General features: G+C 38.9%; 4 protein-coding genes across 5 annotated transcripts; 2 read left to right on the plus strand and 2 right to left on the minus strand.

Moving 5' to 3' along the window:
• Window positions 1-2548: 2548 nt before the first annotated feature.
• exoc5 (exocyst complex component 5) lies at window positions 2549-20490 on the minus strand. Of its 2 annotated transcripts, XM_063007714.1 has the most exons (19): window positions 20324-20490; window positions 18773-18867; window positions 13468-13615; window positions 13187-13381; window positions 10583-10647; window positions 10338-10366; window positions 9621-9730; window positions 9495-9539; window positions 9211-9351; window positions 9042-9121; window positions 8213-8422; window positions 7317-7464; window positions 7116-7224; window positions 6905-7025; window positions 6730-6816; window positions 5920-6034; window positions 5557-5772; window positions 4663-4857; window positions 2549-3602 (listed from the first exon to the last, which is right to left on the minus strand). In XM_063007714.1, exons 1-18 carry the CDS (start codon window positions 20348-20350, stop codon window positions 4669-4671), a joined length of 2130 nt encoding a protein of 709 aa, XP_062863784.1. In that variant the 5' UTR covers window positions 20351-20490; the 3' UTR covers window positions 2549-3602; window positions 4663-4668. The 2 variants fall into 2 exon arrangements, with proteins under 2 accessions (XP_062863784.1, XP_062863783.1); XM_063007713.1 differs by lacking the exon at window positions 2549-3602 and having other exon boundaries at window positions 4555-4857.
• A 295-nt stretch (window positions 20491-20785) lies between these two features.
• Window positions 20786-27384, plus strand: ap5m1 (adaptor related protein complex 5 subunit mu 1). Its single transcript, XM_063007487.1, has 8 exons — window positions 20786-20938; window positions 22202-22868; window positions 24663-24890; window positions 24976-25115; window positions 25404-25489; window positions 25565-25677; window positions 26082-26178; window positions 26942-27384. Exons 1-8 carry the CDS (start codon window positions 20871-20873, stop codon window positions 27028-27030), a joined length of 1488 nt encoding a protein of 495 aa, XP_062863557.1. The 5' UTR covers window positions 20786-20870; the 3' UTR covers window positions 27031-27384.
• Window positions 27385-31521: 4137 nt separating this feature from the next.
• naa30 (N-alpha-acetyltransferase 30, NatC catalytic subunit) lies at window positions 31522-40415 on the plus strand. The gene is made up of 4 exons (XM_063007603.1): window positions 31522-32566; window positions 34978-35101; window positions 36264-36319; window positions 39811-40415. Exons 1-4 carry the CDS (start codon window positions 31817-31819, stop codon window positions 39946-39948), a joined length of 1068 nt encoding a protein of 355 aa, XP_062863673.1. The 5' UTR covers window positions 31522-31816; the 3' UTR covers window positions 39949-40415.
• A 15684-nt stretch (window positions 40416-56099) lies between these two features.
• Window positions 56100-94460, minus strand: slc35f4 (solute carrier family 35 member F4). The gene is made up of 7 exons (XM_063007451.1): window positions 94250-94460; window positions 64163-64463; window positions 63826-64045; window positions 63039-63164; window positions 62713-62905; window positions 61382-61471; window positions 56100-56944 (listed from the first exon to the last, which is right to left on the minus strand). The coding sequence occupies exons 1-7, from the start codon at window positions 94458-94460 to the stop codon at window positions 56703-56705; spliced, it is 1383 nt and encodes a 460-aa protein (XP_062863521.1). The 3' UTR covers window positions 56100-56702.
• Window positions 94461-144179: the final 49719 nt, after the last annotated feature.

Below are 144179 nucleotides of genomic sequence, written 5' to 3' on the forward strand. Positions count from 1 at the left end.
TAATTAAGTGCCAACATTTGCAATCTCTAATTATTTATTAATTTATTATTTATTAGGATTTAATGCTATTTTTTACACACTTTGGTTACATTCATGACAGAACAGGTTACACAAGATTAATCAGTTCACAAGTTTAATGTCAAACACAGTCATGGACAATTTTGTATCTCCACTTCACCTCACTTGCATGTCTTTGGAGTGTGGGAGGAAACCGAAGCTCCCAGAGGAAACCCACGCAGACACGGGGAGAACATGCAAACTCCACACATAAAGGACCTGGACCGCTCCACCTGGGGATTAAACCCAGGACCTTCTTGCTGTAAGGCAACAGTGCTACCCATTGAGCCGCCTTCATCTCTAATAATATTGCATAAAAACTTCTTTTGGCTGTTTCAGGGTTTGCGTTCCCAAAGCTGAGCAGCAATACAGGTCTCAGATAACTATGCACTATGTCTAGAACTGGATGAAGTGGCACACCACAGTGGGACAAAGAAGCATTGACTTTGTATTCTCTGAAGTAAATAATAATGATTTACTATTTGGCAGTCTGATTGATTGATTGAATTTTAGAATGACTCCTGGTGCCCATATACATAGTGCTTCTCTGGAACATGATGTCTTCAGTATGGATCTTTAGGATTCTCAATGGCTTAATTGTTGTTCCTCTAATTGTATTTCTATGTTGAAGCTCTTCATGTTGTTCCTAAGCCTTATAGCTAATGTAAAAAGAATGTTAATGCTACAACACTTCCAGAATATTGTGCCTTTAATTTCCATGGTTTGTGATAGGTCTTTTGGATAAAAAAAATAGCATATAGTTCAATTCTAAAGAACTGTATGGTTTGATCTTTGTGGCAACAGGTTGAGGAAGACCCTTTCCATTTCTATTTATTTATTTATTAGGATTTTAATGTCATGTTTTATACACTTTGGTTACATTCATGACAAGACAGATAGTACTGGTTACACAAGATTCATCAGTTCACTAGTTTAATGTCAAACGCAATTTTGTATCTCCAATTGACCTGACTGCATGTCTTTGGACTGTGGGGAAAAAAACTAAGCTCCCAAAGAAAACCCACACAGACACTAGGAGAACATGCAAACGCCACACAGAAAGGACCCGGACCGCTCCACCTAGGAATTAAACCCAGGACCTTCTTGCTGTGAGGCGACAGTGCTACTCCACCCTTTCCATTTCAGGCACATTGCATGTTCCATAAAGGGATGGCTTGCTAAGTTTAATACAAGAGTGACCTGCTTCAGAATCAAATACCCATATCATGTTCCAAAATCCAGAAAAAAGCCCATTGCCCATACACATAGTCCCATTTAGCCCCACTGTCATTAACACTAGACTAGATCTAATAAGGTTTTACTGCAAGTCTCTCTCATTTCAAGTTCTATTAGACCTAAATAGGTAGGATTAACTACAAATTTACTGATATTCTAAAAAACAAACTAAAAAATATCTAAGCTCAACACCAGTCCTTTCAAAAACAAATTCAATAAAACTGTGTGTACAGGGGAGAGCGAAAAGTAAAATGTTGAAGACTAATGAGCAGCACTAAGAAGCACCAGGCAAAGTTTGATTCCAGGGCTCCAGTGTTGACAGTGTTTCTAATCCATGCCACCTGCTCAAACAGAAACCCCCGAACACAGCAGCATGCCGTCCTACCTCCATTATGAGTCAGCGAGCCCCGCGGGACACTCGCTGCTCCTCTCCCTACTGTTATCACCCCTCCACCGGCTCACGCGCTAACGCCAAACACTAATCGCCATGGAAAACAAATAGGCCTGGTTCTCAAATGTTTGGAAAAGGCCTCAGTGTTTGCACCAGGGCCTAACAAAATATTTTTTACAAGCCATGATTAGGGCTGCGAGAATTAATTTTCCATGGTACTGATCATATTAATATTAGCCTAATTAATTGTGCTGTTTAACTTTGCCCATTTGTACATTCTACACAGCAGTACACTTTGCTGGGGACAGAGCAAAGGCTTCAGGCAGCTCTGTCTAGCTCAGTTTTCTTCTTTTATTGTATGAGTCTGTCTTTTAATCATGCGAAGAATCTGTCTGTTGGGAACTGACATAGTTATTAAAAGTTTTTGTAACTTGGGAGAAAATATCACAATTATTACAGTATAAATGTAAACAGGTAACCTTTAAATAATGCCTAGTTCACACCATGATATTTGCCCTGATTTTCGCTCGCCGACTGGTCGGCGCTACATTTGCCGGCTCGGGAGCAACTCGGTGTTCGCTCGGCGATTGAAACTCGGCTCTCAATCGCTATGTGTGAACTACTCAACAACTTGATCCGAGTGGCTCGGCAATGGAAGTTATATATCTAGCTTGCTAAATATCTGGATATGAGTCGGCCGACTGGCAATGAGTGCGGTGTTTAACAGCCAATGAGAAAGCATATATATAGATACTGGGTGAGGGGAAATGCAGGGGAGGAGTGTAAAAAGGTGGGACAGGGACACACACTCAAGTTTTACAGTATTTCGGACCTTATCGTTCTCTACAAAACATGACACCAGTGTTGCATTGCAAAAATATTTATTAACCTCCAACTCACTACAGAACAGATGAACCCTGCTGGCCACGTAGCCAAATCCACTCAGATTCATTTATTTTTTTCTCCTTGATTTTACGCTGCACATCAACGTACAAACTTTGATTGCTCGGTACTTGTTGACATGCGTTTTTTGACATGGGGTGTGTTCGAAAAGCTAGTGCGCTCTCTACATAGACAGCATTTTACATCATCCTGTGCGCGCTCCCGGGAAGGAGGCTGTTCGAAATCCTAGATGCCTTAAAATCCTCACTTCTGAGGTATCTTCATATTTCAATGTTATTTTGGCTCAAGAACGAGTGAGCATCAAGGCATCAAGGCAATCCCAGAATTCATTGCGGGTCGGGTGATCTTCTCTCACAGAAAAATAAACATGGCTGACGGGGCGGAGAAACGAATGGAGTTATTTTAAAACGTAAATAAAATATTACTGATTTTTAACTTGTATAAACTTGTACCGAGTGTTTTTATTTGCAAGTTCGGGCTTGTCAGGAAATTTAACCGTTATCGGTACATGAAGGAAGATGTTATATTGACGTTAGCGTGCTGTGCTACCTCATCCATTGGTTTTAATGGCAAGACGCTAAACGCGAAATCCGATGGAATCGCCATCTAAGTAGAGGGTTTGAATAACCTGCCTTATAAGTCATTGACTTATTAGAATCCTCTCTACTAAGGCAGCTGCCTATGTAGACAGTAAGACAGCAAGGCAGCTCCCTAGGTTTTCGAACACACCCATGGTATCATTAAACCTTTCGGCACTTTTCGCGCTTGTTTTCGTGACAAAACGTAGTTTGGGAGATCAGAGAAGCTCGCCTGCGATTCCGATTCCGGTGATTGATCGTGTAGTGTGAAACCCCCTATCGTCAATCAGTTGTGTAGTGTGAAAGCCACACTGACTTCAAAGACTCACGATTACAAGAGATCCAGTTGTGTAATGTGAATTGTACAGCAACCTTACGACTTTAAAAGTCGTGTAGTGTGAACTTGGCATAAGTTGCTATTTCTTTCTTAGAGTGATCTGTGGGCAGAATAAAAGAAAACTCAGAAACTCAAAAGTCTGGAAGTTTTTGGAAACAAAATTAATTTAAAAAGAATTTGAAAAAGATAATAAAAAAAAAGATATAACAAAATTGTGTCTTTTGGAAATAAATACAGACTGACCAAGGACAGAAGCAAAAAAGACTTGTTTTAATGATTTCAGTTTCAGGTTGTCTTTAATGTAGAAAATAACTACAAGGTTCCAGCAACGAAACCCCCCCCCCCCCCCCCCCCATTTTTTGCCATTAGAAAAAAAAAAGTGAAATAATGATTTTTTTAGCTTCAGTAACTGTTACATCCTGGATGCCGATCCCGGAAACACTGGGCGCAAAGCAGGACATTAGATTAATAATTTTGATCTGAAGTTGATCAATTGTTGAAGTTGGTCATGAAATGCAGGCATAAGAGATGACCACAGCCTTACAGGTAGCGTAAGTTAGGTATATAGCAGACATCTAAATGACCAAATTTTGTTTGAGTTTAGACTGTTATTTAATATCATGTGCTTACATTGGTGACCTGTGCAGCTTTAAGCATTGTAGTTTTATGCAGTGTTGCTTAGATTTGGTCACATCGAATGAACTACATGTACAGCATAAACGCTGAACATGTAGGACAGCAGTTCCATATATAATATAATACAGCCCTATGTGAAGGTTAAAATGATTATTAAGTTAATGCATGATTAATACGCTGAAGTGCCTCACATTTTACAGATATTTAGTACTTAAAAAAAACAAAGTAATCAGACTCTGAATCAAACTTATCACTCATCTAACCTAGTCATCTTAGGTTTACAAATCAGCTTGAATTTCCAATTACAGTTCCAAATGAAATTCCATGTTTGTGATGTTTTACTGGTTAAAAGGCCAAAATGCAAATCAGAAATAAAAAGTGAAATATGACTCTGAAAGAAGCATAAATATTCAGCATTCAGTCCAAAATCCACAATGTTTTACTTGAGGTGCCAATGTCTACCAAGAGTGCTGTTGTGATTGGACAGCTGTATGGTAGGTGTTGCAGCGCTCGGTCAGTCTTACCAATCATTAGCTAAAATGCCGACCCAGTCTAGCCGAGCGATAGTCCGCTCTGAGCTGCACGAAGGCATGCAGAACATTCCGGTCCAGGTTAGTGAGCTGCTCTCCAGAGCAAACCTGCTTGAGATTGTCAGGAACAACAACCAGGAGGTTACAGAGAGCGTGAAGGGTGTCGAAGAGCTGCAGCACCAGAGGAACCTAAGAATGATTTGGACACAAGAATTACACAAAAATCCAAAATCTATTTACTACTATTAAAAAAAATCATCACAATTAGTGCTGGTAAATCCTGTATTCACATTTAAACATTAGGCAGACACTTTTTATCCAAAGTGACTTACAAGAGAGGGAGTAAGATCAGAGCTGCAAATATGACTTATTTAACTTCATTTTCATCTTTTACCACTGCTTTTCTCTGGTCAGGGTGGCCAGGTTTCCCTAAAATCACTGGACACAGTAACACACCCCGGACAGGACGCTTCGCCATTGTAGGGCCTTAGCCACCCCTCCATTGCCCCAACCCGCAATGAAAGACATAACCAATCATGTGTGTAAGCAGACGCCTGGCAAGCCGATAGCACCACTTGGGACAGAGACTTTCTAAATACTCGACCAGTACTTTGACAGCTATGCTACCCTCACCCGTATCCTTTAATGATATGAATAACTCATCATTTGTTTCATTTTAGTACTATAATAAGAAAAGAAAATGAGCACTTGATTGCAAATGATATGAGAGATTTAGAGAGAATTAAGAAAGAAACTGAATTGCTTAATAAATCAGTCAATAGTTATTTGAAAAAAGTCACTGTATAAAGGTATTAAATTTAAACTGTAAGTAAATTCCACTCAGTGGCAAGTTTAACCCACATGAGACTCTTGGACTTGTGACCTTACCCGGAAGTCCCTCGCGCACCGGCGGTACTCTGCCACATCGCAGATGGCCAGCATGCCACCCATGGAGGTGTAGCTGAACTGCTGCAGGTGTTCATGGATGAGCCTATGGAAACGCACTCCTAACTCAGCCAGCACTGTGTCTACATTCTTGCCATCCATAGATCTCCGTACACGCTCAACCTGCTTACTCACGTACGTACACACTTTAGAGCATGCCTAAAAAAACAAGGTGATTAAATGACTTTAGCACAGCAGCACCCTGACTGATACAAATAACAACCACCTTACTGCTACTTTAATGTATTTATTACGGTAATATTAAGTGTATGTACATTTTTACTTTAGGAACTTAAGATCTCTTACTGTAGTGTATTGCAGTGCAGCCATGGCATTGTTCTCATCTTCTGGCCTGAAGTCAGTTTTCTTTTGCTCAGTGACCAGAATTTGCTTCATTTGGCCAATCATGCAATTCAGTGTCCTACACGATTCACAAAGGAAGAATAAATAATTCAGGTGAACTTAAGTTACAATTAGTTCTATAAGCACCATACAGAAGAGACACAGTAGTCCTACAGATTCATTTTCCAGATTACATATATGTAGTTTTGCAAGGTGTACTGTAAGCTATTCATTACCCCACAAAGTTATTTAAATAAAGTTTTTAGTTTTCATTGTTTGAATAATTTTGTCTTTAGACTGTGGGAGGAAACCATAGCACCTGGAGGAAACCCACGCAGACACTGGGAGAACATGCAAACTCCACACAGAAAGGACCCGGACCGCTCCACCTGAGAATTCAACCCAGGATCTTTTTGCTGTGAGGCGACAGTGCTACCCACTGAGCCACCGTGCCGCCCCCATCGCTTCAAATTAATCCAAAAGATATTAAATGGTCTTGGAGTTAGTGTATGTATTGGTGCACAGAGACACAGTCAAACTGAAACAGGAAATGGCCTTCCCCCAACCGCTGCCCCAACATTAGAAGCATATAATTTATATTACACCTGTTAGCATACAGTCTTATTCAAGCTCATTATTTAAATGGATTGTAATCAGTGAATATCTGTATTTATAAAACATGACATGGATGTAAGTATAAATGTATTAAAACATTATTTTTAAAAGTTATTACAGAATGAAATTCTACTAACAGCATAATAACAAAGAACTAACCGGTCAATTCCAGTATCTAGCTTCACTTCCATCTGCTCGATCACATCTTTTTTCTTTTGTAAGCATTCTGTCAGCTTAGGAGATGAGCTACGAGAGTCACACAAGGTCATCAAAAAAAAAAAATGAACAAAACACAGAACGCCATCTATTACCCACAGTGCAGGTTCACGCTTACCTAATAAGAGGCATGAGATGATCATTAAACTGCTTATCAAAGAGGTGAAAAATAGTGTTGGCCTGCTGCACCACATCCAAGAAATACAAGTTGGCATTTTTGGCATCTGCAGAAGGAATAGCTGTGGAGAAAGAATAAAATGTCCTCAAACTCAACACTACACGGCAGTAATCTGAGCCAGTATCATGCATTACAGAACTTGATTTCTCACCTGAAAGGCCAATTTCTAAGGCATAGTCTATATGGTCTACACACAGGTGCTCCACAAGGAGCAGGAAGATGGAATAGGCATTTTTTGGAAGGTCGGCTGGATCAGACAGCTATAATGAAAGTAAATAAAATCCACAATATATTTATTTTCTTGCATTTAAGAGCAACAAGAGCAAACATGAAAATAAACTTTTTATTTTGCCTTGTTGCATCTCTGGAAGGCATGGCGTGTCTCCTGCAGCAGATTGACAACAACCTCCTGTGAGAGAAACGTTTCTCCATGTGTGTCAATGCTGGGACCCAAAGGCAGGTTAGTGCGCTGCCTGATCCTTTCCTTCAGCTCCTGGATACTATAAGTGACACAGACAGAAACAGAAACATTGTGATGTTTGGTCACACATTTACAGCTGCAAAATAAGTGAAAGCAATTAGATTACTCATAAACATGTCATATAAACTGATTACTGGTCTGAATTTTAGGTATCTTCTTCAGATGGTAGGTTAATAATCAGAATATGGTCTTAAGAAGATTTAACTGTCTACATGATCATTTGAATAATCAGATGATTATTGTGTGTGTAAACACTCAATGGCTTTATTTAATTCCCTTGGACAACTAGCTATGCAATCCCCAAATTATTCCAATATAGGGGTCAACTAAAGAGGGTTGCCTCTGCCGCAACAAGAGAGAAATAAGCTCCAATTGGCCATGACTGGATTGGCTGAAAACTGGGGGAAAAACTAATAAATAGAAGATTTAAAAAAATGTGATTTACTGTTATAGAGAACCTCCTAAAACTTTTAAACAAACCCTATTTGACAAAAAACATCTGAAATCAGGCATCTGTATGATTAGCACTGTATAGTATCAGATTAGATATTTTGTTTACAGATTTCTTTAGCTTAACAAAAAGCTGTACTCAATAAGCCTCCCCTGAAAAACTCATTTTAAATTCTTAATTTGTTTCATTTTACCTACATTCAAATGAAAGTGGCACTTCTGACAAAATTAAGATGTAAAAACATAAAAACACAATGTTACATTTACAATTCCTGCCCTAGAAATTTACAGTTCCACCAAGTTAAGGTCTTCCTCACCTTCCTGCACCTACTGGCCGTTTTTGGTGATTTTTTGAGTCATAGTATCTTTGCAGAATTGAGGCACTACGGGTTTGCAGATACTGTCTCTCCACGTCTATGTAGCTATCCAGGTAGGATGAGAAGATGCTCTTAATCAGCTTGGATAGGAAGGTGTGTTTGTCCGAGCCCAAGTTAAACTCTGTAAGTTTGGCAGCCAATGCTGTAGTCCTAAAAACCAAAACACACAAAAAAACCCTAGAACATTAAAACGTGGTTCATAATAGCAGAGGTAAACAGAAAAGAGCGTGGTTTTTAATCAAGCCAAGTGCAGCCACATCACCCACTGCTATGCTCTTTTTAATGGTTTCTTATAGCTGCACGCATTCCATTTAAAACAATGATGCTTGGCTACAAAGCCAAAAACAGACCAGTCCCGACCAACAGTTGTGGTCTATCTTAGTGGCACCCCTGAATATTAATTACTTCATGTAAAATATGTCATAAAATAAAATGTTTAGTGGAACCGCTTGGATACACATAGTATACATTCATATGTTTGATACAGAAAACACAAAATACTAAAATAACAAAATAAAAACTTTAACTAGCCTATGAGTGGTGACTTTGAAAGTTTTATTCCCTGTTCCTTGTTCACAATTGCAAAGAGAGGAGAGCTGTCTGATCAGACCAGAAATGCTATTATCATCAACCACAAGCAGTCTAAAGGCTATAAGACTATCTCCAAAGACCTTGGCATCCCAGCTTTAACAATTCACTCTAAATAAAAACATCAACTAATGCTCTGAATGCAAGAAAACAAAACAAAGAAAAATGGTAAAAAGAGTACCTGGTGTAGAGGTCATAGAGGTTGTTGAGGTATTGTTCCAAGTCCGTGGAGCGAGGCTCAAGTCTTTCTTTTACATGCGTCTGAAAGCATAAAACTTGAGTCCTTTCCCCAGATAAATTCATGTTATAAATTAATTATACGATAGCATAATAACTCAAGTTTGGTGTACCTGTAACTTGTTCTCAAATATGTTTTGAATAAGCTTGGCCATCACTGTTTCTGGGCTGCAGAAGACCTCTCCCACCTGCTTATTGACCCGCTGGCACAGAACAGCTGTATCCTCAAACACATCATTCTGCATGTATGCAGACTGAGAACACACATCAACACAATTAAAAAAATACTATTTAAATAATGCTCAAGAACTGTAACAACACTGACACCAAGATTGGGCTATCCACATACTTTTGGTCTTGCAGTGTATATTATAATTACAGTACAAAGACAACTCACCTCTTGGCACTGCTTGATGTAGACATCTATACAATGGGCATAACCCTGAGAAAAGGTGTAAAAAAACAAATATGACACATGTCCAAAACACAGAATGTATTACGTATATAAGGCTGACTATCACACCTTGAAATGTAGCAAGACTGCAGCCACTTCTCTCATGCGGCCAATCTCCCCCGTACGCTGAGCTGATGTGAACTCTTGGATCAACTGTCGCTCTAGGTCATGATATTTACCTTAAAAGTGCCACACACAGTGCATTAGTAAATAGAAACATGGGGTACAGTGAATAAGCTGCAAAAGGTCTTATGATTAAATGCTTACAAATAGTACTTCAGGTTTTATCCTTTTTTTGCATTTTTGCCCCAATTTTCCTCCCAATCTAGTCGTATCAAATTACCCGAGTGCATTACGCTACCTCTCTACTGTTGTTGACCTCCACTCTGACTGAGGAGAGCCGTGACTAACACACGCCCCCTCCGACACATGTAGCCGACTGCTTCTTTTCACCTACACGAGGCGAGTTCATATGTGGATCAGCTTTGTGTACGGAGTCACAACCTGTCCACATTAACCCTCATCTCTGTGGAGGTGCCATCAATCAGCCAGCAGAGGTGGTAATTGCACCAGTAATTAGGAATCCCCTCCGGCACCCACTCTCTGGGACCACCATTCGTTGTTTGTGTAGGTGCTCAGCCTGCCGGTAGCAGAGCTGAGATTCAAACCGACGAGTTCGAGATGTCAGCCCTGGTGTGCTAGCGTGTTTCACCGCTGTGCCACCTGAGCACCCCAGTTTTATCTTTTAAATCCTTCTTTATTTTTAATAAATAAAACAACACCTACTTGCTATCTTGGCCTTTACGTCAGGAAATCTGGGAGAGCAGAGAGAAATGGAGAAAAGTATAGAAATTAGCCAACTAAAAAAAGATCTCAATATATAATAAAAATATATCAATAAATTAATTCAGGCTGTCTCTTTTTACTTCACATAATCAGTAGGTGAATAATTTGCATACATCAGTGTTCAAATCCCCTTTCTCCTTCTATCCCATCTTATTTTCTTTCTTGTTGTATCTGAATCTGCTTACCTGTCAAATGGCAACTCCTGGGCAATCAGGTGCAACTTCTGAATAATATCAGCAGCTTCTTTTATCTGTTCAGAATACAAAGAAACAAGCAGACTTTGGTTATAAATAATATATGAGCCAGGCAATGAGAGACTGGCACCTTGCTGGCGATTAAAAAAATTTAGTTCTAGAAAAACCACAAGCGTCGAGGAAGAGGCCCTCTTTAAGTTAATCTGTCCATTTTTTTCTCTCCTCATAGCTGCTTTCTCTTGTGTAGCACAGTGCTGATATAATGGAGCCCATCAGCAGCTCAGCTTACTCACTGCTTTGCCCTCTGCCACCCAGTTAGCTTTTTACTTTTACTACCTAATAAGTATTATGAATGCACTATGGTTAATCCGGTAGCAGCCTCGCTAAATCGCCTCCCATAATCTCTCCCAATGGGCAAGGGAGGAGGTCTCACAAAAAACAGGGCCCAAAAAAGAACCTCCGTACCTCTCTGTTCAACCCAACACACAGGGCAAAAATGAATAAAAAAGGCCCTGCCATCCACACCTCTTCTGTTTCTGCTTCCCATTCCTGCCTGCCTCAGCTAACATCATTATTGTGCTCCCATGAGGTGGATCCAGCTTATTCTGCTCTCCTCTACAAAATTTTCCAAGTATCTGTCCCCCAGCTAAGATTAGCTAAATCCCATGTAAGTGATGTAGCAGTCTCCCTGCAGTGGGGGTTTTAACCAGTGCTTGTTTCCATGATGGCTAGGCCCGGACCTCCTTTTTCCAGGGATTAGACCAGTCATCCTTCCTTCTTTTTGCCCCTTTAACAATTTACAGACATCTCTTCATGACCCCACCGTTCTCTTCTGGAGGTGGGCTCAATTATAAAAAAAATATTGAAAGTCTGGCGGGTATATTACCATGCATATCTCAAGAAGTGTGTTGGTGGTCTAATGCTAATTGCCTTCTTAATAGTAGGCTTACCACCAAAGTCATTGGAGAAACTCAGTTCCTTATCAAGTGGCATTTTAGATTAAGTTGGCATACATCAAGCGTTTGTAATAATTAATTCTATCAGCATGTAGTATTAATAATCTTGTTTAAAACCCTTTAAAAAACAATACTCATTACATTACCTTGAGAATCAATTTAATTAAATGTATATGACCTTCAAGCCCTCAGATGTCATTACATGAGAAACCATAATGCTACTGTAATACAATGACATGGGCTCTGGAGTTATTTGGAAACCAATGTCACTTATCACAGCCCACAACTAGATCATAAAGTGACTCTTGGGCCTGAGCTTATCTTAGATGGACTGACAGACAGTAGAAATATGCACTGTGGTTAGGTAAGTAAGCATTTGTTTTTGAGAAACAATTATTTCTAGCTGGAATGTGACTAAGTTATTCAAATGTTAACACTGGAACAGTTGCTTCCAGAAGTTGTATTGTTTAGGAGGTCAGTAAATCAGTGAACCACCTTGCCAAGTAATAGGTTTATTGATATTACGCAGACTAACAGGTGACACGTTGTAAGAGATTAAAATCTTTAAACTGATGCTATAAGTAAGGTCCTACCTAATTCACGGCTGTGAAAATGAGTCGTTTTCCATGTAATATGCAATTTGTTGTAAGAATTAGAATTTAGAGATTTAATGTTTTGATTCACACAGCATTCAAGTACCTCATGTTTAAATTTGCACTATGGGGTGGTCCTAGTGTAACCAAGCATCTTTAGAGTTTGCTGAGTTTATAAAGTAAGAAATAAACTGTACATAGTTAAACTATAGGGGCATAAAACTTTACTGGCTTGTTGTTTTGAGGCGCAGCACAGACTACAGAGAGATGATCACATGTGTAGAGAAGAACAATTTTCCATTGATTGTGGAATCCCAGAAGGGACAAAATGCACTCAATACGTAAACACACACATCAAACATTGTCAGCACACTACACCACAGAAAAGTCTGTTACACTAACAATCCTACAGCAATTCAGTTAGCAATTAATTAGTCGAAATGTCGAAGTCTATAGCAGCTAAAAACATGATTCGGGTAAATGAGTTTGGAAAACTCCCAACCAATTCTGTGGATGCAGAGGGGTGGTGTCAAAACACGGACAAGAATTTTCGAGCATGAAGCCTCGCCCTGATGCTGGATGTTTTAGGTTTACATTTAACTATTAAGGTAGCTGTGCTGTGTTCTGTAGCTTCCATTTGTTTTATTATTCAATTTATGAGTGTTATTTAATATCTGCCATGAGATGTGCCACTTTTCTTTAATTTGTGATTTTTTTAAATGAGGTCAGTAAAATTAAGAACATTTTACTGTGAATTTAGTAGGGCCCTAACAATAAGACTTTCAGTGGACATTTTTGTGTGGGTAGTGGAAGGTGGGTAGTGTAGGGGTGATGACAAATGAGTGTAAGTAAACGAGCATGTAGTCACATATTAGGACAATTGGAAGTGTGTGTTCATAAGTTGGGTGCAGGTTTTAACCCTTACTAGTGACTAAAGTGGTGGTCTCATTTTTCCTAAGTAATTTTTGTTTGCTTTTGCTATTATGCTACTGTGTATAGCAGTCTGTGTGGCAACATGTAAAGTGTTTAAAATGCTTAAAACGGACCTTCTCAGGATTGTTAAACACATCACTACGCAACTCTCCATCCAGGAACTCGTTAAAGTAAGTCATGAGCCTCTGAGCCTCCACAGCCCTCTGTCTTGGTGTGTTCACTCCTTCCAGCTGATCGCCAAGATGACACACCTTAGTGGCTACATAGCTGATGTGATCATCCAGCTCCTGGAAGTGCTGAAAGGCCACCTATTAAAAAATACAATGATTTATATGTAAGAACTCATGCATGTCTGTCTAATTTTTTCAAGCTGTGATCTCTAAATGGTTTTAACCTGGTTGCTTCTCTGCAGCTCCTGAACTTTGTGTGCAAACTCCTTGGCTTCCCGGTGACACTGCTGCTCAAGCTTTTCCACTTTCCGTTGGATCCTCTCATCAAGCTGTTTCAGTTCCTCGATGTGGTTAACAAACTCCTCCAGCAACCTAACACATTGGGTAACACAATAACGACATTTAGGAAACATATAAATCACTTGTTACAATGAAGTTGATGCAAAACAATAGAAAATTATTGTTATTATTATTGTTATTACATGTCACACTAACATATTTCCATCCTTTGGGCAAAACATTACATGAAGGAAACTTTTAGGCGATGGGTTATGATTTCTGGTCTTGCTTTACACAGATTGAGTATGTATGATAGATAGTGAAAGACCTAAATTATCTGCAGTAAATTATCTTGCAGTAAATAATGTTCTTTTTGTACCGATGGACAACTCTCTCATAAGGTTTGGCACAAAGTTGTGAGCAACCTATCATTGTTTGCATGTTAAATGCAGCAAATATAGGCAGGCATACAGACCTAAATGACTTGAATAAGTCCAAATTTTATGGGTTAAAAGGAGGGAATGGGTTAAAATATCTCTGAAAAGCAAGTGTTGCTCACAGCAATCAACAGTGGTCCAAAATCTAATTGTTTTAATTAGGGATGCATCAATACCATTTTTTCCCAACCGAGTACAAGTACAAGTACATGTATTTTTGTACTTGCCGATACCGATACCTATTTAGAATGATGGAGTTAATGAGTTAATGGAGTTAATGAGTTGAAGGTTAATAAATATTTTTGCAATGTTGGTGTTTTGTTGTTATGTTTTGTAGAGAACGATCAGGTCAGAAATACTGTAAAACGTGTGTGTGCCGGTGTATTCTGATATAAACTATATTATCCCCCTGTCCCACCTGTTTACACTCCTCTCCTGCGTTTCCCCTCACACCGTATCCTGCGTTCTCATTGGCTGTTTGACATGTCACTCATTCCCAGTCGCACATCTCAGATCAGATATCTGACATGCTAGAAAACTCGATCCGGTCGCCGAGCGCTCGGCGAGCCGGTCGGATCGAGTTGTTGGATAGTTCACACTTAGCGATCGAGAGCCGAGTTTTGATCGCCGAGAGAATGCCGAGTTGCTCCCGAGCCGGCCAATCTAGCGCCGACCAGTCGCCGAGCGAAAATCAGGGCAAAAATCGTGTAGTGTGAACTAGGCATAACGCAGCATCGTGCACTAGGCACACGGTATCGGATGTTTAGTATCGGAGCCTCGTTTGCGAGTACGAGTACAAGTTAATCAGCGCGGTATCGGGCAAATACCCGATACCAGTATCGGTAATCATGCATCTCTAGTTTTAATAATATTTCCAAAAAAATAATACTTTTCCCACAGTTTTTAAGTCCCTACAAAAATAAGTAATGTTATCAGGAATTATACAAAAATGCTTATGAGGCCAGACAGATGTAGAAAGGTCAACATTAAACAAGGTAAAACATTAGAGAATTCCATTTCACTCCCTGATGCACGTGCTATACTACAGCTTTTTATCTGATTGTCACTCCTCAATATAAACACAAATTATAGCAACAGCAGCTTTTCCTAAATATATAGAAAAAATACTGTTTCCAATGTGAACATCAAAAAAACTACAATAGCACACAAAGAATGCCCACATTTTTGAAGAGTATATTTATAGTGCTGCCAAACTTCCAACTGCCTGTTAACATAAACTGCAACTCCACTTAAAAGTGGGCTTTTTGATGTGAGAGAGTATGAACTAACATATTACTGAGAGCTTTGTCAGCGGCATTTCTAAGCACTGGCAGGACAACAGAGTGAAAACCACTGCATCATCACGTTTGGACTCTCTGGAAGTAGAAAAACCATTCCAAAATGATGAGTGAAAAATCTCATATCGCAATAATTCCTCTCAATTCTCAGTGCAGCTTAGAACCCTTTCCCTTCTTTCTTTCATTAAAATTTGTTCTTTTCCATCATTTATGAGTCAGCGGTTCAGACACTCATATCAGCCTCTCCACGCTTTGCTACTTGAGTGGTTAGTGTAAAATCCAGACTGATGGTACACTGCCAGACAGCTCTAACATACTTTTTAACAACGCTATAAATACATTGTATGTTGCGAGGTGGATCATCCTACAGTGTATTCCTGGGCCATCCTTTCCACACACGCTTGGGTATCTACATATTCTTGGAAAAACTGAAATTGTAAAACCAGTCAACCTATTTTCATTGCTATGATTTCCAGTTCTGATGCCTGTGGGCCTATTGTAAAAGCTTTCGACAGTGAATGGGATTTGGCATTAGAACTCTAACTGGCCTGTGACTATGCAGCCACACATATAAAAGACTTTAATGTAGGGGTGCAAATTTTGTTCATTTCTTTTAACCAATAACGACCATCGTTAGCCGATGGTTAACCGAAAAACGACAAGCTTATATCATGCCAACAATTATATCAGATCAACAAGACACACATGCTTTACTAATTAAGCAAACAGCACAATCTAGTGAACATGGTAGCAATGTAAAACAGGAAGAAGAATATAAACAATAAGCAGAACCTGTCCACAACATTAGTGTAGCTTTAAGATGATAAGCAGTTTTACCTCTACACTGAGACACAGCGCAAAATATTCACATCATTTTGTTACACAAATGCCACACAGATCCACATATGCAAAGTTCAATATGCAGTTACACTAACACTAAACAGCTTCATTATTTATATTTAAGGCCCTACCTAATTCACGGCCGTGAAAATCACCTCTCGGGCCGTAAAATGAGCCGTTTCCCGTGGAATATCCAATTTGCTGTGAAATTCAAAATTTAAGGTTTGTGTTTGCGATTTAACATTTCTCATTCACATAGCGTATGAAATATGAGGGGCAATATGCAATATGAGGCGGTCCTAGCAAATTTACAGCAATTAAGTTAGTGTAACCGACTTTTCTGTGGTGTAGTGTGCTGACAATGTTTGATGTACGTATTGAGTGCATTTTGTCCCTTTAGGGATTCCATAATCAATAGAGAAGTGTGCTTCTCTACACACGTGATCATCTCTCTGTAGTCTGTGCTAGCCTCAAAAGAACACGCCCGATAGTTTGTCTATGTACAGTTAATTACTTTCTTTATAAACTCAACAAACTTTACAGACGCTCGGTTACATTAGCAATCAGTAAGACAAAATGTTCAAGATGTCAAAGTCTAAAGCAGCTAAAAACACTAGTCGGGTAACTGGGTTTGGAAAACTCCCAACCAATTCTGTGGACGCAGAGGGCCCTATTCACAACTTAAATGTGTAATAGTGTTGTAGTTCATAATTGTAATGAAACAAAAGCATAAAAAAGTTTGAAACTGCAAATGTGGCTGTACACAAAGCTGGTGCATGTGCAATGAGGGTGGGCTAGAGTGATTTTCAAATCAGCATTCTTATTTATTCTGTCATTACTATTATTAAAATGATCTGTAATTTAAGACATAGTACTTTCTGTTGGTCTGTACCAGACACAAGGGCTTTTCTGCTCCTCATGCCTGGCAGCTTTGTCCTCAGCACCGCTCTCCCAATACAACTCTCAACTCTCCTCTGCACATGCCCAAACCATATCAATCTCCGCTACCCAACTTTCTCTCCAAAAGTTAGTGTCACCAAGCGGTACAACATAGCAGGCCTGACTACTGTCTTGTAAACTTTTCCTTTCACTCTGGCAGATACTCTTCCATCCTTCCTGCCACTCTACCCCGCCTACATTCTCTTCTTCACCTCTTTTCGACAATATTTTAACTAATGGAGCATCATATCAGTGGATGAACAAGTGATTGCTAATAATGAAAAGCTGGTAGTTTCACTACACTGAGATAAATGAATTATAGACATGCACATTAATCTTAAACAAGCCAAAGACTAATTTCTCCCGGTCTTAACACATGCAGATTAACACAGTTTAAAAGAAGTGCTAAATAAAACATGCTATTATTTGTTTTAACCTATAAACAAGCAACTTTTATTGCTTAAATGCTCGAATTTGCTCTTAAAACATGTAAAAGTATTTCTATAGTTTCACAAAAGCAGCAAATACAATGAAAAACTAGGGATGTCCCGATCACGTTTTTTTGTTCCCGATCCCGATTATTAATTTTGATCCCGATCCGATACCGATTCTCAAACCGATACTTGTATTTTCTAGATATTGTCTAGATAAGAACTAGATAACACTGTTTACACAGTGCACACTTCAAGTACATTACAATTATTCAAATTAATCCAGTGTATATGTTTAACAACTAAATAGCTCTGCAGTGCTGAAGGGAAAAATGCTGCATCCAAGCTATTGTTTAATGTTTTTGTATTTTTACAAAATCAATCAAAATGAGTGAGATAATTAGTTTTACTTTAAACTTTACATTCAAAGAAAAAAAATGTTTAATGCAGTGATACACTAAAAATGAACAGAAATCTGTGTAGCAGCTTAACTTGAATATAAGAAAAAAAGTTACTTAAAAGCATTACAGTAAAACCTGAATACCAAAATAAAATGGAAAGGCTTTTTTGTTATGAAGGAAAGCCAGTGCTTAAAGTGCTTGTATTGTGACAATGGTTTGATGGACGTTTGTACACGAAGTGAGTGTGTTTTGACCCTTTGGGGCTTCCATAGAACATGAAATAGCGTGCTTGACTCAACTGTCGGCTATTCGGTACCGTAACAGAAGAAGTTAATAAAGTGTTCTGCTCCCGACAATATGTGAATATACTGTGCATTTATTTCTTTATTAAACGAGTGCATCACTACGTTGTTTTGTAAACCGGTGTGATCCTTAACTCACACACACTCTCACACATGAACGCAGCTCTGCTCCTACTGCCTCGTGAAACGCTCACACTGCAGACGTTACACTTCACTGTTGGACTTGTTTTACTTTTCAATTTAAAGTATTTCCACACAGCGGACATGCTGACGTAACACAAAAGATCGGGATTAAGATCGGGTTTAGTAAAGCCGATTCCGATCAATTAAAAAATGCCTTGATCGGCCCCGATCCCGATCTTTAAGATCGGATCGGGACATCCCTATGAAAAACAATTTCTAAACTGCTTCCCTAATGGATACATAAAGTTTTGTTTGTAGGGAACTGTGCATTTTAAAGAACCCTGTACATGAAGGCCTTTATTTTGCTTTGCTCTTGTCACTGAGCTATGTTTCTTTAAAAATACTGCTTAATCATCATTGTTCCAAAGTTGCATTGCATGAAATAAGTGAGATTTAATACACAGAGACAATCTGCTTACTTTTTAGGGTCAAACGCCTCTGCTCCTCCTTTAGAACCCCCTCCTGGAGTCCTCCAAGCTAGACGCTCAATATACTCATCCGCATCAAATGGCTCCTAAAAAAGAAACAATGTAAAAACGATTTATGAATACAATTCCAACCCCAGTTCAAATCAAATCAAGGTTTATTTGTCACATACATAGTCATACCCAGTACAACTGGCAGTGAAATGCTTTTGTTATAGATCTATAACAGTTATATAGTAATATATGCTTTTATTATATATCTATAACAGTTATATCTAGTTATAGATATGAATGAGAATAAAAGAGCATTACAGTACAGCACAATCAAAGGATCAAACTGCACTTGTAATTTTTAATTGCTTTTGGACCCCAAAAAATAAAACATACATACAAACGTAACACAATAATACTGTCATTTTAACAATATGAAGGTGGTGGAGGTGTGTTATTTATCCTATTCTGACTGCCTCTGTTATTGAATTTCTATTACAGTGGATGAGTTCTGCCTCTCACATACAATCATTCAGATTTGTTGATAAACAAGGGCAATAAATTAGGGCAGTTGTAGCCTAGTGGTTAAGGTACTGGACTAGTAAGCAGGAGGTCACTGGTTCAAACCCCACCACTGCCAGGTTACCACTGTTGGGTCCTTGAGCAAGGCCTTTAACCCTCAGTTGCTTAAACTGTATACTGTAAGTCGCTTTGGATAAAGGCGTCTGCTAAATGCCAAAAATGTAAATGTAAATTAAAGGGGCCATCACATCTGGCAATTTTAATTTCAAAATGTTTTAGTTAAATATAGTTACACACAGATCCACATGTGCAGAGTTGCATTCAATCGTGTCTGTGTGGGTTCTCAACCGGCCAATAGCACAGCTAAGATCCTCAGAATAAGAATAAGAATGCCTTTATTTGTTGTATATACATATACAGGTGTACAGTACAATGAAATTCTGTTCTTCGCATATCCAAGCTTGTTTGGAAGCTGGGGTCAGAGTGCAGGGTCAGCCATTGTACGGCGCCCCTGGAGCACACAGGGTTAAGGGCCTTGCTCAAGAGCCCAACAGTGGCTGCATGGCAGAGCTGGGATTCGAACTCTCAACCTTTCAGTTGATAGCCCAAAGCCCTTCCTACTATCAGCGATGATGGGCTAGCATTTTAGACCGTTGTGCCACCCGAGAATTTCATGTTTGAGTTTAGAGGGGAAATAATTCGCATGTTTACATGAATCTCTGAAAAGACTTGACCTGTTCAGATGAGTTCTGCAGTGCATATGAAAACAGTACGAACTCCCTGCATACGTGTACTACATACAGTAATGGTTGTTACACCCTGTGTGGTGCAGTTAATGTAAAATGAATACGCATTTGTCATGAAACTTGGTTTTACAGGTACAGATGTTTGTGCTATATGTGCTGTGTTAAATAAATATCATGATGTGAACTGCTGTCTCTGCAATATATTAACAGGTCATACATATACTGTTTATGTTATCAGCAAGCTAGTTAGCACCCAAACTAGCTAGCTTGACCAAATAGCACTTACCTCGAATAATTGTGCAGTCGTGGCCATTTTTACCTAAAATATAGATGTCACGCTGGAGTAAATAAGCTCCGATAAAAAGGCAAACAAGTTCTAAATATGCTGTATTATAACAGCCATTCGCGGTCACTTCTTCCTAAATCATCCAGGCCTTCTGCTTCCTGCACCCAGCTGCCATGACCGGGCCGGAAACGAAGGAGAGAGCGCTAACAAAAGTGTCAGCTTACTAGCAGGTCTGACATCAGCTTGTATTCAGTTTGTCTACACAATAGAACTGATAGTAGAGGAGTAAAACTGATCCCAGATCAGAGTCTTCACAGAACGAAGCGCGGCCAGACACGCCCCTGTGTGTCACATGCTATTTCAAAACAGGAAGCAGAAATGAGTATAGCGCTTTCCTGATGGTGTACTGTACTGTTAGAATGGATTCGTGGATTAAATTAGGGTTTCGGGGAGAGTAGGATTTTTTTTGTAACACAGTTATTAAGACACAATACTCAATCAGTTATTTTGATCATCCATGCGGTAAAGGCAGCCGAGACTCGACTCGATGAGCGTGAGAGCGCTGTGGATTATCACCCTGGAAAAGGGTGAACCTGCAAAAGTGCGATTTTCCAGGTAAGCGAGTAGTGTCCATCCTGACACTTCTACACCCTGATCATCGTGGCAAGGTGAAGAGTTCTTTGTAAAAGAATTTAGCTAACATCATCTCTTCCACATATTGTCACAACATGGGATTTGCATTGAGTGATTAGAAACGTTATTTGTTCTCTCAAACACTAGTAAAGTACATCTCGTTTAGTACATGATTAAGTCACACTGGGCAGCTACTACAGTCAGTAGTCTTTTTGGTAGAAGACAGACAGTGTGGCTGCAGTTTTATATCTTCTTTACTTCCTAATAAACTAAACTAAGCTCTGAGATACACCGATCAGCCATACCATTAAAACCACCTCCTTATTTCTACACTCACTGTCCATTTTATCAGCTCCACTTACCATATAGAAGCACTTTGTAGTTCTACAATTATTGACTGTAGTACATCTATTCCTCTACATACTTTTTTAGCCTGATTTTACCCTGTTCTTCAATGGTCAGGACCCCCACAGGACCACTACAGAGCAGGTATTATTTGGGTGTTGGATCATTCTCAGCACTGCAGTGACTGACATGGTGGTGGTGTGTTAGTGTGTGTTGTGCTGGTATGAGTGGATCAGACACAGCAGCACTGCTGGAGTTTTTAAATACAGTGTCCACTCACTGTCCACTCTATTAGACACTCCTACCTAGTTTGACGATCGCTCATCTATTGCTGCTTTTTGAGTTGGTCATCTTCTAGACCTTCATCAGTGGTCACAGGGTGCTGTTGGCTGGATATTTGGTTGGTGGACTATTTTCAGTTCAGCAGTGACAGTGATGTGTTTAAAAACTCTATCAGTGCTGCTGTGTCTTATCCACTCATACCAGCACAACACACACTAACACATGACCACCAATGGCAGTGTCACTGCAGTGCTGAGAATGACCCACCACCCAAATAATACCTGCTCTGTAGTGGTCCTGGGAGAGTCCTGACCATTGAAGAACAGCATGAAAGGGGGCTAACAAATTATGCAGAGAAACAGATGGACTACAGTCAGTAGTTGTAGAACTACAAAGTGCTCCTATATGGTAAGTGGAGCTGATAAAATGGACAGTGAGTGTAGAAACAAGGAGGTGGTTTTAATGTTATTGGGCTGAATAAGTTTTTCAAGCACTGTATAGTATTGTTTAGGAGGCTCATAATGTCGTCTCCCGCCACTAAATCAAGTATGATCTGTTTTGGTCTCCAATAAATACTTTTATTCGATTTGGACATTTCCTCTGTGATATTTTTTCCAGACGATACCCAACAGTTGAGTTTCGGGCAAAATCCTTGGCTGGAGCTCAGTATGTGCCTGTTCCGGAGGACCAAGACATAACCCACCTTCTGCTGACTGAACTGGGCCTGGCAGACCCTGACAAACCCTACATAGCTGTAAGGGATGACTGTGCCCGCCAGCACCGATCTCCAGCACTGGAGCTCCGTGTTGGTGGCTCAGGTGTAAGAACTCTCTGGCCAGTCTTAAACATCACCCAGGGTGGGCTAATTCTTGCCTGTCTTCCCCTGATCGAAGTCCCAGCTAATCCAAGACCTCCTCTACCTTGTCTGGCTTCTGTCTCTCAAGGCTTAGCTCTGTTATCTGGGCTGCAGGGCTTCCTATGTGGCACAAGCAGTAAACCACCAGAGCCTGATGTGCTTGCTGGCCGCTTGGCCACTCTTCCTTCAGTTCTGATGCAAGTTTGCCCATTAGGAACACCTATTGACACTCTACCTCAGGCTGGAATGTTGCCTGCTGCTCTGGCTCCAGGCCCCGGTGGTGCTCAGAAACAGCCAGCCTGGAAAGCAGGGATTCATCGAGGAAGAGCTGTGGTGAATGTGGCCCTTACGGAGATGGTAAGGTCCATGCAGTATGGCAAACAGAGCAAACAGGACCTGTGGGATGTGTATGGGACCATGACATGCAAAGTAAGTATAAAAATATATAAAATTACTTAAAAGAGAATAAAATTACTTATAGTATAAGCAATAGTATAAGCATTGTAGGGACTTGTGGTTAAGGTACTGGACTAGTAATCAAAAGGTCGCTGGTTTAAGCCCCACCATTGCCAGGTTGCTGCTGTTGGGCCCTTGATCAAGGCCCTTAACCCTCAATTGCTTTGACTATATACTGTCACAGTACTGTAGGTCGCTTTTGTAAAAGTGTCTGCTAAATGCCGAAAATGTAAATGCATATTATTGTACTTTTTTGTCTTTGTTTATTTTGTATTGCTTTTAACAAACAAGTTATGGAGCTGCTGACCAGTTTTGCACAATAGCCGGAGGGAATAAGAACATTCTGGAATGTCTTGCTTAAACACCTTTTCAGGTCATGCACCCAAATGCCTAGTCCATTGGGTTTAGGTCTGGACTTTAAAAAACATTGTTGACTTTGATGTGGGCCTGTGGTCAGCGTCTTGTTGCATCATAATGTAAAATATGTTGACACCATTTTAAATTCTTTGTTTTTCTAATGATTGTAAGCTGTCAGGCCCTGAAGCAGCAAATAAAACCATATAGTGTTTTTCACAGTGCTTTACCGTTGGACTGTGTTTTTCCTTCATAAATGATTGTGCATTTATGCAGAAAGGTTTTATTTTTGTCTAATGTCATCACATCATCATCCCATAAGTGTTTTGCATATGCAAGCCTTACATAATTGTTTTTTTTCAGTGGTGTCCCAAAATTAAAACCTGTGTTGAGCTATTGTTTTAATTTTTGCAAATGCATGCTCTTAAAAAGAGCTGGAATTATATGTTTCTTACATTTCCAGACAGTTTGTCCTATTGGCTAAATACTTACATGGTTGCATGCAGCGTTGCCAGTTTCATGCATCTCTACAATTTTTCGTTGTCTAACATATTATAAAAACATGGTTCCCATGAAGGATTTTTTTAAAGAAGAGCAGATCAATACTTATATAGACAAATATTGAGTTTAATTTTACTTTTCCAGCCTGGCAGTGAAATGAAAAGTAAAAATTTTTCTGTTTTAAGTTTCAGCAGTACAGTGTTTCCTTGATTTAACGAACGAAGGGTGGTGCACTGGTTTGTAAAATGCAATTGTCCGAAACAGCTAATATTTTTTTCCAGGGGGTGCGAAAATATACGAAAAACCCAGCACTGAGCTCCACAAAAGTGCTAAACATGCACATAATACCTGCACATAAACAGTGAAATGAACACTGGGGAGAAAATTCATTTACCTTGTGTGGTGGAGGAGATGTTTTTTTTTTTTTGCCATGATTGTATAGTGGGGACTCTGAAGCACTGCTGGTGGCTACTGGAGCAGTGCTGGTGCATAACTAAAATTAAGCAAAAATTAAGCATAAAACACTGAGAAAAAGACGAGAACAAAGTGAGCCTCCCAACAAAATAAAGCCTATCACTTATGTAAACAGAGAGACGTGCGCTGGCTAGTGGATTACTGAATTACTGGTCTTGGTACGCTTCTCGCGGGAATTTTTAACAATCGGAGCAGACATTTGGTTTTCCAGATTTTGTCCGTTAATTCCGAAATCTGTTAAACAGAGGATGGTTAAATCGAGGATCCACTGTATGTGTTTGTCTATTATTATTATTATTGTTATTATTATTATTTGACAGCAGTTTCTAAATAAATGCAAAATTTTTATTCATAGTGTCCACAATTTTTGCATATATGTGTGGAAATAAATTATATTGAAGTCTTGCTTAATCAAGGTTTTATCTGTTTTAATTACAGTGTGAGGTAGAGGGAGTTCTGCCTAATGTCACAGTCACACTCACGCTGCCGCCCAATGGTTCACCCCTGCAGGACATCCTTGTGCACCCCTGTGTAACATCTCTAGATTCCAGCATTCTCACTGCCAGCAGTGTGGATGACAGTGATGGATCTGCCTTTTCAGGACCATACAAATTCCCCTTTTCTCCACCTCTGGAACCTTTTAGACTCTGCAGTTATACGTCCCAAGTAATTTTTTAATCAATTGTTATCTATATCATTATTTAAGCACTGGAATCAATGTTGATAACTTATGTTTTTAAATGACATTTAGGTACCTGTGCCACCTATTCTCGGAAACTACCAGCTTAAGGCAGAGAAGAACCAACTCAAGCTAAATCTTGTCCTCAAACTCCACGAGAGTGTCAAAAACAGTTTTGAATACTGTGATGCACAGATACCATTTTTTAACAGGTGAGTTGTTTCACAAGTGTAGCTTTATTGATAGGACAAAATCAACGGCACATTGAGCCTATAAAAAAACTCCAGATTTAATACACATTAAACTTAAATTGCCTCTATACAGCAAAAGTCAACAACTTCTGTAAATAAAAGCCTTTGTTTTTACTGCATTTTAAAAAATGTCTCAACTTTGGGGTTTATATTTTGTGTTTTAACAAGTAATATTTTGACAAGTATTTTTGTGCATAGTTGTGGTTTATTCTTGTGATAAATGAACGTTATCTGATGGTGTTTGTGCAGAAATCTAATGAGCAATGTGGATGTGAAAGTAAGCTCAGGGCAGTTGGAGGTTTTAAAGGATAAGAATTTGCTAGTTTGGGTTCTTGGTAAGTTTATACAATCCTTAACATCATTTTCTGTGTAAAACCATGACAGTGCTTATTAACTTTTTTTCTGTCTAGGACAAAAGTTTCCAAAGTCACGAGAGGTAACTTTGGAGGGTACAGTTACTTTCTCAGGACAGAATCCTGGGCCAACAGATCCCTTGTGTACTGACCTTACTGCATATGTAAAAGTAAGTGGGAACTCTTCATACATCAGTGTTTTATTTTACAGTGTTTAAGAAGGAGTATCAGGTCCTTTTTAAACAATCGGGATGAATGGTTTTAACATGGTTATCCACATCACAAATGCACCCAAGATGCATTTAAAACATATTTAAATGTAATTACTCAAACCAGGGGTTAGAAACATATTTTACCCAAACATTGTACAGATGTAACCTGTTTGCTCTATGTTGTGTTACACTTAATACGCTCCTTACGCTTCTTAGTACACTCTTTTGTTGCTTTAAATGAATAAAATGAGTTACCAAGTACCAAGTATTTATGAGCATATATACTTTTTCTAGTTACTGCCTGTGTTTATTGTGTTTATTTGGTGATTAATGCTGTAACTCAGTTTCTCTTATTTTTTTAGCTTTGTTTCCGTGTCCCAGATTTGACCTTATCTGGATGTTGTGTAGACCAACACTCTGTACAAGTGTATTCTTCAGCAAAGCCACGGATCACCACAAGTAAGTCTGTAAATAACTGCTGTATTTATATTGAATTGTGGTTACAGATTTTGGATTGTTGAATTGTAGTAAGTTTGTAGTAGTTACCTAATGTAATGTTTCATTTACTATAATCACAACATACTGTATACATTAACCTTACTTGTAGTGATAATACATCTCTCTGGGTAAGTTATACATGCTTCAGTACAACACGTTTCCAGAAAAGCTGCAACACTTGTTCTTCTTCTTTGTTTTTATAGACTAATTATATTATATTTGTTGATAATAAACAAATTTAGAAATGAATGCCTGCAACACATTTTAAAAAAGCTGGGACAGTGGTACTGGGTCTGGTACTCCATGTCGGTTAAAATGCACGACTTGGTAAACCAGTATATAACATTAAAGAGCTTTTACTGAAGAGGCTACATGGCAGTCATTGTTGGCTGAAATTCACATTTAATATGTAATACTTATGCTTGCTTTGAAGTCTGTTTTTAGTAGAGAACATCCCAAACAGACCACTCTTCAAAATGCAAGCAGCAGCCTTAGACACAAGACTTTCTCTGGTCATATCTTACCGGATGCCTATGATACTTAATGACATGATATTGGATAATTAAAAACCAGAAGTTGGTGACACCCCTTTGTTCACATTCTGTTTGGATCTGTACAGCATACAGAGCTTAAGTAACAGTGTTTTGCATGTGCAGAATAAAAATAAATAAAACCTGGTTTATATGTAAAATGATTATAATTCATCTATCCGTCTTTGTTACAGCTCGAGAATTGGTGTCCTCCAAGTACTACATTTGGAACGCTACTGGAGATGCACCTGCTTCTTCTGGGCTTGCAATACGTGAAGCATAGTGATGCATTAAAATACAATGGCCTTAATAGCTATTATCACACCATGTTTGCTTGTTGCATATATGCACTAGGCGTCAGGTTTCAATAACTGGATTAACTCTGAAAAAAACAAATTTATATAATCAGTAATGATACTGCAATGCAAATTCTCAAGCCACATATGAAAATAATGTGAAAGCCCAACAGCATTACATGTGCTATAGACCTGGTATAGTCACAGAAGCCATACAATATTTTTATCATATGTCAGTCTTTTTATGTCTTATTAGGTTGTCTTAATTGCTAAGTTTATCAGCGGAGGCATAATGTTCAAGTGAGATTTATAATAAACATTTAATAAAAAAGTTATTTATTTGTTTCGGCTGTTGATGCGTTCATTGAAATTCAAATTATTGCTCCTTTCTTTTGATTTACATACCACTCATTAGGAGAGTACCAAAAAGCCTTTGGACAAGTCCATAAAGAGACTCTTGAGATATTTTACAAAATGGCTGTCTTTCTGGGTTTGGTGAAAGAGACTGACTGGCTAGACAGACGGAGTAAGGAAGAATGAGACGAGAGCAAACATGGCTCCAGAGAGTGAGTTAATTACTCCACTGTAGCCTACTTTAGCTTGTCTCATGCTCATTCTTTTTATTACAATTGTACTTGATGAAGCCTTCAAATAAAAAAGTCCCACCAGGATCTTGCAGGGTTTTTTTGTTATTATAAAGTCTAAAATGCTTGATTTTTGAGTGGCTTAAAATTGCAGCAATATTTCTTCACTTTTTTGTTAAAGGGGTCGAATTGCAGTAAAACTGTAGAAATTTCTAATAAGAGCTCCTGAGTTGTGCAGCAGAAAGTAACAAATATGTCATAAGCCATACAGGGATGAAAGCTGAAAGCTAATTGGCCCTGCTCACTGGGTGAGGGGATGACATTCCTGTCTGCCCTAATAATCAAGCACTGCTAGCTGATCTTAAGAGTCTGTAAGTTCATATATTAAACAGCAAAGTCATTTAAAAAGTAAAATATATTAAACATGGAAAATAAGTCAATCATTGACTTATTTGGGGTTTAAAGCAAAGCTACATGGTGTACTGTACATTGTTTTCTCTATTTTAGTATTGTGATTATTGGTTACATTTGCATGGTCGGGGCAAAATGTTCTTTCATTTGCTTCTCTAAAACTACTGACAATGAACAATCTTTTGGCTTTAATCAGACACGGGTTCCAAAGGGGGTGCTGGAGCCTATCCCAGCTTTTTAATGGGCGCAAGGCACACAGTAACACCCTGGACGGGGCGCCAGTCCATTGCAGGGCAGACACATACACACACACACATTCACCTATAGGGCAATTCAGTGTCTCCAATGAACCTGACTGCATGTTTTTGGACTGTGGGAGGAAACGGGAGCTCCCGGAGGAAACCCACGCAGACACAGGGAGAACATGCAAACTCTGCACAGAAAGGACCCGGACCTGAACCCAGAGGTCATTTTTACTGAAATGTAGTTGGACTCCTTTTACCTGGATTCAGAAGTCTGTTGAGTCAAGGGCTTTAGCTGCTGCCATATTGTCATACGGTATATGCTGTTGTACAGCTTGACTTACGAATTGAATTGGTTCCAAAGGGCTGTTCCTAAGTCAAAATGTTCGTTAGTTAAACCTATTTTTCCCATAAGAAATAATGTAAATAGAATTAATCCGTGCCAGACCAGACCCCCCCCCAAACCACCCCTTACCTAACCTTTCTAATGTCTTAAATGCATGTTATAAATACAAGTGTATTTTCCCTTAAATCTTAAACTATAGAATAGACATTCCTGTAGTAAACAATAATAAACAACAATACACAGTAGTACTGTACTCTACATTAAAACATGCTTGTCAAATACAGTATAAACAAACTACAAATGCTGGGATTATAGGCTTACGTTAAATCATTTGGAGTATTCATTCAAGAAGTTAAAGTATTCATATACATTCTAGAAGTTGAAGTATTAATTAAATGCTTTTTGTTCACACAAAGTAAGCACATATGGACTGTGTTGGCTAATAATTTAAATGATACTGTATCTGTTTAAGTATACTAACGGCGATTGTTTTACATAGTGGTCCATCTAGTGGTTATTTTTGGAACTCATAAATAAAAAGTGTACAGATACATTGTACAGTATTTGCATCCAAAGGTATCCTAAGAACTGGAACGAGGTGTTATAATCAGTTTCTATATACAATAGTAGCGTTCTGTATTGTATGAAATAAATGATCAAAGTTAGCCATTTGAGCTAGTGAGTGCGCAAAATAAGATAACACATCATGTAAAAAGGTTTAAATCCATGTACAAAAATCAAATCCAGACATCCCAAGTCTCCCGGAAGTTCTAGAAGGAATCTAGAACGAGCGGCCAAGAGCGCACAAACGCGCGCACACACACAAACGCGCACGCAGGCGACACAGACTTTTTCTGTGTAATACACTATCTAGTGCACTGTGTAGGGAACATAAATGCGTTATCTAATACACTATCTAGTGCACTATGTAGGGAACATAAATCCGTGATCTGATATACAGTCTAGTGCACTGTGTAGGGAACATAAATGCGTTATCTAATACACTATCTAGTGCACTATGTAGGGAACATAAATGCGTTATCTAATACACTATCTAGTGCACTATGTAGGGAACATAAATCCGTGATCTAATACAATATCTAGTGCACTATGTAGGAAACATAAATCCGTGATCTGATATACAATCTAGTGCACTGTGTAGGGAACATAAATCAATTGTCTAATATACTGTCTAGTGCACTGTGTAGGGAACATAAATGCGTTATCTAATACACTATCTAGTGCACTATGTAGGGAACATAAATCCGTGATCTGATATACAATCTAGTGCACTGTGTAGGGAACATAAATGCGTTATCTAATACACTATCTAGTGCACTATGTAGGGAACATAAATGCGTTATCTAATACACTATCTAGTGCACTATGTAGGAAACATAAATCCATGATCTGATATACAGTCTAGTGCACTGTGTAGGGAACATAAATGCGTTATCTAATACACTATCTAGTGCACTATGTAGGGAACATAAATGCGTTATCTAATACACTATCTAGTGCACTATGTAGGGAACATAAATCCGTGATCTGATATACAATCTAGTGCACTGTGTAGGGAACATAAACCAATTGTCTAATTCACTATCTAGTGCACTACGCAGGAAACATAAATCCGTTATCTGGTATACAATTTAGTGCACTATGTAGGGAACCTAAATCCGATATCTGGTATACAATTTAGTGCACTATGTAGGAAACCTAAATCCGTTAACTAATACGCTACCTAAAGCATTATGTAAGAAACATAAGTCTATTATCTAGTACACTATCTAGTAAGGAAGTAAGGAAAATAAATTATTTTCTAATATACAATCTAGTGCACTATGTAGGGAACATAAATCTATTATCTTTCACACTATCTAGTGCACTATGTAGTACACATTAATGTGTTTGTGACGCGAACTGTTATCACCCATATCCTTTGGTGCGTGCGAGAGGGCTTGGGGGGTCGAGATCCGGGTACAGGGGTACCACCCTGAAATGAGTTTTTGCAACTTGGGATGTCTGCAAATCCAAAACAGATTTTTGATGCTTAACTTACGTTTACATGAAAAACCTCAGTGTTTTTGTCAGAAATCAGAAATGTCTAGGTATCTATTTTTAGGTATCTTAGAGGAGATATTTAATGCTGTATTAAGGGACAGCTAGCCTGGACTTTTCAGTTACACATTACTAGCACAGTCCAACATAAAGATGCATGGGGTTGAATTTTGGTTCTAGTGGTTACATTGTGAACTGCAATAGCCGATCTTGTTTTGCCCCTGCAATATGCCCCTTTCCACTGGGGGGTACCCTGTAGTGTGGTACATTTTGAAATCCATGTACGTTTGTTTCAGTTGCCAATTGACCGGTACTACACCGAAGTACCCATACTACATTTGGTTACCCTTCTTGACCAGGCGAGATGTAAGAGGAGAACCAGTGCAGACCATTAATTGGTCTAACTAAAATAGTCTTGTTGTTGCTATTGCTATTGTTTACTGTTGCTGTTTTTATTTGTGTGCATTCAAACCAGGGATGCAGTGAAAGTCGTATGGGGTGTGTTGCTAACATAAAATTGCAGGAGAAATTCAAATAAGTCAGTTCTGTGTTTTTTATTTTTATTATTGTTTAATAGATATTTTCTTTGTAATTGTAATAATCTATAAAATAAAAATAAAACTCTGACCAGTGCACTTCAAAACCACCAGATCAATATTTGCTAGCAACCAGCTAATGCTGGTCTGGATTATTTTTTCTTAGAAGGATGTTTAACTGTGATTTCAGATTTATTTGTTTATGAATTCAAATAGCAAATGATGCGAATTTTTTGTTTGTTTAAATTTAAATGGTCTTTTATTTACCAATGTTAGCGTTGACCAGACTTGACGGATTAATCTGGCCAACCTAATGCTGCGCCCTCCAGTAAAAAACTTCATTTCCCATAAACCTGTACGCGTCGCAAATTGTCAAGCCTGCTTTGCGGTAGCTGATAGGCCAGCTAGTGTGGAGTGACTTAAGTAATGGCTAGAGGGGATACAAGATAGCAAGCGAACACACACTTATTAGCTTGTTTTTATTATTTTTATAGGTAGAAGAAGTTAAGCGGGGGTTATCTGACACGGTGTTAAGCTCAGGGGCTCGGTCTGGGCTCGCTTCTTTTGTTTACACCGCTCCTGCATGCAGTGGAATGGCTGAAGTGCCGCCTGGGCCTAACGCACTAGCTGCATCCCCGACTGAAATTAGAGCGCTGCCTGTGGATGGCTGCTGCCTACTGGGGAACAATGAGAAACTGGACTGCGGCCGGGGAGACATTATAATTCACAAGACGGAGCAGCAAGAAGTGCCCGAGCGTAAAGGGATAGTTAAACCGAGTCAGAACAACGTGCACCATCCGAACGCCTCTGATCAACTCCATTCTTCAGCGGCACAGGTTAACGGCATCGGCACCCACCCGGAGGGGCAATGTGGCCACATTCTCCCTCACAATCACCGGCACCCGCCTTACAGAGCCACCGATCATCAAACATCTGCCTTTGAACGATCAGACAGCGAACGATCGGACAGGAATTCATCCAGTAATACAAATGTCAGCTTGATACCGAGCAACGGAATCGATTCATCCGATCCCGCGGCCATAACGGAGCCAGAGAGCGCTATTCGGTGTGTGAAAGCCGAGCTCGACAGGACTGTCTCTAACGATCATGTACAACAGTCACCGGGTGTAGCACTAGCAGATCAGGCAGCACTAGTGGATCAGATAGCAAACCTGTCACTGCCTGCAGAGGAATCGGATCACTGTCCGATAACATACGTGAGATATGAGTCCGAGCTTCAGATGCCAGATATAATCAGGCTCATAACTAAAGACTTATCTGAGCCTTATTCAATATACACCTATAGGTACTTCATTCACAACTGGCCACAGCTCTGCTTTCTGGTATGTATTCGTTCACACCTGATCATAGCAATGACAAGAGAGGACATAGAGAATAAAGTGTTATTTTATATTTTTATAAATTATAACCACATAATGTTTGACTTTTTGAAGGTCTGACCTGTGCTGTTACTTGACAGACTCTGTCACTTCAGAAAGAAAGCTGATTTTTTTGTTAGGTTTTGATTGCAAAGGTCTTACAAAGACCAACAATTTTATAAGTGCTCAGAACCCTTATCATATGTTTAAATAAAAAGTTGATTAAATAACTGGATTAAATAAAAAGAAAACTATGGCCAATACCAGCCAAAATTGGTGTAGAAGTATTGGATCTCTTTAGCTAAGGCAAAGTTAGGTGCCATATAAATCTTTGCAATTGTAACAGATAAGCTTAAGCTAATAAACTAATAATGGTAATGGGTTTGTCAAAATCCCCACTAAAACGTTTTTTCTTGTAATTATACAAGAAATGAAGTATTATTCAGGCCCCAAAGTGCCTTTATTGCTCAACTACCCTATCAATGAAACATATTCTATGTGAATGCGAAGTTTTTACCCAGGACAGAAATCTCTACCTGATGGGATCGGACATAAATGACATTTTTAGGAAAAGTGCTCATTTTAAGATTTTAAAATGTCTGAAAAGCATAAAATTGAAACATTTGTTGTAATTTTAACCTCTACAGTTTTGATGCACATGTAAACAGCTATATATCTCTGTATCCTAAAATTCCTTTAATGGTTTTAACACCTTTTTTTTTTTTTTTTTTTTTAATAGAATGTTTTAAAACATACAAATGGCACGCCATAGAGATGGCTCTAAATACAGAGCTTATAATGGTGATAAAACCCAACCAACCAACCCACCAACCCCAGCATTATTAGCTTAGTTTCAATATGGTAAAGCAAGACTGGAGAATAGAGCTATTAACAGAGGCCTTAACTTAACCATATCAAATTACACGAATGTACAGCTGAACCCAAAACACATACAGCAACATAACTGAAGTAACTAAGAAGCACTTAAACACAGGCTTCAAACATATAATACAAAAACCCAAACATGGCTAGAAGGCGTTATTAGCACACACCTAAGTTAGACAGGTGCTGGGGGTTGGCAGGCTCCCTGTTCAACACGCAAATAAGCAGGTTAGTGGAATGTCATAACGTTATAGTTATACTGCTATACTAGTGTTGCATAAGATGACCTTATATGGCACATATACATTGTGTATGCTTGGCATTGTTTCAGAACCCTGGCTGTCACTGCTTGTATTAATTTGATTCAAAGCATTTTTTTGGATCACAGTAAAACTTCAAAGGTAGTAACTGAGAATACACATTTTGCCAAATTCTTTGAACTAATAAATAGCCTTAATTAGCTGGTGATAATCCATTTACTGTCAAGCTTATAGCAACCCAATAAAATATTAAATGCATAATTGAGTTTTTTATGTTTAACAAGGTGATAGGCGATCCACATATCCAAAAATTAATTTTTCAACATTACTGTCTTTTTGTTGGTTATTGCTTAATCATTAATTGTTAATGATTAACATCCCCAGTACCAACAGAAACACACCTGTGTTTGTTACAACATTTGCATATAATTGGCTTATGCTGTGCTACAAAAACAAGTATTGTGATAACAAATGTATTGTGCTGCTTGAACATATTTCTTACTACCACCTCACAGGTTTTGATTGCACTGAGTGACAAACATTATTAATGGGTTAAACAGTTACACCTTTCAGGGGTTTAGAAGTTCCACTATCTTTTTAAAGCAATTTACCCTTTTGACCACTGTTTACTGAAACATCCTATGACAACTGCATTGTAAATGTGTCTTCTGTATTTGTGAGCCTATTCGAACTCCCAGAACCCAGGCAATGTGTCTCTTTATCATTATGCCACAGGAGCTCACTACCCATGATGCCTTAAAGCATATAACCCAGCCATCTTCACACACCTGATTAAGGGTAATAAAGACAGTAGTAAATAAGGCTTACCAGGTCAGACAGGGGCCTTGTTTAAGTAGTAGTAATTTAGAACTATATCATTACCTTCTTAAAATGGGCTGTAGTAGATATAGTAAAATAGAAAAATAGGATTCTGGCTGTTTATTTTAGTCTGCACAGGATATTGCACAGAAGTCAGGTACAAGACCTAATTTAACAAGTTTTGGATCAGTAGGGCTTGATAATGTGGCATCATGCCCAGGCTGGCCATCATATCACCAGTAACACAGACCAAACTGTTAAACTGACTTGGAACAGTTCCACTTGAGTATGTAATTTCTTGTATGCAAAACCAGTGATCATAAGATAAATTCATTTAGTTTTCACACCTTTCTAAAAAGTCATTTGTATGCTGATTTGCTCCTGGCTCTTTTCTAACGCTCTGCTGCTTCACAGGCCATGGTGGAGAAAAACTGTGTCGGTGCCATTGTGTGTAAGCTGGACATGCACAAGAAGATGTTCAGGCGAGGATACATCGCCATGCTTGCTGTGGACTCCAAATTTCGCAGGAAAGGCATTGGTATGCATCTTTTTTGTTTGCAAATAAGATAACCTTTAAAAAATATTTTAAATGTCAGCTTATGGAGGCAGTAATGCAAATATCACTTGTGTTTGTATTTGAAAAACACACAGGCTGTTAGTTGTAAGCCTCGGCTTAAACATATTTTCTGTTGCATCAGATGCGTTTCTGTTGTGGCATGTTTAATGAATTAAATGTGGAGGATGACATGTCTGTCAGAGTTGTTTTACACTCACTTAGTCTAATGGGTTTTAATGTGCTTTTTAATTGAGCTTATTATGATAATGAATTTAATGTGTTTAAGTGCAAGTTAAAAATATTCAGTTAGTCATCATTTTCCTAAATTTGTCATGTCTGTTTATGTGCACTTACACTCACTGAGCACTTCATTAAGTACACATATCTGATATGAATGTTTTTTGATTGTATAAGCTGCTACTTACACAATCTGTACTGTTACTCTGTACACGGTCACCTCCACCTACTGTACTTCATTTATCAATCGATAGGGATCTCAATAGGACCCCCACTGAACAGATGGGATTTGGGTGGTGGACCATTCTCAACACTACATGGCATTGTGTGTTGTACTCGTATAAGTGTGTCAAGTGCACTATTGTTGTTGGGATTTTTAAATACCTCAATGCCAATGCTTGAAGGAGAATAGTGCTTTAACAAATAATATAAAGCCAACAAAGGGTCCACTGATGAAAGACTGACACATAAGATTAACACACACTATGGTAGAAATGGCTTTAGTCTCTGACTGTACCCTTACAACCAATGTTAACAGGGTATATGTTAGCAATAAAGAGGTTTGTACAAATTCAACAATACACACACACTACCAAGTCATTACCACAAAAGTGTCATTGTAGTGCTGCGAATAATCCATCGCACAGACATCATCTGGTCTGTGGGAGGGCTCTTTGATTGATGTATAGAGTACAGTGACTGACAGTGTACAGAGCATATTGACTACAGTCAGTATTTGTATACCCACTGTCTGTATGGTAGGTGTAAATTATACAATAATGAATGTATGTATCAGAAAGGTGTACCAATAAAATGTCTGCCAAGTGTATTTAGGTTCTAAATCTGAAATCAAATTGTAATTATTGTATGTTTAGTGTAACTGAAAAAATGTTGTTGTGTTTTTTAGGAACCAACCTTGTTAAAAAGGCCATTTATGCCATGGTGGAGGGAGACTGTGATGAGGTAAGACATACTGATATGGTAATAAAGGTTGGGGCTAATTGTTACAGCTAAACCGTTCAGTACACAGTAGCTCTGTACATTGTGTGGTGAAAAAACCCTTAAGAAAATACCTCAGAGACTGGATTATGAGTAGAAAAGAGTTCTAATTTTGTCTGCAGAGAACGACCACACCGACAGAGTCCCACACGGAGACTCTGAATGCAATAAAGAGAAAAGAAAATAATCCCATTTATATACTCCCATCAGTGACTTTGTAGGACAGTGAAAGATTCCACCATTAACAGAGATTTCTTAGCTAGAACATAGGAACTGGTCTAAACCAGCTAGAACTGGGTTTTGGAGGTCATGCAATGCAATCAACATTCTTTTTGTCACATACAACACACACATACAACACACATACAACACACACACACACACACACACACACATCAAGGAACGTTTCATTGTATCAGTATTTAATGAGTATTGGAATATGACTACTGGCAATCATACCCAAAAGCATATCTACAGTGGTGTTCAAAAAAAATAGCAGTCCAACATCGTTAACCAGATAAATCACTGTTTTTAGTAGAAGTGATATTTCTACATAGCAAAAAATGTACTTGAAAGTGTAGTAGAGTAATGAAAACAAAACAAACCCAACAATTAGGACATGCATGCTGCTCATTCTGAGTAATCGAAGCATTGATTGAAAGGGGGTTGTTCAAAATAATAGCAGTGAGGAGTTCAATTGGTGAAGTAATTCATTCTGCAGAAGAACGGGTGTCAATTTTTGCCCTTATTTAATGTAGGAGGGTGGCAAATGTTGCACATGTTGGTCATAGCACATTTCCTTCTGAAATACTGGGTAAAATGGGTTGTTCCAGACATTGTTCTGATGAACAGCATACTTTGATTAAAAAGTTGATTGTAGAGGAAAAAACATACAGAGAAGTGCAGCAAATTATTGGCTGCTCAGCTAAAATGATCTCAAATGTCTTGAAGTGAAAACCAAAACCTGAAAGATGCAGAAGGAAGCGTGGAACTACTGTTCGAATGGATCAGAGAATAGCCAGAATGGCAAATACTCAGCCAATGATCACCTCCAGAAAGATCAAGGAACATCTGAAGTTACCAGTAAGTACAGAAGATGATTAAGTGAAGCCAATTTACCAGCAAGAACTCCTGCAAAGTCCCGTTGTTAAGATAAAGACATGACCTGAATGGGTTAAAATTTGCCATGGAACACATTGACTGTTCCAAAGAGAAATGGCTCAACATTTGTGGACTGATGAAAGCAAAATTGTTCTTTTTGGGTCTAGTGGCCGTAGACAGTATGTCAGATGACCCTCGAGCACTGAATTCAAGCCACAGTACACTGTGAAGACAGTAAAGCATGGTTGTACAAAATGATATGGGGATGTTTTTCATACCATGGTGTTACGCCTATTTATCACATACGAGGGATCATGGATCAATTTAAATATATTAGAATACTTGAGGAGATCATGTTGCCCTATGTCGAAGAAGAAATGTCCTTAAAATGGGTGTTTCAACATGACAATGACCCAAAACATCTTGGTTACAGACAAACAAGATTGAGGTAATAGTGACCAGCCCAATCCCCTGATTTCAATCCCATAGAGAACTGGTGGGCTGATATCTGAAACACGTTTTTTTTGAGGCAAAACCCAAAATTGCAGAAGAACTGTGGAATGTAGTTTAATCATCCTGGACTGGAATACCTGTTCAGAGGTGCCAGAAGTTGGTCGACTCCATGCAACACAGATCTCAGAAACAATTGTTATGCCACTGAATATTAGTTCAGTAATTTAAAGTAAAGTGAAACCTCAAACATTTTTTCATGTTATAGATACATTTTTTTAGTTTTTAAAGAAAAATGCTGGCACTGCTATTATTTTGAACAGCCTAATATTCATTTTTCTTAACTTTCTGTAAAGGATGAACACAAACTGGCTACATTTTGTTAATGTTTTGATTTAGAATTGAAAGTGTAGTATTTTCAGTGTGTTTGCATTTATGGAAATAAAAGTTATTATAATGATTTTGTGCTTTATTCACTTTTTTAAAGTCACTGCTATTTTTTTGAACACTACTGTAGTCTAATCATCCTGGACTGGAATACCTGTTCAGAGGTGCCAGAAGTTGGTCGACTCCATGCAACACAGATCTCAGAAACAATTGTAATGTCACTAAATATTAGTTCAGTAATTTAAAGTAAAATGAAACCTCAAACATTTTTGTAGTTTATAGATACATTTCTTGAGTTTTTAAAGAAAATTGCTGGCACTGCTATTTTTTTGAACAGCCTAATATTCATTTTTCTTAACTTTCTGTAAAGGATTAACACAAACTGGCTACATTTAGTTAATGTTTTGATTTAGAATTGAAAGTGTAGTATTTTCAGTGCATTTGCATTCATGGAAATAAAAGTTATTATAATGATTTTGTGCTTTATTCACTTTTTTTTTTTTTAACACCACTGTATATGTATTAATACTTAGTCTAAATTGATATTTTTCTCCCAGTTTGTGTTAGTGATGATTAAATGTGAGTGCAGTACAGTAACAGTAGGTCTGTACATTCTGTTAGAGATGTTTGTTTATTTTTTAGGATTTTAACGTCATGTTTTACACTCTTTGGTTACATTCATGACAGAAATGGTAGTTACTCGTTACACAAGGTTCATCAGTTCACACAAGGTTATATCGAACACAGTCACGGTCAACTTAGTATCTCCAATTCACCTCACTTGCATGTCTTTTGACTCGGAGGAAACCAGAGCACTCGGAGGAAACCCACGCAGACACGGGGAGAACATGCAAACTCCACACAGAAAGGACCCAGACCACCCTACCTGGGGATTGAACCCAGGACCTTCTTGCTGTGAGGCGACAGTGCTACCCACTTAGCCACTGTGCCGCCCCTGTTAGAGATGATTAAATATGAGCGTAGTACAGTACACAGTAGATCTGTACTTTCTGTTAGATGATTAGATGACACTCATATTTAATCATCTCTAACAGAAAGTACAGATCTACTGTGTACTGTACTACAGAGATTATTAAATATGAGTGTAGTACAGTACACAGTAGATCTGTGCATTGTTACATTGTGCATTGATTAAATATAAATGTGGACTGGAGTTTCTCAAGAATAAATACATGGCATTTTATGTACTATAGATCTTATGTACTATAGATCTTTTTGAAGAATTAGGTGCATGTCATGTCAGATCATTTATTTCCAGGAGCCACCCAATGAGTGATGTTACATTTCCAAGCCCTACACCACTGTTACACTACTAGTTGACTTAATATGAACCATGTTCTTACAATTTCTTTGTAGTTCAGTCATAATGCACAAACTCACTAAACTGTGTATGTAACCTACACTCTTTTATTACTATACTTTGAAACACATGTTGCCTTTTTTAGCATTTTGTTGACTGGCATTTCTAACCATGTGTCTTTGGTGCTGATACACAGGTGGTGCTGGAGACTGAAATAACCAACAAATCAGCGCTGAAACTTTACGAGAACCTGGGCTTTGTTAGGGACAAGCGGCTCTTCAGATACTATTTAAATGGAGTGGACGCTCTCCGGCTAAAACTCTGGCTGCGCTGAGTCCACCTGTGACCACCTCAACTGTCCATCCGGTCCTCTGTCCTCCTGTCCCTGTGTCCCAGTGAGTACAGAGAGTCGGCCTCCGGCGAGCCACAGCGGGGATGCAGCCCGCATGAAAAACGAGCAAAATGTAATAAAGAGTTTTACGTACCTTTCAGAGAACGAGAGAAGATATTGCAAAAAAAGGGGATGCTAATATTCGACAGTTTATTTAACAGTTGCAGACTCCATAGAGGAAAAGCTGGTGAATTTGTGGTGTGGTGAGAAAATGCTTGATTGCAGGCCGCTGTGAGATTGTATCAGCTAATGAGGAATGAATAGGACATTAGCATTACCTCTAGGAGTCGTGCTGATAGATAACAAACAAGGCACCCCCCTGTTTCTTTTATTTTTATGAATAATTGTAACTGAGGGATGGACAATAAACTTCTATTGTCAAAACTAATTAAACACAAACAGAACCTACACACTTTTTTTCTTTTTTTTTCTTTGGGAAATGGTCATTGGGGATGTTAAAAGGGTCTGATTGTGTTACAGCCTTTAGCATTGGCTTGCGTTTGTGTGTGGGGTCTATTCTTTTATGTGCTTATTTTAATTCATATATCTAAACACGGTGAGAAGAGCACCACAGCTGCTTGAGATAAATATGCACTTGTCTGAAAAGTAGACATTGCATTGTACTTAAAAATGTCCATGCATACCCAGAACCTGGCTGTTTAATCTCAATTTGGTTTCTTTGAGAAATTTCCTTTTGCAGCTACGTTCTGCTAAAGAAGAAAACACACTAGGCATAGTCTATTTAAAATAAGGATGCACAGATTCATGATTTTTCTTAACACACCTAATAAACCTGGTGAGCAATTGGTACATTAATCAGTTTTTTAATGTATGTGTCTACTTGCAAGTTCATTTAGTGTCCGACTCTTTGGTTTAACTGAATGCAAGTTAGTTGCTCCTCTGGCTAAGACTTCAACAAAATCATTAAAAATGTCCACCAGCAGTGAGTAAAGAGTTACAGTTTATTTTGTCGTAGTTTTATCTTTGGATTAATATATCTTGTTGACCTAAAATAGTTTGTCCTTTTTACTGTATATTCAACATTTTTTTGAGAAGCGTACAGTTAACGAACTTTGACTCGGCAACAAAAAATGCAAATTGCTTCAGACAGTTGGGATGACTGGTATTCAGTTCTTAGATGGCCAATCTGAACAAAGAGAAGTGAATTATTTGGATATCCTTTTAGCCCCCGCCCCATGTTACTTTGATTAAATGAGCAAAGCATGGTAACATCAAATTTTAAGAATTGTACGTTCAGTGATCTGTGATAAAACATGCCAGATTTCAGCCATGTTGTCTGGAACTCATCTGGATTTTTACTGATTTGTAGACGTGTGACAGCCAGCATTGGATAATATATTAACTGTTGAACTTCTGCACCACCTTGTCACACAAAAATAGGTTTTGACACACAGATCCAAGGACCTCTGGTAACTGCCTGTTTGGAGTTTCTCTGTCCGTCTATTCATGTCTGGATCCTGGTTTCCTCCAGTTCTTCCTCCAAACATGCTTGTAGGTTGATTGACTACTTTGTATTGCATCTTGGTGTGGGTGAGTGTGATGCCCTTCACTGGTTAGGTTCTCGCTCTTAAGGTTTATTTCAACCTTGTGTATACTGTGTCCAGGATAAGCTCCAGACTCATTTTGACTCTGACCATGATGAAGTGGTTACTAAAAATGAACTTTAAACTTTTATCCTCTGACTGGGGTGACACGGTGGCTCAGCGGTAGCACTGTCACCTCACAGCAAGAAGGTTCTGGGTTTGATCCCTTCTGTGTGGCGCTTGCATGTTCTCCCTGTATCTGTGTGGGTTTCCTCCGCGAGCTCCCACAGTTCAAAGACACGCAGTCAGGTTAATTGGAGATACAAAATTGTCCATGACTGTGTTTGACATTAAACTTGTGAAGTGATGAATCCTGTGTTATGAGTAACTACCATTTCTGTCATGAATGTAAGCAAAGTGTGTAAAACATGACTAAAACATACAAAAGCTCTATACTATGAGCTGATATTGTTACGAATCTAAGAAACCTCATAGTACTCACACAAGGTTGAACCTCTAAAAGACCAATATTAGCCCAGAGAATACTTTCAGATTTTGGTGTATTTGATTAGACATGAGAATGTGCTTTTGGTGTGTTTAACATCTTGACAAAATTTGCATTTATTTTGTTGTCCGTGTCACCAGTAAGTTAATTTTTGTTTCAAATTAGACTCATATATTCATTATGAGACTAACACAGTGTTGCATCATTTAGTGAGAACTGCAAGTGGACACGTATCATTAAAGCAGGAAGATCATTAAACTGTTCTGGAAAGTTAGGCACTGCTAATTTAGAATTCACTGCATTATTTTCAGCAGCCTTTTTTTGTTTGAATATTTTGTAATGTTTTTTGGTCCATTACACGATTCAGCGCCATAAACTTTTAAATAGGCATCATCAAAACATGGTAGGATTTTATTATTACAAATAAAACGTGACTGACAATTTTTCTTAATACAATCATTTTTCAAAAAAAAAAATTTCTTCTTCAGAAATGCATACAATCTGTGTTAAACACAAAACCTAAAAGACTTACATCCCCCTCCAGCTCCTCTTAATATTTTTTATCTGATTATACTGCTGTTACCAGGCATTTTCCAACTCGTGTTCAGGTGGTGCTCTTATTTTTATTATTTGACAGTGCAGATTCTTACTGACCACCAAAGCTGCATGTCATCTTTAATTGCTTATAAATGCATTTACCTAAATCTGAAAATATATTTTAAAAAGTATTAGGTTATCAGAAAAGGCACCTGTACTGTTAAGTTGTGCTTCAGTATAACAGCAGGGGGCAGTATAATCAGCACACCAGTTAGTATCTCTAAAAAGGATATGCAAGGGTTACAATGAAGTTGAAGCGAGTGTGCTTTCTAATATTTTGCCATTCATATTGTTAGAATACAAGTCAGTATATCACTTTGGTGCTTGTGTTTCTTTTTCCTTTTCATGAGGACAGATTTGCTTTTGTTTGTTTTGGCAGATGAATTCCCATTATGCTTTGCTGATAATTTGTGCTTCAAATTCAGAATTAGGGCTTATGCAAGTCTAATAGAAGAAGTGATTGTTTAGTTTTTGTACAAAGGTGCAACAGTGTTGGTCATAAGAGCTGCTGGAACATTTATTAATGTTAAAGCACTGAATTAAAATGAACTGCATTTGAAAACGTAAGAGCCTGAATCATTGCTGGGCGTATTGGACTTAAGCCAGGTGCTGTATACTCTTAAAGCAAATTGGCTCAGGTGTTTGGTCTGTGTCCAGTTCTCCTTTTGGCCTCTTTCTTTATTAGAAGCTCCTTTTAAGGACCCAAGCTTATTAAAAACCACGATATACTTCAGAGGCAGTTTGGTTTTGTGCCCCTTCAGGACAGGAGTAGCTGTTGAGAGATGAAAATGTGAGCTGTTTTTTTGTGCAAATGCCAAATCTCCATTCAATGTTTCCTTAAACTCATGGCTAAATCTTTATCTGGTACAAATCTAAATAGATATTAATCCATTTTGGCAGCTGGTCAGTTTGATACATGGTTATGTTTTCTCAAAAGATTTTTGGACATTATAACACTGCAGCATGTACAAAATAGTTTTCTTAATTTTCACGACGTGAATTTTATTTACAGTACTAATTTCAGCTGGCTCTTCTAAATATGTTTTCCCTGTAAAACCCAACAAAATGTAGGCAGCAGCTGGCCGGTTCTAGCTGGATATGAAAACTTTCTGACTAGTAAATGTGGACATTTATTCAGATTTGTGTGCTGTGGTAACATTTTGGTTAAAAAGTGAATAAATAAACAGCAGATCATTCTCATTGAGAAGTTTTTTTTAATTCATGTTGTGTGTTTGATGCATTTTGTGCTTCAGTCACTATGTAGTTCCAAGAGATCTGCATGGTTGTCGTCCCATTATTCTCCCACTGTCACCTTTTACATGTCTTGCTTAGGTTTTTTTTATTTCAAGTGGACAACAGACTTTGTTCAAAAAGTATAAATAAATTATTTGATTTTTATTGCAAATGTGTTCTGATTTATTGATATGATATATCTGTTCTGGATTATCCTATCATTTTTTGACATGGTACCCCAGTTGTCTCATGGATTTGTTTATCATCAAAATGAAAATAAAATGAATAATATTAGTATTGATAATACTGAAAACACACAGTTTTCTTTTTAATGCTGTACAGTTTAAAATTTACATAAAGATGACTACACAATTTGTGTCAGCACTGCTTTATCAGCTGAACTGAACAAACAGATACTTGATTATTCGTGGTTGCTGATTTGCATTTGTGATTAAACTCATTTGAATTGGTGTTACAATTCATATTTCTATTGGATAAAGACTGTTGTTCAAAAAAAGAGCCTGAATGGATTTTAGCATGATAATGGTGTCAGCTGGAACCATTCACCAGGAGTGAGGACATTGTTTTCTGAAGCATTGGGAAATGGAGCTCCAGTAAAAGCTGCACTACCAAACATGTCAGCTAACATGATTTATATTAAAAACCTATTTTTGGAAAAGTCCCTGACATGCAGGTTATATGTGGCCAACCACAAAAAACAAACTCCATTTCAAGAAAAGTTGGGACATGCTCTAAAAATGACATTTTCCATTTTTCTACTGACCAACCTGACCAAAAATGTATTTTGTAAATATAAAAAAATAAATGTGACACCTGCAACACACTAAGAAAGTTAAGACAGGGGCAAGGTTATACTAATAACACTGTCCTGGAAGGTTCCAAAATTAGCAGTTTAACTGGTAACAGGTGAAGTCATTACGACTAAGTATAGAAGGAGCATCTACCAAAGGCTTAGTCTTTGCATGCCAGGGTGGGTCGTGGTTCACCACTTTGTGTTAAACTTTGTGAGAGTACCTTCAGTCAGTTCAAAGACAATGTTTCTCAGTACAGTAATGCAACACATTTACTACAGTTATAACAATATGAAAAGTTTTTGACTCCCTGAGTTGGGAAACCTGGGTGCGGAAAGGGTGGAAACTGCTGCTGAATGTGCATGACCATCAAATCTTTAGGTGGTATTGTTTAAGAATCGTCATTCTACCATGTTGGCTACATGGTATTGGAAGTCCTCTGGAAAATCATCGTCAGTTAACACAGTCCTACACCGCATCAAGAAATTCAACCTAAAACTGTATTATGCATGGAGGAAGCCATATATTAATTTTGCGCAGAAATACAGGTGAGTTCTCTGAGCCCCAAGTAATCTGAAATGAAGTGAAAGACTGTGGAAATGTGTTCTGTGGCCAGAGTCCACATTTCAGCTTCTACATGCGGAATATTAAAAAGACCATCCAGACTTGCCAATGAAAAGTGCAAAAACTAGCATCTGTGATGGCATATTGGTGCATCAGTGCCCACTGCATGGGTGATCTGCATATATGTAAATGTATTGATGTCTATTTCAGCAGGACAGTACCAGGCCTCATTCTGCACCACAGTGTGGCTTCATAGACATAGAGTGTGTGTGTGTGCTTGACTGGTCTGCCTGCAGTCCAGATTCATCTCCTGTTCAAGTCTTGTATTCAGCAAGAATGGGCAAAAATTCAGCTTGCAAAACTGTGAAATTTAAAAACAGGTGATGTTACCCAGTGGTAAACATGCCTCTGTCCCAGCTTTTTTGGGTGTTTTACAGGGATTCTTTTCTAAATTTGTTTATATTTCACAAATAGAATTAAGCTTGTCATTGAAATACTAAAATATTTTAGTATCTTTGTCCTTTTGTCTGTGAAATAAATGTTCATGTGAATGAACAAATTACAGATTTCAGTTTTTATAGGGTGGCATGGTGGCTCGTGGGTAGCACTAACACTGCAGGAGCTCCAGTTTCCTCTCATAGTCCAAGACATGCAGTCAGGTTAATTGGAGATACTAAAAATTGCCCTGTGTGTGTGTCTGCCCTGCGATGAACTCATGTGCTGTCCAGGGTGTTTCTGTTAGTCATGTGCCCATTGAGAGCTGGGATAGGCTTCTGCACCCCCGCCCCCCTTTTTACTACCCTGGTTAGGATAAGCGGTATTGAAAGTGAGTGCGTTTTTTTGCATTTTTTGAAAGTGTCCTAACTTTTCTGGAAATGGGGTTTGTATATTTGGTACTTTTTTATTCACCACTTTTCAACATCCCCCAACACATCTATTTTTCAACACAGAGTGCAGTCAGATGTCTCATATTGGACACATCAGTGAAAATGTTCACCACCCCCTTTAATTTCTTAGATCTCTGGAACACACTCAGTGCTTTAGTATTACAATTAATCAGTGCAGTGACTCATGTAATGTGGTCTGCGAGTCTTAATTGCAGCAACCTTGAGGAATTAAAGAGAATTTATCAAAAATGAGCCACAATTCTGCTAAAAGCTAATTCATTCTTATCATAGACACAAAGATGTGTATTAGCTAATTTGTTGGCCAGTGTAAGTGCTGCCTTTGAATAGACTATATTATAAAATTGACAGTGCAGGTGTAATGCTAATACAAGCCAAATTCCTGGAAGAAAAAGTTGGGACATTGTGTAAAATGCAGTAAAAAGAATTTGGGATTTGGCAATTCTCTTGAATCTTGAATGCTTCTCTTGAATATTTAACTGATAGTTATAGATAAAGTAAACTGTGTTCCACAAACATGCAACTCTGTTACACAAAACGAAAGTTATGCATCATTTCTATGCAGAAACACCTCAGAGTCCTTTGGGCCCAAACTCATCTCAGATGAACTGAAAGACAATGGAAATGTGCTGTCATCAGATGAGTCCACTGTTCAGCTTGTTTTCAGGAAAAAAAACCAGACATTGAGTTCTCTGTGCCAAAGATGAAAAGGAAAAGTTAGTCCAGATCTGTCTCCTATTAAAAATGCATAGTGCAGCATAAAGAGGAGAATCAGACGACAGTGTCTACAGACTGTTGAGCAGCTGAAGTCTTGTATTAAGCAAGAAGAGTAAAGGAAAGGTGATGGAACACAGGGGTAATAACGCTTCTGTCCCAAGTGTGTTGCAAACATCAAATTCTAAATGTGTTTCTATTTAAAAACCCAATATAGTTGATCAGTGAAAACTTTGGAAATCTTTTTCCTACTTTTGTCGGTTAAATAAACATTCAAGAGAAACCAAAATTTACAGGGTGTCCCTAAAGTCTGGACACATAGGCAAAATGCATATTTTCAATAAATTTTAATAATTTGTTTTTCAACATTTTATTTCATTAGAATAATAATCAATAACATCTTCAATGTGTTTTCCACTATGTATGATGCAATATGTGTGTGTGTGTGTGTGTGTGTGTGTATTAGTAAACATATAGTTAGTTATAGTTAGTGATATTTCCAGACTTTAGAGACATCATGCAATATCTTTTAGCAGTGTAGTCCTCTAGCCCACCAACATAGACAGCAAGGTCAGTTTAGTGGTGCCACCAGCCCGGTCAGGTGATCTACAGACACAGTTGACTGTGAGTAAGGCTATTTCTGGTTATTATTCACCTGCTCAGCAGTGTTCAAACCCAATTCCCATTCTTCCCCTCTGTGTCCACCTTTTAGTGTTTCCATCAACCATCAAGTATGTTCCAAGAATTTAGATGTTTTTTCTCATGCCTTCTGAAGTCCTCAAGCCAGGGAATTATTTTCTGCCGTGTTGTTTGGTTTGGTGTTTTCACAGGGTTTGTGTGACCCCAGTCAAATTTGGTTACACTTCCAGTCATGTTTCTAGAGAATCTATCTAAGGTAACCTTGGCTTCTGTATTATGTAGTAGACCTTTAGGCAATTCTTCCAGTTCAGAGTCTGAATCTGTCGGTTCAGGAGTCGGCTGCAGAAGTTCTCTAAGGTCCAGCCTTTGTCCGTTGGTCTCATCCCAAAAGATGTCCCTGTGGGTCGGCCTGGACACCAATCTGATCCTTTCTGTTTGCTGATTATCTGCGTCTTCAAGTAGTAATATCAGCAGGTTAAAAAAAGGATCTTGAAGACCCTGTAACTCAAACTCAAACATAGCTTTATTGACATGACAAAATATGGACATCTGTATTGCCAAAGCGTTTTGAAATCTGTCCAGATTAAAATAAGATAATCCAAGTGTCTGACTCACCTGTGAATGTGAAAATCCTTTGCTGTTCCCTCTGTTTTTCCCTAAAATGCCTCTGGCGGGCTTGAAGCTTTTTGGTTGCTTGACCAGTCAGGGAAGTTTGAGCTTGCAGGAACCCTTCCATGTTTCTCTGTAAAATATACACATCCAGTTTAAAATGTATTTTTATTACATTTTCAGAAACAACAGCCCATGAGTTGACTGAGTTTTGGTCCCTCATTTAGAACCACAGCCCTTACATGAGGAAAAAAACAAGCTTGTCTAAGTTAATTGACACCTCATTTCCTGAGGGGAAATCTTCTTCCTCCTTGTACCCTGAAAGTGGATCCCAAAGAGGAAGCACTGTGGCTGCAGCCCAGGCTACTTTCCACTCCAGCAGCACAGTAATCAGACCCTGCGGGAGCACCAGGGCAAGGCTCAGTGCCTGCCAGCTGTCTGCCTCCCTCATTCTCTTAAACGTCTTCCTGTGGGCTTATAAATACCTTGTCTCGCATATCACACCTCTCTGATCATCTGTCCATCAGTGATTTGTATTAGATTTGCCAGAACCATTTTGAACAATGGCATGCGGTAGATGGTGCACCAAACTGGCGTACTATGGCATATCCGATATTTCATACTTAGGAGATTGAATGGATCAATGCTGTGTAGTTAAGTGGTTACATTGTGTATTTTCCCAGTCAGGTGGGTTGAAAGAGTTCACTGTAATTATTGGTTTAGTTTATAAAGTCCTTCCCTGCCCTCCCTTCCCTGAATCCCTGATTTCTTCAGAGATGGTTGTCCATCCAACAGGTTTTCTCATCTTTGCACAGGACATTTGGAGTTCTTTTAAAGTGAATGTCTGGTTCTTTTTTTAATTCACTGACCAAGGCCACTTTTGCTTGGACACCTAATGTGGCCTGATGTTGTGCCAAGCTTATTTCATGTCTAAATGATTTAGACCACTGCAGTTCTGTGTACTGGTCCTTTGGGCCTGAGCTCATCATAAATGAACTGAAAGACAATGGAAATGTGCTGTGATCAGAGTCCACTGTTCAGTTCGTTTTCAGTAAAAACAGACGTCAAGTTCCCTGTGCCAAAGATGAAAAGGACCGTCCAGACTGTTAGATTTAATCTATCTCCTATTAAAAATGCATGGTGCAGCATGAATAGGAGAATCAGACGACAGTGTCTACAGACTGGGTCCTTGTCCTGATCTATGCCTTGCTATAAATTGATCACAGAGATTCATAGACATTTTTAGGACTAAATGGCTGAATGAGGACAATGAGTTTGTTGTCCTCACAGTGCTCCTAATTTAGCTGTTGCACATCCTCATCCACTTGCCTAAACTTCCTTTAGCAGGTGCTTACTCTGAGACCTAAAATATGACCTCTTAGTCACCTTATTCTGTATCAGGTCATCAGAATTTGCCTTTAAGAAGCAGGTGCCTTCTGAAGCCAATTTTAGGACCATTTTGGAGAAGCTCTTTTTAACTTATGTTAATTCTGGGTTGTCTTTGATCAATTAATTAGGTACCACTGAGCTGTATTAGATTTCCATTTGGTCTTTGTCATTTTCTTAAATTGATAAACTTGTCATTTCCTTAAATTAAGCATTACCCTATGATGCAGTAAATCAGAATATTCTCTATAGCACATAGCTGGTTTATTTTCTCCTGATGATCGGAACCAACCGTCTTTCCAGATCTTGTAATACCATGATCTGTACCTGTTGTTTGGTGCAGGGTCTATAGCGACCTCTCTGGTTTGGAGTGGAATGTTGGGAGACAACCGCATCTCTCCACCCCTCTGCCTAATAAAGACAAGTTTAATTATGCATATTACAAATCCTATCAACTACATTTTTATGTCTGTTTTTTCATCTTCCAGTAAGCTGGAAAATCTTTAAAAAAGTAGACATCGAGGCACATGTTTTTTTTTTACCATAGAAACATTTTTGCCAGATGCCACAGAGGGCTCCATGATGGGTGCTGTTGGTTGCCATGCCTGTGAGCAGAGGGAAATCATCATGGTCAGTGGCAACACTTGAATCTGCACATTAGCTATATTATCCATATTTGTCTATAGTGAAAGGCATGTTGGGACCTTAGACCTTTGCTCGTTGTGGTGGATGGGACCTGATGATACTTTGACCTTGATTAGTGTTTAGATTCTGTGAATCTGTAAGTGGAAAAACAAATCACTGTGATTGCAGCAGTTCTAAAATGTGGACACTCCTCCTAAATATTGGTCCTAAGTCAGGTGTTTCAGAACCTGAAAAACAATTACAGTGGTACTTTGAAACTCAACATCAATTGGTTCTGGGAGCGGCATTGAGTTTCAAAGTGTTTTTTCCCATAAGGATGTATGGATGCATTTCATGTGTCCTGTGGAATGGCATATATTTTAGGCTAATGTAAAATAATCGGGTTGTTTTTGACACTGAAAATAACACAAATACAATATACAAACACTGAAACAAAACAGTTAAAAATCAATAAAAATACCTTTACTTCTTCATTGTTTCCTTCTTAATCGTGGAGATGCTTGATCTTGGAATACTGTATTCCTTAGCGAGTTCAATAAGTGTGCATCGAGTTTAGGGGTACAAATTTAAAGATTTCAAGTTTAGGGGATGTCGAGTTACAAGGTACCACTGTATATGAAATCATCTACATGCTTTTAACATTATGGCAATAGTTCTGGAAAGACAGTTTTCCATTTCAGCATGAGGGTGGCCATGAGCACTGACCACAATTGAAATAAGATCCAGGCTTTCCCGTTGAACAACAGTGTCTGATCTCACAAATGCTCTTTGGCCTAAAAATTTCCACAGATATACACCAAAATCTTGTAAACAGGTGGAGGCTGTTATAGCCACACGAGAAGTGGGGTTATTGTTTTGAAATAGGGGTGTCCAACAGGTTTACTTTTAGCCATATAATATATATGATTCATTTGTAAATACTAGTGTAGCATGTAAATGAAATGTAACATATTTATATGAAATAAATTGAACAGACCTGGTAGTGAATCAACAATGTGAGGTACATGCTGCTTCAGTGGTGGCAGCTGGTTAAATTGCTGCTGTCTCAACATTTCATGACGGTTCTCTGTATTACTCTGCACAGCAGTGATCATCCTTGTTGACGTTGCTTCAGAGAAAGGCTGTTCCTCAAGCCAATTCTGAGATGGTCTGACTTGGCAAATCCTTGGTCTGGAGTTACTACTTCCCATTCTTAAAAATGTCCATATTATTTCCAGTGGGTTCCTTACTGGATTTGATGCTACGCTGTAAATTATTTTTTAAGCTTTCCACTTATGTGGAAACACTAAGCCCAGAAAACGCCAAATGAACATAACCATTCCCCAACAAGAACCAATGCCCTAGTCTTTGACCTCCAGAGTTGCCCTTTGGTCCATTGTCTTTGCTCTTGGTTAAGTTTTTGAGAAAATAATCCTTGTAAATATTGTAAAATGTGTTTGGACCCAACAATATCCACACTCCATCTTCTTCAACTTTTGAAGCCAGCATAAAACTAATGCAGAATTGTGTTAGACTGGCAGGTGTTTGCCCCTCTGCCTGGTTTATATTTTACAGATTTGTCCTAATATAGTGGGTTTCCATAGTGACTTTCCCCATGGTTTACTCTGTTACAGAGTAAAAATGCTTGAACGGTGGCAAGGGGTTGTCTCTTTTTCTGCTTGGCTACACATGCTGGAGCTGAGGGAACTGAGCTTGATGATTGACAGCATTTCGCTTTCTTAAAACTTTCATATTTTGTGGTGTTGTTAGGGTTCCTATGTCTAACAAATTCAAATGGAAATGAACACTAGAACTAGATATTTGTCTTTAAACATAAAATTTGCTCCTCAAGTCAGACGCTGTCATAGTTTAACTTAAAGGAATGTCTACATTTACTATCCAGTTTACACTATATGACCACAGCTAGCAGACTCGTAATTAATAAGCTCAGGTATTTTATTCACACACATTGCTTCCCAGCGTTTAAAATAAAAATGCAAATACATATTAAAAACTCAATGTAGCTGTTGCTTATGCTGAGAATAAAATCCAAATGATCACCTTATTCTAAGAGGAATGTGCAGATCAGTCAAAAAGTCTGCTATGAATTAAAAAAAATTTAAACCTTCTAATGATATTATACACTGTGGAAGTTAAAATACTTACAATTTTTGCCATTTTGTTGGATTATTTGTTAATGCATTGTTGTGGCTCCTAAAAGACTAAGACTTTGCTGTATGCTCCCTTCATCCTTTACTTAATGAAGCTATGATGATAAGTAAAACAGTTCTTCGCCACTGTGTAGTCTTTGGTGCCATTGTCTCTGCCTCAGTTGCTTTGCTGGGTTGCCCTTTAACAGTACTATAAGGAATCTGTTCACATGGCAAATACATGGTACTGTAGAACAGCTTCTAGTTTTAAAAGCTAATTTTGGGGGGCGCTGTGGCTCAGTGTTTAGCACTGTCGCCTCACAGTAAGAAGGTCCTGGGTTTGATCCCCAGGGGGGGCAGTCTGGGTCCTTTCTGTATGGAGTTTGCATGTTCTCTCTGTGTCTGTGTGGGTTTCCTCCCACAGTACAAAGACATGCAGTCAGGTGAATTGGAGATACAAAATTGTCCATGACTGTGTTTGACATTAAACTTGTGAACTGATGAATCTTGTGTAACCAGTAACTATTGTGGGCAGTGATAGCTCAGTGGTTAAGGTACAAGGTTCAAGCCCCGCCGCCACCACCAAGTCGCCACTGTTGGGTCCCTGAGGAAGGCCCTTAACCCTCAAGTGCTTATCGTGTTCAGCTCATTGTGTAAGTCGCTTTGGATAAAAGCGTCTGCTGAAAATGTAAATATTGTTTCTGTGATTAATGTAACCAAAGTGTGTAAAACATTAACATTAAAATCCCTATAAATAATAATAAAAAGCAAATATCTAGGAGCAACAAAAGCTCCACTATCAGGAGATAAGTCACACAAACTGTGAGTCCACTTTTCTTATTCCTCCCCTCATGTTCCAAAATCTAGTAGAAACTCATTCCACAATTAAGAAGGCTAATGCTGTTCTCACAGCAGAGAGAGAGAGAGAGAGAGAGAGAGAGAGAGAGAGAACAATTTCATATGAATGCTTATGGGTTTAAAAGGTGTTTAATAAATTCATACTCATAAATTCATATTAAAGGAATATTATTATCCTTAATGTTCATGTATTAGCTTTTTTTATTCATGTTTTGGTTTTCGGTTTATTTTAATATGACATTTTTCTAAAATTATTAATTTAGTTCCTTCATTCCTTGCCTTTAATATCACATCTTTTCCCGGGATTGTTACCTTGCTGTGGTGGAGAAGCTTGAATGTACCTTTGAACCTGAGAGCTATACCGTCTGAAGCCTTGCTTCTGGCAGGATGACCCTTGAGGGTAAGATTACACAGGCTATGTCTACATGCAAAGATTTTCTCCAATCTGATTGAATTCACTTTGGTATTATTAATGAATTATCAGGCTGGGGGACTAGAACAGTTGGTTGCAGTGTAGTTCTTAAAACTTCTGATATGAATTTTTCAAGACAAGATGCATGCTGGGTCAACCTAGCACAACGTTAGCCGGCTAAATTGGCTGCATGACTGACAAGAGATTGGGATGCTCAGTCAGTCTGATTGATCCATTGAAAAGTGTACTACTGGTTCATCAAGGTAAAGCGCAAGAGAGAGAAGATGCAGCGACCAGAGAGAAAATGCAGAGATGCACAATCCAAAAACTTGGACTTGCCAGGTTGTTTTCAGTTAAAATTATTGATACATTTATACATTAGATAAATTAATTAACTGGATGATTTTAAAATCATGTACGTTAAAAGTGTTGTTTCCTTTTTAGTATAATAATAGGTGTGGTAGATACAGCCGTAGTAAATCTTAAATACATTTTGACCACATAATGCGGTCACAGGTGCTCCTTCCACTGCATGTTCTTACCCTATGTGCCCACACTGCAAATAATGAGTACTCAAATTTAGCTGTTAGGAGGGCAGCTGCATTTGTTTGCATATTCACCTTGGTTGCTATGGTAATGACGCAGGTGTGCCAAAACCAAACAATGGCTGGTAATTAAAATTATACATTTGTTGCCTTTAATTTATTAACATGCACAAAATTAATACTGTATGGTCAAATGTATGTGGACCAACAACCATAAGAAAACCATATTAATAAATATTAAGTTGGTCTACCTTTGTGGTCCTGACAGCATACGCTCTTCTGGAAAGAGTTAACACAAGACTTTAAGTGTGTCTATGGGAATTTGTGCCCATTCAGTCAATAGACTTATTGTCATTTGTTTGGTCAGGTTATTATGTTGGGCAAGGAAGCCTTATATTTGCAATCATCATTCATTCATAACAAAGGTGTTCAACAGGGTTGTGGTCAATGTTCTGTAAAGGTCACTTCTGTACACCAAGCCCATAAAAATGGTCAGGGGCACAGTAATGAACAAAAATAAAGGACTGTTTATATTATATGTTAATATATGTAAATATTTTTTCAGAGTTTTTTTTACTCATTATTGATAATTGTCTATATTGTTATACATTGTACTATTAATTTGTCTATTCTTTTGTACTGAGTGCCTCACTATCCCTTCTCTGCTGCAACACTGTGAATTTCCCCACTGTGGGACTAATAAAGGAGTATCTTATCTTATCTTATATATATACACTGATCAGCCATTACATTAAAACCACCTCCTTGTTTCTACACTCACTGTCCATTTGAATAGCTCCACTTACCATATAGAAGCACTTTGTTGTTCTACAATTACTAACTGTAGTCCATCTGTTTTTCTGCATGCTTTGTTAGCCCCCTCTCATGCTGTTCTTTAATGGTCAGGACTCTCCCAGGACCACCACAAAGCAGGTATTATTTGGGTGGTGGATCATTCTCAGCACTGCAGTGACACTGACATGGTGGATAAGTGGATAAGACACAGCAGCGCTGCTAGAGTTTTTAAGCACCTCACTGTCACTGCTGGACTGAGAATAGTTCAACGACCAAAAATATATCCAGCCAACAGCGCCCCGTGGGCAGCGCCCTGTGACTACTGATGAAGGTCTAGAAGATGACCAACTCAAACAGCAGCAGTAGATGAGCGATCGTCTCTGACTTTACATCTACAAGGTGGACCAACTAGGTAGGAGTGTCTAATAGAGTGGACAGTGAGTGGACACGGTATTTAAAAACTCCAGCAGCACTGCTGTGTCTGATCCACTCATACCAGCACAACACACACTAACACACCACCACCATGTCAGTGTCACTGTAGTGCTGAGAATGACCCACCACCCAAATAATACCTGCTCTGTGGGGGTCCTGACCATTGAAGAACAGGGTGAAAGCAGGCTAAAAAAGTATGTAAAGAAATAGATGGACTACAGTCAGTAATTGTAGAACTACAAAGTGCTTTTATATGGTAAGTGTAGCTCATAAAATGGACAGTGAGTGTAGAAACAAGGAGGTGATTTTAATGTTATGGCTGATCAGTGTAGTTCTTACCTTACCTTTTTTTTAAATCAATGTTTCAATTCTTTAGTCAGGTGAGTGAAATCAGTGTAATCTGTAGGATGTGCTTTTATTAACACTTACTTTTTTATTATGTGGTTATTCAACTCTGATTTGAAAAAATATAGCAAAAACTTAGTTTCATACTTTACCATAGATGGGTTAAAAAAAGTCTTTGGTGACTAAATTAAAATGTCATTACTTAATTGGTTTATTTAAAACTTTGATCTTAATCCAATGCCAATGAAAACTAGAAGACAATGAACCTACTGGACACTAAAACTGGTAACTTGGTTTTTTACATATTTTTTTGTAGTGTCTGGTACTTTTTGCAATGGAAAAATGCCATGTATGTATAAATAAAGTGTATTGTTTAGTTTAAATTAAAATTTAACAAATAAAAAAAACAAACAAGAGCCTCATTCATATATAGTACAGTATATTTCCTCATCTTTTTTACAGTATAATACTATCAGATACAATGTAAAGATTTTTGTACCTCTTTCTATGAACACATGCATTTATTATAGTGAGCCAAATTGGCTTTGATTGTGCCTATATTCACAGAATACAGTCCAAGTGAGGGTGCAGCAGGCATGGCTGGGATAAAGGCGTGCAAACGAAAAGGTCATTTACTTTTATTAACCACAAGAGTTAAATTCCAGACAGAAGTCATAGCCTGACATCACAGCCTGAAAAAATACTGTAAATAAACATCTTTTTTTTTTTATGAAAGGGAGATTTTATTCTCTTTAACACAGTCTGAGAAATGCTCTCCTGTCATCTTTCCTTAAAGGTAAGAATGTGATGGCATGATCCTCAGAATTTCAGTTCCACTCGTGTTTACAGAGTTAATATTGCAACTGTTAACAGCAAGTAATGATCCTAGTTTTCTTTACCCTTTATCTGGTTTCTTCACGTTTTGCCAAAAACCTCTCAAGCATCTGTAAAGCAGCCATCACACAGGCATGGCAGAGTGCTTGGCACTAGCTCTTTTTATTTCTTGCTCAGAGATGGCCCAGATGTCACGCCATGGGGATCGAGACAGTTCCGTTGGCTCTGCTGCGGCTACGCATGTTGACACTGGACTCAGTGAGTTCCTCTCCGTGCTCCTCAGATTTCTTGTCAGCAAGTGTGGCGAGGAACCGCAATGTAACCGTGTCCCACTCTTCTGGCAGCAGCAACAACAGGAAGCCCACACAGATAATGCAGGTAGCAGCTAGACGCACTACGCTGAAGATCACTTCATGTTTTAACACGTCAATAGCTAAACACAAGAACAATAAGACAAAAAATGTTAGTACTGACAGAAAGGAAGGGATTATGGGTGGGCAAATGTTAAAATATTCTTACAACATTTTTACGATAGATGATTGTGTGCTTAATTTTATGCACCTGACAGCACCTTCATGATCTCTCATGGCATAGTCATAAGATGCCATGATACATTACTAACAAGTATGTTTTTGTTGAACATCTGTCCTGCTGAAGCGGCCCACTCTAACTCAAAGTACCATTATTGTGAAGTAAAATAAAACTTATAGGGGCAAAAACAGTTAAGCTGTAAAGCCATACATGCTCACTAAACAGCACTGTCCTGCAGCATAAACAGTGTAAAAATCGTCCATCCTCAGTTGTAATACTCAACTCAAGAATGTTAGTAGAACAGATTATACTCACTATAACTCACATTTTTACAATATACACAGTTAAGTCACATTATTATGACCACCAGTTAATATTCAGAGTAACTGCCATGTGCCTGGTGTCCTGGTAGGCTGTCAGGTATCTGGAGCCCTGCTGACTGCAGTGCATTCCACAGCTGCTGGAGAGTGCACGGGGGAGGATCCATAGAGCGAACACGACGATCGAGGTGGTCCCACAGATGCTCAATTGAGTTCAAGTCTGGGGAATTAGGGGGCCAGGGTATGATTTTGAAGTCTCTTCCAACCAATATTGAACATTTCTAGCCGTGTGACATGTCGCACTGTCCTGCTGGAAGATCCCTTCTGCCCCAGGGAAGACATTTTACCCATGGTACTTTTACCCATGACAGCAACGAGGGATATACAGTGTATCACAAAAGTGAGTACACCCCTCACATTTCTGCAGATATTTAAGTATATCTTTTCATGGGACAACACTGACAAAATGACACTTTGACACAATGAAAAGTAGTCTGTGTGCAGCTTATATAACAGTGTAAATTTATTCTTCCCTCAAAATAACTCAATATACAGCCATTAATGTCTAAACCACCGGCAACAAAAGTGAGTACACCCCTAAGAGACTACACCCCTAAATGTCCAAATTGAGCACTGCTTGTCATTTTCCCTCCAAAATGTCATGTGACTCGTTAGTGTTACTAGGTCTCAGGTGTGCATAGGGAGCAGGTGTGTTCAATTTAGTAGTACAGCTCTCACACTCTCTCATACTGGTCACTGAAAGTTCCAACATGGCACCTCATGGCAAAGAACTCTCTGAGGATCTTAAAAGACGAATTGTTGCGCTACATGAAGATGGCCAAGGCTACAAGAAGATTGCCAACACCCTGAAACTGAGCTGCAGCACAGTGGCCAAGATCATCCAGCGTTTTAAAAGAGCAGGATCCACTCAGAACAGACCTCGCGTTGGTCGTCCAAAGAAGCTGAGTGCACGTGCTCAGCGTCACATCCAACTGCTGTCTTTGAAAGATAGGCGCAGGAGTGCTGTCAGCATTGCTGCAAAGATTGAAAAGGTGGGGGGTCAGCCTGTCAGTGCTCAGACCATACGCCGCACACTACATCAAATTGATCTACATGGCTGTCACCCCAGAAGGAAGCCTCTTCTGAAGTCTCTACACAAGAAAGCCCGCAAACAGTTTGCTGAAGACATGTCAACAAAGTACATGGATTACTGGAACCATGTCCTATGGTCTGATGAGACCAAGATTAATTTGTTTGGTTCAGATGGTCTCAAGCATGTGTGGCGGCAATCAGTTGAGGAGTACAAAGATAAGTGTGTCATGCCTACAGTCAAGCATGGTGGTGGGAATGCCATGGTCTGGGGCTGCATGAGTGCAGCAGGTGTTGGGGAGTTACATTTCATTGAGGGACACATGAACTCCAATATGTACTGTGAATACTGAAGCAGAGCATGATCCCCTCCCTCCGGAAACTGGGTCGCAGGGCAGTGTTCCAGCATGATAATGACCCCAAACACACCTCTAAGACGACCACTGCTTTATTGAAGAGGCTGAGGGTAAAGGTGATGGACTGGCCAAGCATGTCTCCAGACCTAAACCCAATAGAACATCTTTGGGGCATCCTCAAGCGGAAGGTGGAGGAGCGCAAAGTCTCGAATATCCGCCAGCTCTGTGATGTCATCATGGAGGAGTGGAAAAGCATTCCAGTGGCAACCTGTGAAGCTCTGGTAAACTCCATGCCCAGGAGAGTTAAGGCAGTTCTGGGAAATAATGGTGGCCACACAAAATATTGACACTTCAGGAACTTTCACTAAGGGGTGTACTCACTTTTGTTGCTGGTGGTTTAGACATTAATGGCTGTATATTGAGTTATTTTGAGGGAAGAATAAATTTACACTGTTATATAAGCTGCACACAGACTACTTTTCATTGTGTCAAAGTGTCATTTTGTCAGTGTTGTCCCATGAAAAGATATACTTAAATATCTGCAGAAATGTGAGGGGTGTACTCACTTTTGTGATACACTGTATGTGCAGACAGCTGAACACACACCTTATATACCCACCAAGCCAGCTTACAAAACATGACTTCCTTCATGAGCTACGTGCTGCAGCCGTCGAAAGTAGAAAGTGGTCATAATAATGTGACTCAACTTTGTAAATTTCTGCTCTAGACTAGGGTTTTTCAAAAAACCACCCAAAGGTCACAAGCCAAAAACATGGGTCGCAGAGAAAAATAATAATAATTACTTAAACAAATTACCCCAGTGGGACTAGTTCACCACCATTTTTATTAATTAAATATTTCCTTTTGTAAAAATCATGGACAAAATGTGGGTCTCTTAAAAAAAAAATTTTGAAAACCCCTGGTCTAGACAACTTGCTCTGGACAACAGGTACTGCTGCAGAGCAGAGCAGCCAGGTACCAAAGCCTGTCGTGCAGGACTATTTAACTGGTAACTAATACTAAATACACAACACTGAAAAAAAATTGTGGTGTGTTGGGTAGCTTTCCGAACTAAGAAATGCTTAAAGCTAGAGTAAAGATTCTCAGAGCGGACTGTAAATAAGCAAAAACAATTTACATGTTTTTAATTTTTTTTTTTACAAAATGTACCACCTTTGGGTGGCACAGAGGTTCTGTGGGTAGCCTCACAGCAAGAAGGTCCTGGGTTTTTACATGTGATACAGGTTTGCAGGATGGTGAACGATTTTAAACACTGTCGTCTGTATTTACATTTTGAACACAGTAAAATACAGGAACTCCCAATAATTTTCTACCCAGTTAACTAATGATGATAGTAAATTAGATCCTTAGAGATGAGTTTCAGCTTCACTGGCTCTTGCTAAAAGAAATGTCAAAATATTTAAATGTGCAAAGAACGTGTAAAAAGTCCCAAATACCACATTATATGCATGAAACATAAATTATAGCAGTAAATGCTTTAATGATCACACATTGATTAAAAAACGTACTTGATCTGAATGCTGCAGCATGTTATCCACTACAATTGACTCAGGGGTCAAGCTAAGTACCTTAATCAGGCGTTTAGTGTTACCTTGGCAACATTATCTGTTATTATGGTGAGGTCTTGCTGCACATATGCACAGTGATGATTGTGTTTCTTTAGCTGTCTTGAGCTGAAATGTTGGCAAATGTGCTGTGTAATGGTATGGATGCTTTTAGCAACAGGAAGTATGGTGCATAAAAACACAAATCATTTGAGACACTCTGTTCAGGAGTGTGTGTGTGTGTGTGTGTGTGTGTGTGTGTGTGTGTGTGTGTGTGTGTGATAGAGTGTTGCCATCACAGGGTTTACATAATCCCCTACACCTAGAGGAGAAATACTGGAACCAATTACTTATGTTTTATTATAGTAATTCTTTTAGTTATTGGTTTATGTTATATGGGGTGTGCTTTGCCAATGATCACATGGTGCCAATGATCATTCAGTGTTTCTATCTAGGTACATCATGTGATATTTATGACATTACAGTTATAGGTTTAAATTTATTTGTGGAAAACACTGTCTATGCCACAGGATGCCCATGCTATTATACTACCTGTGCTGCATTGCACCACTGAGATAGCCACATTAAAAATGTATTAAGGCTAATAGTAATACATAATAATGGTGCAGTAAAATGCTCTTTAAGCTTCAGAAATCTAATGAATCCTGGAAAATACACAAAAATGTATGTACTAAGAGGCTGACAATTATCTCTGCTTACCAACAGCTCTTATAAAGCTTAGCCTGTTATCCATGAACAGTAAAATACGAAAATAAAACACAAATATAAAAGTATGTTATGGTCACGTTGGAATATACTGTATTTAATTCCATGCATGTGGGCTGCTATAGTTATCACTTCATTCTGGATCTGAGTTGAAACCAGAAGGACTGATTCTTTAGAAGTCAACACAGCAAAGCAATTCTTCTATTATTCAAAGGTAATTAAAAGAATCAGCGACCTAGGGGAAGTTTATTTGTTTTTTTAGTCATATCTCAGTCACACTCACCTGCATTGCCTGGAACGCTGAGTAATGTCCCAATAGATATGAGGATGGGGTAGGTGAGAACCACACCTACATTCACCAGGATGTTAAATACTATAAAACAATACAGAAAGTGTAAAGAGAACGTAAGAGGAGTACATGACTCAAAAACGCTTTCAGTGGAAGCTCAGTCACTTTAAAATCTAAATACGTGGAGGAAATAATAGATGTTGCCTGTTCCTGGGAGAATTTGTGTTCCATTAAAGACAGTAAATAAGTGGATCTCTTACTATCAGGGTTTTCTCCTGCTGACACATCACATATCAGATAGCTGAGGTGATAAAATGCTACTTCACAATGTCATCTGATAATGAAAACCCCAAGAATCTCTCTTACTAAGCATTTTCAGCAGTCCTGAAAGTTTACTATAGTAATATATCCTGTCAGCAGCAAAGTCTAGATATGGGTCACCAATGGGCTGCATTCACAAAAAAATCTTTATTCATTTATTTATCCCTAATTCACATTCACATTTTTAGCATTTAGCAAGATGTTCTTATCCAGAGCGACTTACATAAGTGCTTCCACAGTAAACATTTCTCTACTCTAGTCAATGTTGCAGTCAAACTTGAGCTTATTCTAGAAATACTAGATGCAAGGCTGTTGCATGGCATCACACAAAGACTTACTCACACTCCCACACAGGGGAAATTAAACAGAGCCAGTCAACTTACTGGCATCTTATTGAAGGTGGGAGGAAAATAGAAAACCAAAACATAAGACACAAAGAGACCAAGGCCAGCTCCATGCAGACTAAGTGAAATTGTGGAATAAACCCAGGTCCCTAGCGCTAGCCAACATTATCCGACATTAGTCTAAGAGTATTGTGGACGGACTGTATAATTATTTTAAGAATCTAATAAATAATAGGACCATGATTTGCCTTCAGACCACCTATAATCATTTTTGGAATGCTTTTATGTTCAGTTTGTGGTGGGATGTTGGAACACACTATGAGAAGATCTACTTATGTCTTCTCTCTGAAAAATCAATATAAGGCTCAATAATGTTTAAGTGTAATAACTGGATCATCTGAGTGATGTGTATTGGGGCATTTTTATCGTCGGTTATAGGAACAATATGGGAAAAGAATGTTTATATTATGTTTATATTATAAATATATCATATTTGTTAAATATCTAACCGTGCAAAGCAACATCAATACACAACATGCATTTATGGCTAACTGGATGAAGGCCTTGCCAGTAAAGAAAATGTTTGCCCATGTAGTGTAGTATATAAACAGTAACAGAAAAAAAAGAGGTCAAATGTGTTAGATTGTGAGGTGCTCTCACCCAGCCAAAGGCCAGCCACCCCGCACAGATACCCCCACGGTAAAGAAGATATCGAGCCCCAGTGCTCCACTCTGGTGAAGTAAAGAATGAGGGGCACACAGGAGATGAAGATCAGGTTAAAGAAGCCCATGGTAGAGAAAAAGTGAGCGACCTCTCCCAGGTTGGCACTGCCCAGGAACATTTTAAACAGCACCTGCAAGAGGAAATGACAGTTGACATTTGCACACAATATGTTAGACTAAAAAGGCTGTTCTAAATGTTGTCTTATTGAGCATACAGAGAAACTAAGAGTAGATAAAAAGAGAAGTAACACCAACTGAACTAACCTTATAGAGGGCAGAGGTGGAGGCAGAGCCTACTGCTAAAGCCACACCTATGATTGAATCTCCATGGAACCCGTCAGCATAGGCCATCATGACAATCCCAGTAATGGCCATAATGGCAGCAACAATCTGCCAGTAATTAAAAATAAACACTAATTATGTATAAGCCTTGCTTTTAAATAAATCTGTAATAGACCTTTGCAAACCAATAATTAATAATTACATTAGCAATTCTTGAATTACTTTGTGTTCTTGAAATTCCTGTGATCACATGAATAATGTTTTCAGTCTATCTGACCACTTTCAAAAGGCTATTGAATATTGTTGCTTTTAAGATTTCTAGAAATGTAAATGTAAATGGACACACCATTGGCACACACTTTTGGGATTAACTGGACTTGATATGGATTAATATGAGCCAGGTGTGTGGCTGATCTCAAATGATCTTTTCACTGAACAGGCAGTGGAAGTCATGTAGAAAGCCATTCCAGCACAGTGGTGGCTGTTCTAGTTGCAAAGTGAGGCATCTCTATATCAATACCCATGGTTTTGGAAGCTTATGGTCAGGTGTCCCATATAACATACATAACAGGGTTAACAGTTAGCTTTTTATCCTCTTGTTATCTGGTGGTAGGAGGACATCAAGGCATATTTATGCCTTCAGGCACATTCATATATACTACATTTTAGATCATAATCATTTAAACATACTTTACATTATATAAGACATAGTTAATGGTTTAAAATAAATCGGTTTGGGGCACCTCAAAGACACCTCTAAGCTACTGACCCGCACACCCATGAAGCGATCTTTGAGGACGATCCAGGACAGGAGGAAGACGAATGCCTTGTGGCAGCAGAAGAGTGCTGAAACATCTGTGGCTGTGAGCTTCCTCAATGCCAGCACATACAGATAATTAGTAAGTGTCCATAAGATTGAAAAAGGTGCTGTTCTTTTGAGAAAGAGCTTCAATGTCATTCCTTCTTCTCCAAACAATCGACTGCATTCCCTACACAGAAAAACATCAGATACAATATTATGACAGTTCCCACTTCAACAACTAATCTTGCATTTCTTTTCTGCATTTCATTGCCTTTCTGCTGCATATCAGCTTTCTTAAGCTTACCTGAACTTCTGAATGGGTGTCTGTTTCTCCCGTGTAAAGGCCACATGGCCGGAATAGTAGATAGGAAAGAAGAAGATGTTCCAGTTGGTGCTGAACCAGGAGATGAAGAAAGGGCAAGAAAAGGATTTAAAGGTGCACTGGACCACCTGAGTTGTGCCCACCCAGGACGAGGAAACACATAGCACCACTAGTAAGCCACCCATCACTTTTAGAGCTACGTTGGCACAGGCCTGATAGGACGTCACCTCACCACTCGTCTCACTGGCGGGAGTTTCAGCATGGGAGTCTGAGCCTTCGTCTCCTACACGTTACACAACATCATTCAATTAATTCAACATCATTTAGTTCAGGTCAAGTCAAACACAGTATTGATTATAGAAGATCACTGCTTTCATTTCAATAAAGAGACATTAATTTCATTTTACAATTAGCTTTATGCTACAATTAGCTTCAGTATTCCTGGAATCTTGATAAAGAAGGGTAAATAAGGTTACAGAAATAGCTTAGATTTTAAGCATCACTCTGGCTTTGTTAAAAATACATATTTTGAAATGTTACTGTCATGTAATACATTGACATGAAATAAAAGTTAGATTTCTCTGATGTTTTTTTTATATATAATTGAGCTAATTAACCACAAACATTTCATAGTGACCTTTACCAGTGGTGCCAACAGCATGTCTTGTTAACTTGTTAATCTTTGTAATATTAATATTGATCTTCCACTATATACATTTGTAAATACATACTTAAACCTCATATTTTGCAGCAACCTTTCTTAAAATTTTAAATACTATTTTCTCTACCTTTTACAGTAAACTGTAATTAGGGGTGCTGGAGTCTCATACTCTGCACAGCTTGTGTCTTAATATGAATGATCCTGCTTATATAATACTGTAGTTTAACTACATCTTCTGGTTTTACCGTGAGGTGGTTCTGATTTGAACCTCATCACCCTGTTGAGGCTGAAGCCCAAACGTTTAAACATTATGGGAATCTGCATTAACTGCACTCACAATATGCAGAGACTGATTCTACCATATACTAAACTGAATAATAATTAACTGTAAATAGTATCATTCCAATTTTGATCTGTCACCCTTGGCTTGCTCATAATGGTTTTTCGGACCTGGAATTCTTGCTTTCAGACAATGTCCACCATAAACAGTGTTATGCAAATAAATTTGACCTGACAGATATATGAACTTACAAACATAGAAAATGAAAAAGAAAGTACTTTTTCCATATTGTCAATTTTCCAAAAACACGTCTTGGAATATCACTGATTTGTACAACAGTTCTGAGTTCTCAATGACAAAATCAAAATGTTAATTGTGGGTTTGGGGTGATACAGTGGCGCGGTGGGTAGCACTGTCACCTCACAGCAAAAAGGTCCTGGGTTCGATCCCCAGGTGAGGCGGTTCGGGTCCTTTCTGTGTGGAGTTTGCATGTTCTCCCCGTGTCTGCGTGGATTTCCTCCGGGAGCTCCGGTTTCCACTCACAGTCCAAAGACATGCAAGTGAGGCGAACTGGAGCTACAAAATTGTCAGTGTTGGATATTGAACTTGAACTGATGGATCTTGTAACTAGTAACCAGTAAATAACTGTCCTGTCATGAACGTAACCAAAGTGTGTAAAACATGACGTTAAAATCCTAATAAATACATAAATAAATTATTGTGGGTTCCCTAACACTTGCTCAATTAAAAACATCATGTATCTAACTATCAATTTGAGAAACTGTAAAATACAGTATTGGCATTTAATTTCATGACATGACCCTTTAATTCCTTTTAATTGATTACGATAACTACAGCTGTCAAATTCTCTGTGCCCTTATAAATAAGGCTAGTTTGACTAGGCTTATTAAACTAAGCTACATGTTTTTTGGACAGTGGTAGCCTGGTGGATAGAGCTTTGGGTTGTGGGTTCAAATCTTGGCTCTGCCATGCAGTCAATGATGGGCCCTTGAGCAAGGACCTTAGCTCCAGGGGTTTCATACACTGGCTGACCTTGCGCTTTGACCCCAGCTTCCGAACAAGCTAAGATATGCAAAAAAGAATGTCATTGTACTTTATACAGTGTATCACAAAAGTGAGTACACCCCTCACATTTCTGCAGATATTTAAGTATATCTTTTCATGGGACAACACTGACAAAATGACACTGACACAATGAAAAGTAGTCTGTGTGCAGCTTATATAACAGTGTAAATTTATTCTTCCCTTAAAATAACTCAATATACAGCCATTAATGTCTAAACCACCGGCAACAAAAGTGAGTACACCCCTAAGAGACTACACCCCTAAATGTCCAAATTGAGCACTGCTTGTCATTTTCCCTCCAAAATTTCATGTGATTTGTTAGTGTTACTAGGTCTCAGGTGTGCATAGGGAGCAGGTGTGTTCAATTTAGTAGTACAGCTCTCACACTCTCTCATACTGGTCACTGAAAGTTCCAACATGGCACCTCATGGCAAAGAACTCTCTGAGGATCTTAAAAGACGAATTGTTGCGCTACATGAAGATGGCCAAGGCTACAAGAAGATTGCCAACACCCTGAAACTGAGCTGCAGCACAGTGGCCAAGATCATCCAGCATTTTAAAAGAGCAGGGTCCACTCAGAACAGACCTCGCGTTGGTCGTCCAAAGAAGCTGAGTGCACGTCCTCAGCGTCACATCCAACTGCTGTCTTTGAAAGATAGGCGCAGGAGTGCTGTCAGCATTGCTGCAGAGATTGAAAAGGTGGGGGGTCAGCCTGTCAGTGCTCAGACCATACGCCGCACACTACATCAAATTGGTCTGCATGGCTGTCACCCCAGAAGGAAGCCTCTTCTGAAGTCTCTACACAAGAAAGCCCGCAAACAGTTTGCTGAAGACATGTCAACAAAGGACATGGATTACTGGAACCATGTCCTATGGTCTGATGAGACCAAGATTAATTTGTTTGGTTCAGATGGTCTCAAGCATGTGTGGCGGCAATCAGGTGAGGAGTACAAAGATAAGTGTGTCATGCCTACAGTCAAGCATGGTGGTGGGAATGCCATGGTCTGGGGCTGCATGAGTGCAGCAGGTGTTGGGGAGTTACATTTCATTGAGGGACACATGAACTCCAATATGTACTGTGAAATACTAAAGCAAGAGCATGATCCCCTCCCTCCGGAAACTGGGTCGCAGGGCAGTGTTCCAGCATGATAATGACCCCAAACACACCTCTAAGACGACCACTGCTTTATTGAAGAGGCTGAGGGTAAAGGTGATGGACTGGCCAAGCATGTCTCCAGACCTAAACCCAATAGAACATCTTTGGGGCATCCTTAAGCGGAAGGTGGAGGAGCGCAAAGTCTCGAATATCCGCCAGCTCTGTGATGTCGTCATGGAGGAGTGGAAAAGCATTCCAGTGGCAACCTGTGAAGCTCTGGTAAACTCCATGCCCAGGAAAGTTAAGGCAGTTCTGGGAAATAATGGTGGACACACAAAATATTGACACTTCAGGAACTTTCACTAAGGGGTGTACTCACTTTTGTTGCTGGTGGTTTAGACATTAATGGCTGTATATTGAGTTATTTTGAGGGAAGAATAAATTTACACTGTTATATAAGCTGCACACAGACTACTTTTCATTGTGTCAAAGTGTCATTTTGTCAGTGTTGTCCCATGAAAAGATATACTTAAATATCTGCAGAAATGTGAGGGGTGTACTCACTTTTGTGATACACTGTACATGTACTGTATATATGACATAATGATCTATTATATTACAATTTAAAAAAAGTGTACGAATCTGTACAGCAATTGATTCTCACAGGTCAGAAGTGTCACAAAAGTGACAGTCACAAAATCATCTTTACAAACTATTGTCCATAAGTAGAAAATACATGGAACAGTGGTCTCTCTGCCATGGTCAAGAAGAAGAAAACTTGCCTAATCTGTATACATTTGTGTTTTTATTAGGCTTATCATTGGGGTGACTTTTTGTCCTTAATAAAATTGCATATCATATCATATATCATATCAATGCCCTCCACAGCATTCACTTGTTCAGTCAAAAATATTATTTATAAACAAACACATTTTAAATTAATTTCTATCTATATGGGTAACAATTGCCACCATCTGCACATTAAACAATCCAAGCATTAGGCAGTGCGATGTGCACAAGTAGTTTAAGTTTAAGTAAATAGAACAGTAATGTAAAATGCAATGTGAGTGCAGATTGTGGCATCATAAAGGTGCACCTGCCATTGTCTTTGTCACCATCATATCCCTTAGAACTTGGGAATCAAAATAAGAAAAGATGGACTGAAACATCCTTATCAAAATATGTTCTATGTTTTCTGCATTTGCTACAATGCAGTATCTCTGAGTATCTGTGGAGCAATGGAAGGATGAACTGATCAATAGCTTGTAGTGTCAGTTATCTGCAGGTGAAGCACTATTGGCGGGTATCATTAAAAACAGCTACGTTGCAGTGTCAAGGCTTATGTCAAAAATAGCACCACCGGGTCATGAAGCAGCTCAGATACCATTACGACATGGCACATGTATACAGCTGGACACACAGAAACCATACCTATTGTACCTGGTACATGTTCTATCCATTTGATAAATACATAACCCAGATTCTTTCCTGATAGACATTATTTTTTATGATTGTGTTCCCCGCATTTATATTAATGTGTCACTGGGGAAGTGAGTCTGTGGTTCAGTTTGTTCCAACAGAAATGAGACCGAGCTGAACTTCCTGTCTTTTAAGTGCTAAACAAATTGATGTACTGGCACTGAGACATTTTGAACTATTTAGAATAAAGCTAAAGGTTAGCAAACATGCACTCCATTTATTGTCAAATTGTCAAATTTTCTTCATACAGCCAACCTTCAAAAGTTCTTTTAAGCATCACTGCTGCTGAATAGAATCTAAATTGCAAAAGGTATCAGCTATAGCTTATTACAAAACCATTTTCACTTAACCTGAATAGCTCCCAGGGGGGTTGCTTTTGAAAATTTCAGGATTTACAAGCAATATTTGTCCATTTGCGCATGAAGCAGCAGAGATTCTGAGGTGATGACAGACTGAACCATGAGGAAGAGAGCCAGTAGCTCAGAGCCAAGATCCATTATGCATTAGAACCACAGTGATCAATTTACACCAGGCCAGGGATAAAAGATAGACCATGATTGCTAACTTGCAGTATAGTGCTGGTCAGCATAAACACACCCACTACACTATAAGCCCGGACTTTATATCTAATCAAACATTTTTAGTACAACATACATAAATTATTTAAGTTTGTTTGCTCTACTATAAAATGCAGAGTACATTATACTCATTTGAGTACACATTTAAATGTGCTAAAAGATTTAAGTTTACTAAACAAAAAAAAAAACTTTTCTATCAGATTAACTTAAAGTTAAGGTAATTAAACAGAAAAACGCCCACCATTTACGTGTAAGTCCGCCTTTTTTCAGCTTGCTGTTGGTGAATCAGGCAAAAATGATTTTCTTGTGTTCGGGTAGCCATTTGTTTTAACTTTTGTAACCTAATGTTGCAAATTACTTTTACTTTTCATTTAAGGCTTTTTGCAAAAGTAAACTTGTCTTTCTCAAATGTCTTTTGTGAAGTGGAACCTTTGTTAAATTAAGTGGACGAACATTTTCTTCCTCATTATGCTATTTTTTAGTAGCATGTACACCAGTCTGATGGGGATTTTTCATCTTCCGTCTAATTTTGGTAAGTGTTGTACTTTACTTAACAATTTTGTTTAAAAGAAATTATCTTAATGTTGATACTAAATAAATAACAAATAAATAAAAAACAGTGCTGTTTTATTTGCAGTATTTAGGCTACGTGCTAGCATGCTAGCCTTCATACGAAGCAAAGAGTGTGCTGGCCTGCTTTATTTCAATCCTTAAATGAATGGTATTAATGTGGATATTAATACTTCTGTTTCTTGTTTCTTTGTTTTGTTTTAGAAAGCTGCCAGCCAAACGTTCATGGTTACTGTGAAGAGCTGTTTGTGTTTCATCAGAACTTTATATACAGCTTGTAGAGTTTTTAAGATGTTTTCTTGACATGTTGTATTTTAAGTAAATACTTCTGAAGTGAAATAAAGAAAAATAATTTTATAATTTTGTCTGTTTTTCTATAAACATTTGTAATTCATATTTAAAATCTAATTAACATGAAAACTAAGAAAAAAACAATATTTTTTTCCATTGAGCTCAAGATAATAAGTAGAATTATTGGGAAAAGCAGTTGGTATAACAAAAAAAAGAAAGTTTAATCAACTTGCCTTTTAGGTGTAATAACTTAATGTTTTAAGTTATGCTAACTCAAGTTTTCATTATACATTACTTAACTTTTTAAGGCAACTGGTTTCCTCAAATTTTTTAAGTGGATTGAACTTATCCGGGCTTACAGTGTATTGGTGGCTTTTTGCTTTTTAATAAACACTAGATACTAACAAGAAGCCAGATTAAAAGCCTGATATTTTTTTATTAATTCAGGATTTGTTTTTTTCTTTTTATCTGTGTTAATTTATAAAAATAATAATTTCATCTGTCTATAGATTTTTATCCCAAAAAGTCTGGCGATCACCCAGGGACATCAGACGTTTTTTTTTTTTTTTTTTTTTTAGCAGCACTTTCCCCTTTCCTACCCTCCCATTGCTGCCCAGTCTCTCTTATAGTCATGAACACTAATTTTAGCTGAGGGTAGACATGTCAAGAGTTCTTTTGATATTTTTCTGGCACTAAGCTCTTAACAAAGCCTGAGCAGGTTGGCCACTCCTTAGTATATTAACCACTATTCCAAGTTTCTCAGTTTGGAGATATTGGCTCTCACTGTGGTTTAGCCTTAAATATGGCTTTGTAATGTTTTATAGATATTATACTTTTTTCAGCTATTTTTAAATTATATTAGCTAATAACTTAGACATTGACTGTTTTAAATAAGCTACACTGGCTTACCAGTTAAATGTGACTGGTACATTAAGAAAATCAATAGAACAGTGACTTTTACCATTTTAAACGTAATATGGGTCGTCATGTTTTACTCCCTTTTGTAATAATGTTTAAAAAGAATCGGAAATCATTACACTTGACAAAAAGATTACAACAGCAGCAGAGATTGGAATGAGGTCAGTTACTTCCATATTCTAAGTGCTTGTCTGCACATCTCTGTTCTTTTTTGTTTTTAACAAAGGAGTAGGTTTCAACATCTTTTATACTAAAATTATATTTAAGAATGTTTTTTACCCATCAATATATTATAACATGTATAGATACTAGTTCACATCATTATGTGTGTAAATTTAAAGTAGAGATATGCATTTACAATTTATTAAATGTCAAAACCAAAAATAGTTAACAACTTGTTTTCTTCCAACCTATAAAACCACAATTTCTAGACATGTGATTAACCCCTGGATGTTGCTTTTGTTTAGTTTCACACATATAAAACCTGGCTTTTAAGAAAAACAGATTTGGATTTATGTAAAGTTTTATAGGCAAAATAAATCACATTTACTAACAATTTTTGAATTTTACAAGAATTTTACATTTCTGTAAAAGCTGCAGTGATGTTATGCTCTAATTAATAACAATAATACAGGAAGTTTAAAAAGCCCCTCAAAAAAAATGACATGATAAGCACACTCCCAAGTCAACCAAGGATTGGTTAAGGAATCTGTTCTGGAATATCTTTCCAAAATCTTTGGTGAGATTCAAAGTTGTAGCACAAAAGCTATCAAGCCTCACTGAGCTGGAAGCTTTTGCACTAAAAAAAATTGCTTTTTGAATGTTATTAAGGCAAAAGTATGTTTCAGCAAGTACTGAGACTGGAGGTTAAAGGTAAAAGTAAATGACATTGGCCACACAGTCATGTAATTTGTTAGAAATAACTGCTGGCCTTGATGATCTAGTCCTGCAAGTATGCCTTTAATTGCTAGAAGAAAGCTAGAAGAAGAAAAAAAAGAAAAACAGGTAAGAGGTGTTACCAGCACAACTTGCAAATACAAACTGTTATTGTAATAATATTCAAAGGTAAAATGTTAAAAAGAAAAGTGTCAGGTACAAGTGTGTTGGCATCCTTACTTACACCAAAGCTATAAATTAACCAATCCACAGATAAATAAAATACTTTACGACTACAGGTAGGTAGTGTTTGAAATGAAAACCAAGGTCAAAAATCCCATTAACTAAATCTAGCCTTTTATAGAGCACAAATGATTTGGAAGGATGATTATGCTGAATGGGGTAACTATTGAACCAATTATAATAGCTCAAAAATCAATGGACTTCCAGTCCATCAGGACATTGCAGTACAAAAGTTTAGTATTCCATTTGAGAACTTTTATACGTCCTGCTTTGTGTTAAAGCTTTCTAAATTTCTCCAGTTTTGGGACCTAATTATGTATGTATCTTGCTGGTTAAATAAAACACAGAAATAAATTCACTTTATCATCTTCCTTTAGTAACCATGAACACCTCTAACTAATATTGAACTTATATTCGTCAAAATATATAATCTATTTATTAGTAATCAACATTACATCAAACTCATCAAATAAAAAGTTTCAAATAAATGAGGTGGGTAAAGTAAAAATATAAAGAAATGTGACTCAGGTAAAAGTATCTTTATTTTAGAGTATCATTTATTAAGCCTAAATAAAAGAATATAATCCAGAAGCTGCTCTAATCTGGAAACAAATAGTTTATGTCTTAACTTAAAATCCCACGTCACATCAAAAAATGCTTGTGCATACAACTTATGAATTGAATCTAAGAATTTATGTGCATATTTAACAAGATAACTGCAACACAATCATCCAGCCATCACTTCAAACCAAAGTAAAGGTGTTTCTGGAACTCTGATGATTCTACCCAGGAGTTGCCAGTCTGCTAAAACTACTCTAAAACCCAGTGATAACTCATCCATAAAGCCATTTAAAACATTCTTTTTTCCCAGAAAGAACTAAATCTAAGGCCAATGTCAGCGTCCCCACTACATAAAAAAAAAAACAGCCAAAAATAGATCCCCCAGGTACCAAAATGTGTATTATGGGTCTCTATTAAGAGATCTCTTATAGCACAACAGTCTATTAAAATGAAATTTAATATAATACAAGACACTCTAACCTATTTTAGAATGCAGTCATGAGTTAATGTGTATTTTACGTTTGTGGTTGGTGTCTTGTTAAAACATTCAGATTAAGTTTCTTGGCTGATAAGATTACATTTTGCTCTCATGTGTCTCTGGACAATGATCCATCAAGTTTGATGATGCTTTCACCACCAGATCAAATCTGCTCTCACCACCAGATTTACCCCCTTATTAAAATCAGGTGTTTCACACTCAATACTAACAGGCTTGGGGAAGTGCACAAAGCAGGTTCCATAAAGACTGGTTTGTTGAGTTCATCCCCCACTGTACCTTCGGGATTAATTGAAACATTGTACCCATTCCATCAAAAGAGAATGTTAATGGTTAAATCAGACACTGCAAGCTGGCCCTTTTTTAGTTCAACCAAAATCAAACAAACACCCACAGACATACTTAGAAATATTGTAGAAAACCAGAAAACCTTACCAGAAGAGTGGAGGCCATTGTAGTTGCAAAAGATGTATAACTAAATATCACTGTCCATGGTTTAGAAATAGGATGTCATGCTCATGGTCAGATATGCACAAGTACTTTATAAGACAGGTCAATGATGTGCTGATCTGAATACTTAACTGTTTAATACTGTTATAGTATTTTTGCAAACTATCTGTACTCTGCTGTATGTTTAACACTTAGTTGTCAGTTGTCACTAATATACCAGTAGTACCAGTACTATTACTTCATGTTGGCACTGAACAAATCTACTTAAAACAGTCCTAAAATAAGTCTGGAAGCAACATGATTAGCTCTGTATGAACTAAATCTCAGTCTATAGGTTTATATTAACTTTTCTCCAACACAGTGATAACACACAATGCTCATGCTCACAACATACAGGAACATTTCTCATGTTTTAATACATCTCTTTCACTTTTTTCATGCTTTTTCATTTAAGTACTACACTCTTTACCTTCAGAGATGGGACAGGTGAGGACCTGTGTGCTGTACGAGCTGAGAGGAGCCACTCTAGCGGAATGTTTCTTCATCCTCCTGTCCGTTCCTGTTTTGAAAGCACGCTTGGCTGTGTGTTTGAGCTACATGGCTAAATTTCTCTGACAGATTTTCTTCATGCCTACGCATACCTCTGCTTTGACTATCAATCTTCCTTCACTAGTTTTTCATTTCCCCTGCTGTGCTTTCTCCTCCACCAACTCTCAACTGACTTTCACCTCTCAAGAGCTCTCTTTATCTGTCCACATAAATAACCATATCATCATGATGGGATGCTCCTGGCATCACACTTGCACTGTCATTCTGTTATCCTGTGTCTCCTAGGGAGACTGGGCTTCAAGTGAATGAGGTAGAGTGTAATCATTCTCTTCATCTCCCTCCCTTTCCCTTCCTTTCTCTCTCGTGCTTTGGCTTTCTCCGCCTTCCTGGATGCTCAGTAGATCCTCTGCTTTGTTTGGAAGGTAACTAGGCAGCTCAGGCTAATTATGCTGGGTTAGCCTCTTTTCCCTTCTGCCTCCACTAAGTGCACGTTTCACTCTCACCTGCTGCTCACTGCCTGTATTCCAAATCAGGCAAAAAACAGCACAGGTAATCTAAGGTGATCTAAAAGCATGCTTTGTATATTTATTTTTGTCCCAATCAAGCTTTTCCTTCCTTTAGAGGCACTTGTCCTTTCTCAAAAGCTCTTCAGCATCAAGTCTGATCAAGGCTTCATGCTAAAGCCATGACATTGGTGCCAAAGCACTGCTATGTTCACAATATGCACAGGTTTAGAAATTCTCTTGGAATGCTGTACTTTTAAAGTACTATGATGCTCATATTTTATTTAGATCAGGCAAGGCCATCCATGTTGCTTTAAAGTGTCAACAGTGCTTAATATTTAAACTACTGCTGTAACACTTTTTAAAGATTGTAAGTAAAAGCTGTGTTTTGCAATCTTGCATTGTCTGCATTAAAAAATAAAAAACACACACACACACACAGATTTGCTTTGATATTTATACATTAAAAACAACTTACAAGTCCCTGGTCTTGCCATTTGACTACTAAAGCACTAAACTACCACAAGACTCAGTATGTTTACATTTACATTTTCTGCATTTAGCAGACACTTTTATCCAAAGCGACTTACAGTACTGTGATGGCATACTGTCTAAACAATTGAGGGTTAAGGGCTTTGCTCAAGGGCCCAACAGTGACAACCTGGAAAAATGCAAGCTGCTTAGGAATGTTCCAAAGTCATTTTGTTCTGTTTTTAATTAAATTCCGATGCCTTAGATATGCCCAACTGCAATCAAGCATTGCAAACAGTGTACCAGTGTAATAATTATGTGTTTTAAGAGTTTGTCCTCCGCTCATATGGACAATCCATGTTGTCAGTCAACATCACAGTCTACAATATAAAATGTATCATTAGATTCAAGCAAAAATAACTCAGCAGATCTGATCTATTATAAGGGCAGTGTTAGCTAGGTTGTTAAGGCATGGACTAGTGATCAGAGGGTCACCACTGCCAAGTTCATTGTAAATGCAATACCTATTCTGTGTTTCAGACTAACTGGTAGTAGATTGAAACCACCCTTAAAACAATAAAAGGAAGTAATGAGCCTAGGGGTAGATGAGTTCACACAGTGAGCAGCCCTGGTTTGACAGTTCACTGAGTATTTTCATACAGTGGAGATCAGTAAAGCCATTATTACACTGTGCTAGGCATGCTACATGCCCTGATATCATATGTATTTGTATAGTGCATCTCACAATGGCTTTTACAACTGCCTCAAAGCAACTTTACAATTCCCAGGACCAAAAACCCATATTAAGCAAATTGAGGGCAGCAGTGGCAAAGAAATACTCCCTAAATATTAAAAGGAAGAAACCTTAAGAGGAGCCATACAACAGGGACCCATCCTAGTAGAGTGGCATAGACAATAAAGTGGATAAATGAGAATGTAATTAAATAAACCCATACTACGTAAGTTAAAACATAAGTTAAAATAAACTTTATTATAGCAAAAGTTATAACAGACTTAAAGTAAAATAAAAATAACCGTTCAGTCTGTGGTAGAATAAAATCTAAAAGTCTAATGATATCTCCTTTTTAAAAACAAACATGCTCCACAGAAGCAATAAAAGCTTAAGTACACTAAAACAGCTTCATAATCCCTATTTTATATTTTCATTTCATTTTATGACTCAACACTGAGACAGACACTCATTATCCACTGTGCCAAAAGAAACTTTAATGCTTTTATGTTATCGTTTAGTGGAATAGAAAGTGCAGGCCTAAATATATTCTGTTCAATAAGGGCGCATTCATTAATTCATTGTCTGTTTTACCATCACTTTATCCTGGTCAGGGTCGTGGTGGATCTAATTCATTGCGCAAAATATATATTTTTATATAAATTAAAAGTATTGTTATTACTAAAATGTCAAGTTAGTGCCAGCAAATGAACAAATAAAGATAACCTTTACCAAAAAACCAACCAACAATAAACTTGTAGTAGTATAGTAGTGGGCTGGGCAAAAACTCAAAAATAGTTAGTGTATATTATAATATACATCATCATCTACTACATATAATTACATAGTAACATAATTAGTTTAAATTCATGACAACATCATAATTGCAAATAATTCAACTAATCCTGTAAAACCAATGTATAATTGTTGACTGTTACACAACCATGCAAAACAATTACTGTACCTTATGATGTTCAGCCAACACTACAATGGAAACTTCAACATACTTGCAACATTTGGCTCTGGTCATCCTGTCATGATACAATGGAAATAAACGGTACAGAAATAATTGCTTTACTCGGTTAGAAAGATTAAAACCGGAAAATAAATATAAATAAATAATAAGAGCTACTGGAGTGATTTAATCAAGAAAACATGATATTCCTGAGTGGACTAGTCAAAACTCTCAACCTCATCAAACATTTAAGATAAGAACTTAAAAGTGATGTACTCAGTGCTTAGTACCAATTTTAACTTGGTACAGCTTTTTAAAAGCTTACTAAGCTCATGAGAATCAGGTAAAAAACAAACAAGGGCATGTTTGAATGCCATTATGTTGCCCAAAATATACATTGTGTCTACTTAAAGATATTCAATCACTGTCTTGCATGTTGTCCCTGTGTCCACAAGGGTTTTTCTCTTGGTACTCCGGTTTCCTCCCGCCCCCCAAAAACATGCACAAAAAGGACTGGCTACTCTAGATGGTCCTTACAGGAATATGTGCAGAGTTTGTTCCTTTTTTATACCCAGTCACTCAGGGTGGTGCTAGACCCATCATAACACTAACCAGAATGATGAAAGAATGAATGATGCATACCTTTTTTGGTCTTTAATGAGAAAAGGGTGTCTGACTTCAAATAAAAGTTCCTTGTTAAATTTATAGGTGTTATAACAATCATTTATGTGACAATGGGTTTGGATGATTTTTGCAAGTCATCTCAGGTGCATTACTAATTGTAAGTACCACTTCTGGAATCTGGTGCAAATTTTTAAGTCACCTGAGACAAAATATTCATTGTACATTTATGTACATCTATCATCATGTTGGGGCATTTAAAACTTTCTGATGGTAAAGGTGTCTAAACTATTGCCTTTGTGCACATGACATAAAAAATAAAACAAGCATTAAGCAACTGTGCATTATATTTTGCTAAAAAAATCTTTAGCAGAAAGAAGCTTCAGCAAAATTATTACATCTGCATGCAACTTTACTGCCCACACAGACCTACTGTTAGGTTCTAGACCATGTTTAAAATTGTGCACCCCCCTCAATAGCAACGGCCAGGCCCTTCCATCAACCCCTTTGTTATTTAGATCAGTGCCATGTTCCTCCACTATTGCCTGCACACCTTCCCTGCCTTTTGTTTATCTCCATTAGTCAATGCTCAAGTAGAAGAATGAGGAAAGATATGAAAGATGGAGCGAACACCCACACACTGAAGGTGTTATACACACTTCATATCCACTTACTGAACTTAAAACTCATAAAAGACCTCAAAGCATGGAGGCGATGACTGATTTGCATATTTAGGTACATATTTTCACCAGCATTACACACTTGAAAACTGTTTTTCCTCCGTCAAAGGTACTTTTATTTCAAAATAGACTCATACAATGATCTTACAATATGAGTTCTACCACAGCATTTTACGGCAGCTGTTAAAAATTTCTTGCAAAACCTTTTTTAGCAATCTTATACTTATAACAAACTGGCATTTTTCTTTGGCATTTCTTTCTTTGTGAAACTGATATGAAAGTATAACTTTATCATCAACGTCCCTCAAGGAGGTAAATTTTTATATTTCTGTTGTACACCCCTTGGCCACAATATTTGGACTTTATTCTCCAAACAATTATACTTTAATATTAAATACTACAATAATTCTCGAAGTATTTTGATTTTATTCTCAAACATTTTAACAGCAGCCTTAAAATGCTGTTATAGTGTCCTCTCCTAGAGAACTGCAAAGGTTAGGAAAAACAATGAAGACAATAGTTCAGCCTTAGAAATCCAACCAGCATCCAAACAGCACAGAGAGGGTTAACACCTATACATAATAGCTTATTTCTTTAGCAAAATGCAAATCATCCTTATAAATAATCACCTTATCACACAAGTGCCTTTACAGTACTCTGCAACTGTTGTTTCATTGTTTGTTTATTAGGATTTTAACGTCATGTTTTACACTTTGGTTACATTCATGACAGAAACGGTAGTTATTCATTACACACGATTCATCAGTTTACAAGTTTAATGTCAAATGCAGTCATGGACAATTTAGTGTCTCCAATTAACCTCATTTGCATGTCTTTGGACTGTGGGAGGAAACCGGAGCTCCCGGAGGAAACCCACGCAGACACGGGGAGAACATCCAAACTCCACACAGAAAGGACCCGGACCGCTCCACCTGGGGATCGAACCCAGGACCTACTTGCTGTGAGGAGACAGTGCTACCCACTGAGCCCCTGTGCCGCCCCTACTGTCGTTTGATTCATTCTTATGTTTGTTCACTGAACATAATAACAACCATAACTACCAGTCCAGGTGTGGCTTCACTATACTCAAACTTGCAAAACCATTGTTATTAACAATACTATACTACACCAGTGTCTGCACAGAACTTGGGCAGAACTTGTCATAAGGTTGAAGATAAAGTCCATTCATTAAGAAAAAATATGTAATTGATGAATTTGACTGTTTATTGAAATTGTTCTTTCAAGGACGCTGACAATTTAAAGCTGGACCAATGTTCTTTCCACCAACAGCAAAGAGCAACACAAGGGCTTCTTTAATCTAACCCTTCTTATTCCAGCACAAATTGATTTTTCTTTAAATGTTGATTGTCAGATTAGGAGTGGAATATAAATGAAGTGGAAAATGAGGATGGTGACACCATGTGGCATGGCATTGTAGTACATCTCTTCTATAGCTGTATGGCTAGATGCAGTTTTAAATTGCTTTAAAATAATGAAAATAATCAACCGTAGAGCTGTTACCATGCTCATGATTAAAAAGAAAACACTTAAAATGTATTATTATAAAGAGTGTGTAACACCATCCCCCTTTTTAAAAATGGGTTTAAAGAAATAAAGGGTTAAAAGGCATTGATATGGCTAAACTTAACAAAGACAATACAATAGTTTGACCTTGGCTATATTCTTGTGTTCATCACTGTTTGTAAGGAGTGATGCATGTTTTTCTTATGTGTTTTTTTTCTAGGTACTCTAAATTCTTGTCACCTCCTAAAATGTGACAGTATGTGGACAGACTTTAATAGGTAGGCAATGCCCTGTGATTGATGCACAGTCCAGGGTCTATTTCTGCCTCAAGCTCTGGGCCCACCACAAATTCTGATTAAATAATCACCAATGACAATATGCCACTTAGATAGTTTGGGGGTGGACTGTACACTTTTTATACTATTATCTTCTAACTCACACCAAGTCAAATGTTTAATTTTATGATAAGAAAAAAATCTTTAGTCATTTTACTTTTAAATATGCCCATATAAATAGGGTTGGTTTGATTGTAGAGGTTTTATTTAATGAACTAGAAGCTGCTGGAACATATGTGGCGCTGTCCAAAATGTGCCAAAACAGGTGCACAAAAGCTCAGTGAAGTCTGCTGCCTATCATGTGGACCAAGGAAAATCAGGACTTACTTTCAACACAGTAGGTTCTAAGCCTATTACCATCTAAAGCTTACTTGATTGGTAGCATCACCCAGTGAAAAGGTCGTACAAGTTGCTCCTTGTTTTTAAATTCATGAATGTACAGTATATAATGCAAAAAAGTAGGGCGGCACGGTGGCTAAGTGACACTGTCACCTCACAGTGAGAAGGTCCTGGGTTCGATCCCCGGGTGGGGCGGTCCGGGTCCTTTCTGTGCGGAGTTTGCATGTTCTCCCCATGTCTGCGTGGGTTTCCTCCAGGTGCTCCGGTTTCCTCCCACAGTCCAAAGACATGCCGCTAGGCTAATTGGAGACACTAAATTGTCCCATAGTTACCTAGCCACTGGGATGCACAGACCAGTGCATTGTAGTGCCGGTCCCAAGCCCGGATAAATAGGGAGGGTTGTGTCAGGATGGGCATCCGGCGTAAAACTGTGCCAAATCCCACCGGCGACCCCTAACGGGAAGAAGCCGGAAATGCCGACCCCGTAACTGAAAAGCGGGACAAAGGCTGAGGTACAAAGCAAAAAAGTAAGTGGTACTTGCTTGAATAATAATTATGAATAATTTTGTGATGCTTAATGCAACATGAATTTGCAGATTTTTGTAATGGAAGGAGTGTATAGTGCACAGTCACACTGAGACTCTGCACTACCTTGCCACCATAAGAAACTCCTACACTATTGGGTCACTTAGTAGTTGTACAGTTAAAGCCTATGGATTATATTTTAATTGTAGTGTCCTAATCCTCCTTTTCTCATCAACATTGGTAAGTTTCTGACCACAGCCTCCTGTTGAATGGATTAATGGTTGTCAGACTATCGATCTCAAATCAACACTGAGGTATTTAATATAGCTGGGACCGATACACTTGTACCAGTGAAAAAAAAAAACCTTTATAAATATCAGTTCTTTCACAAGTTTATTATCAGTTTTCTAAAAATAGTACAAAATCTACTGGGTCAGGCATAGACTCACAGCAACATAAATTATTGATTTAGTTGTGTAGAATGCTCTTCATGTTATTTCTACATCTGCTATGACCTCCACATTTCTTGTGAGTGATCATGATTTTCTTTGTGCAGTAAAAATAGTTAGCTTCACCATGGCATAGAAGCTGCTTGAATATGGGTAACGTTGTCCACAATCAATAGCCAACGCCCTGCAATGGATTAACGCCCTGCCCAGGGTATTCCTGCCTTGTACCCAGTGTTTACTGGTGTAACCAGACGCAATAGTGACCAAAATAAAGCGGTTGAAAACAATGAAATGAAAACATGTCTGACTCCTAATGACTATCATGGCATACGTACATGTACTAAGGTAATACTGTAGAAGATCTCTGTTGAATGATTAATGTCTGTGGCTGGATGTTGCTGAGGGAGTAATCAGTGTAAGTAGATGTGTGGTCATGACACCATAATTCACAACAATTTACCGTCCTTATTTTAGTCTCGCAGTTTTGTTAAATGTCCAGATGAGGGCAGTATGGAAATATTGAATCAGCTCCTTCAAAAGCACAGTAGTTTTAAAGCGGTTCAACTGTTGTATTTAAGTCTTTCCACTTTTTCCAAATGCAAGTAAAATAGCACTATTTAAACTGTTCACATACACCGATCAGCCATAACATTAAAACCACCTCCTTGTTTCTACACACATTGTCCTTTTTATCAGCTCCACTTATTTAGTTCTACAATTACTGACTGTAGTCCATCTGTTTCTCTGCATGCTTTGTTAGCTTCCTTTCATGCTGTTCTTTAATGGTCAGGACTCTCCCAGACCATTACAGAGCAGGTATTATTTGGGTGGTGGATCATTCTCAGCACTGCAGTGACACTGACATGGTGGTGTGTTAGTGTGTGTTGTGCTGGTATGAGTGGATAAGACACAGCAGTGCTGATGGAGTTTTTAAACACCTCACTGTCACTGCTGAACTAAGAATAGTCCACCAACCAAAAATATCCAGCCAACAGCGCCCCGTGGGCAGCATCCTGTGACCACTGATGAAGGTCTAGAGGATGACCAACTCAAACAGCAGCAATAGATGAGCGATCGTCTCTGACTTTACATCTACACCAAGATAGGAGTGTCTAATAAAGTGGACAGTGAGTGGACACAGTATTTAAAAACTCTATCAGTGCTGCTGTGTCTGATCCACTCATACCAGCACAACACACACTAACACACAACCACCATGTCATTGTCACCGCAGTGCTGAGAATGATGCCCAAATAATACCTGCTCTGTAGTGGTCCTGACCATTAAAGAACAGGGTGAAATCAGGCTAAAAAGGTATGTAGAGAAACAGATGGACTACAGTCAGCAATTGTAGAACTACAAAGTGCTCCTATATGGTAAGTGGATCTAATAAAATAGACAGTGAGTGTAGAAACAAGGAGGTGGTTTTAATTTTATGGCTGATCAGTGTATATACTGACAGGGTTGAGTAATAACAGAATACATTCACTTAATTACAAGTCGCTCTATCCTTGTTGAAGCCAAGTTTTTACAAAGTATGACTTATTCATGGGCAATATAACACAACCAATACACCTGCATACACCTGTTTTTTAGAGGTAAAAGCAAGCTTTAGTACTCAAAGGTAACCAGCGAAGACAGAAGGAAAACATGCAAAACTCTTTGCAGTCACTGAATCCAAGTCCCCAGGACCAAGGAGCTGGCTAGTACTGTATAAGATTTACCAGCTGTGTATCTTTTTGTGTGGAGAAAGTCACAAAATGTACATGTTAATTATACATGTTGCTTTGTGGCACCCACTTCACCAGCTGCTTCAATGTGCCAACCCCTAACGAAATAAGTATTCACAATTATAGTATTAATAATAATAGTATTTTATTTAATTCAGGATAAAACTTAAAGTTATTTATTTATTAGCATTTTAACGTCATGTTTTACACACTTGGGTTACATTCATGACAAAAACAGTGCTTACTGGTTACACAAGATTAATCAGTTCACAAGTTTAATGTCAAACACAGTTATGGACAATTTTGTATCTCCAATTTATCTCTGTTGCATGTCTTTGGACTGTGGGAGGAAACCGGAGCTCCCAGAGGAAACCCATGCAAACACAGGGAGAACATGCAAACTCCACATAGAAAGGACCCGGACCGACCCATTTGGGGATCGAACCCAGGACCTTCTTGCTGTGAGGAGACAGTGCTACCACTGAGCCACTGTGCTGCCCCTAAAAGATAAGTATTCAGAATTCAGGTGCAAGACAGAATACTAATCAATCAGAAGGGAACAGTCAGAGCCCTCCGAGACTTCAGAGAGGGCCACAGATATTATAAAATAATAGAATACACTTAATAGTATAGTATTAACTGGTCTGTTCTAATTGTATTTTATCCACTTAATTTGAGAACACACATTTAAACAAATACAAATCTAGACAAATAAGCCTTCATATCTGCCTATTCAATCTGTGCTGAAATGAAAGGGGGGGATTAAAGAAGTCCCTTTGTCACCCTTTCTCAGTAGGCTTGGCTATAGTTTTTCGACGAAAGACCAATTTCACATGACAGTGAAATTGACCAATCACATCTAAATGTGCAGGCTTTCTCATTGCAAACTTTTTGGCAACATCTACACCGCTGCACAGACGTGTGTAATATAGAACTGTTAACAGTGATGGTTTCTGCAGAGATGTTCAGCACACAAAGTGTATCACAAGTTTGAGTAGAGTAAAGTAAAACATAGCCCGACAGTTATGTTCTTATATTCAGTATATAAATATAAGCAAAGACAGTTACTTAAACTGTCCATTATGTTTATGTAGGAGTATAAAAGAACAGAGTGAAACAGTGTGCACAGTGTACTGCAGCTTGTGTGATAAAGAAATGAGAAATGAGCTATTATGTTTAGGTGATAACCCTCTCTTTGCTGGTTGCTAACGGTCCTGTGAAGGTTAAAGTCACAGTTTGCTACTGTAATCAATTGTCTTCACACACTCAATCATTCACCTAGGGGCAATTTAGAGGATCCAATCGCCTTCTGCAGGGTTTAGTAAGCAGGAGGAAGCTGAAGTACCAAGAGAAAATCCATACAGGCTACTTCTTAATGTCTATTCAAGAAATTGACATGCATGTATTGTTCCATGCATATTTCTACTAAGACACTGTGTCAATATTCATCTGTTTTGTGGACATAGTGGTATTGTTCCTCTGACACAGTTGTGTGAGTGCTGCACAACTCCAGGATTCTGGGCACCTGAGCGTGAACATTTCGTCCACTCACTGTCTGTGCGGCATGCAATCTCCTTGTTTATGAGGGTTTCCCAATATATTCCAGTTTCATTTCATATTTAAGTGTGTTATATTCCAAGATAAGGCACCCAGGTGGAGTTCAGGGTTCAAATCTCAGAGGTGCATGTGTCTACACAAACATGATTGAAGGGAGGCATCAAAGCCCTGCAATGGATTGGTGCCCTGTCTAGGGTTTTTCTATCTTGTGTCCAGTGTTTCAATATAACCGGTCAAGCCATGACCTTCATGAAAATGAATTGACAATTTTCCAAGCTACAGAACACTGGCTGCTGCTGGCATCTGCAAAGACAGACAAGGGCAAAGACATAAATGATAACACACTACAGGGAAATGAATGCTGGGAAATGAAAACCTCCCTTGATGCCTAATTTTCATTCCACTTTATATGAATAATTTACATAGCATTCATTCATTTATTCATTGTCTGTTTTACCTCTGCTTTATCCTGGTCAGGATCAGAGAATTAATTGGCCGAAAGCTCTTGATGCATGCTCAATAATCCAGGTACACAAATCCACAAAGTTGAATTAGTTCATCTGGACACTAAGTAAGGTGTAGAGATACGTTTCGTCACTCATCCAAGTCACTTCTTCAGTCTGAGCTGATGTTGAATACCCCAACCTTACACAACTTTGTGTCCAAATGAACTGATTCAACTTTGTGGAATCGGGTGAAAGGCAGGAAACACTCAGGACAGTTCACCAGTCCTTTACAGGGCAAACACACACACACACCTAGAGTAATTTTTAGTAGCTCCAGTCAGCCTGTCTGCATGTCTCTGTACTTGTGGGTGGAAACTAGCGCACCTGGATGAAACCCACACAGACACAGAAAGAACATGCAAACTCCACACAGAGAGGAACCTGGGAATCAAACCCAGGCCGGGGAATAAAACCAAGGCCATTCTTGCTGTGAGGTGACATTGCTTCCCGCTGCACCACTGTGTTGCCCATTTATGTAACAAAATGACTATAAATGCTCTGTGGTTTTAGGATCAAGTATTTAAGTCAAGAGCATGCACTAAAGTCTTTCTATTCCCAGTCAGTCCAGGATAACAGTGCCTCTCTGGTTGTCCCATTAGTCGTGTGGGTAAAAATAGCTCGCGGGGAGAGAAGGTCTCAGGGAAACGTGGTGAGATACCAGTGTTGTATTGAGGCCTTTTCTATACTCAGAGCACTCGGCAAAATGCTCGAATCATTTCCACACTTTTCATCTAATCAGGTTAGAAGAAATAAAATCTTTTTAAACTCGCTTTTGTGTCGATTTCAGATGATTCTTCCTTTTAAACTCAGCAGTATGTGTAAAAGAAACTGATGGAAAATGAAAATGTGGTTTATTGTTAAATCACATCAGAGCAACAGCAGCACTATCTGGACTGATAAGCTTGTTAAAAAAACATGTAGTTGTTAGCAAGGGTGAGCAAGTATGAAACTTCAAGATACACTTTCACAATACAGTATGCAGTGGGGGCCAAATGTCTGAGCCCACTAGTAAACGTTTCTATTTTGTTTTTTTGTTTTTGTTCAAACTGAAACTTTTTCATGACAAATCATATCAGCAAAACTATTTGAAAAACAGTACTGAAAGGCAAGTAAATACATTTATAAAACTGACCAATTTCTTTATTAAAAAGATTCTGATTAGGCCGCTCAGGTGGCGCAGCGGTAAAATATGCTAGCACACCAGAGCTGGGATTTCCAATACATTGTATCGAATCTCAGCTTTGCCATCCGGCTGGGCTGAGAAGCTACATAAACAACGATTGGCTGTTGTTTAGTGTAGGATGAGCCGGACCAGGGTTTCTCATAACTGGTGCAATTATGATCTTTGCTGGCTGATTGATAGTGCCTGCACAGATTCGAGGGATAATGTGTGGCTCTCCGTAAACAAAGCTGGAAAAAGTTGGAGAAAAACAATTGCCAGCTGTGCCTGTTTTAATTTACATTTTTAACATAAATTTAAACCTGTAACTTCTGTAAATCCATATAAATATACACATTCATTCTCATGTTCTTTTTGCTTTATACATTTTCTACAGATGGATTTATGAATGTTACACACATTTCTTATAATGTCACACATTTATTGTGAGCACATGTAAATGAAATGTATGTGATTGTGTAAAGTCAGGCCACTCATATAAATGGTTATAGTTACACAAACCCTTAGTAAACAACACCATGTCTATTCCTTCATTTCCAATTATAACACTTCCAGCTTTCCACAGTAATGTAATGTGTATAACTGGCGAGTCAGACTTAAATAGCTATGACGAGTGGGTGTAATTTTAGAATAAAAAGCCCCAAAGACACTAAACTATGACCACTTAAATTAAGGTATGTCTATAATAATGAATTCAGTTCATTAAATAATGTAAAGAAAAAATGTCTGGTTGCAGTCAGAAAGTCATTTTCCACTTCAGCTTTCACCTTATAATACAAAATGAGTTCTAACAATATATGAGCTAAATGCAATTTCATTTCTCTAAAGAGCTGTCAGAGGGAACACATGTCCTAAATCAAAAAGCTCTGGTTGCACAGTTTCTGTCTGACCCTTGGCCTATCCGTTTGTCATTGTGTCAGTTTTAAATGTTTTAATTATGGTGCACTTGAGCATAGCACTAATGCCTTGCAGAAAAGTGGGGAACTGAATACAGACATGATGTAGCAGAAGCCAATATTTTAGTATTTTAGGGGAAAAAAATGATATTTAACAGTGCTGTAAAATGACATAGCACCACTGCCACTCACTATTGCACAAAAAGCAACCTGAGTAAAAATACAAGACATTTTGTTGTATTTTTACACATGGCCAAACAACTTGCACTGGCCAAAAATATTTGGACACCTGAACGAGCCTGGTGGGCATCCCACTTCAAAAAATAAATGGTATTAAAATAGATATAACAACAGCCACTCTTCTAAGACCTTGAAGTATATCTGTGAGGATCAAAAGAGCATTTGTACAGCTGGGCCCTCATAAAAGCCTTCATTGATGTTCCAGTTCATTCCAAAGCTGTACAGTGGGGCTGAGGTCAAGGCTCTGTGCAGGCAACTGGAGTTTCTTTAAACCAAGATTTTCTTCATGTCTTTATAGAGCCTGCTTTGTGCACAGGGGCACGGTCATGCTGGAACAGGAAAGGAACTTTCCTAAACTGTTGCTGCAAAGTTGGAAGCATATACTTTAGTCCTTCGTTGTTGTTTGTGTTGTAACTTATTTTCGTATTGACATATTTGAAATATTGGTTGAGGGCCAGCCACCACCATTTTCCAAGTGCTGCCCATAGAGTATCACTGTAAAGATTAGTAAAGTTCAAGGGGGGTAATTTATTTATTTATTAGGATTTTAGCGCCATGTTTTACACACTTTGGTTACATTTATGACAGGACAGGTAATTACTGGTTACACAAGATTCATCAGTTAAAGGCTTTAATGTCAAACACAGTCATGGACAATTTTGTATCTCCAATTCATCTCACTTGCATGTCTTTGAACTATGGGAGGAAACCCACGCAGACATGGGGTCAAGGGGCGTAATAACTGTGTCCAGTGGATTGACGTTACTGTGCCAACTTTTCCCAATTACTGGAAAGATTCTTGCTTACAAGCTGTCTCTGTTCTATTATACAATACGTACCAGTTTGGGAGGGTGTGGGCTAACATCTGCTTTGTTGGTGACAAATAAAACAAGCCACTGCCACTTTTCAAACTGCTGCCTATAAAATTTCAGATCAATGCATTTGGAAGAGGAATTAAACTGCCCTCATATATCATCTGATTACTAATGGCCTAAATAATGGGCAACTCATATTTATTTATTATTATAACAGAGCAAAACATTCTCTGTATTTTTATACATTTGGTGGCTCTAGATAATAGGGCAGTAATCTGGACCGATTCCATTTCATTTTATTTGAACTGAAAACTGATAGCATATACACCGATCAGCCATAACATTAAAACCACCTCCTTGTTTCTACACTCACTGTCCATTTTATCAGCTCCACTTACCATATAGAAGCACTTTGTAGTTCTACAATTACTGACTGTAGTCCATCTGTTTCTCTACATAAATTTTTAGCCTGATTTCACCCTGTTCTTCAATGTTCAGGACCCCCACAGAGCAGGTATTATTTAGGTGGCAAATCATTCTCAGCAGTGACAATGACATGGTGGTGGTGTGTTAGTGTGTGTTGTGCTGGTATGAGTGGATCAGACACAGCAGCGCTGCTGGAGTTTTTAAATACTGTGTCCACTCACTGTCCACTCTATTACACTTCTACCTAGTTGGTTCACCTTGTAAATGTAAAGTCAGAGACGATCGCTCATCTATTGCTGCTGTTTGAGATGGTCATCTTCTAGACCTTCATCAGTGGTCACAAGAAGCTGCCCACAGGGAGCTGTTGGCTGGATATTTTTGGTTGGTGGACTAATCTCAGTCCAGCAGTGACAGTGTGGTGTTTAAAAACTCCAGCAGCGCTGCTGTGTCTTATCCACTCATACCAGCACAACACACACTAACACACCACCACCATGTCAGTGTCACTGCAGTGCTGAGAATGATCCAACACCCAATTAATACCTACTCTGTAGAGGTCCTGGGAGAGTCCTGACCATTGAAGAACAGCATGAAAGGGGGCTAACAAAGCATGCAGAGAAACAGATGGACTACAGTCAGTAATTGTAGAACTACAAAGTGCTCCTATATGGTATGTGAAGCTGATAAAATGGACAGTGAGTGTAGAAACAAGGAGGTGGTTTTAATGTTATGGCTGATCAGTGTAGGTTAAGACCAGTAAAAAAGAAAAAAAGAAAACATGTTAGGGTCAGATCTGGCCCCCATTTGATAATCCCAGCTCTACCCTTCTCTCTGAGGTCTATTCTTTTTCATGATCCAAAAGACAAACGTTATCAATAGGAAACCTTCAGAACAAAAGAAGAATCAGTGGTGCAGACACTCATGGGTATAACATGGTACAATGAGCTTAAGGCAGTGTAGTATTAAACTTATATAACATCATCCAAAAACAATAAGCTGGGATCTTTGCTAGTTATTATATAGACATAACTTGCTTCCAATTGCACCTCACCATAATATGTACTGTTAACAAATGATAACATGACAGGCTCCTGTGCTAAATAACTAGTATCACAAAACTGATGCGGTTCCCCATTAGAACCAATATTTAAAGTGTAAGTTTTACAGAAATTATAAAATACACAGCGCCATGTATAACACTGGTCATCTTACTTACCCAACACCTATGTGAAGCAGCAGTTCATATGTTTTAAACTCACATTCTGGGTGTCTGAAGCCCTATTAAGATGACTCTGTAATGACGTGATAAGCTGAATCAGATGCACCAAATGAGACAGTATGCGGAACTCTGCAGTCCTGTGGCCCTTCAGGAGTGGTGACTGCCACCCCTGCCTCAATGCAGCAAATAGGATGAGTAAATACACAGCAAACTATACGGTGCAGCATTACTAAAAAACAAATCAGTAAAGCACTACAAAATGTACACAAGTTTGGATTCGGTAAATAGGAAAGATGAAGATGTGTCCAAGTACACAAGAGCCCAAGGTGCAAAATAAAACTGGACTGGTCTGGAGTGGGGGTCTATTGGATTAGTCTGTCAAATGATTATAATAGCAACCCTACAGATTATACTGCACACATTCCTCTGGGGGGCAACCCCATACACTTATATCCGTTACACCCATATCAGTTACAAGATCAGACATGGAATGTCTTATATGTCCAAGCTTAACCCTCACTTTTCATCAGGTTGTAAGATATTTTAATTATGGTGCACATTACCCAACTGTCTGTTCGCTACACATAGTGCTTGAGTTAACAGTGCAGCCTTAATAAACATACTATTTAAAAAAACCTACAGAGCACCCAACCAGAGGATAAACTGAACAGAATTCCATTGGCCCTGAGTAGACAGGCAACGTACCCATTAGAAACAGCAAAAAATACTGCAGACAAGTGCATTGTTTCTTTTTTTCTTCTCTTACCTGCTCCGGTATTTTTAGGAATCACTACGGTGGATCATTCTGGTCTGTAAACCTTGTGCCCTTCTTGACACAACCCTCCTTATTTTATTCGGGCTTCTGACCAACAGTGACAAGTGCACTTCATAATGGCTAGGCTGTCCGTGCTGAGACTAAAAATAAAATTCTGTTTTAGAAATAAAGAAATACATTTGCTGATAAATGAAGTACATTAATACACTAGTGCTAAAACGTGTAAGTGGGTTTTTTAGTGCAGTTCTTTCTAGTGGAGAAACTGATAGCAATGTAAAGCTTGCTTGACTGTCATTCATGTTTCTGAAGCTTCTAGCAGGTAGTTAGAAGGCCACACCAGAAAGATTTTATAGAACTTTATACATCATCAAATTACTAATCTAAGGTTCTGTAGGCATATCTTTGGCCCAGCTTTCTTCCCTATAAACCCACAGTAAAAGGAGCGTGTTCTAATAATTCAGTTGCATTCATGTCACTTACAAGTGAATGTTAGGTTTTAATATGTAAAAGCCCATTGTATTCACAGACACTTCTAAAATGGCCTCATATACATATTATCATAAATAAATAATATCTATAGGAATAGGTAAGTCAAACCGTAGTACATCAAATAAAATATGTAATGATTTAAATTTTTTTCATGAAATTTTGTCTTACTCATTTGTAAAAGGTTGAGAAAGGTACATGTTAACGGCATGCTTAGATTTTTGTACCAATTTCACACACTGGCTACTGGTGTGCATGTTTTGACCAGCTTTATTGACCAAGCAGCTTTATTAGCATTTGCCAAAGAACACCAGATTGACAGGTCTGCCACTGGAGCAGGTTCACACAGAGCATATATGACAGATGCGAAAGAGTTCACACAAACCTCCACCTGACAGCCAGTGGTACCCTGACTGCTGTTAGGTACTGTGATGAAATCCCTCAAAGCCTTTGTCAGACCTTTCACTGGGGCAGTGGGCCCTGGGTTCCTCCTGGTGCAGGACAATGCCCAGCCCCATGTGACTGGAGTGTGTAGGCAGTAGTGGATAACAAAGGCATTGATGCCATTGACTAGCCCTTACAATCACCAGACCTGACTTTAATAGAGAACGTCTGGGATGTTGAATCCAGACCTTAGTGGGTTGATCATTTTGGTTAACAATGATTGTTGTCATATTATTGGAACTCTTATAGCTTCTGAATACTACCAATCACACATTGTCCAGTAGTTTATTTTATTTTGCTGCTAGAGTTTAATACAAAACTGGTGACCAAACACACTAAGATGTGTTGTGATTAGTATTTGTGAAAAACACACCTGAACTCACTTAAACACACAATGCAACTCATAACCTTGACAGGAAAAGGAGGATCTTATTCCCCAAGCCCCAATAGTTTGGTGAATTTTTAATAATTTAAATATAGTGTACTGGTAAGGCACTAATGCAATGCAGCACAAAGCCTGAGTAACACAAAGGAGAGGGTGCAGCATTACTACCCAGTCAGTCCAGCATTATTAAACAAAACACACACAACATATTTTTATCCTCACAATACTCAGATAGAGGATTTAAATACATCAGATCTGAAGATTTGATTATAAATTCTGTAAAAAGTATCACAAAAATGTTTTAAAATAAAAATACTTGAATATATCGAGCCAGTCATGACCTTGGTTATAAAAGGGCTTGCAGTTGCCTTAACATTTTCCCTGCCTTTCAATACTTCTTTTTTATGGTTCACTAATACAATGGAAATAAACGTATACAAAGCACAACATACCATTCAACCCAAAATGCTGTGTATTGAGTTTAAGCCACATTGGTGGAGATCTGGTTTCATATTCAAATTTAATTCAATATTATTATTATGCGGCCAATAAAACATACAACACACTTCTAAGTGGTGTTTATGTGCATAGGCTTATCTGTTTCCTCCCACTGAAAGAGAAATGTACACTCATGTACTGTACTGATTTAGGACTCTCACAATTATCTTAAGGACCAAGTATGCAATTATTATGTTTTTTTTTTTGGCTTATTGGGTTTGTAACGAGTGATTGGTTAGGTTGCCAACGTCTTTCCTTTAGACATTCTCTTTGAAATGTCCCGTTACTGCCTGCAAAACTGCCACTTGCTGAATGGCTTTTCCTTCTGTAAACACTAAAGACTTTGCATAAAAAATCAAGATATCAGCAGTTTCTCTATATTCAAACCAGCTCATTTTTAGCAACAACCGTGCTCCAGTCAAAGCCAATTAGATAATTTTTTTTGCCATTCTGATGCAATGCTTGTATGTATATATTAATTATGCATTTTGTACTACATCTACCAGACAAAACCACTTAGTGGATATACATTTATTTACTTTAGCACAAACGGTTGTCCTTTGTCACACCCCCACCCTATCTATCAGTTTGATGAACCTCCATAGGTCATTCACTGACCTCATGTTATATGTCGCTCATTAATGGTCAATAAATGTCATACAAAAATGTGGATCCATGCTTCTGGTCACTGTATGTGGCAATTTTAGCATTCACTTTGTCTACGTTTCCTGCAGGAACTCCATCTATCTCCCAAACACATGCAGTGAAGTCAGTGAGTTAATGCGTAAGTATGCAGTGGCCTTGAGTGGACTGGCATCTCTTTCAGGGTGTAATTTTGCTATTCATTCACTGGTTCAGTGTGCTGCTGAATCCACCACTGCTCTATTTAGACAGGAGCTGATAGTAAAAAACGAATAAATATACAAATTGATGAGCATAAATTATATAGAAAGATATTAAAAATATGAAGAAAATAATATGTGGCATAATGTAAACAGGAAATTTGTTAATCCTACTATTCGTCAATGAACTAGAATCTTTGCGGTACTATACTGCAGGAGCAATGAAAGAGCAGCAGAAGAGGTCATTTATAGATGGAATGTTAATGCAGGCTTTAAAATATCTAGCTCTGTATGGACTCTGTCCACACACCTAGTCAGGCACTGGTATTTGTGTTTCTGCAAACATGCAGAAGGTGGAATGGTTACTGTAAATTGGTGTAAGTGCATGACTGATAAATTTGCGCCCTGTCCAGGGTGTTATCTTGCACCAAGTGTTTTTCAGGGACCCTGATCAGGACAAGGCAATGAGTAAAAATGAATAAATGAAAGAATCATCACTTGTGCATAGAGTGTCGAAAGTTTGGCAAGAAGTTATGCCTGTTATTCACCTCCAGTGCACACCAACGAGTGGCGCATTCTGGGTTACAAATAAGCCTTATTATAAACCCCCCATGTGCAAACAGCATCAGTGTAAGTCTAAATATAACAGTACATCCTACAGTTCTTCAGTGTACTGGATGTCATTCGTGCCACCGTGCCACCGTGCCAACGCGCAGAGGAACACCAGGCGTGAGAACGCCAGACTAATCAGTGGTGATTTGTTATTGAAACCCAGCCACGTTGGAGCAAAATCGTGTTACTTACTTCTGTGACTGGAATAGCCCGGGTAGTAGCCATAATAGCCCGTCATGCGTAAGATGCGGTCCTCGATGTCACGCACGCCGTTGGCAGCGACTCTCGGTGCGTGCCTGTAGCTGGGTGATGCTCTGCCAGGGAGCTGAAGGCTCCTCGAGCTTTTGGCCGATTCGGGTCGACAGCTTGCCTGATCCAACACATCAATCTCCGAGCAGCTCATTCTACCAAACCAGGCAAAAAAAAAAAGGCGGCTCGGCTTCTAAAGAACCATCGATACCCACGCGAGACCCGACGAAACAGGAGGCATCACCAACGGCGGAGAAGACGCATTCCCGTACTACTACACACTGCTGTCAGGAGAAGGGAGGGGGGGCATAAAGTTAGATCAAGCACTTTATCACACCGAACACCAGGGGGCGCAGGACACACCAAACCGCATTCCAATGTAGCACAATGTGTCAAAAATAGTACGCAACCGGGAAATGAGTAGCAGCCAGACTGCGCAGCGCAGCGCATCTCAAACATATCGTTCAAAACAGCATGGAGGAGTAGTACAGTCTCAGGCGAGCTATTATTACTTACATTCTTTCTTCTCTATCAGTTATCTCATATATGTATATGTATGGGTGTATAACTGAGCGGGAGCGGAGGGTAGGCGGTTAGGGTTGGCACCTATAAAAAATATAACGGGACTTACACCGTCATAGGAACATTATCAAAATGTTTTATTTAGGCTGTTTAACATTTATTATTTTTATTCTTTATAATAATAAATCAGAACCATATTTTAGGCAAAACAACATGCATAAAGAACATCATGTAAAAAATTTTCTCAATAGTGCAAACAACATTTGTACATAATACATCTTCACGCTGACATGCAGCCCCGGTTCTGTACTGAGTTGCGTAGGGAGGCAGTGAGAAAATCTGGGGGGCCCCCATAGCCCCCATAGTGGCGGCCCTGCTTGTGTTACTCTAGTTTCGCCCTAAGCCGGATTCAAACCTAGGGCAGAAAAATATGCGCAATGCGCTCTGCCCACTGCGCTGCTCAAACAGCGGAGTAACAAACAGGTGGTTATGCTGATATGCCTGCGCACACACGGCGTTACTAAGACTAAAAATTTATACTACTTAAAATAATAACCAAACGCTTTCTAATTCCCACAGTAGCAGCAGTTTCCTTCTGTTTTATACGTATCGGCCTGTCTCAGTCTAATCTGCAGCATTTCTCTCCCATTGATAAAAAAATACGGAACAATGCACGTCCCGTATCAGTTCAATACGGAACACGACGTTTAGTTTCCAAATAAGGAACGATTCTGTATTTTACGGGACGGTTGGCAACCCTAGTTCTAATGCACCTATTAAAATACATAAATGTATTTATTTATTAGGATTTTAACGTCATGTTTTACACACTGTTTACATTCATGACAAAAATGGTAGTTACTCATTCCACAAGATTCATCAGTTCACAAGTTTAATGTCAAACACAGTCATGGACAATTTTGTATCTTCAATTTACCTTACTTGCATGTCTTGTGCGAGGAAACCAGAGCTTACGGAGGAAACCCATGCAAACACAGGGAGAACATGCAAACTCCACACAGAAAGGACCTGGACCGCTCCACCTGGGGAGAAAATACCCACTGAGCCACTGTGCCGCCCTATTAAAATACATAAACAATGGTCTCTTCCCAAGGTCAGAAAAAAACCCAAACTGTAACCTTATACTTGAAGAAAATTTGCAAAACAACAAAAAGTTATTTTTTGGGTTATTCCCATTTGGCAAGAGATTACTTTTTTAATTAATTTAAAGAAACAGTCATAATTAAAATATAATGCATTCCAAACTGCACACTAACATACTTAAAAGTAGGCCTACATATAAGTGCACTACCAACTGTATAGTTACACACGATGAGGAACATTGGAATGAGGTTTGGACTGCAGCTAGGAAATCATGCAGGTGTGCTATGATAAACAATGTCAGCCTGTGTCAGCCTTGTATGGCTAAAAATAAACATAAAATGTACTCTAATATTAAAGTTATGTTTTGTGAGTGTAGAGAATCACATAAAATACAGAAAAATAAATGTAACGTAATAAATAAATAAATGCAGCATAAACTGTTTAGGTAAAGCAGTTGAAGCATTATATGAAGTCTCTACAGTCCACTAATTAGACGATACAGTTAAAGTAAATATTTAGAATGGACAGACACTGCTTTGTTAATGTTTTGCAATAAACTTCTGTAGCATTAAACTCGTAAGGGTTTTGAAAAGTCTGTGGGTGTAGCTGCACCTGTTTTCAGTGCAATTTGTAGTGCAGTTTTGCATTGACTTTTCCCCAGACAATGTTAGAGGTCATGGCTGACTTTGCAAAACTCCCCACTATAATGTACCTGAAAGTGTATCTCATTTTTATGAAATCGTTGTTTCTAAAACACTAAGTGCTTGAATGAGTGCCAGGTCAACCAAAGCTTGTTTAAGGAATTAGTTGCGGAATGTCCTAGAGTAGCCTTTCCCAGTCTTCAGAATAAATCCCTTAGAAAATCAAAACCTTTGGTGGGATTTAAAGAAAGCAGTTACAGCACAACAGTCATCAAACTTCCATCAGCTGGAAGCTTTTGCACTGGAAGAAAAGGCTAATATTTTACTAGAGAGGTGTCCAGAAGCTTGTTAGCACTTACTACAATTGCTAATTAGATATTATTAAGGCAAAAGGATGTTCCACCAAGTACTGAGGAAAGGGGTTGAATAATAGTGCACATGGACATTTGTGAAAAGTTAAAAGATTTTCATTTAAACTTAAAATTAAATCAAATTACATAATCAAAATTGCTTGTATGTATCAGTATATGTTCTTTCTCTGTCCACACACGTAGGCAATTACTCCCCAGCATATTGACAGTGTGTATGGACAGTGGTTTATTGATTTTGGTGGTAAAGCAGGTGGTTGTGTCAGTTTTATTTTTAACATTATGTAAGTATTCTTTCAATGTTCTTTTAGAAATACAAAAATAACATCAAATCTGAAACACAAGGGACTCCCTAAGATCTTAATAACCAGACACATAAAATTAAATTAGTTTCTTGCTAAGAGAAAAAGTTACACTGATATAAATTCAAAAGCCCATACCAATCTATTTTCCTTTGCTGAGTGCTGGCTTGCTTTGGGCTTTCCTCCCAGTCTCAGTACCTAGTGCTTACACAGGCCACCCCAAAAAATGCACAGCCTAACTAAAATCCAATATCACATGCTGTCGTATTTCAGAGGCTCTACCATGCTACTCTGCTTCATTCAAAAGATCTTGTGTGCCAAACTGGTTTCCACAGACCTAGGGGAAAAAGGAAGAACACATGCTGGGATTTTTGGCCCTCCTTTCAGTTCCAAACTTTCTGGTAGCTTTTTCTTACTATTTTTATAAACTGATCAAAACTTCACATTTTCACATGTCTTTGGCCTGTAATGATTATTTGATCAGTTAATGACTCTGGAGTGACAGAGTGCTTTATTGAACAGTTCTACTTAGATAGTCATTCAAAGACCAATTTTTGTCTTTATTCAATTTGCAATACAAACATTTGATATATTCTGTAAACAAAAATATCTGGGTGGCATAAACCTGTGGTATTACAAGGTGATCACATACATTTGAATTTGATTTAAAACCATCTATTTAAATGTATCTAAATATTGGTATGCATTGCTAGCATTATTAATATCCATGAACATTTCTTGGATGTATTCCTTTGTCTACCTGAACTTTTATGATAAATGGCAAAACTGCTTTTGGCGGTGCTCCCTGTGAGGCCAGCACAGTGCACATTTGCCACGTTGGTTGGTGATTTTATCACTTGTCGTGTTCAGTATGATTAAACTTGAATCCAGTTTGCTCCAATGAGTCTTCAATAAGTTGCTTACCACATATGTTTGGATGTTTGGTGTATATCAGAACTTTAAAAGTATTCCATAACACAGTGACATGTTATCCACAGAGCGAATTTTGCTATATATGTATATATATATATATATATATATATATATATATATATATATATATATATACAGTGTATCACAAAAGTGAGTACACCCCTCACATTTCTGCAAATATTTTATTATATCTTTTCATGGGACAACACTATAGAAATAAAACTTGGATATAACTTAGAGTAGTCAGTGTACAACTTGTATAGCAGTGTAGATTTACTGTCTTCTGAAAATAACTCAACACACAGCCATTAATGTCTAAATAGCTGGCAACATAAGTGAGTACACCCCACAGTGAACATGTCCAAATTGTGCCCAAAGTGTCAATATTTTGTGTGACCACCATTATTATCCAGCACTGCCTTAACCCTCCTGGGCATGGAATTCACCAGAGCTGCACAGGTTGCTACTGGAATCCTCTTCCACTCCTCCATGATGACATCACGGAGCTGGTGGATGTTAGACACCTTGAACTCCTCCACCTTCCACTTGAGGATGCGCCACAGGTGCTCAATTGGGTTTAGTCCATCACCTTTACCTTCAGCTTCCTCAGCAAGGCAGTTGTCATCTTGGAGGTTGTGTTTGGGGTCGTTATCCTGTTGGAAAACTGCCATGAGGCCCAGTTTTCGAAAAGAGGGGATCATGCTCTGTTTCAGAATGTCACAGTACATGTTGGAATTCATGTTTCCCTCAATGAACTGCAGCTCCCCAGTGCCAGCAACACTCATGCAGCCCAAGACCATGATGCTACCACCACCATGCTTGACTGTAGGCAAGATACAGTTGTCTTGGTACTTCTCACCAGGGCGCCGCCACACATGCTGGACACCATCTGAGCCAAACAAGTTTATCTTGGTCTCGTCAGACCACAGGGCATTCCAGTAATCCATGTTCTTGGACTGCTTGTCTTCAGCAAACTGTTTGCGGGCTTTCTTGTGCGTCAGCTTTCTTCTGGGATGACGACCATGCAGACCGAGTTGATGCAGTGTGCGGCGTATGGTCTGAGCACTGACAGGCTGACCTCCCACGTCTTCAACCTCTGCAGCAATGCTGGCAGCACTCATGTGTCTATTTTTTAAAGCCAACCTCTGGATATGACGCCGAACACGTGGACTCAACTTCTTTGGTCGACCCTGGCGAAGCCTGTTCCGAGTGGAACCTGTCCTGGAAAACCGCTGTATGACCTTGGCCACCATGCTGTAGCTCAGTTTCAGGGTGTTAGCAATCTTCTTATAGCCCAGGCCATCTTTGTGGAGAGCAACAATTCTATTTCTCACATCCTCAGAGAGTTCTTTGCCATGAGGTGCCATGTTGAATATCCAGTGGCCAGTATGAGAGAATTGTACCCAAAACACCAAATTTAACAGCCCTGCTCCCCATTTACACCTGGGACCTTGACACATGACACCAGGGAGGGACAACGATACATTTGGGCACAATTTGGACATGTTCACTGTGGGGTGTACTCACTTATGTTGCCAGCTATTTAGACATTAATGGCTGTGTGTTGAGTTATTTTCAGAAGACAGTAAATCTACACTGCTATACAAGCTGTACACTGACTACTCTAAGTTACAGGGGTTGGACAAAATAACTGAAACACCTGTCATTTTAGTGTGGGAGGTTTCATGGCTAAATTGGACCAGTCTGGTGGCCAATCTTCATTAATTGCACATTGCACCAGTAAGAGCAGAGTGTGAAGGTTCAATTAGCAGGGTAAGAGCACAGTTTTGCTCAAAATATTGCAATGCACACAACATTATGGGTGACATACCAGAGTTCAAAAGAGGACAAATTGTTGGTGCACGTCTTGCTGGCGCATCTGTGACCAAGACAGCAAGTCTTTGTGATGTATCAAGAGCCACGGTATCCAGGGTAATGTCAGCATACCACCAAGAAGGACAAACCACATCCAACAGGATTAACTGTGGATGCAAGAGGAAGCTGTCTGAAAGGGATGTTCGGGTGCTAACCCGGATTGTATCCAAAAAACATAAAACCACGGCTGCCCAAATCACGGCAGAATTAAATGTGCACCTCAACTCTCCTGTTTCCACCAGAACTGTCCGTCGGGAGCTCCACAGGGTCAATATACACGGCAGGGCTGCTATAGCCAAACCTTTGGTCACTCGTGCCAATGCCAAACGTCGGTTTCAATGGTGCAAGGAGCGCAAATCTTGGGCTGTGGACAATGTGAAACATGTATTGTTCTCTGATGAGTCCACCTTTACTGTTTTCCCCACATCCGGGAGAGTTACGGTGTGAAGAAGCCCCAAAGAAGCGTACCACCCAGACTGTTGCATGCCCAGAGTGAAGCATGGGGGTGGATCAGTGATGGTTTGGGCTGCCATATCATGGCATTCCCTTGGCCCAATACTTGTGCTAGATGGGCGCGTCACTGCCAAGGACTACCGAACCATTCTGGAGGACCATGTGCATCCAATGGTTCAAACATTGTATCCTGAAGGCGGTGCCGTGTATCAGGATGACAATGCACCAATACACACAGCAAGACTGGTGAAAGATTGGTTTGATGAACATGAAAGTGAAGTTGAACATCTCCCATGGCCTGCACAGTCACCAGATCTAAATATTATTGAGCCACTTTGGGGTGTTTTGGAGAAGCGAGTCAGGAAACGTTTTCCTCCACCAGCATCACGTAGTGACCTGGCCACTATCCTGCAAGAAGAATGGCTTAAAATCCCTCTGACCACTGTGCAGGACTTGTATATGTCATTTCCAAGACGAATTGACGCTGTATTGGCCGCAAAAGGAGGCCCTACACCATACTAATAAATTATTGTGGTCTAAAACCAGGTGTTTCAGTTTCATTGTCCAACCCCTGTATATATATATATATATATATATATATATATATATATTAGGGCTGTCGAAGTTAACGCGATAATAACGCATTAACACAATCTCAATTTAACGCGATTAGGAAAAATAGTGCCGTTAACACAAATTCTTTTTGGCCCTGCGAGTCATCCGTAGTTCATGTTGAGACTTGACCGTGCACCACGTTTTAACGTCGGACTTGCCACCGTTTGTTTCATTTGCGGTTTCTTAACATAATGTAACCGAGCATTGTAGTGATGCACTTGCTTAATAAAGAAATAAATACACGGTATATTCACAAGTTCTCGGGATCATAACACTTTATTACTTCTTCTGTTACAGTACCGAATAGCAAACAGCTAGAGTCATACTGTTAGCCAAGCATGCTATTCCATGCACTATGGAAGCCCCAAAGGGTCAAAACACACTCACAATGTTTGCTGATGGAGAAATTTTAACCTACAATCTGACATACAGTGTATCACAAAAGTGAGTACACCCCTCACATTTCTGCAAATATTTCATTATATCTTTTCATGGGACAACACTATAGACATGAAACTTGGATATAACTTAGAGTAGTCAGTGTACAGCTTGTATAGCAGTGTAGATTTACTGTCTTCTGAAAATAACTCAACACACAGCCATTAATGTCTAAATAGCTGGCAACATAAGTGAGTACACCCCACAGTGAACATGTCCAAATTGTGCCCAAATGTGTCTTTGTCCCTCCCTGGTGTCATGTGTCAAGGTCCCAGGTGTAAATGGGGAGCAGGGCTGTTAAATTTGGTGTTTTGGGTACAATTCTCTCGTACTGGCCACTGGATATTCAACATGGCACCTCATGGCAAAGAACTCTCTGAGGATGTGAGAAATAGAATTGTTGCTCTCCACAAAGATGGCCTGGGCTATAAGAAGATTGCTAACACCCTGAAACTGAGCTACAGCATGGTGGCCAAGGTCATACAGCGGTTTTCCAGGACAGGTTCCACTCGGAATAGGATTCGCCAGGGTCGACCAAAGAAGTTGAGTCCACGTGTTCGGCGTCATATCGAGAGGTTGGCTTTAAAAAATAGACACATGAGTGCTGCCAGCATTGCTGCAGAGGTTGAAGACGTGGGAGGTCAGCCTGTCAGTGCTCAGACCATACGCCGCACACTGCATCAACTCGGTCTGCATGGTCGTCATCCCAGAAGGAAGCTGACGCACAAGAAAGCCCGCAAACAGTTTGCTGAAGACAAGCAGTCCAAGAACATGGATTACTGGAATGCCCTGTGGTCTGACGAGACCAAGATAAACTTGTTTGGCTCAGATGGTGTCCAGCATGTGTGGCGGCGCCCTGGTGAGAAGTACCAAGACAACTGTATCTTGCCTACAGTCAAGCATGGTGGTGGTAGCATCATGGTCTTGGGCTGCATGAGTGTTGCTGGCACTGGGGAGCTGCAGTTCATTGAGGGAAACATGAATTCCAACATGTACTGTGACATTCTGAAACAGAGCATGATCCCCTCCCTTCGAAAACTGGGCCTCATGGCAGTTTTCCAACAGGATAACGACCCCAAACACAACCTCCAAGATGACAACTGCCTTGCTGAGGAAGCTGAAGGTAAAGGTGATGGACTAAACCCAATTGAGCACCTGTGGCGCATCCTCAAGTGGAAGGTGGAGGAGTTCAAGGTGTCTAACATCCACCAGCTCCGTGATGTCATCATGGAGGAGTGGAAGAGGATTCCAGTAGCAACCTGTGCAGCTCTGGTGAATTCCATGCCCAGGAGGGTTAAGGCAGTGCTGGATAATAATGGTGGTCACACAAAATATTGACACTTTGGGCACAATTTGGACATGTTCACTGTGGGGTGTACTCACTTATGTTGCCAGCCATTTAGACATTAATGGCTGTGTGTTGAGTTATTTTCAGAAGACAGTAAATCTACACTGCTATACAAGTTGTACACTGACTACTCTAAGTTATATCCAAGTTTCATGTCTATAGTGTTGTCCCATGAAAAGATATAATGAAATATTTGCAGAAATGTGAGGGGTGTACTCACTTTTGTGATACACTGTATATACGAAGTCAAGGGTCTCTGCTGGATAGTATTACTGCCTAGTATGTGAGTGCATAAAACAACCTTACAGTTTTCTCTTGCCCCAGCAGTTTTTAACATAAGTACATTTAGCATAAAATGTGTTCACCATTTTAATTGTAACATTTCACTTAAAAATCCTTGTTTTCTATAACATTTACACAGATTTTTTTAAACGCGATTAATCGCGATTAACTATATGAAATTCTGAGATTAATCGCGATTAAAAGTTGTAATCGTTTGACAGCCCTAATATATATATATATATTTTTTTTCCCTTTATAGTTTCTTTTTTGTGTACGCACCTGCTAGTCTGTCTGTCTGTCTGTATAAGCTCTATTCTACTGAGATCGGAGTTTAAATCTCAGCAGTGCTATCAGACAGCCTGTCGTTCACACAAACATAATTTATTTATTTTTTTTTTTTATTGGATGGAGGCTGGCCAAACCCCTGTAATGGATTGGCACAGTGTCCAGGTTGTACCCAGTGTTTCCCAGTGAAACCAAACTGCGACTCTGACCAGGATAAAGAGGTTGATGAAAATGAAATAAAAGCAAAATGTTATATTACAGTTCCAAATCCAATAATGCATAATTTAACATTGTGATGGTGCAAAAGCACAGTCAATTTATTAGTCTTGTGAACCAGTTTAAAAAAAACGGATTCATTTAGAAGTCTCGCATAGCTAGTTGAGCATAGACCAGGTGGCTACCAATTATTTTCTTTTCTTTTTTTTATTGTATTATTATGAAAAGGGTTGGAAATGGTCTGAAGTCTATACCTGGAAACACTGAACACAGGGAAGGAATACACTTATTTTATTAATTACTTATTCATTTACTCATTTACACCCAGTGCCAAATTACCTACTGGCATGTTTTTGAGAGGTGAAAGAATATCATGGTAAAATAATTAGTGACCAGAAGTTTTTTTTTTAAGGCATTTCACATTTATGGTGTGAAGTGCCACCCATCCCTGTCAACAAGTTTTGACCCTTTTTTGTCTTTGCTGATGATGTTAGTTCCTGTTTAACATTCTCTGTAATGTACTGAGGCGTTTAAAAAAAAAAAAATCTTGTTGTTAATTAGTTGCGCTGAATTCTCACATTATTGTAAAAGATTTTTATAGCTCGTACTAACTTACATAACAGCCTAAAATATTTAGGTTGTTCATAAGAACCTGTGAAGCTGTTTTTGCAATTTTGTCACGTTAATGTTAGGCTTGTGTTTTAGTTATTTTGTCCATCACTTGAACATTTTTTGCACCACCTGGCATGCAACCAGCCTAATAATGCAGTAAAGCAGTAATAATGTCATACCTATATAATTGAAATGTAAAATAAGATGACTAATCAAGGTAAACCGTGTTGCTGGATCGTAGAAGTGGCCTGGCTGTTAGCCCTGAGCAAGCTGTTAGACAGATTGCCTTGCTGAGAGGGGCCTCTGAATGATAATAAGGGCTCATTCCCCAGCGAAATGATTCTAGCATTAAAAAAAAATCTGATTTCATCTATTTCAATCCTATAAGTATCTGTTTCCCCCCTTTTCTTGCTCAGCCAGTCATGCAGGGAGCTGGTGGTTGAAACTTAAGCCCATAATGAGAAAGTGAACAGACTGGGTATAAATGCGTAGTTGAAGATACAGAAGGTCTGTCTGGCAGCTGCTTTGCTGTTTAGGCATTCATTCCAAAGACGATAGAGAGAGAGAGAGAGAGAGAAGAAAGAGATTGGTGTATTGAGATGCCAGGGTGACATTGCATCAATTAGGCCCATGGCAGGAGTAAAAAGAGCACGAAAGCAATCTGTACAGAGTAATTGCACATTTTCATTTTCATTTTGTTCCTTTCAACGTCACGGCTCATCCTTTCAGCAGCATCGTTAAGCTTGATTACCAAAGCCAAATGTTTTTTCATTGTTTTATTTTTACTTTTCTCTTTTCATCATTTCCTCTTTAAGCAGTCACATCAAATAAACTGTTAGAACCTATATTTTAGAGCCATATTCTTTCTGCAGTAATTTTTTAAATAACAATTCTGTATTCTTTTGATTTTATATAAGATCATTGTGTAGGCCCAGAGGACCTGGGTTAAAACCTTGATTTTTGTCACCGTCTGTAAGGAGTTTGGCATGTACTCCCATTACCAATGTGGGTTTTCTCCTACCTCCTTAAATATGGTGTATTGGCTGTTTTAAATTGTCCCTAGGCATTTTGTTTGTTTGTTTTATTAGGATTTTAACGTCATGTTTTACACTTTGGTTACAGTCATGACAGGAACGGTGGTTACTCATTACACAAGATTCATCAGTTCACAAGGTTATATCAAACACAGTCATGGACAATTTAGTATCTTCAATTCACCTCACTTGCATGTCTTTGGACTGTGGGAGGAAACCGGAGCACCTAGAGGAAACCCACGCAGACACGGGGAGAACATGCAAACTCCACACAGAAAGGACCTGGACCACCCCACCTGGGGATCAAACCCAGGACCTTCTTGCTGTGAGGCGACAGTGCTACCCACTTAGCCTGTCCCTAGGCGTAAGTGAGTTGATGGGTGCATTGTCTAGTGTGTAATCCTTCCTTGTGCACAGTGTTTATGTGTGGCATTTGACCCACCATTACCCTGATTAACATAAATCGGTTTATTAAGATTAATGAATAACATGCATCATCGTCTCTGCTGTATTCATTTAAAACAGAGGCAACAGAGAGGACTGAGGGTACATTAGCAGTCTGGTTAAACCATTAACTTCTGCAGCCCTATGCTCGTGTACACTTAAGCAGTTTGCTACAATCAATGTTGATTAAAATGCCACCAGGCTCAGTGATTTAATGTGCTTTAAATCAATTAATGCAGCTCCGTGCTAAATAAAGCAGCAGGCTGGTAAATTTTGGGGCCGTCACTTTGGATAGAAGCCAAATTTAGCAGAAAAAAAACAAACATGTAGAATTTGTAATGTAAACTTTTATAAATGATTTTCTATTGTGTTAAGCCAAGTTCCTACCATTTTCTTGCCATCGCATCTCTTAAATAGTATTAGCCAAATGATATAATTCAAGGAGCTAAGTTTGGAAATGGACACAGAAATAGCTCTCTGTCACTTTATTGATCATGGGTTGTTTAAAGGCTGATGTAATGTAATATGTACATACAAAAGAGATATTAAGAATGGGGCTCAAGTGCTGTGCCAAAAAGGGTACAAGGACACTTTCAAGGTGATGAGTAACCTGAAGTCTTTCTTTTTTTCAGTCTTTCAGACCTATCCAGTCACCTTTGCTATCAGTTTCTGATGCTCTCGGATCTACCCTGTAAATATTCCATTTGAACTAAAGATAACCTGCTGCTCTGGAACATGTGAGGGAAAAAAGGCCAGGTGTTTTGGAAAAGATCAAGTGGTTAAAATTAGACACCTGGTGCAGACATGCACATTTTTAGGCCATGTCTGCTAGCAAAGGTCAGTCAGAAAAAAAGCTGGTGAATATTTAATGGGTTTGATTACTACCACGTGCAAGCTGGTGTGACGCATGACTTTAATTAGATGCACCGGGGTAGATTTGAAGAGCTGTCACCTAATGACCCTTAGTGAGCCAGAAGACCAGCAGCAGCATTACTGGGTGAATTGGTTCCATATAGGCCATATTTGGTAAGCTGAATGTCAAGGTAATATAATATTCATAGCTATGGCACAAATTATCATATTTTAATCTTGATAATAAATGTTGGCCTTACTAAAAATACTCTATCATGTGTAAACAAACACCTGGGTTTCAAATGACAGAAAGAATTAATAACTCAGTAAGGTGCTGGGCTGCCACAAGCCACCAGAATGATTTCAGCCCACCTTAGCATAAATTACAAGTCTCTAAAACAGCACGATGAGAAACAAAACAGCATTCTTTTAAGATATAGTTCCTAAGATGCTATAAATGGTTTTGCAAACCATTGTCTCGTTGGTCCAAATTTTTCAAAGAGGGTTCATTTTAGTTGTAGTTTACTGACTGTGAAGTCCATTGCATACGCTATAGGGACAAAAGTATTTGGACCCCCTTTTTAATTATTGAATTCATGTGTTTAAGTCACAACAATTGATGAAATAACAGATGAAATAAGTCAATTATATAAAGGAATTTATATGCTATATAACTTTGTAACAGTTTAGGAAAGGCACTTTCCTGTTTCAGCAGAACTGTAACCCTGTGTACAAAGCAAAGTCCATAAAGACCTGAAAAAAAGCTTGTTTTATAGAGAGCCCTGACCTCAGTCCCACTAAACAGCTTTGGAATAAACTGGGACATTAATTGTGGCTTTCTTGACCAACATCAGTGCCTAGTAGCCATACAAATGCTCTGTAGACTAAATGGGCACAAATTCCTACAGTCATACAAAATCTTGTGAGAAGCATTCTCAAAGGAGTGGATGTTGTTATAGCTGAAAAGATCACATTGAGGTCACTATTTTAAAACCACTTGTTTTTGAAATGGGATGTCCAACAAGCTCATATTCAGATGTCCAAATACTGTATGATTTATATCAATTTAATACCCACTAAACCATTAAGTGTCCTCCATGCACTGTTGATAGAAATTTGGTTATCCTGGACAAGACCACACACATCAGAATTCAAAATAATTAATCTTGGTTTGTAGCAACCTTTCTCTCTAAGGAGATCATTGGATCAATGCCAAATGTACTTGACTATTAATCACAAAGTCTGGTTTACTTTTGAGCAAGACCCTTAATTGCTTAGATTGTATTCAACACAATTGTTGGTTGCTTTGGTTAAAATCCTCTGCTGAATGGTGTAAAAGTGAATGTTAGCCACCCCAGTACTGGTGTAGTACAATAAATCACTAGCCTCCAGTGTACCAGGCATTAGTACAAAATAAGGCAGAGTGGTAAAACGTAAGCCACTGTTAAGTAAAAGGCATATGACAGCCCACTTGGAGTTTGCTAAATGGCATGTAAAGGACTCTGGTAACAGAAGGAAATGACTTTCTGGTCTGATAAGGTGAAAATTGAATTTGGGTAGAACAGCAAGCACAATGTCAAAACAGGTACTGCACATATTAGCCATTACCTGGCTAATACATGGTGGCAGCATCATGTGCTGAGTTTGCTTCTCAGTGGCAGGAATAGGGAGATTGGTATGAACTGGGGGATGGGTGAATGCTGCCAAACTGATGACAGTTCACTTTTATACACAACAATGGCTCAAAGCATACATGCCAAAAACATTGGACCTACACTCTAATCCTATAGAACATTTACAAAAAAAATCTTTTCTAACACCTAGTTCACACAAGACATTCAAGTTCAGATCTCTGTACAGTTCACACTACACAACTTGATCTCTTGTAACCGGGATTCTTGATTTTCACTCTACACGACTGATCAGCGATAGGGGGTCACACACTACACGATCTATCACCATGAGGAATCTCAGACGTGTCTGTCTGGTCTCCCAAACAACGTTTTGTCACGAAAACACACGCGAGAACTGACGAGGGGTTTAGTGATACCATGTCCAAAAACACACACCAACAAGAAGCGAGCGATCAAAGTTGTTTGAGCGCTGATGTGCAGCTTAAAAGCAAGTAGGAAAAATAAATGAATCTGGGTGAAGGAGTGGATTTGGCTACGCGGCCAGCAAGGATTGTCTATTCTGCAGAGAGAGTTAGAAGTCAAATAAATATTTTTTTGCAATGAAACGTTGATATTATGGTTTGGCATGGACAAGTCACAAATACTGTAAAACTTGTATGTGTGCCGATGTATTCTGATATAAACTGTATTATGCCCTTCTGTATTTTGCATTTATAACAATTACACCCTGATTGCAACACCTTTCACACTATGTGATTTTGAGTCGCCGACAGGTCCAGATATTTAACATGCTAGATATTTTTCTTGAGCCTGCAAGCGATCGGCGAGCCGCTCAGATTGAGTCATTGAACAGTTAACACATAGCGATCGAGAGCCGATTTCCAAGCCCCGAGCAAATGCCGAGTTGCCTCCGAGCTACCACATCTAGCGGCGACCTGTTGGCGAGCAAAAATCAGGGCAAAAATCATTAAGTGTGAACTATGCATAAAGGAGCTTAAGAGGATCTACAGTGAAAAATGGAATAAACTGCCCAAATCCAGGTGTGCAAATTTAGAAGTAAATCCAAAGAGACTTGCAACTGTAATTGCTTCACTTTGGCACTATTGGTGATTAAATGTAGATTAATGGGTAAAAACGCCAATTGTATACATTCAAAATCAAATCCACAATACAATACAGTGTGGAAAAAAGTCAAGGTGTCTGAAAACCTTCTGAATTCACTGTATGTGTACAATATGTGTTTAATTTGCTAAATACGCTTGATCCTGTTAAAAGGACTGTGTTTATTGCTTTTCAGTAAATAGCAAAACACCAAAATGAATGGACAAAAAAGCTAAATAACAATCAAAACAGTAGCTTTGAGGTCAGCTTACAGGCAAGTCTACTTTCCAGCCTTATACTCACTTCTGCACAGAATAGCAGAACAAAACAGAGTTTAAACAAAGAGCAATTAACTCCCCAGAGGTGTAAACACTAATTAACCCTCACTAATTAAGTTCATCCCCAATCTCCTCCCTCCAGTTGCAGCCTTGAGCTAAACTACAAACCACATTTCACCAAGACAAAATGCACTTTTTGTATTCTCTTTTTAAAGGACAACTAGCATAGCAAGATGACTTAAACATGGTGTTATACACTGATCAGCCATGACATTAAAACCACCTCCTTTTTCTTTACACTCACTGTCCATTTTATCAGCTCCACTTACCATATAAAAGCACTTTGTAGTTCCACAATTACTGACTGTAGTCCATTTGTTTCTCTATATACCTTTTTTTTTAGCCTGCTTTCACCCTGTTCTTCAATGGTCAGGACCCCCACAGGACCACCACAGAGCAGGTATTATTTAGGTGGTGTATCAGTCTCAGCACTGCAGTGACACTGACATGGTGCTGGTGTGTTAGTGTGTGTTGTGCTGGTATGAGTGGATCAGACACAGCAGCGCTGCTGGAGTTTTTTTAACACCGTGTCCACTCACTGTCCACTCTATTAGTCACTCCTACCTAGTTGGTCCACCTTGTAGATTTAAAGTCAGGGACGATCGATCATCTATTGCTGCTGTTTGAGTTGGTCATCTTCTAGACCTTCATCAGTGGTCACAGGACGCTGCCCACAGGGCGCTGTTGGCTGGATATTTTTGGTTGGTGGACTATTATCAGTCCATCAGTAACAGTGAGTTGTTTAAAAACTCCATCAGCGCTGCTGTGTTTTATCCACTCATACCAGCACAACACACACTAACACACCACCACCATGTGAGTGTCACTGCAGTGCTGAGAATGATCCGCCAGCCAAAAAATACCTGCTCTGTAGTGGTCCTGGGAGAGACCTGACCATTGAAGAACAGCATAAAAGGGGGCTAACAAAACATGCAGAGAAACATATGGACTACAGTCAGTAGTTGTAGAACTACAAAGTGCTTCTATATGGTAAGTGGAGCTGATAAAATGGACAGTGAGTGTAGAAACCAGGAGGTGATTTTAATGTTATGGCTGATCAGTGTATGTTATATGTATAAAATATCTAGTAATAAGGTGTTAGTAAAATTTGGTACAGCTTCTAGTCATGTCCAATCTCAGGCACAGAAAGCTACGTGTATCAACTCAGTCATGTATCAGCCATGTGAAAACACTTTTATTTTGCGCTAGGGATCAGCATGCAACATTATATCTGGCTTATTCACTACCTGAATATCTGGATATTCAACAGAAATAAAACTGTCAATACACTGACTCCACTAGATACAAAGCCAATGTGACAAGAAAAGAGCATCTGACCATTACTTGATGGATTAAATGGATTTTTTAAATGTAATGATGTGTAAATAAATGTTCTGGTGTTTGAATGCTAGAAGATGTCTTTCCTGTAACGTGCAATGGTTATTAAATTGAACAACCACCACCTTTCTACCTGCAAATATAGTTTTAACACAAGCTCAGACACATATCAAAATGCATACTACGTACAACTAGTATGTCAAATTGGTAATTTGCTGATTTTGCATATTCTTTTGTAGAGTATCCAGTTTGAAAAACTATACACATCTGTCTAAGCAAAGACAAAACTTCCATTTAAACCATTTGCTCGTCTTTACTGGACAAAGGTTGAAATGTTGTCCCTTATGGCACCATTGGATCTGATGTCAGGAATCATAAAACTTACTTCATGGCTAAGACAGCCATAGGAAAGGAGTTATAGTACCTTACTATCTATCCACTGTGTGCATTTTTACTCATCCTTGGCTCCAAGCTAAAAGAGTTATGAGCACAGGCTGATACATTTACACTGAGCCAATTTAAACACCCCCTGCCTTTTCTGCCGCTGGAGTGATGGATGAGGAGGAACTACAGAAAAGGTCCTGGAGGTGGATTGATCCCACCCAGGAATAGACAAAGTTAGAACCTCGGGGCTCGTAGGAGTAACATCTATAATATGACAGTGAATTTATTTTAATGTGCTTTTAGTTTTGGCTTAACATTTTGTACTACTGCACCAAAAGTGAGAGGTGTCTAAAGACTTCATTTGTTTTCTTTTAGCAAATCAAATAATTTCAGAACCAGTGAGTAAAGCTTTTGTCTTGACATGCTAAGAACCAGTATCAGATTCATTTAATTTCACAGTGACAATACAAGCTTCAAGCATTCGTGTAATATTGAATTTGGACAGAACTAGGACTAGGAGTTATAACAAGCCAGCTTGGTAGCTGAGCTGAAAGCAAGAAATCTCAGTCAATAAATAAGTGAAAGCAGGGAAAAACACAGTAAACCCTCTTTCACTTTCAGGTCAATCTTTTTATTGTAATTGTGGTCAGGCTTTGGCAGTAATGGAACCTATAGAATACAAAAATGTAAATGTGTTTGTTTTCCAAATGCATTTAGAAAAGATAGTATTTATAACACAGAGATATTACAGTGGCACGGCAGGTAATGTCTGTACCCCACAGTCACAGTCCAGTCAGTGTTTGTGAGGAGTTTGGTATATCTTTTTTGGTGGATTTAAAGTTAAACATTTTGCACTCGTTAGATTATTTTTATACATACAGTGGGGGAAATAAGTATTTGATCCCCTGCTGGAATGGCTGACCAAAGACCAAAGAGCTATCAAAGGACGTCAGGGACAAGATTGTAGACCTGCACAAGGCTGGAATGGGCTACAAGACCATCAGCAAGAAGCTTGGTGAGAAAGAGACCACTGTTGGTGCGATCATTCGAAAATGGAAGAAATACAAGATCACAGTCGATCACCCTCACTCTGGAGCTCTATGCAAGATCTCACCTCGTGGGGTAAGAATGATTCTGAGAAAGGTGAGGTCAGCCCAGAATTACACGGGAGGAGCTTGTCAATGATCTCAAGGGAGCTGGGAGCACAGTCACCAAGAAAACCATTAGTAACACACTTCGCCGTAATGGATTGAGATCCTGCAGTGCCCGCAAAGTCCCTTTGCTCAAGAAGGCTCATGTACAGGCCCGTCTGAAGTTTGCCAATGAACACCTGAATGATTCAGAGAAAGCTTGGGAGAATGTGATATGGTCAGATGAGACCAAAATTGAGCTTTTTGGCATCAACTCCACTTGCCGTGTTTGGAGGCAGAGAAATGCCCAGTGGGGATGGTGTTCTTGGGGTCATATCCAGCATTTCTCTGCTCCCAGCTCCCTTGAGATCATTGACAAGCTCCTCCCGTGTAATTCTGGACTGACCTCACCTTTCTCAGAATCATTCTTACCCCACCAGGTGAGATCTTGCATGGAGCTCCAGAGTGAGGGTGATCGACTGTGATCTTGTATTTCTTTCATTTTCGAATTATCGCACCAACAGTGGTCTTTTTCTCACCAAGCGTCTTGCTGATGGTCTTGTAGCCCATTCCAGCCTTCTGCAGGTCTACAATCTTGTCCCTGACGTCCTTTGATAGCTCTTTGGTCTTGCCCATGGTTCGAGAGATTTGAATGGAAGAAACTGATTCTGTGACAGGAGTCTTTTATACAGGGACAGGACTAATTTGTGTGCCTTTTGTGCACATAACCGGTCTGTGGGGGTCAGAATTCTTGCTGGTTGGTAGGGGATCAAATACTTATTTCCCTTAATTAAATACAAATTAATTTATAACCTTTATTTAATGTTTTTTTTTCTGGATTTTTTGTTGATATTCTGTCTCTCTCTGTTAAAATAAACCTTCCATAAAAATTATAGACTGTTGAAGTCTTTGTAAGGGGGTAAACTTTTATTGAAACTGATATTGAAATGTGCTATGTTGGCTCATAATGTGTTTCAGTGGGTAGCACTGTTGTCTCACAGCAAGAAGGTCCTGGGTTCGATCCCCAGGTGAGGCGGTCTGGGTCCTTTTTTGTGTGGAGTTTGCATGTTCTCCCTGTTTCTGCGTGGGTTTTCTGTGGGAGCTCCAGTTTCCTCCCACAGTCCAAAGACATGCAATTGAGGTGAATTGGAGATACAAAATTGTCTAGGACTGCATTCGATATAACCTTGTGTAACCAATAACTACCAGTCCTGTCAAGAATGTAATCAAAGTGTAAAACATGACATTAAAATCCTAATAAAATAAATAAAACAAAATTTTATGAATCTAGTTCATTGTGCCTGTTCAGTTGATCATTGAGCTGTTTTTAAACAGATCTTGATAACTTAACCTCTGCAGCTCCTTTGTTGTGTATTCTAAAATTACTACAAATATGGTACTCTTCGTATGGTAAAATAGCTTTTTTGTGTGCAGTAGCCGACTGCTTTTTTGACCTGCATGAGGCGGGTTCATATGGAGATATGTTTCGTGCACTAAGGGTCATGCATCGATCTCTATTATCGCCTTTCTCTGTGCAGGCACCATCGACCAGCCAGCAAAGGCCATAATTGCAGCAGTTATGAGGAATACCCTCCAGCACAACCTCGGATGAGCCAATCTTTGGCTCACAGCCTCCTGCAGAGCAGAGATTCCAGCTCGTGAGTTCAAGATGTCAGCTCTGGTGTGCTAGTGTGATTTACGGCTGCGACACCCAAACACTCCTAAATTACACATTTTTAATTATTTAAGAACAAAGTATTTTGTATCCAATTTAGCCAAAATACAATGAGCTTTACATCACTCCAGCCAACACTTGAAATAGTATATAGTGGTTGTAGGTTTGTAGGTGGCTACTCTGCCATGAAAACTTAAGTCAAACTCAGTGGGGAGTATTGACACTATAGAAAGTTTTTACTCAGTAATGAGTGATACCATCAAATACAATCCAGCACTTTGCAGTTGTTATTTTGATGTTATGATGGTGTTAATTTCTGGGGCAGTTTAGAACATAGTAGTGAATGCTGCAATTGTCAGTGGGTTTACACAGTGTTGCTGCTTTACAATAACAACACTTTCAGTTGACCAAGGCAGCTGTAAGGGTTAGGGCGCATTCACATGAGAGGTGGCAAAACTGCAAGCCTCGGTGCAAATCGTCGCTTTGCTCAGCACTTGGCTTGGGCGGTTCGGTAAAACATAATCAAAGTGCACCTTGACACGAACATGCATTTGTGTGAAAAAACAAATGCATGTTCCAAAGCCACTCTACATGCACCCACATATATCTATGTTTAGCTGTATTTTCCTCCTGTTTCACTTTTAATCTTGTGTTATAGCTCAGGCTGCTGAGAAATTGTGAGAATCAGTTTTTCAGAGAAAATTTAAAATGCTTATCGTTGAAAAAAAGCTTAACATGGTTTAATGTATTAAAAGAACGACACAGGAACACTAAACTTCTCTTAATTACTACTGGTCATTTGTTCTTTCCACTCATTGAATTCCTTGGTCATTGTTTTAATACAATAAGTCACATTAAGTGTTGTTCATACTGCTTGAGTATACACCGATCAGCCATAACATTAAAACCACCTCCTTGTTTCTACTCTCACTGTCCATTTTATCAGCTCCACTTACCATATAGAAGCACTTTGTAGTTCTACAATTACTGACTGTAGTCCATTTGTTTCTCTGCATACTTTTTTTTAGCCTGCTTTCACCCTGTTCTTCAATGGTCAGGACCCCCACAGAGCAGGTATTATTTGGGTGGTGGATCATTCTCAGCACTGCAGTGACACTGACATGGTGGTGGTGTGTTAGTGTGTGTTGTGCTGGTTATAAGTGGATCAGACACAGCAGCACTGCTGGAGTTTTTAAATACCGTGTCCACTCACTGTCCACTCTATTAGACACTCCTACCTAGTTGGTCCACCTTGTAGATGTAAAGTCGATCGCTCATCTATTGCTGCTGTTTGAGTTGGTCATCTTATAGACCTTCATCAGTGGTCACAGGATGCTGCCCACAGGGCGCTGTTGGCTGGATATTTTTGGTTGGTGGACTATTCTCAGTCCAGCAGTGACAGTGAGGTGCTTAAAAACTCCATCAGTGCTGCTGTGTTTTATCCACTCATACCAGCACAACACACACTAACACACCACCACCATGTCCAACACCCAAATAATACCTACTCTGTAGTGGTCCTGGGAGAGTCCTGACCTTTAAAGAACAGCATGAAAGGGGGCTAACAAAGCATGCAGAGAAACAGATGGATGAGTGAGTGATGAGTGAAATGAACAGTGAGTGTAGAAACAAGGAGGTGGTTTTAATGTTATGGCTGATCGGTGTATTTTATAGTATAGTATATTTGATAGTATTTGATATTTACTATTTATTATTTATTACTATTTATTTACAAACATCTTGTCTCATTGGAGGCGCTTTGAAAAGGTCAGCGGCAAACTGGTTCAAAGTTTAATTAGGTAAACACACTCCATAGGAAACAATGGCACAGCCAGCACAAAAACGATTTTGCTGCTTCTCATGTGACTGCGCATTTACTTGTAGGGTTCCGTGCTGTAAGAGGGTCTAATTGAAAGTCTTACCCATTTTACTGTAATTGCTTTTCCCTGGTAATTACATGGATATGTGCCTAATTTTAGCAAATTTTCAACTGTTGGAAGTTATTGTGGCTGCAAAAGCAGGCCACACCAATTAAAGGACATATCCACATACTTTTGTGATGTATTATTAAATTATCTTAAACACATTTAAATGAACTAATTAACCTTATGAGTTCATCCTAAATGCGTGCTTACAATGAATGAATACAGGCTAGAAACTAAAAAAAAATAATTTGCAGCACTTCCCATGTGCTTGTGGACGACATTTCTACTTAATTACCTCTATATTATTAGTCACAAATAATTTAGCTTCTACTTGATCCTTCTCCAAGAGTCCACTCGCTCTTCAGCACTAATAAACATACATCAGATATCCTTCCCTAAAGACGAGCACAAAACTGAGCACGAATTCTAAGTACCAGCAGCAGGGCAATCCATTCTAGCCTCTTTCATACTTTATGACAGCTCTGCTGGGAGCGCTGCCATCTCATCAGCCACTAGTAACTGTGGCTTCTTATACTGAGCAGAATAATGAGAATGGGAGCCTCTGTCAATAAGGTCCAGCAGCACTACTTACAAGATTACATTATGAGAATAAATGATCTGTATAGACACGCTGCTCCTGGGTCCTGCTGTTTTGTGGAACTGAAAATTCACAGCATGCAAGCTGTACAGAAGGACTTCATTAGTACTTTATACACTGATGTATAGTGTATAGAAATGCACATTGCAATCTCAAGGGTAATTTTAATTTTTATGATGTCAAATGATATAATAATACTTTCCTTAATATACTACAAACCTAATTATGACCTGTTGTTTATTAATATTAACAGTACACACAAGACATTTAATGGTACAACTAATTAATTTCATGATTTCTTGTATATTTACTCAATGAACACTTTATTAGGTTCAATTATCTAGTACATACATTTACTATTTTATAAGCTACACCCAGAGGTGGAAAGAGTACTAAAATATTGTACTCAAGTAAAAGTACTATTACTTTAATGAATTTTTACCTAAGTACGAGTAAAGTTACTAGTCTAAAAATCTACTCAAGTAAAAGTAAAAAGTAACTCATTTTAAATGTACTCAGTAAACGTTACTTAGGTACTTTTTTAACAGCGTGGGGCCAGTGATAGCTTAGTGGTTAAGGTACTGGACTAGTAAACAGAAGGTTGCCGGTTCAAGCCCCGGCACCACCAAGTTGCCACTGTTGGGTCTGTGAGCAAGGCCCTTAACCCTCAATTGCTCATTGTGTTCCACTCACTGTGTAAGTCGCTTTGGATAAAAGCATCTGCTAAATGCTGAAAATGTAAAATGTAAGCAGTGTCTCTCCTGTGTAATGCAAACAGGACAAGTGGATATAAATCTCACAATAGTTGTTTTTCATTCAAATATAATAGAAAAAACATGTTGATACAACATTTAAAACATTTAGGGATGTGTAATGTGTCATTTTAGTACAGACCATCCCATAAAACTTTTTCAAACTGTATAACCACTGGTGATGGGTCGTTTGCGAACGATCCGATTCTATTGAACCCTTTAAAATGAACAAAAGGAACCGAGTCGCACCTCTGGGAGTGAATAAAGAATGAAGAGCCATTTTTTGAACGGCTCTTTAAAAGGAACCGAGCCAAAAGATCCGACTCCCCATCGCAGAATTTACTGCAGCTGTTTGCCAGACGCGATTTTTTTAGCGTTTATTTTACTCAGTAACGGATGTTATTTAAAATGTAGCGAATTACAATTCCTAATACAAAACATACTTAAGTAAAAGTAAAACTACTGGTTGTAAAATCTACTTTAAAAAGTACAAGTACACAAAAAAACTACTCAATTACAGTAACGCGAGTAAATGTAATTCGTTACTTTCCACCTCTGGCTACACCTACCATGCACATGAACTTTGTGGGTATAAAAGTACTGACTGTACAACCCCATTGATCATGTGTTATTTGGTTTAGCACTGCAATAACACCGACCTGTTTTTTTACGTGGTAATGACATGGTAGTGTGTGTGTATTTTTAAACAACATCTTACACAAGGCCCATATCCCTCAATTGTTTTCATTGCTAATTAGGAATTGGCATATATTTACAAAAACCAATAAAGATAATAAGGTAAAACATTAACACATCTCTGTTTGTAATTACATTCTTGTAAAAGTCGATTTACAAACCTATTTTTATTTGCATTTTACTTTATTTTTTAGTTAATTTTTAAAGAGTTAACTTTGCTTATACTGTATATTTTTGCTCTTTTTCTCCGATTTATTTCCCGATTTTTCTCCCTAATCTAGTCGTATCCAATTACCCTGATTGTGTTACGCTTCATCTCTAGCGATACAACCCTCCACTGCTGACTGAGGAGCTTCGCAACTGACACACGCCCCCTCCAACACATGCGCAGTACCGACTGCCTCTTTTCACTTGCACGAGGCGAGTTCATATGCGGATCAGCCTTGTGTACGGAGAGCCACAGCTTGATCAGGATTATTCCCCAACTCTGCGCAGGCGTCATCAGTCAGCCAGCAGAGGTCGTAATTGCGCCAGTTATGAGGAACCCTGGTCCGGCTTGTCCCACCCTCTGAACAACATCCAATCGTTATTCATGTAGGCGCCCAGCCCAGCCGGATGGCAGAGCTGAGAGTCGATACGATTTATTTGAAATCCCAGCTCTGGTGTGCTAGCGTGTTGCTAGAGTGGCTAACTTTGCTTATATTTTAATCAACTTCAAATTATTTTAAAGCTGACTGTAAATATTTAAGTAAGATTGTATACCTGCAACATTTCCTTATAAACGTTTAACTACTGTATATAAATATGTACATTTTTGGCAGTTAGGAGATGATTTCGACAAAGCCACTCACAATCGTTACCAAATGCAGTCCAAACAAAGGGCTAAAAGCTTTGGTCAAGGGCCCAACAGTGGCAACCTGCCAGTAATGGGGCTTGAATCAGTAACCTTCTGATTATTAGTCCACTACATTTACCATTAAGCTACAGCCACTACAACATTTATTCCAAAAAATTATCATTGTACAGCAACATACCAGGCATTTTTGGGGGGCTGGAAACACAATGCAGTATTTTCAAGCTCCGAGTATACTGACTGTGTAGCTACAAAACTATTATTAGCTACATAACTAATTGCCCATAGCTGGCAATAGCATTATGCTAAGTGTATCACTGCTGTAGCCCTGAGGTGTTTCATTTAGAGTGGAAATGAAATTGATACTGCTTTCAGACTGGGCAAACCAAAGCTTAGATTTATTTCAGAACCAGTAACACTAGCTTAGTGCTTAGTTGTGTTTTTGCAGTAACAGGAACTACACATGATTTTTATAGTAAACAAAGTGACAATGCTTACACTGCATGACATGAGATTATTATGATGCTTTTACTTCCTCCTAATCTGGTCACATATATTCATGAACAAAAAAAACGTTTTGTTAGCATTTTTTTTGCAGAGTCAAGCCATTTGTAACCATGCTGCAATGCTAAGTGTCTCTCTACTGATCTGTTCTGGCCCAGTTTTTGTGTTGCAGTGTGCATGATAACCTGTGTTTGTTCCTGTGTAACTCTTGTTGGTTTAAAACCTTTGCATTGCTGGTTGTGGATTTTGGGCTCTTTTCTTCTTAATAAGCTATCTCTGAATTTAAAGCCCTGCCTTGGTTCACGATAATCTTCCACATCTTCCAACAACAAGGGGTGCGTTAGGTTATTCATTCATTCATTCATTCATTTTCTTATCCGCTTATCCAATTAGGGTTGCGGTACTGGAGCCTATCCCAGCTTTTCAATGGGCACAAGGCACACAGTAACACCCTGGATGGGGTGCCAGTCCATCGCAGGTTAGACACACATACACACACACACACACACATACACACACCCATTCACTTATAGGGCAATTCAGTGTCTCCAATTAACTTGACTGCATGTTTTTGGACTGTGGGAGGAAACCGGAGCTCCCGGAGGAAACCCACGCAGACACGGGGAGATAATGCTGTGTTAGGTTAGAATAAGCAAATTTATTTATTTGTATTTTACATACTGTACTATTAATGTTCATAATTAAAAAAAAGGCACTATAACTGGCTTTCCTGGAAAAGACTTTGTCTAGTGCTGTTAGTCTTTTGTTTAATTTTAATCTTATTCTTAATCTATAAACTATTAATGAAAACATATTTTGTGGTTTGTTGATTACACTTTTAACAGTGAAAATCTTTGTTTTGTTTTTTTTAATGAACGTTTTTGCCCCTAAATGTCTTGGTGACACAGCAGATGTTGTGATGTACACCTAAAGGCAGATATATTAAGGCTGATTCAGTGATTTATTTGAAATATTCAGTTATTAATAAATATTCTGACTGAGTTAAAGTTGCAGTGAAAAAGAAATTAGCAGGGCACCCCACGGTGTGAATTGAACGTTCTAAATTCCCCCTGTGTGTGAGTTAATTGGTAATAGTGTTCTGCTCTGCAATGGTTTTGTGCCTTATCGAAGGTGTGCTTGCACCTTCATTCATTCACTGTCTCAGACATCCCAGGTTGCAAAAACTCATTTCAGGGAGGTACCCCCGGACCTCGACCCCGACCCCCCCAAGCCCAAAAGAAAAAAAAAAAAGCTAAAAAACCTCTCGCACACACCAAAGGATTATGGGTGGTAACAGAACTTTTAGGAGCTGCTAACTGAGCTACTAAGCTAACTGTTCACGTCACAAACACATTAATGTGTACTACATAGTGCACTAGATAGTGTGAAAGATAATAGATTTATGCTCCCTACATAGTGCACTAGATTGTATATTAGAAAAGAATTTATTTTCCTTACTTAGTGCACTAGATAGTGTACTAGATAATAGACTTATGTTTCTTACATAATGCTTTAGGTAGCGTATTAGTTAATGGATTTAGGTTTCCTACATAGTGCACTAAATTGTATATCAGATAACGGATTTATGTTCCCTACATAGTGCACTAGATAGTATTTTAGATATGAATTTATGTTCCCTATGTAGTGCACTAGATAGTGAATTAGATAACGCATTCATGTTCACCACATAGTGCACTAGAAAGTATAACTAGATGATGATTTGTGTTCCTTACATAGTGCACTAGACAGTGTATTACATATTTAATTATGTTCCCTACATAGTGCACTAGATAGTGTATTAGATAACGCATTCATGTTCACTACATAGTGCACTAGAAAGTATAACTAGATGATTTGTGTTCCTTACATAGTGCACTAGATAGTGTATTACATAATTAATTATGTTTCCTACATAGTGCACTAAATTGTATATCAGATAATGGATTTATGTTCCCTACATAGTGCAATAGACAGTATATTAGACAATTGATTTATGTTCCCTACACAGTGCACTAGATCGTATATCAGATAACGGATTTAATACGCAATCGGGGAAAAAAGTATGTGTCGCCTACGTGCGCGTTTATGTGTGTGTGCGCGCTCTTGGCTGCTCGTTCTAGATTCCGGGAGATTTTATCTGACTTGCGGGCATCATGGAGCCGCTATGTATGCGGGAGACTCCCGGTACTTCCGGGAGACTTGGGATGTCTGCTGTCTGTTTTACCACCGCCTTATCCTTTTCAGGGTCACGTTGAGTACAATTAAGTTAGCAAAAGGTAGGAAACACCCTGGACAGTCTATCACAGGGCAAACACACTCACACACAGTCGCACACAGCACTTCCACCCTGCACATAGATTTTCATCATGGTGTGGGACCCATTGCAACTCTGTTCAGGATAAACAAACAACTAAAGATGTTTTTCTTGGCATTCTTTGGTGGATACTGTTCTGGCTCTTGTTTTTACTGAAATGCTTGCTTGAATTAAAATGCCCTATTGACCAAGATGTCTCTTTAAATAAGCATCTCCAGTCCCATGCTTAGTGCTGTGTCCATTCACCCACTGCTCTGCCCATTGCTCTTACACAACACATCAGACTGCTGACATGTCAGAGTGAGCAACTAAATGAGTTCAGAAAAGAGAAAATAGAGGAACAAAATAGAAGGTTCTAGCTGAATGTTGCATTACTGAGCAAATAAATCCAATTGAGATTAAATGATTGTTTCTGAGTCAGCATGAACCCGATTTCTACTGTGTTCTGTTTAGTGGTAACATAAGGCCGTCTCCCCATGATTCCTTGTTTCTAAATAATGAAGCTGTCAAAGGAGTCATTTTTTAATTTATCTAGCAATTATGCAAATAGCCTTTAATGAATATATTTATTAATATGTATTATGCAAACCAAATCTGTTTACAGAAATTGTAATGTATGTTAGCCTGATTTTATCATGAAGATCGAAATCATAAATTTAATACGTACACACTGGTCAGCCATAACATTAAAACCACCACCTTGTTTCTACACTCACTGTCCATTTTATCAGCTCCACTTACCATATAGAAGCACTTTGTAGTTCTACAACTACTGACTGTAGTCCATCTGTTTCTCTGCAGGCTTTGTTAGCCCCCTTTTATGCTGTTCTTCAATGGTCAGGACTCTCCCAGACCACTACAGAGTAGGTATTATTTAGGTGGTGGATCATTCTCAGCACTGTAGTGACACTGACATGGTGGTGGGGTGTTAGTGTGTGTTGTGCTGGTATGAGTGGAGTTTTTAAACACCTGACTGTCACTGCTGGACTGAGAATAGTCCACCAACCAAAAACATTCAGCAGCGTCCTGTGACCACTGATGATGATGATAGCTGGGATTTATTGCCACATCAGCACGATTACGGCTATATACGTGGCATGTGAAGTTTCTGGTTCATATAATGGTGACAATGTTTGACCACTGATGAAGGTCTAGACGATGACCAACTCAAACAGCAGCAATAGATGATTGATCGTCTCTGACTTTACATCTACAAGGTGGATCAACTAGGTAGGAGTGTCTACGCCCGGTCTCACTCTACACGACTCCGAGATTAAACTCCTGCTGTATGCAGATGATCTGGTCCTGCTGTCCCCCAGCGCTCAGGGTCTCCAGCACAAACTGGACCTGCTGCAGCAATACTGTCAGACCTGGGCCCTGACAGTCAACCTCAAAAAGACCAAAATTATGACCTTCCAGAAAAGAGCCAGATCTCAGGGAACCAAACACACATATAAATTAGGACACCATGAAATTGAGCACACTAAAGATTATACTTACCTCGGACTAAACATCAGTTCCACAGGAAACTTTAATCCGGCAGTAAATGAACTGAGAGAAAAAGCTCGCAGGGCCTTCTACGCCATAAAACGTCAAACATTCGTAGAAATTCCGATTAGAATTTGGCTTAAAATTTTTGAATCAATAATTGAACCGATTGCTCTATATGGCAGTGAAGTTTGGGGTTCGCTTACACACCATCAATTCCATAATTGGGACAAACATCCATTAGAGACCCTGCACACAGAGTTCTGTAAAAGCATCCTAAAGGTGCATAGACACACCACGAACAATGCGTGCAGGGCAGAATTAGGCCGATTTCCACTAATTATCAACATACAGAGAAGAGCAATCAACTTCTGGAACCATCTAAATAAGAGCGACCCCCAATCTTATCATTATAAAGCCCTGAAACACCAAGAGCTGAGCAAACATACCAGTCCCCTCATCCAACTGGTCCTGAGTCACTGCACCCATACACCACTAACACACACAGATACACCACTAACACACACCGATACACCACTAACACACACAGACACTGTAATAACACATGCCGACACACCACTAACACACACTAACACAATAAAGACTCAGGAACAGGAGAAATCTGTAAACCCAATTAGAATAAACCAAATTACACAAAAACTCCGAACTAATTATCTGAATTATTGGGAAACTGAAACTAAAACTCAAAGTAAAATGCAGTGTTATTTGGCCCTAAACAGACACTACAGTGCAGCAGATTATCTGAGCGCAGTATCCGACCCTAAATTAAGAAACACCCTGACGAGGTACAGACTGAGCGCACACGACCTGGCCGTGGAGACGGGGCGACACACCCGGTCCTGGCTGCCCCGGGAGGAGAGGTTGTGTCAGCACTGCACTCTCAGTACAGTAGAGACGGAGCTGCACTTCTTTACCCAGTGTACCAAGTACCACCACGTCCGCTCCCAATTCTTCCCTAAATTTAATAACATCATCCCCAACTTTACCTCCCTCCCAGACCCCGACAAACTGCCCCACCTACTGGGGGAGCACAGAGAGAGCTGCACACTAGCAGCACTCTATACACACACCTGCCACCAGGTGAGGGACAGTGGGTGACCATGTCTCATACACACATACACACACACACACGCACACACAAACTGATCGTTTTTCTACCTCATTAATGTAAATATTATCATTTTTATTGTTATTATTTTTGCACTGTTTTTATTAATATTTTATTCTATTCTATATTTTTTGCACATGTAACTATTCTGTATATATATTTTTTTTTTCTTATTTTTTTTTTTATATTTCCCTGTAACTTGCTTTGGCAATACGAATGTCCTTATTTGTCATGCCAATAAAGCTTCTTTTGAGTTTGAGTTGAGTGTCTAATAGAGTGGACAGTGAGTGGACACAGTATTTAAAAACTCCAGCAGCTCTGCTGTGTCTGATCCATTCATACCAGCACAACACACATTAACACACCACCACCATGTTACTGCAGTGCTGAGAATCATCCACCACCCAAAAAATACCTGCTCTATGGGGTTCCGACCATTGAAGAACAGGGTCAAAGCAGGCTAAAAAGCATGCAGAGAAACAGTTGGACTACAGTCAGTAATTGTAAAACTACAAAGTGTATATATGGTAGGTGGAGCTGATAAAATGGACAGTGAGTGCAGAAACAAGGAGGTGGTTTTAATTTTAGGGCTGATCTGTGTATATATACAGTGTATCACAAAAGTGAGTACACCCCTCACATTTCTGCAAATATTTTATTATATCTTTTCATGGGACAACACTATAGAAATAAAACTTGGATATAACTTAGAGTAGTCAGTGTACAACTTGTATAGCAGTGTAGATTTACTGTCTTCTGAAAATAACTCAACACACAGCCATTAATGTCTAAATGGCTGGCAACATAAGTGAGTACACCCCACAGTGAACATGTCCAAATTGTGCCCAAAGTGTCAATATTTTGTGTGACCACCATTATTATCCAGCACTGCCTTAACCCTCCTGGGCATGGAATTCACCAGAGCTGCACAGGTTGCTACTGGAATCCTCTTCCACTCCTCCATGATGACATCACGGAGCTGGTGGATGTTAGACACCTTGAACTCCTCCACCTTCCACTTGAGGATGCGCCACAGGTGCTCAATTGGGTTTAGTCCATCACCTTTACCTTCAGCTTCCTCAGCAAGGCAGTTGTCATCTTGAAGGTTGTGTTTGGGGTCGTTATCCTGTTGGAAAACTGCCATGAGGCCCAGTTTTCGAAGGGAGGGGATCATGCTCTGTTTCAGAATGTCACAGTACATGTTGAAATTCATGTTTCCCTCAATGAACTGCAGCTCCCCAGTGCCAGCAACACTCATGCAGCCCAAGACCATGATGCTACCACCACCATGCTTGACTGTAGGCAAGATACAGTTGTCTTGGTACTTCTCACCAGGGCGCCGCCACACATGCTGGACACCATCTGAGCCAAACAAGTTTATCTTGGTCTCGTCAGACCACAGGGCATTCCAGTAATCCATGTTCTTGGACTGCTTGTCTTCAGCAAACTGTTTGCGGGCTTTCTTGTGCGTCAGCTTCCTTCTGGGATGACGACCATGCAGACCGAGTTGATGCAGTGTGCGGCGTATGGTCTGAGCACTGACAGGCTGACCTCCCACGTCTTCAACCTCTGCAGCAATGCTGGCAGCACTCATGTGTCTATTTTTTAAAGCCAACCTCTGGATATGACGCCGAACACGTGGACTCAACTTCTTTGGTCGACCCTGGCGAAGCCTGTTCCGAGTGGAACCTGTCCTGGAAAACCGCTGTATGGCCTTGGCCACCATGCTGTAGCTCAGTTTCAGGGTGTTAGCAATCTTCTTATAGCCCAGGCCATCTTTGTGGAGAGCAACAATTCTATTTCTCACATCCTCAGAGAGTTCTTTGCCATGAGGTGCCATGTTGAATATCCAGTGGCCAGTATGAGAGAATTGTACCCAAAACACCAAATTTAACAGCCCTGCTCCCCATTTACACCTGGGACCTTGACACATGACACCAGGGAGGGACAACGACACATTTGGGCACAATTTGGACATGTTCACTGTGGGGTGTACTCACTTATGTTGCCAGCCATTTAGACATTAATGGCTGTGTGTTGAGTTATTTTCAGAAGACAGTAAATCTACACTGCTATACAAGCTGTACACTGACTACTCTAAGTTATATCCAAGTTTCATGTCTATAGTGTTGTCCCATGAAAAGATATAATGAAATATTTGCAGAAATGTGAGGGGTGTACTCACTTTTGTGATACACTGTATATATGTGTGTGTGTGTGTGTGTGTATGTGGGGGGGTACTAACAATCTGACAAGCGTAGTTGATACATGAAATATATTAATAAATTAAAACATTACAAAAAGTTCTTAAAATGTAAACCATTTTAAATAAACACACAGCTATTCTTCTAACATTTAGTTGTCATGCTTTACTTCATCATCTGTCCCTGAACCAAAGGCCTGCAATTTTTAAAAACCTTTAAAACTATGCATGCAAAAAGTCAAGAAAAGAAAAAGATTTAATATCATATTACAGTTAAACTCCCAATTAACTCGATAGGAAAGCTTTCACTCTATTGTGCATTTAAGCAATGAGGATAATCTGAGTACATCTGAGGCCAGTCTGACACGATCATATTTCTTTGGTTTGGTGGGATAAAAGCCATTTCTCTCTCTTACAGAGATCCTTAGGTGGAAGCACATAATTTTTAGAAATTCCTTTTTATGTTTCTTCCCAACTCTTTCTGCCTACGTTCTATACAGATGCCAGTTAATGATCATGTACTGTTGACTAAATGAGTTTATGGGTAAATTTTAGTGGATTGTAGTGGATTGGCCATGGTTTTACAGCCATGTGTCCCTAAGCAGGATCGAGTAGTTATTGTTGAAATGTATTTTATATGTATTTTATTTCACTCAACAGGCATGATTGGCTGTGCCTGAGCTAGAGCGGTCGACAGGGTTCCTGACTGCTCCTGCAAATGCAACCCCTGCTGACTGATTAAGGTGCCTGCATGAGTGGTGGATGATTCACAGAAGGGACTTTCCATACATGGTCCAGTCTGTAAGACCAGCTCTGACAGGTAAAAAGAAGCGGACACTGACTGCATGTGTCATATTTAATTCCCTGCAAACTATTTGTCCAGCATTTCTCAAAATATAATGTGGCCCAACTGACACCAAAGAAATGTTAAATATGTTTGTTGGTGATATAAAAAAAAACATAGCAATCTTAATGAATTAAATAATAATGTGGATCTGATTTCCATGACTTTCCCCGAGTCAGAGGTTTACACTACACCACAGTTGTTTTTATGCTCTGTTTGTACAGATGTTAAGCAACATGCCGTGGAATAATAAAAACTGACTTCTGATATGATAGAACCCAACAACCTTATCTGAGCAATTCATTGTTTCCTATAATCCATCACCTACCTAATCAATCATCAGTGCAACTTTCATAACAGCCCTTATCAACAATATACCTCTGCATAGTCTGGACCATTCAACCAACTCTCCAAGCACCTGGAATATTCTTCATAATTATATGCACTCTAACTTACTAATATGTGCATTATGACTTATTGTAATGAAATACTAATTTAATTAAGGGAGGCACAGTGGCACAGTAGGTAGTGCCGTCTCCTCACAGCAAGAAAAACTGACCTAAATGTGTGTGTGTGTGTGTGTGTGTGTGCGTGTCTGGGGTGTTTCCTGCCTTTCGCCCAATTAATCAGACCCATAGCGACCCAGATCAGGATAAGGCAGTGGTAAAACAGACAATAGATGATTCGATACGATGTACTCGAGATCCCAGCTCTGGTTCCAGCGTGTGTTTTTACCGCTGCACCACCTGAGCGGCCCATGAAAAAAAAGTTTTTAATTAGACAGAAAAAAACAATAGCAATTTTATTTATAAATGTTATAGTTAAGCTTCCATAACACCCAAAGTGTACATAAAAATTCGAAAGTTTGTGTATGTGTTTAGATTCATTAGATCATTGTGCATCCAGGGGTTTGTTTTTACTTAGAGAATTTAGAGATAATTCTTTACACCCATCTGAATTATTTAAACTGATGTCACACATCCCTAACCCCTATGAAACAATATCTATAGTACAAAACTTTTTAAAACATCTCTTAATGATCAGCACTGTATAGCAATGGCATCCGTTTTAGATTTCTTTATCCTAGAGCTTTGCTGCACATTTGTTAAAACATGCCCTTTTTACCTGGTGCCTTTTAATTAAGACAGAATGAATTATGAATAATAAATAGAGAAAGATAAATAACTTTATTTGGTTTATTTTAAAGAAAACAAGTCAGATTTGGGCATCATTATACAAATATGTTAATTTTGTTTTGTCACTTTTAGACAGTAGTGACTGTGGTGCTGGTTTAGTGACATATTCCTGTAAATCAGCTGGTTTGTTTTATGCACAATACGACCAAATTATGGTCTAATGAAAGTATTTTTTACATAATAATAGTTTTCATACTATTATGTTTTGACACAATACATTTGAGGTTATTATGCTGAAACAGGAAAGGGCCTTCCACAAACTGTTGCAACAAAAATGGAAGCTTATAATTTATTTCATAGATCTGATTTTAGAACTCTTTGTGGCTGAAGCTCCTTAATCAGTAATTATGGGGGGCATCACATACCTTTTACTGTATGGTGTACATCAGTATCTCTACTGTGCTTAATCATGTATGTACAGTTATTCGTCATTATTTAGTTTTATTGTCTCTTTAACCTCATGCACGTTTGTGTAGAAAGAGGCAAACTAAATGAAAAGTGAGGTTTTTGATGAATAGTTGAGCGAAATCCTATTGACCATAGTATTTAATTTAGACCACCTTTAACTTTAACTATGCTGCCCTCCAGTGGGAATTTTAAATGTGTTTAAATGTGAGTGGGTTCCTCTGTCATTGAATACAGAACAATCAGACCTACACTTACCGAGCACTAATTTCACTAAATACACCTAATACATTTTATTGAAAATGTAATAAACTACATCTACCATTAAGATGAACTTTCTGCATATACAGTTACTGTTTGTAGCAGTGGTAGCTTAGTGGGTAGAGCTTTGGGCTAAAAATCGAAAGGTTGAGAGTTTGAATCCCAGCTCTGGCATGCTGCCACTATTGGACCCTTGAGCAAGGCCCTTAACCCTCTCTGCTCCAGGGGTGCTGTACGATGGCTGACCCTGCACTCTGACCCCAGCTTCCAAACAAGCTGGGATATGTGAAGAAATTAATTGTACTGTACATCTTTATATGTATATATCACAAATAAAGGTATTCATTCACATCTATTGTTCTTTGACGGCTCTTTAAAAACTGTTTAAAAAAATGTTATGGTTAAATATATCACTGTAGATAATTGAAAGTCAATTAAAGTAATAATTCAGTATAGTATTCTTTCATAATTTTTTAATTAATATTTTTCAGAATGCAAAATGACAAAGTTTAATGCCTGTATTCCTTTGGGGTGGGGGGGGGGGGGGGGTGCGTTTATAGTCATGTTAAAACACTTATCTCTCAATATTAGTTTCTTACCTGATAAGATTAAATTTTCCTTTAATTTGCAATAGCCCAGCTTTGCAATAGAGAAGCGGCCCTATATTTAATACTCCCACATTCATACTTCAGTGCGGTTATGGAGTTACTGAAACCCTCCTTTTTCAAACATTATGATCTGAATTATTGATGTGTGAGCTCTAATAATTTTATATTTTAATTTTGAATTTCATATTGTTTATATGCACTAATTTCTAGGGTATACAACATTTCAATTTAGGATTTCTTAATCTTTTACCCTCTGATAGTCATGAAAGTTTATGTATGTTGTATCGTTTAACTGTACTGATGCTATCTCTATGCTTTCTGTTTACTATATATTGTTCTTATTGTCTCAACAGTGGCTCAACTTCCTAACAATGTGCTTTTTATGAGTGCATAAAGCTTTACCATTGTACTTTATAAAAATGTTTAGAGGTTCCTTGTGTCATTATAATAAAGTGTTATAGTGTAAATAGATTAACCATGATTTTCTCATTTAATTTACTCTTGAGAGTTTATATACAGCATGTGGTGTTAAATTCTCATGTTTTAAGCTATGGTCCCAATGGGAACTAGTAAAAAATTAGAAATTAACTAAGATTTTTAAAAGATAAATAACTGCTAATAGGTTACTGGGCAGCATGGTGGCTCAGTGGGTAGTACTGCCACCTCACAGCAAGAAGCTTCTGGGTTTGATCACCAGGTGAAACAGTCTGGGTCCTTTCTGTGTGGAATTTGCGTGGTCTTTCTGTGTCTGTGTGGGTTTCCTCCAGAAGCTCCACTTTCCTCCCACAGTCCCAGGACATGCAGTCAGGTTAATTGGAGCTCCTAAAATTAACCTAAGTATGAGTATGTGTGTGTTTGCCCTGTGATGGACTGGCGACCTGTCCAGGGTGTTTCCTGCCTTTCGCCCAGTGAACTGGACCCACCACGACCCTGAATAGGATTAAGCGGTGGTAAAACAGACAATAAATGAATTTGAATGAAATGAATGAAAAGAAAGTCTCTTATCTGGCCTGCTAGCTTTGTGCTAATATTACCAACATTAGTCCCAAACTCTCTAGCTGCTACATGGGTGTCTAAATACTAACATTATTGGTGGTGCATTAATGTGACATACTTAAACAGCAGTATGTGATCTGGGATGTAGCCAAAGGTGTGTCATCTGGTCTATTTAAAGCATTTAAAGCACCACTGTTGTCCTTAATTTATTTAGTGGTACATGTGTGGCATGAGTGACAATCGTTTAACCTAAAATTACACCAAAAGCACATGGTATATGTAGAAACTAATTAAAAATCATTGGTGTTTGAAAATAATAACATACATATGACAATGCAAAAACCATTCACTGAAGTGATTTGAAAAGTAAATGGAGAGGGTAAAGACTCGTTTTATTGTTGTGTTTTTGAAAGTATTTAAAGTTTAAATGTTAATGTTCAAAAATTCTTGAAAGGAATCAACTAATGCATTGCGATCACTAGGGGGTAGCAAATAATTCCATTTTAAATTGGGTTTCGAAGTCTGCCTCCTAGACTTACTGTACCTTGTTATTGTGTAGGTAAATAAACAGTTTATAGGTTTTTATTTTATTTAATGAGGTATAGCATTGATGTTTATGACTTTAACGTTGTATTAGATTTTGAATCATCTAAAAGTACAAGCTTCTTTTCACATGCCATTTGTTGAATAAAGTTTTCAATTGACTATAAGCAGCAATTAAAAAACATAATATTCGTTCTCATTTTGAAATGCTTTCATTATACTCAAGAGATGCTATTCTGCTGTTTTCCCTAGAACTCAGTGTAGTACAGTACTGTTATGAACGGCAATAACCTCTCTCGTGAACATCTTTCCACTCTCCACCTGGTAACCTGCTACATCCATCAATCATAGCTCAAGCCCTCAGGCCACATCAAAACCTTCTGTGGGTTAAGAAAATCTTCCACTGGATTTCTGCATTGGTACTGTGAGATTTTAATGAACAGACTTGATGGGGCAAGCACAATATGGATGTGCTGTAAGGTGGTTTTTAAGAATAGCAAGCTGCCCACTTGAACATACATCTGTACGACTTGGAATTTATAAAACAATTTTTTGCTTTTTTCCCAATTTTCTTCCCAATCTAGTTGATTGCATTATGCTTCCTCTACTGATATTGATCTTCACTTCGGTTGGGGAGAGCCGAGACTGACACACGCCACCTCCGACACGTGTGTAGTGGCCAACTGCATCTTTTCACCAGCCCGAGACACGTTCATATGCAGATCAGCTTTGTGTACGGAGAGCCACACCCTCGTCCCTGTGCAGGCACCATCAATCAGCCAGCAGAGGTTGTAATCGCATCAATTATAAGGTCCCAATCTGGCTCCCACCTTGTATCAACAACAGCCAATCGTTGTTTATGTAGGCGCCCAGCCAGATGGTCGAGCTGAGTTTCTAACCGACGAGTTTGAAATATCAGCTCTGGTGTGCTAGCGTGTTTTATCTCTGTGTCACCTGAGCACTAAAACTATGTATTTTAATGATAAAACAATTTCACAGTTATATAAATTCAAATCTGATTATTGTTCATGAGTAACATATGCTTGGAACATGATTAAACAGAAATTCTGACACTAACTGATCAAAGCATGAATATCATAATACTGTGAAAACAACATCTGAAATACACAGAGCCAAACTGGCTTATTTAAAACATGATAGAGAATAAAAATGACTCTCCTGATAAAGGGCAAACAATGAATGATATTTTGATCACTGAGGGAAACATGATCCACTTTTGTAGTTCACTACCCCTTAATTCTACACCTTTAATTTAATTGTTAGTGAAGCAGACACTGCACTTATGGTGCTAAAGAATACCAACATACAAGGCACTTTAAAATATTTATTTATTAGGAATTTAACATCATGTTTTACACTTTGGTTACATTCATGACAGGACAGGTAGTTACTGGTTACACAAAATTCATCAGTTCAAGTCTTTAATGTCAAACACAGTCATGGACAATTTTGTATCTCCAATTCACCTCACTTGCACGACTTTGAACTGTGGGAGTAAACTCATGCAGACACGAGGAGAACATGCAAACTACATAGAAAGGACCCAGACCGCGCAACATGGGAATTAAACCCAGGACCTTCTTGCTGTGAGGTGACAGTGCTACCCATTGAGCCACCGTGCCACCCCACTTTATAATACATACAGGACTGAAGGAATGTAAACCAGAAAATGTGTAAAGATCTGTTGCCAAGTTTTATACTTATGTTCAACTTATTCCACTTCATGGGCAGTAGATTTCTCTGATCTTGCCTAACTCAGCTTTGTTGTGTTTTAATGTATTTGTATAAGCATCATTACATTTTCTTTGCAGTATATTAAGTTTTACTTTTAGAAATTGTTTTTGGAAACTAGCCCAGGGATTCCTAACCTTTTGCAACTTAAGGTGCACCTAACTAAACACAGTCTTATATGACCCCAGAAACATAATACCCACCCAATCATTTAAAATGCAACACACGGACAGTAATCAATGTAGTTTATGCTGGCAAACTAATAAACAAAACACAATTCTGACATGTAATGAGGCAGAGAGCAGAGGTTGGTAAGCAGCTACTAAATGCTGAATGTAAAGCTGCAGAGAGCAAAGTTACGTAAGGAGATCTGACTCAACAGATCTGGCAAATGTCTCGTGGGAAATACTCTGATCTTAGCTATCTTATCTAAGCTTAAAATTTGTCAAGGATTTAAGGATTGAAAATGAATTATATTATTTTGGAGATTGGAAAGAGGCATCAGAGATTGACCAAGGTAACTTTTAAATACATGCATTAGGCTACTGCAGATAAAAAATAAGCTTACAGCACTCTGAAGTAACATGTAGCATGTTTATAAGCCATAAGGATGAGTGGTGGAGGTAAGGGGCATGTAGGTAAGTAGGCATGTCTGTAACATATTTGTTAACAAGCCAGATCAGACCAGACCTGTTTTTTTTTTTCTCAGGCATGTAATTCTTTTTTTTTGTTCATAATTCATCAGCAATTTTGTTTAATTTTCATCTTATTTGTAAAAGTAAATAAAATCCAGAACGTATCAAAAGAACCATTTAGGTCGAGACATACAGCTCAGATTAAGGACAGAACTCCCTTTAAGCTTAAGTAACCAAATAATTAATGAATGCAATCATTTCCATGGAGCTATTCCTTATCACAGAGCATGTGAAGATCTTAGAAATTTAAGGGTCAGGTGAATGTTTGGCTAGGTCAGAGGAATTAGCTTATCACTGCGTGCAGCAGGCTGGAATTTCATAAAGACCAAAACCTGGAGTTGCTTACACTCAGCGGGTTGCCAGAAGATGGGGCAGATGTCCAGGCTTGTTTTTTTTTTCTTTTCTTTTTTTTGGAAAAAAATATTTCATTACAATGTCACTTATGGGAATCTTCATCTCTGATGATTTCTTTGAAGACGACTGATTTTGATGTGTGGATTTGTTTAGCTGCCACAGCACAAAAGCTAATTTACTAGGTACAACAGTGAATAACCACATAAAACAATTTTGATTCTGATTACACAATTTTGATATGCCAGCCAGTCAGGTTAGATTAACTAATAAAAACAATAGCCAATAAATAGTAATATTAATTGATGACTAGATTCCTGTTTCTTTTTTGTTTGTTTGCAGGTACATTTATTTATTTAGATTTTAACGTCATGTTTTACACATTTTGGTTACATTCATGATAGGGGCTAAGTGGGTAGCACTGTCGCCTCACAGCAAGAAGGTCCTGGGTTCGATCCCCAGGTGGGGCAGGTCTGGGTCCTTTCTGTGTGGAGTTTGCATGTTCTCCCCGTGTCTGCGTGGGTTTACTTCGGGAGCTCCGGTTTCCTTCCACAGTCCAAAAACATGCAAGTGAGGTGAACTGGAGACACTAAATTGTCCTTGACTGTGTTTGATATAACCTTGTGAACTGATGAACCTTGTGTGAAGATAAACTACCGTTTCTGTCATGAATGTAACCAAAAGTGTAAAACATGACGTTAAAATCCTAATAAACAAACAAACAAACATTCATGATAGAACAGGTACTTACACAAGATTAATTACTTCACAAGTTTAATATCAAAAACAGCCAATTTTGTATCTCCAATTCACCTCACTTGCATGTCTTTAGGACTGTGGGAGGAAACCCACACAGACACGAGGAGAACAGAAAGGACCTCCCCACCTGAGAATCGAACCCAGGACCTTCTTGCTGTGAGGCGACAGTGCTACCACTGAGCCACAGCGCCACCTGTTTGCAGGTACATTATCTTTACCTAATAATATTAAAGCCTAGCTGTGAATAATGATGACACCATTAGTAGTGCACTAATAAAATACAGTCAGTGGTTTGAGTTGCCGTTTAAATGGTGAGTGTACTGTATATATTTTTGGGTTTGGTTTTAGTTGTTTTTAAGCACATATTTCACATTGAACAATCTGCCAAAGGCTTTTGAACATTGTCATTCTTTAGCAACTGAAGTGTTTCTTCCTCATAAGGGTTGCAATAGCTTTGCTGCCCCTGTGCTCAGTTTTCCAGTCACTGGACATTTACATTACAGTTATCCAACTGGGAATTTCTCACTATTGTTTTAATACACCGATAAGGCATAACATTATGACCACCTCCTTGTTTCTACACTCACTGTCTATTTTATCAGCTCCACTTACCATATAAAAGCACTTTGTAGTTCTACAATTACAGACTGTAGTCCATCACTTTCACTACATACTTTTCAGCCTGCTTTCACCCTATTCTTCAATGGTCAGGACTCTCTCAGGACCACTACAGAGTAGGTATTATTTGAGTGGTGGATCATTCTCAGCACTGCAGTGACACTGACATGGTGGTGGTGTGTTAGTGTGTGTTGTGCTGGTATGAGTGGATTAGACACAGCACCTAACACCTAACTGTCACTGCTGGACTGAGATTAGTCCACCAATTAAAAATATTCAGCCAACAGCGCCCCGTGGGCAGCGTCCTGTGACCACTGATGAAGGTCTGGAAGATGACCAACTCAAACAGCAGCAATAGATGATCGATCGTCTCTGACTTTACATCTACAAGGTGGACCAACTAGGTAGGAGTGTCTAATAGAGTGGACAGTGAGTGGACACGGTATTTAAAAACTCCAGCAGCGCTGCTGTGTCTGATCCACTCATACCAGCACAACACACACTAACACACCACCACCATGTCAGTGTCACTGCAGTGCTGAGAATGATCCACCACCCAAATAATACCTGCTCTGTGGTGGTCCTGACCTTTGGAGAACAGGGTGAAAGCAGGCAAAAAAGGTATGTTGAGAAATAAATGGACTACAGTCAGTAATTGTAGAACTACAAAGTGCTTCTATGTGGTCAGTGGAGCTGATAAAATAGTGTGTGTAGAAACAAGGAGGTGGTTTTAATGTTATGGCTGATCAGTGTATTATTCTTTTAGTAAGTGGTAGTGGGGGCTAACAACTATGCAGTAGATGCCAATTTCATACTGGCAGTAATTCTAACCCTCCTGTAATTACATGCTTTACTTACAGATAAAGGTTTGAGCTGAAAATGGGTTAATGCAGTTAATGGGTAGAACGATCTGTTCTGTTTGTTGACAGAGGAATAAATATGGTGTCAACAGTTTATTCCGAAGGGCTTCAATTGATGTCAGGACTGTCTGCAGGCAACTGCAGTTCCTTCACATGAAACTCTTAAACCATGACTTTATAGACCTCACTTTGGGCACAGTCATGCTGGAACAGGTAGAAACATTGGTTAATTTATCTAGCATATTTTATATAGCATATTGTATATGCTATGTGCACAAAGATCACCAAACTCAAGAAATGTAAGTGCATTATTTAGCATGTTGATAAAATAAGAGATTCCAGTTTTTAATAGTATGTTCGTTTAGACTGTTTTATAAAATGACAAGTGACAGTAATGAAACCAGCAGTTGTAAAGAGTAGTCTATACACATTTTGAAAAAGAGGCATTCATCACAATGTCTTTCTCCACTCTGTCTTTTATTATCAGCAGACATCTGGATGGGATTAGGGCTTTGAAATACGAGAAAAGAGAATAACTGTATCAGCTTCTGACATCTTCAGGCATTAGTATTGTTGCCACTATTCTTGCTGATGAAAAGACAGCTGTAAAAGTCTTGTTGTATATTTCTACTTTCTGAGCTTTGATCTTTACTGCTATACACCTGCAGGCTGTCATTAACAGCATGACAAATACGAAATATAGCTTATTTATTTATTTAATAGCAATTTAACCTTCATGTTTTACACACCTTGGTTATATTCTGACAGGACATGTAGTCACTTGCTACACAAGATTCATCAGTTTACAAGTTTAATGTTAAACACAGTCGTGGACAATTTTGTGTCTCCAATTCACCTCACTTGCACGTCTTTGGACTGTGGGAGGAAACCGGAGCTCACGGAGGAAACCCATGCAGACATGAGGAGAACATGCAAACTGCACACAGAAAGGACCCAGATCGCCCCACCTGGGAATCGAACCCAGGACTTTCTTACTGTGAAGTGACAGTGCTACCCACCGAGCCAACATGCCACCCAGAAATATAGCTCACACACACACACACACACACACTCTCACACACACACACACACACACACACACACTCTCACACACACACACACACACACACACACACACACACACACACACACACACACACACACACATATATATATACAGTGTATCACAAAAGTGAGTACACCCCTCACATTTCTGCAGATATTTAAGTATATCTTTTCATGGGACAACACTGACAAAATGACACTTTGACACAATGAAAAGTAGTCCGTGTGCAGCTTATATAACAGTGTAAATTTATTCTTCCCTCAAAATAACTCAATATACAGCCATTAATGTCTAAACCACCGGCAACAAAAGTGAGTACACCCCTTAGTGAAAGTTCCTGAAGTGTCAATATTTTGTGTGTCCACCATTATTTCCCAGAACTGCCTTAACTCTCCTGGGCATGGAGTTTACCAGAGCTTCACAGGTTGCCACTGGAATGCTTTTCCACTCCTCCATGTCGACATCACGGAGCTGGCGGATATTCGAGACTTTGCGCTCCTCCACCTTCCGCTTGAGGATGCCCCAAAGATGTTCTATTGGGTTTAGGTCTGGAGACATGCTTGGCCAGTCCATCACCTTTACCCTCAGCCTCTTCAATAAAGCAGTGGTCGTCTTAGAGGTGTGTTTGGGGTCATTATCATGCTGGAACACTGCCCTGCGACCCAGTTTCCGGAGGGAGGGGATCATGCTCTGCTTCAGTATTTCACAGTACATATTGGAGTTCATGTGTCCCTCAATGAAATGTAACTCCCCAACACCTGCTGCACTCATGCAGCCCCAGACCATGGCATTCCCACCACCATGCTTGACTGTAGGCATGACACACTTATCTTTGTACTCCTCACCTGATTGCCGCCACACATGCTTGAGACCATCTGAACCAAACAAATTAATCTTGGTCTCATCAGACCATAGGACATGGTTCCAGTAATCCATGTCCTTTGTTGACATGTCTTCAGCAAACTGTTTGCGGGCTTTCTTGTGTAGAGACTTCAGAAGAGGCTTCCTTCTGGGGTGACAGCCATGCAGACCAATTTGATGTAGTGTGCGGCGTATGGTCTGAGCACTGACAGGCTGACCCCCCACCTTTTCAATCTCTGCAGCAATGCTGACAGCACTCCTGCGCCTATCTTTCAAAGACAGCAGTTGGATGTGACGCTGAGCACGTGCACTCAGCTTCTTTGGACGACCAACGCGAGTCTGTTCTGAGTGGACCCTGCTCTTTTAAAACGCTGGATGATCTTGGCCACTGTGCTGCAGCTCAGTTTCAGGGTGTTGGCAATCTTCTTGTAGCCTTGGCCATCTTCATGTAGCGTAACAATTCGTCTTTTAAGATCCTCAGAGAGTTCTTTGCCATGAGGTGCCATGTTGGAACTTTCAGTGACCAGTATGAGAGAGTGTGAGAGCTGTACTACTAAATTGAACACACCTGCTCCCTATGCACACCTGAGACCTAGTAACACTAACGAGTCACATGACATTTTGGAGGGAAAATGACAAGCAGTGCTCAATTTGGACATTTAGGGGTGTAGTCTCTTAGGGGTGTACTCACTTTTGTTGCCGGTGGTTTAGACATTAATGGCTGTATATTGAGTTATTTTGAGGGAAGAATAAATGTACACTGTTATATAAGCTGCACACAGACTACTTTTCATTGTGTCAAAGTGTCATTTTGTCAGTGTTGTCCCATGAAAAGATATACTTAAATATCTGCTAGAAATGTGAGGGGTGTACTCACTTTTGTGATACACTGTATATACACAGTGGGGAAAATAAGTATTTGATCCCCTGCTGATTTTGTAAGTTTACAAAGCTTACAAAGACTTGAACAGTCTATAATTTTTATGGAAGGTTTATTTTAACAGAGAGAGACAGAATATCAACAAAAAATCCAGAAAAAAACATTAAATAAAGGTTATAAATTAATTTGTATTTAATTAAGGGAAATAAGTATTTGATCCCCTACCAACCAGCAAGAATTCTGACCCCCACAGACCGGTTATGTGCCCATGAGGCACACAAATTAGTCCTGTCCCTGTATAAAAGACTCCTGTCACAGAATCAGTTTCTTCCGTTCAAATCTCTCGACCACCATGGGCAAGACCAAAGAGCTATCAAAGGACGTCAGGGACAAGATTGTAGACCTGCACAAGGCTGGAATGGGCTACAAGACCATCAGCAAGAAGCTTGGTGAGAAAGAGACCACTGTTGGTGCGATCATTCGAAAATGGAAGAAATACAAGATCACAGTCAATCACCCTCACTCTGGAGCTCCATGCAAGATCTCACCTGGTGGGGTAAGAATGATTCTGAGAAAGGTGAGGTCAGTCCAGAATTACACGGGAGGAGCTTGTCAATGATCTCAAGGGAGCTTAATACCTGCTCTGTAGTGGTCCTGGGAGACTCCTGACCATTAAAGAAGAGCATGAAAGGGGGCATGAAAAGTGCTTCTATATGGTAAGTGGAGCTGATAAAATGGACAGTGAGTGTAGAAACAAGGAGGTGGTTTTAATGTTATGGTTGATTGGTATATACGTGTGTATATATATATATATATATATATATATATATATATATATACAGTGTATCACAAAAGTGAGTACACCCCTCACATTTCTGCAGATATTTAAGTATATCTTTTCATGGGACAACACTGACAAAATGACACTTTGACACAATGAAAAGTAGTCTGTGTGCAGCTTATTTAACAGTGTAAATTTATTCTTCCCTCAAAATAACTCAATATACAGCCATTAATGTCTAAACCACCGGCAACAAAAGTGAGTACACCCCTTAGTGAAAGTTCCTGAAGTGTCAATATTTTGTGTGGCCACCATTATTTCCCAGAACTGCCTTAACTCTCCTGGGCATGGAGTTTACCAGAGCTTCACAGGTTGCCACTGGAATGCTTTTCCACTCCTCCATGATGACATCACGGAGCTGGCGGATATTCGAGACTTTGCGCTCCTCCACCTTCCGCTTGAGGATGCCCCAAAGATGTTCTATTGGGTTTAGGTCTGGAGACATGCTTGGCCAGTCCATCACCTTTACCCTCAGCCTCTTCAATAAAGCAGTGGTCGTCTTAGAGGTGTGTTTGGGGTCATTATCATGCTGGAACACTGCCCTGCGACCCAGTTTCCGGAGGGAGGGGATCATGCTCTGCTTCAGTATTTCACAGTACATATTGGAGTTCATGTGTCCCTCAATGAAATGTAACTCCCCAACACCTGCTGCACTCATGCAGCCCCAGACCATGGCATTCCCACCACCATGCTTGACTGTAGGCATGACACACTTATCTTTGTACTCCTCACCTGATTGCCGCCACACATGCTTGAGACCATCTGAACCAAACAAATTAATCTTGGTCTCATCAGACCATAGGACATGGTTCCAGTAATCCATGTCCTTTGTTGACATGTCTTCAGCAAACTGTTTGCAGGCTTTCTTGTGTAGAGACTTCAGAAGAGGCTTCCTTCTGGGGTGACAGCCATGCAGACCAATTTGATGTAGTGTGCGGCGTATGGTCTGAGCACTGACAGGCTGACCCCCCACCTTTTTAATCTCTGCAGCAATGCTGACAGCACTCCTGCGCCTATCTTTCAAAGACAGCAGTTGGATGTGACGCTGAGCACGTGCACTCAGCTTCTTTGGACGACCAACGCGAGGTCTGTTCTGAGTGGACCCTGCTCTTTTAAAACGCTGGATGATCTTGGCCACTGTGCTGCAGCTCAGTTTCAGGGTGTTGGCAATCTTCTTGTAGCCTTGGCCATCTTCATGTAGCACAACAATTCGACTTTTAAGATCCTCAGAGAGTTCTTTGCCATGAGGTGCCATGTTGGAACTTTCAGTGACCAGTATGAGAGAGTGTGAGAGCTGTACTACTAAATTGAACACACCTGCTCCCTATGCACACCTGAGACCTAGTAACACTAACAAATCACATGACATTTTGGAGGGAAAATGACAAGCAGTGCTCAATTTGGACATTTAGGGGTGTAGTCTCTTAGGGGTGTACTCACTTTTGTTGCCGGTGGTTTAGACATTAATGGCTGTATATTGAGTTATTTTGAGGGAAGAATAAATTTACACTGTTATATAAGCTGCACACAGACTACTTTTCATTGTGTCAAAGTGTCATTTTGTCAGTGTTGTCCCATGAAAAGATATACTTAAATATCTGCAGAAATGTGAGGGGTGTACTCACTTTTGTGATACACTGTATATACAGTATATATATAGTATATAGTTGATTTTATATATCTTTTAGCAATGTGTGTGGCTGAAATCCAAAAATAAGGCATGTTTACTTATGTGTTTACATAGTGTATTTTTTAGCCTTTATGGTCCTAGAATTCTTTGTCAGATCAAATCATTTGTTTCAAATTAGTTGTAAGTAAGTAAGTAAGTAAATTTTATTTATAAAGCACTCTTAAAACAACTTACGTTGACCAAAGTTCTGTACATCGAACAAGCATACATAAGACAACTTTTTTTTTTCATTTATTTTTCATCTTATAAATGTTTTAACAGTATGTCATAACCTGTATCAAAACACTATCTCCTGTGAAACATAATTCTGGGAGTTTTAGACCCCAGACACACCGCTGAGTTTAACGTGACCCTGCAGCCAAGAAAAATGCTTCGTTTTTAATCTCCTTTCAGTCAGTTGAATTTATGTTCTTCTTAGATGTACCGATACAGGTTCACATGCCAAAACAAATAAAGCTCCCAAAGAAAACAAACACTTGTTGTCCGGGACAGGCTCAGGTTTTATATCTCAGATCAAAGCTGCATGGAAATCATTTGCAGAAGCTTGAGGATGCTGTAGTAATGTAATGTATATCTGTAAGGCTACACTGTATGCTAACTAAGCTCATTTATGTCAGACAGTTCCCACAGATAATTCACAGGGTCTTAATTCCCCTGGTAAAAATTTTGTAATATGTCCCAGCTGTTTACTGTACATCTGCAGATCTGGTATTTGTGTCCTCACAAGCACCATATTGTGTACATATTGTGTAGTCTCTTGCTGCTCTATATGGCTACCCTGTAAAGCTATTTTGTTTTACTTTACTTCACTTAAACACACATCCACACAAACACATTATTATGAAATATTACAAACAGTCTGGGTTAATGCTGCTGACAGGTTTAGTGGTTGCAGCTGTTGCTGCAAAATGTTTAGTGCTTGTTATAATTGGTACAAACTGTTCATCAGATCAGGTTTGGCTAAACCACAATCAAATGATCTGAAAGTGTAATTACAGCAATTTATTGATCTGATCTCTAATCATTATTATTTTCAGACTTCGCACATTAGTTCAAGACCACAATGACACAAAATCTAAGCTTTTTTCTGGATTGTGCCAGTTTTCTATTATTTTAGTGGTTAAAATTTCTCAAAACAATCTAGATTTAGGACTAAGACATCTTCAGTACATTTTGTATGTTTTGCTTTTGAATAAATGCAATTTTCCTGTTCACTCGGATGACCACTGCTAGCTGAACAGCACCGCCGTTTGCCTCCACTCACTGTCCATTTTATCAGCTTCACTTACCATATAGGAGCACTTTGTAGTTCTGCAATTACTCACTGTAGTCCATCTGTTACTCTGCCTACCTTTTTAGCCTGCTTTCACCCTGTTCTTCAAATGGTCAGGACCACCACAGAGCAGGTATTATTTGGGTGGTGGATCATTCTCAGCACTGCAGTGACACTGACATGGTGGTGGTGTGTTAGTGTGTGTTGTGCTGGTATGAGCTGAGTTTTTTTGATACTGTGTCCACTCACTGTCCACTCTATTAGACACTCCTACCTAGTTGGTCCACCTTGTAGATGTAAAGTCAGAGACAATCACTCATCTTTTTCTGAATTTAGAAACAAGGAGGTGGTTTTAATGGTATGGCTGATTAGTGTATAATCCAAGCACTTGAGGTTTAGGGGCCAAACAGTGACAACCTGTCATTGGAGGGGAGTGAACCAGTGACCTCCCAATGACTAGTCCAGTAGCTCCTCTGACATGTGTGAAGTCATGGGGCAATTTTTTACACTGGCCAGTGGTGGAGTCTTACAGAGAGCCACAACACATACAGATGGACCTAACTCCTCCCTTTTTCCTAGTGTTTCAACCTAGACGACGAATGACTTAGAATGCCTTTATTTGTCATATATACATATCCAGGTGTTTCTTCACATTACCCAGGTTGTCTGGAGGCTGGGGCCATTGTATGGCATCCCTTAAGCAGAGAGGGTTAAGGGCCTTGTTCAAGGACCCAAAAGTGGCTGCATGGAAGAGCTGCGATTTAAACTCCCAACCTTTCAATTGACAGCCCAAAGCTCTACCCACTAGGCCACCATTGTCCCTTAAAAGCAGTGTCCCTTAACAGAGTCACTATTACAGCACTAAAGAGGCTATACTTCATTTGACTCCCCTTTCACAGTCACAGCTGGCTTGTTAGTCAGTGGCTAGCCTGTTGGACTGCTGTGCCTCTTGAACATCCCTTCAGTAAAACTGCAACCTATTTAAGTG

Source organism: Trichomycterus rosablanca, chromosome 13, assembly GCF_030014385.1.
Source record: "Trichomycterus rosablanca isolate fTriRos1 chromosome 13, fTriRos1.hap1, whole genome shotgun sequence".
NCBI lineage: Eukaryota > Metazoa > Chordata > Actinopteri > Siluriformes > Trichomycteridae > Trichomycterus > Trichomycterus rosablanca.

Excerpts from the sequence above, each read along its gene's own strand:
- slc35f4 (XM_063007451.1), bottom strand. The coding sequence starts at position 94,460 with ATGAGCTGCTCGGAGATTGATGTGTTGGATCAGGCAAGCTGTCGACCC. Across the intron at positions 64,046-64,162 it reads ACACCCATTCAGAAGTTCAG|GGAATGCAGTCGATTGTTTG; the intron begins GTAAGCTTAAGA and ends TTTTCTGTGTAG. Across the intron at positions 61,472-62,712 it reads GGTGGCTGGCCTTTGGCTGG|TATTTAACATCCTGGTGAAT; the intron begins GTGAGAGCACCT and ends ATTGTTTTATAG.
- exoc5 (XM_063007714.1), bottom strand. The coding sequence starts at position 20,350 with ATGGCCACGACTGCACAATTATTCGAG. Across the intron at positions 13,616-18,772 it reads GAGGCGTTTGACCCTAAAAA|GTTGCTGGAGGAGTTTGTTA; the intron begins GTAAGCAGATTG and ends CCAATGTGTTAG. Across the intron at positions 4,858-5,556 it reads GGTGCGCGAGGGACTTCCGG|GTTCCTCTGGTGCTGCAGCT; the intron begins GTAAGGTCACAA and ends AATCATTCTTAG.
- ap5m1 (XM_063007487.1), top strand. The coding sequence starts at position 20,871 with ATGAGCGTGAGAGCGCTGTGGATTATCACCCTGGAAAAGGGTGAACCT. Across the intron at positions 25,116-25,403 it reads CAGATACCATTTTTTAACAG|AAATCTAATGAGCAATGTGG; the intron begins GTGAGTTGTTTC and ends GTGTTTGTGCAG. Across the intron at positions 26,179-26,941 it reads AAAGCCACGGATCACCACAA|CTCGAGAATTGGTGTCCTCC; the intron begins GTAAGTCTGTAA and ends TCTTTGTTACAG.
- naa30 (XM_063007603.1), top strand. The coding sequence starts at position 31,817 with ATGGCTGAAGTGCCGCCTGGGCCTAACGCACTAGCTGCATCCCCGACT. Across the intron at positions 32,567-34,977 it reads GGCCACAGCTCTGCTTTCTG|GCCATGGTGGAGAAAAACTG; the intron begins GTATGTATTCGT and ends GCTGCTTCACAG. Across the intron at positions 36,320-39,810 it reads TGGAGGGAGACTGTGATGAG|GTGGTGCTGGAGACTGAAAT; the intron begins GTAAGACATACT and ends GCTGATACACAG.